At 43.2% G+C, this 144,179-nt stretch overlaps 1 protein-coding gene and 1 long non-coding RNA gene across 2 annotated transcripts; one reads left to right on the top strand and one right to left on the bottom strand.

The window, feature by feature from the left end:
* Positions 1-19,004: 19,004 nt before the first annotated feature.
* On the bottom strand, positions 19,005-27,063 carry LOC125430055. The gene is made up of 3 exons (XR_007244089.1): positions 27,004-27,063; positions 24,003-24,054; positions 19,005-19,144 (listed from the first exon to the last, which is right to left on the bottom strand). It is a non-coding gene; the product is annotated as an uncharacterized LOC125430055 (long non-coding RNA).
* A 34,104-nt stretch (positions 27,064-61,167) lies between these two features.
* On the top strand, positions 61,168-91,941 carry STC2 (stanniocalcin 2). Its single transcript, XM_048492156.1, has 4 exons — positions 61,168-61,494; positions 63,545-63,687; positions 76,445-76,656; positions 88,810-91,941. The coding sequence occupies exons 1-4, from the start codon at positions 61,344-61,346 to the stop codon at positions 89,189-89,191; spliced, it is 888 nt and encodes a 295-aa protein (XP_048348113.1). The 5' UTR covers positions 61,168-61,343; the 3' UTR covers positions 89,192-91,941.
* Positions 91,942-144,179: the final 52,238 nt, after the last annotated feature.

Here is a 144,179-nt window from a genome sequence, read left to right on the forward strand (position 1 = left end):
CCCTATGAGCAGATGCATAGCGGCAATGGGGACATCTGGGGCGGCTTGTCCCAGGTGCTGTCATTGCCATCTCATGTTGGGGGCAGGGGCAGAAGCAGGAGCAGGGGTAGGAGAGGGCACGTGGGCAGCTCATGCCCAGGTGCAGTTGCCCCTCCCTTCATCACTGCCTATGAGTTTTAGGGTTCAGGATGCTGGAAATTTGGCAACACTAGGACTCAAAAGAGGAGATAGATTGCCATCTCATTCTACATAAAAATTGCAGGCTCGTGCTGCCTTAGGCCATTTCTGCACCGTCAAAATATTCTGGGGTGAGCGAAAAAAATATCCCAGTTCAGGCGTGAATTCCACATGGCTCCCAGTGCTAACACGGGCCTGCCCTGGTGCTGCCCGGCAATATTTCCCTTACCCCACAATATGAAAAAATCGCCAGTTTGGCTGTTCTTTTAAAAGATCCTGGGGTAACCCCACTGCCATACAAATACCACTGGAACAGACCCAGTATATTTTTCCGACCTCGTCACTTTCCCACGGGGGGAGCCATTTGCTCTGCCTTTAGAGCCAGTGGGGTTGGATTGTGTAGTAAGGGGAAAGCTGTGGGGGGGAGAGCCGTCCCCTCTGTCTTTGGAGTCAGTGAGGCATGGATCATGTAGGAAGGGAAAAGCTGGTGGGGAGCCATTCTCTCTGTCTTTGGAGCCGGCAAGGCATGGATCATGTAGGAAGGGGGAAGGGGGGGGAGAGCTGTGTCCTCTGTCTTTGGAGACAGCGAGGCGTGGGTTGTGTAGGAAAGGGAAAGCTGAGGGGTGGGGAGAGCCGTGCCTTCTGTCTTTTGTCAACGGGGTAAATACAAAAGACCCGGGTCATGCAGAACAAACGGGAGTATTACCTCCTGGTCCTGCCTTGGCTCCTGGGAAGAAGTGGGGAGCCGTGTGGAGGCAGAAACCAGGATAAAATAGCCCCAGTATGTACGATTCCCAGGCTTCCCCAATGTAATTGTGCTGTGCAGAAACAGCCTTAGTTTGCCTCAGGATTGCACAGGTAAGAAAGAAGAGTTTTAATTCTTTAACTTCCACTTGTTTTTACTATTCAAAATTTGATTCCCTGCTCTGTTGTCAGCATTTTAAAGGGGTAATAATACTCCACATTCTTGTGCCTCTTAGAAGCCTGCTTAAAAGTTGCTACCCATCTCTTATGATGCCATTTGATTGGCACCGAGCTGTCCCAGAACTGCTGAGTTGGCCCCTATTCACAGCTGCCACCATCCAGCAGCATGGAGTCCAACACTGTTTGCTGAGTCTCCAAATTGATGATGACAGCATCAGGCTACACCACTTGTGTTAGTGAGTACCTGGAACACCTGGGCCATTTGAAGGACACTCCTGATTTAACCACAAGGTTCAGCTGTGCCACTGTTTGTTGTCTCCCTCCCTTACAAAAAAATAGATAATGTAAGCTCTAGAGTGTGAGAGTACCTGTGTGCATTGTCTCAATGCAAAGTGTATGAAAACTCCTTATCTTTTTCTCCTGAGTCAGCAGTAAAATAGCTATATATCAAACTAAAGTGAAGGACTGTTATCCAGTTACATTCACACTTTTCCTTGAAACTTGTCTGTTTCTACCCACACATGTTTCTCTTCACAGGGTTAAGGCTAATAGTGGGGCCAAACCATAATGCAGGTACAAAGCAAGGAGAGCTGTGGAATACAGATTTTCTCAGCAACAATATACTTGCAGTTTGTAAGGAAAATGCAAGAGCCGATTAATAGAAGCGCTTCTTTGAAGGAAGAAGGCTGGATTTCATGCAATAAAAGTGATTAGCTGCACCATAAATTGAATGTCTGAAAAAGCCCCAGGTTGAATATCCACATACTAGAGGAATTTATAAAATCTCAGTTATTTATATGTTTACATTATATTTCTTCCTCCAAACTGCACTTATTTTGAGTCTTTAGACTGCACAAACTGCCTCCTTCATTCCATGTTTGCACAAAAAAGATTGCCTATACACATACTCTTGTTAGACACACACACATGCAGGCACAAACTTTACATATGAGTATTGTGAAAGGTGAACTATGTATGCTTGACCACCTACAAGTTTGACTCAAGTTCAGTTCATCAGTTGCAAGCAGAGAACCAGTTTTTGAGCAGTTCAGCTGTTTGTGAGAAGTGAAGTATGTTCCACAGGACACTTTCCACATATTCAAGCAGTGCAATACAGTGAAACTAACAGCATTCTTAGCATTCTCAGGTTGCTTTCATGCACATTGCATAAGGCGCTTTCAATACACTTTAGCAATAATTTGCAATTTAGCAATAATTTGTAGATTTTCCTAGTGCACACAGGAAAATCCAGTTACAAATTATCACTAAAGTGCATGTGAAAGCAGCTTCACACAGCTCAGTAGGTTCCCTAGTTCTCGCACATACACATCTGTCTTTGCAGTACTCATTCCACAGTCAATTGTTTAAAGAGTGAGCAAACCAGTCAGTAATTTGTAAACATTTTAAAAATCTTACTGTTTAGTGTTTTAACTGAGTCCATATTATTGATGCCATTTTGCACATGTACATTTTCATACAGCCTTTCGGGAGTTGTAGTCCCCCATCATCTCCCCATTCCATGCATCATTTAAATTACCTCACCAAACCATTAATCACCCTGGGGGAGAATCAATTTCACCAAATGTGCAGGTGCAAACAAGGAGTTAAGGCAGAATTCAAAATCCACCCCTATAGCTACTGAGCATTAACCAGTGAACTGGTGGCCAGGGCTTGGCTAATGTTTGTTCACAGCTGTTGAAACTGGTATGTTCACCTGCCAAACGTGTTCACAATGAAGTTCTCAGCAACAGGAGTGCTTTCATTTATTCTGTTGAAACCTTACATTTGACGGTCTTTTGTATTGTCATAATCCGTCTACCAACCAATCCAAAATATTGCTGGTATGTTCTGTTTTTCACTCCCATTGTTTTGATCATATCAATCTTTTCTGTAAGTCCCTATGCAGACTTTCCGCCTCCTCAAATTCCTAGCCTTTGTTTTTTGAGCTCTCCATCACATGCACCCCCTGAATATCTGCTCCTTTAAATAGCCCCTTTATGTTCTTTCTCAAGGTTGGAATGCACAATATGGTTGTCATGGTGACCACTAAAAATTGCCTCAGCATAGGCAGGCAATCACTGCCCAGCCCATGCTATCTAGAAATCATGGTCAAATCAAATGAACAAAATGTCTAGATAAATGTGCATGGGCACAATCAATGGTGCAAAGTCACGATGGGGAAAGAGGAAGGAAGAGGCTTCAGTAATAAAAGAAATGTGGGACAGCGCCCAGGAACAGGGATTTCCTAAGACTTTGGTCCAGATCATCCATTAGGTGAAGGCAGAGTACCAGATAAGATTAGCACCAAGTAATGAGCATAATCTGGTGGGTACAATTTGCTGAAGGGAGAGGCAGAAGATTGGAATTGTTTCAAATTGCCCTTTGCTCTGTTATGACGCACTCCCACCTTGAGCTTACCTAACAAACCTTTTCCAGCATCAGCAGAGCATAGTGCTACCTAAACCCAGAAGTTTAATATATCATGCCCAAAGCAAACAGAGTGTTTTCAAGCAATGCCCCTGTTACCACCAAGCCTGTTCATTTTCAATCCTCCATGTTTCATACGTGGATGCTCTCCTTAGCATGCAACATTTATAAGATGGCCAGGGACAGAATGTTCGCTACGGGATGGATGCTGATTTAGTTTTCTATGGTGCTTGTTCTAAAGAGTCTGAAAGTGTTGTAAATGATGCTCAACAAGAGCCTATAAACTTTTACAAGGCAATGGTGAACCCATTAGCATTGGAAAGTTGCACACCACCTGACAAGAGGCAATATTTCAGCTGTGCTTCATCCTGCATTAAATAGCTTCACTTTACCATTCCTAGCCTAACCCTTTTGTGGCTGCAAAGGCTGGTCTGGGTCATTGCATGAGTTCATGAGGTTGATGCTTTTGAGTTATTTTGTGTGTGGTAGACCACTGATGTGGCTAGTGGACTGCCTTCATCTGCTCTTACATGCAGGATTCAGCTTTTAGCTGAAAACCATACTTGTTAGCACATGTTAAAAGACAAAACAGGTGCAGCTTGATATACACAGCTATCAAACTCTGTTCAACCTCCTGCAGACTTTTCCATAAATATTCATGTTTATCATACTCTTCCTCCTTGGGGCTCTCAGAACACTGTTGTGACAGGATGGGGCACTTTGCAAGCAACCCATACCACCGGGGCCTGTAGTAAGTTGGGTAAAGGTCTAACCTCCATTAGACTTGCTTCTCCCAAGGACATGCCAGATTCCCAAGTCAGTTCTGAATCAGTAGTTTATTCTGGTCTTCATACACGTAGGACAAGGAAGTAGTTGACAGCATTTTTCCTGCCTCATCACCCTTATTTTACCATCAATAGATTCCCCCTCCCCCCACACAAGCATCTGGCTGTTGCTTTTAAGGCTCATCTTACCATGCACCTAGGCTTGACCTACTTGCTGTCCCACCAGCTTGCAGCTGCTGCCAGTCATTGCTGCCTCTGGGGCCCAAGGTTGTTAACTTATACCATCTTAGGGTTACCAGTCTCCATGTGGTCGCTGGCGTTCTCCCACTATTACAACTTATCTCCAGGTGACAATGGTCAGTTCACCTAAAGGAAATGGTTGCTTTGGAGGTTGGACTCTATGGCATTATAACACGTTGAGGTCTCTCTTCTCTCCAAACTCTGCCCTCCTCAGGCTCCATCCCCCAAATTTCCAGGTATTTCCCAACGTGGAGCTGGCCACCCTACACCATCTCCCCCTGGGCATGCCTTATTTTCCCAGAGCAGACTTCTCAGAGCTGCTTGTCCACCCTTTCACTTCTAGCAACAATTCTGGGGTCTCCTTAGGTAATGTATTTTCTTAAGTTGATTTCCATATTGCTCTGCCCCTGTTCTAGCGGAACATGTTTTGTCCTCACAACAACTCTGTGAGGTGGGTAAGATTACCCAATAAGCTTCATAACTGAGTGGGGCATTGAATCTGGCTGTCCCATTCCCAGTCTGACTTTTTGACCACTACAACATAGGGTTGCCAACTCTGCGTTGGGAAATAACTGGAGAATTAGGTAGTGGATCAGGGGAGGATGGGGTTTGAAAAAAGGAGGGACTTCATTGGAGTATAATGCTATAGAGTCCGCCTTCCAAAGCAGCTGTTTTCTCCAGGGACATTGGTCATCTGGAGATCAGTAGTAATTCTGGAGGATCTCCAGGCTCCACCTGGAGGCTGTCAGCACTAACAACTATCCCATATCCCTATCCCAGTGATGGCAAACCTTTTTGAGACCGAGTGCCCGAATCGCAACCCAAAACCCACTTATATATTGCAAAGTGCCAACACGGCAATTTAACCTGAATACTGAGATTTTAGTTTAGAAAAAACGGTTGGCTCCGAGGCGTGCGTTACTCAGGAGTAAGCTTGGTGGTAGTCGGTGGCTTTGCTTTGAAGCAACCATGCAACTCTTCCAAAGGGTGAATCACAAACCTAGGAGGGTTTACTCCGAAGCAAGCCCCATTGCCAGCAACCAAGATTACTCCCAGGTAAAGCATCACGCTTTAGTTCTTTGCATGAAAATCAGCGCTTAACAGGGTTACCTACACTGTTTCCCCAAAGCTAGGTCTTAGGTTTAATGCTAATAACCAAGCCCAGCAGCCCAGGGCAGCCTAGATGTGTGTGGGGGAGGGAGGGTGACTCTCACTGGTGTAATGCCCATTGGGCAAGGTGGGCAGCTGCCCAGGGCATCACCTTGTGGGGGGCATCAAAATGCTGGGTTCGTTTTTGGGTATTTTAGTGGTTTTCCATTTTTGGCCTGCAGGGGGCGCAGTTTTAGGCTCGCGGCACCAAATTTTCAGCGTATCATCAGGAGACTGTCCTTATGCGACCCCCCAAGTTTGGTGTGGTTTAGTTCGGGGAGTCCAAAGTTATGGACTCCCAAAGGGGGTGCCCCTATCCCCCATTGTTTCCAAAGGGAGCTAATAGGAGATGGGGCTACAGTTTTGAGGGTCCATAACTTTGGCCCCCCTGAACCAAACTGCACCAAACTTGGGGGGAATCATTAGGGCAGTCTCCTGATGAGACCCTGAAAGTTTTGAGACTGTGCCTCCAAAAATGTGCCCCTCCAGCCTGCAACCCCCATTGACAGCAATGCAGAAAACTCAATGCAGAACAAAGATTCTTGGGCAAATTTCAGGATGTTCTTTCAGGGAGGGCATTCTTGGACTTATCAGCACCAAAATTTCAGGGTATCATCTGGAGACTGTCATGGTTTGGTGCAGTTTGGTGTAGGGGGTCCAAAGTTATGGACCCTCAAAAGGGTAGCCCCCCATCTCCTTAGCAAAAGAATGTCAGAGGGGTACCCCCCCCCTTGGAGGGTCCATAACTGTCTCTTCAGACCCCCTAAACCAAACTGCACCAAACTTGGGGGTAGCATAAGGACAGTTTCCAGATGATACCCTGAAATTTTGGTGCCAATACATCCAAAAATGCGCCCCCTGCAGGAACATTCCAGAAATTTGCCCAAGAATCTTTGTTCTGCATTGAGTTTTCTGTATTGCTGTCCATGGCGGTTGCAGGCTGGGGGGGGGGGCCATTTCTGAAGGCACAGTCTCAAAACTTTCAGGGTCTCATCAGGAGACTGCCCTGATGATACCCCCCAGGTTTGGTGCAGTTTGGTTCAGGGGGGCCAAAGTTATGGACCCTCAAAACTGTAGCCCCCATCTCCTATTAGCTCCTATTGGAAACAATGGGGGATAGGGCACCCCCTTTGGGAGTCCATAACTTTGGACTCCTTGAACCAAACCTCACCAAACTTGGGGAGTAGCATAAGGACAGTCTCCTGATGATATGCTGAAAATGTGGTGCTGATATGTCTAACAATGCACCCCCTGCAGGCACCAATGTTCTGGTGCAAAAAAATTGGTCATGGTGGAGTGGCCGCCCATGGCGGGGGGGGGGGGGCATCCAACTCAGGTTTTGCCCAGGGCTACAGTTTGCCCAGGGCTGCCTCGTTATGCCCCTGGTAACTCTGTTTGCGCATGCCCACAGAGAGGGCTCTGAGTGCCACCTATGGCACCGGTGCCATAGGTTCGCCACCACTGCCCTATCCCATACATGGCCATCATGCAGCCAGGCATTTACCTGACTAGCTGAATATTTTTTCCAAGTTAGTGGAATGTTCAAGCGCTCTGACAGCAAAAAAAGTACAGGTCTCAATAAGACATTAAAATTTAATCTTTAACACTTGACATTTAACATTTGATAAGCCTTAAACTGTACTGATGCAAACAGTGTTGCAACATTAGCAAGTTGTCTTGGTCAAGGATGGCTCATAGACAGTCTGTGGACTCCTCCCAAGTCCTGCATTGATTTTTCCCAACCCTCATCACTCTTTCCTCACCCCCAAAACAAAGGTGCAAAGTGCAGTGTGGCACCACTGTCCCTTTGGATTTCCCAGAAGAGGTGCTTACCCATTTGAAACCAATGTGGTCTTTCCTACTTCTTATTTAGTGTGGACAAAAGTGGGGGGCAAGGAAAACAACCTTCTCCATTAAGGCTAGTAAGTCAGGCAATGTCAGATTCCCCGTTCAGACAATAAATCACTTGATTGGCTCAAGGCTTTTATTGAAGACATGTCAGGAACATAGAAAGAGATTTCTGGTGAAAAACCATGTCAAACTCTTGATAATATGAGTGTGAGGTCCCCACCCCCACATTAGAAGCAGATAGTTCGCATTGTCTGGCCTGGAGTCTCTTCCCAGCCACAGAACTCCAAGGGCACAGCTAGAAGTGATAACACAGCACCTGCTAAAGTGAAAGTGCCCCCCCCCCCCCCCGGCACCATCATGACAGGCATGCTCTTGGTTCTGAGTACAAAGTGAAGTCAGCTTCTATTGTTCCCTAAGGTTAACTCACACCCTTGCTTGTCCTCAACTAACTGCAACTTCACCAATCTTCCCTTGTCCCCTGACCCTTATTTCCCTCTCTGTTCAGTGACAGAATCAGGGGCTGATACTCTTTAATCAGTGCAGATTAATGTATTGTCGAAGGCTTTCACGGCCGGAATCACTTGGGTGCTGTGTGGTTTCCGGGCTGTATGGCCGTGTTCTAGCAGCATTCTCTCCTGACGTTTCGCCTGCATCTGTGGCTCTGAAGATGCCAGCCACAGATGCAGGCGAAACGTCAGGAGAGAATGCTGCTAGAACACGGCCATACAGCCCGGAAACCACACAGCACCCAAGTGCAGATTAATGCTTTTCTATCAGTCTACAACACTATCAGTATTCCTCTTGTTCATCCTGGGGCACTTTCAGTTGTGGGTGAGAACAACAACTCTCTTTTTAATACCTATTATCACTCACAAATCCTGAGATTGGGCTTTGATTGAGTCAGAATCCCCTTTACTTCATCCCAGTGACTGAAATGTAGACTAGCAGCAACCTATATGAACTGAAATGTATTGCAAAATCTAACCACTAATAAACTGCTCTGCTGCCTGACCAAATTAGAGTTGCAAAGTGCTTTCATTTCCCTCTCTGTCACCACCAGCCTTTGCTCACCAGGATATCATATAAAAGCCAGTGGTGTAACACAGAAGCTTCCTGTACAAGTTGAATTGTCAGCAGCAAGTCTCACCCAACAGCTTAGCTTCTAAAATATTTTTAGAAAGATTTGCAAGTCATCAAACAAAATTTCCTTATTATTAAAAAAGCTTTTTCAAAAAAAATCAAATATAAAAAGTGCCTGATGGACTGGAAATAAAAAAAAATTAAGGTGTTGATCTGTACAACAGCTGGAAATAGCACTTCTTGTAAAAGTAAAATGAAATAACTTTAACATTTAAAAGACTCCATCCAACTGGAAAAAGAAACTTTTGGTTACCAAAAGGGATCTACAGCTGCTGAAGGATTGACTTTTCTTAAAACCTATTTCCTGTTTAAAGCCACTTAGAGGCCGGAAAGTCAACTTCTTAAATATTTAACATTTATAGACACTCATTCCCTAGAAATGCAACAGCCTATAAAAGAACTGTGATAGATGTTGCCTTTCAAGATCTCCAGCAGGATTTTAGTACCCTTCTCATCATATTCTGTTATTAAACAGCCACTTACACAACCGAATCATGACTAATCTACTACCCTGCAGCCAAATGAGGCTAGTGGTCATGGCTGAGGACAGGGCTCTTAAAATATTCTGAGGAATAACACATACATTATCTGCAAAAATCAGCTACAATAACCATAATAAATAGCATCTTATTAGCAACTCACGCATCAGACAAGTGATATGCTTACGAGTGTGTGTGTGTCTGTAGACACAAACAAAAAACAACAAAGAACCTTTAATGGCATTACAACATTATATACATAGATCCACTTAACCCAATAGAGGGAAGCTAAAATAAATGGACAGGTAGAGAAGGCTGATGTTCAGGATCTGCTCCTAAAGCGTTGTTTTATATACAGGTCCAAAAATTTGGTGACTGCATCGTTTACATCACTACTGGAGCTGTCCAACAGAAAGGTGATCTTTTGCAAGTCAGATGCATACTCTTTTTTTTTGAGTAGTGCAAGAGGTGATGCAGGTGTTTGACTCTAGGTCCCTGTGTAAAGTGGACAATAAAGTAGGAATATGATCTATAGAGTCTACAAGACAGTTCCCATTGCATATGCATAGCCTTAGGGTGAGTGGCGCGGGTTTTAATGTATCTCCCTGTCGATACGGCTGATGGAAGGGCATTGCTTGGAGCCCAGCATCGTTGCTCTCCACGGAACCTGGACACGGTTATCTGGTGCAGGTATTGAGCCCCTTATTATTGTGCAGTGTAGGTGATGCCTAGAGCTAAAGGAGAGCAAGTCCTGAAGCCTTTTAGAATAGGGATCTGGCGTTCCTGGTCAAACAACCTTCTCCTCCAGAAGCTGGAAAGTCTCTTTAGTGAAGGTAGCATGGCCAGATAATCCAAAGAGTAGCCCTAATTTGTTGATTTTGTTTCTATAATGCTTACCATTCCGAAAGTGACAAGAAGTCTTGAGGGCTTTATATGACAAGGAGGCTGCATGTGATTGAAAAACAGATGCTGAGGCCAATATTGGCGTGGCAAGCCGTATACTCTTGTCTCTAAAGAGATGTTGCCCGGTTTGTAGGAGCAATGGGGTGGCGTAAAGACGCGCAGTGAGGCATGCCCAAAAAAGTTTAAATAAGAAGCTTGAGATTGTACTTCGGCTCAGCTGTGTGTTGGACCAGGAGCCTATCAAAGGTGGGACTCCATATAATAGTTGCTCTGGGCCACCTTGGTGTTAAAGACTTTTAATGCTGCAGGCACAAATTGATAGCCCTTGTTATGGAAAAAACGTAGGATTGCTGATACACTGACCATGGAGTTTGTAACAGCATGGTCTCTGCAATGGCTGGCCCAACCCCCCTCTGTAATGGAGGTGCACTCCTAAATCATTTAAAACATTTGACCTGTTCCAATTAGGTATCTTCCTAGCACCCAGCGACGATGGCTTCCCAGGATTTTGAAAACACTACAACCTTCGATTTTTTTGAGAGTTGAGTGTCAGGCCATTGGTTGTACGAGTATTCAGTTGCGAAAAGGTTGCTAGGAGTAAACGCATCATGCCGATTTTGGTGTGCACGACAGCTAAAACTGCGTCGTCGGCATATAGCAATAGGGGGATTGGATGTCCATCTAAGTTTGGACAGTGTGAGTTTACAGATTTAAGTTTGCTTGCCAGGTCATTTAAATAAAGATTAAAAAGAACTGGTGCAAGGACACAGCCTTGTTTTACTCCCTTGGAGACAGATATTTTGGGTGTAAGCGATCCCTCCTGATTGCATTTGATTTGGCATACTGTGTTATGGTGTAACACCTTGATTAGGGAGATCAATCTATTCTCTACACCCATTTTTCCAAGTTTAGCCCATAGCTTATCTCTTGGGACAGAGTCAAAGGCCCCCTTGATGTCCAGGAATGCTGCATACAATGGCCTTTTGATTTTATTACAGGTTTTGGTTATTAGTTGGTTAGACACAAACATGAAAATGAAGATTCACAAGTCTTGTGGAGGAGTCCCAATATTTTTCTCTCTAATTTCCTTTTTCACATGGCCCTTTCCTTTCCTTTTTTGATCCCCCCCCCCCCGAGGCTTCTCGCACCACTCCTGCCCCACCAGCCTTTTCTCTCTATTTTAAATCCCCACTGTCTTTTCTTGCGTCCCCGCCCTTTTTCAGACAGAGATTCAGGACTTCACAGTGTTCTCTTAGGCACTTAACCGAAAGGATTCAGGAAGCTCCATAGAATGTAAGATTAATCTTGAAACTCAGAATTTCTAAAAATTCACCTCTAATCACAAGACAATATGTTGGACGTGGAGTCTCTACAGTAACATTACTGCTCGGTAGCATAGCCTTTAGGAAGGGCAGAAAGAGATTCACATCTTGGAAGAATATATCCCATCTTTCCTTTTTTTGGTTTGCATCTTCTTGCCACAGTATAGGTTTGTGCTTCTCTTTGTACATTTTGTGGTGTCCAGGTGCAAACAGCAGCACAGGATTTACCCAGTTGTTTTTCAGCTTGCCACATCAAATGAGGATAATGGGCTCTTACTCAAAGTCAATCCACTAATTACGGTTGTGTTCTAGCTGGACACTTGATAGTGATGGTCACAATGGTACAGAGGACAGAAGAAACAGAGATGTATTTTTAGAGACTGGTTGAAATTGGCATCACTTGAATGCAGTAAGGAAAGTCCACCCACTGAAGCTTATGAAATAGTTTATTGGGACAACATGACACTGCAGAAAGAACTAAGGATTCTTGGTGCCCCAGCCCCAACACAGTTGCCTTGACCCAGATAACACAGTCAGCATCCAGAAATAGGTCTGTGCAAGGGCTTCTGCTGTTTTCAGATCTCAGCAAAGACAAACTGAATAAGACAATCATGTAGGTTGTGTGTGGATAGTTACATTTGGCGGCTGGAGAAGCAATGTAGTTACCCTTCTCTAAACATTTTGAACTGTAGACATGTTGCACATTTCATTGTTACTAGCAACATATGTTGCTGAGGACAACTGTTAGATAAGCATTTGGCTTATCTATCTCAATTCGGCTTATCTATCTCAAGTCTCAACTGATAGATAAGCATTTGAAGCTGTGCTGAGTGAATCCATGAAGTTTATCCACTATGTTTGATTTTATTATTCACAACTTGGTGATATCTTTGCGCATAATTTGTGTGCTGTGTTTAGACAATGATTTAACTATTTGTGATGTAGCTGACCAAGAACAATGCAGCTGGAAGGAGGATCACATCCAGCAATCTGATAACGGGCATGTGAATGAGCCCTTCTGGCACCTCATAGGGAATTCCACATATCCCAAAAATTTCACACGAGGCTCAGCTCATCTGTAGGTACTGCTCTGCTGGATGTCTTATGCTACCTTGTGCTGGTTCCTGTGGCTCTTTGGATCCAAGCTGGTCTTTTATTTTTCCCACTGCACTCCCTGCTTATTGCTGCCACATAAAGGATCCCCACATACAGTAGGTTCAAAAGTCCATGTTTGCATCAAGGATGTAAATGTAGACTCAATAATTCAACAAGACACAGCATTTAAAAGAAAACAAATAGGCACTTAGGTCTCTTCCAAAGCTGTCAGAAGGTGTTATCAATGTCTATCATGCTATAAAACAGACAATGACCGTTAAAAAGAAGAGAGAAAACGTAGAGATAAAGGATAGCAAACCTACCATCTTAAAATTGCTGGACAGCTATTTGCAACAGCAGGCAACATAGATAGTTAAAGGATTTCACTTTTGCATGATTACAGAGCAAGAAAATGTCTAACTCGGTGGCAGGCAGACTTTAACTCTGGAACTGACTTTTCAAAAAGAAAACCCAAGCATAGCTCTTTCATTTTTCCTCAGGTATACTTTCCCGCTTTTTCTTCCTCTCTCCTTTTAGTATGCAGAACCTCCAAGGACTTATCTAGTTAATGAGTTCAAAGCATTGCCCTTCCAAATTGTGCATGATCCAATGTAAAGGCAATGGTGTGATATTCAGTTTTACAAAATGATTGGATAGGCCTTTTAACCTTGTACTGAGCCAGACCATGGGTCCATCAATTTCAGTATTATCTGCTCTCATGACTTTTAATATACAGGAGTCTCCAGTGGAAAAAGGCCTGGTACCAAATCTGGGATTTCCTACCTGTGAAGCACGTGCTCTGCCTCTGAGACAGGGTTCGTCCCACAATATTATAGCCACCCTCTCAATTCTAGACAAAGGTTGCATTAAACCAAATTGCAGAGAAAGGAAGGAGTTTCCCAAGCACCATCCTACCTCCTAGTTCTGAAGACGTTTTCTTTTTCCTTGCAGGGTGGATAGATTTATTGAAAGAAGGGGCAGGGCTCTCCTCCTTGCTGACTGATATGTCTGTGCATGGAATAGTGGGTCCCCAGTCTACAAAGAGAAACTTCAAACACAAAGTCTAGAGAAACTCCTAGTCAGTTGGGCAGGGAATCCAGCTCAAGTTTCAGGGTAAACTTTGAAGATTTGCGGCCAGGGTTGAAATTAACAAGTGTTTTACCCACACTTTGAATTGAATAGTCAGTTGCATCAGCAGCGGTAGATGAATCTTTGAAGGGTGAATCCTGGTATTTAGGCCACAGCATAGGGTAGATATGTAGGGCAGAACTAAAGAGAAGCTAAATGAAACCATACATTGCTCATTGCCCTATGATGCAACTTATAAAATGAACAGGCAATGGCTGCAAGCCAACACAGAATTAGGCATGTTTAAGGGTGCGTACCAACATAACGTTAAAACCAAAGTCTCAGCAGATTTTTCTTTTCTGGGGTGAGCCCAGTTTCCTTGTACTTTTCCAATGCAAATTAACCACAGACTCAAATGCAAATTCAATCATCAGTCTTTTCCCCGAGCTTCAGGCAGGCTGTCTGCCCTTTTTTATTGTTAAAAGCACTACATGTGTATTTATGTATGTAAACATTATATAAAGCGGCTCCAGGGATGAGAGGAAGGTGGGTTTGTGATGGCATTGGTGCCAGCCAGTCAGCACTGCTTCAGACTTGCTCATGCAGCTTTTCCTGAACTTGACCCTAGAGAGAAAACAGTTTGAACAAAATGTGATGTATGTACTTTCAGAGCAACTCCACTGTTACATCTCTATGTATAAGAAGTCAATTGATTTAGCGGTCTTAAGCATGATAGAGTGGGACTAGCAGGTTTAAAATAAGAAAGTATTTTTGTGTATGCATCACCATTCATCCATGTAGCACATAATTATGGATGTTTGTAAGGGTTACTATTAATTACTACTACTATTTTTATACTACGTTGTGTAGTATAGAAAAGACCAGAGAACATTAGAAAAGTAGAAAAGACCAGAGAACATTAAAAACCACTGAAGGAATGAGACACAATAGTGGGTGATAGTCAACAAAATTTCATGGGAGAGACTTATGATCAGGGTATCTCAAAAGCTTGCCCCGTGGATCCCCACCCAGTCAAGAGACCATGGACGACACCACAAGTAGAGGTGCAAGGGAATTATGTACAAAGGACCAGCACTAACAGAAATGATGAAGCCTTATTTTATAGAAAAAGCTTTCATACTTTAAATACTATGTCTTCTTCTGATTACACATGAAATCACCACTGAATTTATCTATCTGCTCATCTAGTGTACCTAGATATAGGGGTTACTTTGAAAACGTTTGGAACAGTTCTAAAAGAAAACATAAGACTACCCTTGACCATTAAGACAGCCTCCCTGATTTTACAATAGCAGGTGTAGACAGCTAGGTACCATTCTAATTAAGAAGACACAATCTTGTCCTCAAAGTTGTCCTCAACCACTAAACAATCTCGTTTAATCTACAACACCCGGTGCAAAAGCTATTACTCTCTCACATTGGAATTTCCCTTTATTATTTTGAAAGCAGGCAAATTCCTATGAAACTTCTTCAACTGGAGACTTTATGATATTAGCAGTATACCATATGCATATCAGGTTTTGACTACTTTGGGGACCAGATGTAAGTGTGCATGTCCAGAAAGCATAGGGGTCATACTTGCCCCCTTTGCAAGCATGCTGAAAGGAGCACCAGGACAATAAGACAGTGTTGCTCAGTGGTGGATATAGAGTTGCCAACCTCCAAGTGGAGCCTAGAGATCTCCTGGAATTTCAACACTCCTGGCTTTGACACTGGGAAGATCATAATTCTGCCTCATCTTCCTGTTGCATATTCTGCTGATGTCACATGACTGTGATGTCACGTTTTCAGGCCAGTGGGTCCTGAGTCTGGAAAGTTTGAAGACCACTACCATAACATGTATGGCGGAACTAAAACATTTTAACTATCCATTTAAGTTGTTTATGCTGTCACATTTAGTCCATGGTTCTTGTAATTGTCAGAAAGATGTATTTTTTGTCACATATTAGAATACAAAAGGTACAGTTATTCTGTGGAACTACTGTCCTCGATGTTGAAAAGGGTTGCTATTTACTATTGTTCCCACATACATATATACTACATTTATGCATTTTCTAAGCAGAAAAAGCACCATAAGAGTATTATTAATACATAGTATACTTGTAGTGTAAAGGTTAATTCCAGAAAGAATAGACATCTATATGCTTTTTATTCAGACTTCTGCTCAAGGCAGCTCATAAAATAAAATATACAAGAATCATAAACATAAAATTATTGAAATTAACCATTGAAAATTAGCCATAAGACCCAGCATAAAAGTAGATAAAACCCAAAAAAAGCATAATGGCGCATAAAAACCTAGGAGTGCATAAGTATATAAAATCAAAGAACATAAGACATTTGGCAACAATGGTCCTCACAGAAGTCTTCAGTGTGGATAAGCACAATTTTTTTTGGTAAATTTTGGGTTCGAGTTCAAAAAAACCCAGATTTATTTTTTGCTAAAGCCAAATAAAGCCAAAACTCATCAGCTTTGTTCGGCTTTTTACCCCAAAAAATTGGGGTTTTAAAACCTAAACCTGAAATTTACCTAATAATAAAAATTCCTCCTGCCCTGACACTGTTTCATAAGTCCACGTGGACCTGGGAAATGACTGCAAGGAGAGTTTCACTGAATGTTGACCTCCAGTCAGCATTCAGTGGAAACGTTCAGTGGAGGAGGAGGAGGAGGAGGAGGAGGAGGAGGAGGAGGAGGAGGAGGAGGAGGATGGGCAAGAAAGTGACCATCATCGACATAGCAGTCCCCGGTGACAGCAGGGTCATTGAAAAAGAACACGAGAAGATCACTAGATACCGCGATTTGAAAATCGAGCTTCAGAGTCTATGGCACAAACCAGCTGAGGTCATCCCAGTGGTAATCGGCACACTGGGCGCCATCCCAAAAACACTAGGGCAGCACTTGAAACATCTTCAAATTGACAAAATTAACATCTGTCAAATTCAGAAGGCAGCCCTGCTGGGATCCGCACAAATACTACACCGATACATTACAACTTCCTAGGCTTCTGGGTGAGGCTCGAATTGTAATGAAGGCCAACAACCAGCTAAAGATCTGGCAGCTGTGAAATCTACAATAATAATAATAAGCATTTATTGTCATTCTGCACGCACAACGAAAATTACAAGCATTCCCTGATGCACACTATTTCAGACCTCACATCCCATCCTCACATTCCCTCCCTCCAACCATCACACAGCCCCAACCAAATCAGCACAAAACCATGGAGTTCAGCATAGCCACAGCTCTAGAATAGAAGCTCTTGCCACACACACACCTCCCATTGATCTGGAAAAATGGCAACAGAGGGGGTGGGGGTGGGCAGCTTTAGCTCAAGTCCCAAAGCCAAAAAAACTAAATCATGTTTGGCTTTTTCAGCACCAGGGCTATTTGGCTCTGCTGAATAGCCTGATATTATTCAGTTAAAACCAACAATTGATTCACATGATCAGAACAACCACAAATCAATTTCCAAAGCCTTTTAAATAATTTAGTCCAGGGGTCTGCAACCTGCAGCTCTCCAGATGTTCATGGACTACAATTCCCATCAACCCCTGCCACCATGGCCAATTGGCCATGCTGGCAGGGGCTGATGGAATTTGTAGTCCATGAACATCTGGAGAGCCACAGGTTGCAGACCCCTGATTTAGTCCAGTTCGCCTGAGTGCCAACAATGATACTTGAACTTCCTGCTCTTCCAAAGGAATGCCAGCAAAAATGCCCAAGTAGGAGCCGAAACTGCCCTACTTTCCCTGAGCTTTGGAACTGCAGGCAAACCCTGTTAGCATGAGCACAGCACTTTTGAAGGCTCATAACAGTACAGACATGCCTTCTGCCTGAAAGTGTCTCTTTTTTAAAAAAAAAAGATATATATCATCCATCTGGTTCTCCAGCAAATATAATTTTTAACAGCCATAGTCTGAAATGCTATGGCCGCTTGAGGAATTAAATTTCAGGCCAGCAATCCTAGCTGTATCTTACTGAATCATTTATCCAGTGATATACTGCTTTTATATGTCATACATAAGCAATAGGCCATGCCAAGAAGTATGCTATGGTATGTCCAAGATGAAAAGATAAGGTCAAAGTTTAACAGGGGATGCTAAAGGTTGAGTGGCATTTAGTTCCCACAGAGGAGGATGTTTTCCTGGAAATATGCTTCCTAGAAGGCCTCACTGCTATTATTAAATCAAATGGATACATTAGGTATAAGGCTGGAAAGCCTCATAAACTTATAGAGGATAATAAACAAGGCCAAGCTAAAATGCTTCAGCCATGTCTAGAGTTTCAAAACTTTTCAAAATCAGTGTTGGATAGAAGAGGAAGAGGAGGAGGAGGAGTTGGTTTTTATACCACTTTTCTCTCCTTAACGGGACTCAAAGGAGCTTATAAACTCCTTTCCCTTTTCTTCCGCACAATGAACACCTTGTGAGGTAGGTGAGGTAGGTGCAGGGAAACAAACCCAGTTCACCAGATTAGAGTCTGCAGTTTATGTGGAGGATGGGGAGCCAAACCTGGTTCTCCACATTAGACTCCATTGCTTTTAACTGTTTTTAACAAATGCAGTACTCTTCAACCCATAGATAAGGAACCTCATGGTCACAGACCCCCTGCCCCCCCCCCACCTGTCCAGATGGAAATCCCTTCAGAGGTACCATTTGCTTGGTGAGGTGAAGTTATTCAATGGTTCAGATAATTCCTTTATGTGTAAACATGTTCAGGAACTCTGGCCCCTCCTCTTCCTGTCATAAGATGTGTTTACTGTGACATCAAATGACTTTATGTCTTGTGCTTATAGTTCTGTGAGTACCATGCTGCCACCTTTGGGTTAAATGTGTCTTAGGTCTGGAAAGGTTGTTGACTACTAGTGGATTTATTTTTTTTTCCTTGGCCCATCGAGAATAAAGATGTTCTCATAGGAGACACAGGTGATCTACATATCTCAAAAGCATTTGTGAGCCAGTTGCTAAACCAAGGGAGACATGGGTTAGCTATGATAGGGATCTAGGAGTCTTAGTAGACCACAAACTGAACATGAGTCAGCAATGTGATGCGGCAGCCAAGAAAGCCAATGCAATTCTGGGCTGTATCAACAGAAGTATAGTGTCTAGATCAAGGGACATAATAGTACCTCTCTATTCTGCATTGGTCAGACCTCACCTGGAATACTGTGTCCAGTTCTGGGCACCACAATTCAAGAAGGATATTGACAAGCTGGAACGGGTCCAAAGAAGGGCAACCAAAATGGTAAAAGGTCTGGACTCACATCCTATGAGGAGTGGCTTAGGGAGCTAGGTATGTTTAGTCTGGAGAAGAAAAGGTTAAGGGCTGACATGATAGCCATCTGAACATGATGGTAAGGGCTGTTCAACAGCAGAATATACTGCCTTGGAGTGTGGTAGAGTCAGCTTCTTTGGAGGTTTTTAAACAGCGGCTGGATGGCTACTTATCAGGAGTGCTCTGATTGTGTGTTCCTGCACGGCAGGGGGTTGGACTTGATGGCCCTTGTGGTCTCTTCCAGTTCTATGATCCTATGAGATTTGTTTTTCATTCCACAAGTCATATCTGTGAAAAAAGAACAAAGATGAGAAAACCAATTTCTCCCCCCAACTGAGTTAGCATCCAGCAAACATCTGGGATTAGGACAAAGAGTTCCCAGGTTAGACAGAATGGCTAGGGAAGTTTGAAAGACGACGGTTGAAACTAGGAAACCAAATGTGAAGCCCCATTTGATAGCGCAAAAAGGAACTTTGTAAGTTGGTTCAATAGAAACAGCACCCTTCATGCTGAACAAGCAGCTGCCATAGCCACAGACCTTCCGCATTTTTCTCCTGCTTAGCTTTCCACCTCAGCCTTCAAGTAGAAGAGGCCATTTACTGCTATTGCTATCCTTGGAAAACCAACACTTACAGAACGCCTCTGGATGTTTTTTCTGTTGCCCACTTTGAATTACCTTTTTGCTGAAGCTGATCAAGCAAGTAAAACATAAGCCCCCAGGAACTCAGAACTACCCTGATGCTCTGGGGAAGCATCTCTCAAGCCATCTGTTTTCAGGCATTTTGAAATGAGTTCTGAAAAGTCAATTGTTTTCTTTGAGGAAAAATAAACAGGCAAGCTGCTACTCTCTTGATTTCCAGCAATTTTCTGCTGTGAGTAGCTGCAGTAGAGGATTTTAGAATGGGAGTCTTGTACTTGTCCAAAAAGTTTGGTAATATAATCACCTCATTTTTACTAACTGCTGCTGGGGGGGAGGGGGAGGGTGCAATTGTGCTGATAATGGTCTCTTTGTTTAAAAAAAGATAACTGAAAGCAATTAATCTCACAATATCATTAAGCTTCTTATTTAGATTGATTGGAATCTCTACACTAACTGCCTGCCATTTCAGGCTTATCTGAGACTTTAATATGATTATACTTATATAATATGCAGTATATATTTAATATAATACAATTTTCAAATATAATTGTTCCCTTTTCGTGTGTGACTGATTGAAGGAACTCTAAAGCATACATAACTTAACAGGCTTTTTTTTTCAAATTTAGAAAGCTGTAGGTGATATACCGAAATGTAGAAGGGGGACAATGAGTACATAAAATGGACGCCCACACAAATACAGCCCAATCTTACAAGGTACAATGTTGAGGCAGCAGTTTGCAGGGTCTGACATAAGGGCTCTAGCAACTAAAGGACAGCACAACTCATCCCTTTGAGCTGATGCTAAGGCTTAGATTTAGCTTAGAAGCTATCTCTGCAGTTTCTGTACTGATACTTCCCTTCCAGCTGCTGAATGGTACAACTGTGACCCCAAAGAACCACTTAACAGGGGATTTCATCCATGTCATCTTAAACATGCAATTGCTTTGATAACTATGAAACTCATCAACAGTTTAAAGGAGTTCCATTTCAACAAAAGAGACTTCCTTCCAAGTACATTGACTTAGCATCTTGATATTACTCCTGAACATATTGAACCCATTATTACAGTGAATAAGAATGCATTATCACTTTTTAACTTCAGGGAAAAATCTGTCCACTACTCATCTACCCAATCATCATATTTATGTCCCCCCCCCCCCCCCCGTGGATAAGCCCGGATTCATCGGCCTGGATGTTCTTTTTTAAGTTGCTCTGATACCAAGGGAATGTAAAGGCAGTCTGATTTGGGTTTCTCCTCCCTTTTCCTTGCTTTTTTTGGGGGGTGGGGGTGGGGGTGGGTGGGTTTGAAGATCAGCTGTTTGTTTTTGAGTCCAAATGGGCTTGGACCAGTGAGCAAAGCATTCCCATGGCTTGCCATAGCCTGTCAGGAGCAGTTTCTTATACTGGCACCATCTTCACATATGACACTCTGGAATCAATCAGAAGAGCCCTGTAAGCAAACATCCATCTTGTTCTCATATTCTGTCTCAAGCATTGCCCAGTGAAAGATGTTTCAAAGCAAGGTATTCATTTCAAACCTGATATGTGCAAGGAGGAGACTTAAGCAATCTTCATGATCCTGCACCTGGCTTTTGTGCAACCACAATAATGTAAAACTGTACAAACGTACTCTTAAAAAATTTATAGCTAGATCTCTTTTATCACATGAGCTACTGATGGGCTTTTGCCCCCAAAGTGTCAAGGCTGGATAGCACAACCCCAAATGACATTCCTTCTTAAGGATCACCTGCTGCTTCTGGCAACTACCCCAGCCCTGTTAGGCGATAATTAGGCCTCATGTGCCTGAACTGCCTCTTGCCAAACTAGTTGAAGTGCAGCCAGCAGTAGACGTTGCATTGACTTGTCCAAAACAACACCCATTCCCTAATGGGGCGGTAAAAACTGCTACTGCTAGTCAAGTCAAGTTTATCCCAAAGGTCATCACTCCAAATGCTGTTACATGAATGCACTACACAATTTCAGAAGCTGGACACTGAAATGTTAGCCACTATTCTGTCATTGATAAAGCAAAAGCTAGACTCTGTGATGTCTGAAGTTGCAAATACTTGCCTTCTATATACTGGAAAATACCCCAATTATCCCTAATCTCCAACTTGGTCTCTCTAGTCAATAAAATGTATGGTCACAAAGCTCCTATTTATTTTTCACTGTTTTCTGGATCCCATAAATCACTGGGCAGGACCTCACAAATTTTCTTTTCTGTACAGTATGTCTTACCCAGACTCAGGAGTCTCTTCCATCAGGGGAGACTATTTGTGCTGTGAAAAAGCATCACCATTAGCAGAACAGATCCATTTGATCCAATGTCCTTATTGTGTATGCATGTGTACTTTGCTATTTGGGGAATCTTTGATACAATTCTGTGTTTGAAAAAAAATACCATTCTTCAGCTCTTTCCCTCCAACCTAATGGTTGGATCCCACAGAACCCTTCTGCTGGTGCAAGGGTTCTAGTGCATGTGGCAGATACATGAGGAAGTCATTGCAAGTTGAGCTAAGTCATCTTAACAGTCATGTCATGTGTTTCCGCTTGAGCAACAGCAAGGTATATTTTAACAAAACTTCCCCCAATAACAGTTTTCCTCAATAAAATCATTGTCGGGGACCTAAGCAGCCCCCAGGCTCCCTGTCTCTGGGTGTAGCCAAGGACCTACTCTCACTGTCCATGTGCCAAAGCAGCAACACACGTGGTACATCTGAGGCCAAGTCCGCTGCTCCACTGCTTGACAGCAACTGGTCCTTTTTAACAGCCCCACTGTTTGATGAGCAGTTGGGATGCAGTCTTGAGCCAGGGGTGGGGAAACAGGAAGATGAGTCACAGCTGGGATGTGGGGCAGCAACAGCTTCCCACAGGAGTTGCTCAGACTCCATGGGAATTCCAGAGGGCTGCAGGACAAGCCAGGCCCTTAACCAAGCAGAGGGAAATAGGTCAGAGAAGGCACACTGGCTCTGGCTCCTGAGGCTGACGGAAGCAGGGATGGGGAGAGGTGAACTTCCAAATTAGTCTGTAATGACTGCCTCAAATAACTGCTTGCCTTTTGATTTTTGTACACAGAATCACTGATTGGAAATGAGAAGATCAAAGCTCAATTTTACAATAACTGTTGCACAAACAGGTAAGTAACTTCCCATGTTGCAAAGTGGGATTCAACCCAGGGTCTGTATACATTAAATATCTGAGTGGGGAATAGGTCTATCTTGTCTGTAGCATATAGCCTATAAACACATGCATGTGAGAACTGAGGGCTCAGCAACATGAGATGCAGGGAAGATTCCAGGAACAAAAGATTCCAGTATCCTTTAGTAGTTTGCCACAGCTATCAATTACTTCCATTCATTTGTGTTTTACATTGCCAATATATGTCTGCATATCGACAAAATTCTGCAAAAAAACAGACAAAACCCAACCCCAAAATTTTAATGTAATTAAGATTTTAATGTTTGTGTTGCTTTTATTGCTGAACACATGGGCTCCTGTGCATTGGTAAAACCCGACACACGAACAAGCTTGACATAATTTGCTATTAACACCAAAATGGAATTTTTCATAGTGTTTTATAATGCTACATATGAACATCCGCAATCATGGGCTGGGCAAGGCAGGAGACACTGACATGACATGAGGGAACTTAAAGCTGCAGCAAACTACACATGACTTGATCAAAATCTGAAATAAAAAATGGAACAAATATGAGGAGGAACTTGGATAAGGAGAATTCTTTACACTGAATGATAGTTCCAATGATGACATGGAAAGAGGAAAGAACTAGGAATTCTTCTTCTAGTTCACAAAATATAGTACACAGAGGGTGTCTACACGGTATCCACAATTTTGTAGAATTTGACAATGCATGTCTATATGAAACCATATTAAGATTCATGTAGCACAAGCACAGATTCACCAACTCCACTTGAAGAAGCAGATTTGAGCCATATTATCAATATTCCTTATTTTCATTAACCAGCAACACTTCTGCCTAGTTATTATTCCTTGGCTGGCTATTATTTCTAACTCCACATGTTATTATTTCTTGGTTGGTTATTATTTCTAGTTCTCATCTTTCCAACCCTCAACTGTGCATTCCTTCATACCAGCAATACCCAGCCACCTTCTATCCTTTTGACCTTCAGAGAAATCCTTCCTGATCTTTACTTCTTCTCTCGACAGTTACAGAGTCAATATTGACTATAAGAATATCCATTAACATTCTGTGACATCATAGCAATTCAGTCAAAGATGGGGGGGGGGGGAGACAAATTACAGGCGGCCAATTCAAGTGCATTTGTATATTTTATATTGTCTGCCGTACCATAAAGGGGCACACAGGTATATCATACCTAACTTACCAGTAATGGTCTCCAAAACAATATTCTGAAAGCATTTCTGTGGGCACAGCCTGGAAAAGAATCCAGCCCCATTAGAAAGAAAATGCTAATGGTGAAAAATAATTGGCATGCCAAGAAAGATGTATGAAAACATACATACCAGTACATGCTCAATGCTTGTTCTGTGTTTGATCAATGCAGTTGTAGAATCACTAAATACAAATAGCACTGGTTATTTTGTCTTAAATATGCACACGTTTTAAAAGGCACTTTTTAAGTGTACATTTCTATAGTGATATGAGAAAATGTGGTCCTCTTTTCTCTGCATTCATTGGACTATTTTCAACATGAAAACAGACCACTGTACTTTAACTGCATTGATTGATTCACTGCTGTCACTGCAGATGAACTTATTATAAACTTATAATAAACTTATTATATGTTTATTAAAAGACTTTCCACCACTCTCCAGAACACAGTAACCACAAGATAGCTTATAAAATATAAATGTCATAAAACAAAAAAGTAACACTAGAATATACAGTAAATACACAGAGGATTAAATCCAGTGAACCATAAATAAAAATGGATCCTTCCTGCCACCTCCCATCTTCTTCATTCCACACCCCCACCCCCGCCACTCCAACAGCTGTATGTAATCTTGAGGGACATATGGCCACGATGACCGGGGACATATGGCCACGATGGGGGCTGAAACTTGCATTTGAAATCCTCGAAAATTGTGGGTCCCTCCTCACAGGGGGAGAAGTATGTTCTGTTTGTACCTGGGAAACCATGTCTTGCCTGAGGATTTTGAGCACTCTAGGCAGGAGGCAAGAAGGCAGCACCTGCTAGGGTTTCCAAGAAGTGGGAAGTGAAGGTAGAGTAACCAGATCCAGGTTGGGAGACTCCTGGATATTTAGGGATGGAGCCTGAAGAGGACAGGGACTTCAGTGGAGCACAATAGAGTACACCCTCCAAAGTATTTATTTTTCTCCAGGGGACCTGATCTCTGGAGCAGCAGTGGTGTAGTGGTTAAGAGCAGGTGTACTCTAATCTGGAGGAACCGGGTTTGATTCCCCGCTCTGCCGCTTGAGCTGCGGAGGCTTATCTGGGGAATTCAGATTAGCCTGTGCACTCCCACACACGCCAGCTGGGTGACCTTGAGCTAGTCACAGCTTTTCGGAGCTCTCTCAGCCCCACCCACCTCACAGGGTGTTTGTTGTGAGGGAGGAAGGGCAAGGAGATTGTAAGCCCCTTTGAGTTTCCCACAGGAGAGAAAGGGGGGATATAAATCCAAACTACTACTACTACTACTACTACTAATACTACTACTCCTCCTCTTCTTCTTCTTCTTCTTCTTCTTCTTCTTCTTCTTCTTCTTCTTCTTCTTCTTCTTCTTCTTCTTCTTCTTCTTCTTCTGTAGTCTGGAGATGAGCTGTAATTCTGGAGATTTCCAGGACCCAGCTCCTACTTTCCTTGTTCTGCCCCCTTTGCCAGCTGGAGGCGGGAAAACACCACCCATCTTCCTTATCCCTGGCACCAGGGTGAGCCCCACCAAAGAGCCATGCTGGCACAAACTCTCCTTGCCACCCCTGGCAACCAAGTCGTGCCTTCTTTATTCCCAGCAGTACAGGCAGGATCTGCCCTGCCCCTGAAAGAGGAGAGGGGTCAAGTTCTCTGTAGCTGGTTATCCATAGAGGCCAAGGGTGCCTCCCTGATACCACACCCAGGGGCAGCCACCTGGGGATGGCCAGTCTGTTTGGCATAGCTCCATTACTGGTGCCGTAGGCAATCACATAGGACAGGGTTCCCCAAGTTGCCTGTGGGTCCCATGGTACCTACCAGTACTTCCCTTGGCACCCATTGAGCTTTTCAGAAAGTGGGCAGGAACATTGTAAGGCAGGGCTTTATATTGGTTGCCCTCTTTCAGATGAAATAATGATCAGGACTGGTAAGTACCTAGGACTTTCTCAGTGTGTGTGGTTTCATTTGCTTTTAGACTTTCTTTCTTCCCAGGTGGTGTAAGTAAAGATATTCAATTTTTCTTCGTCTCCTACAAAGCTATTTCTGCTTTCTGGCTGTCTCCCATAGAATCCATTTTAGGTGTTCACGATCACCCCTCAAAATTCCAAATGTGCCCACAGACTCAAAAAGATTGAGGACCCCTCTGCCTTAGTAGACATGCTGCCCCTTGGGTATGGTTGCCAACCTCCAGATGGGCCTTGAAGATCTCAAGGAACTGCAACTGATCTTCAGAGAACAGAAGTCCATTCCCCTGGAAAACATTGCTGCTGTGGAGGATGGCATAATACACTACTGAGATCTTTCTCTTCTCCAAACCCCACCCTCTCCAGGAACTTCCTCAGGATTTTCCAGGGATTTCCCAATCCATAAACAGCAATCGTACCCTGAGGCTCCCACCCAAAATTAAAATTCATAAGCAGGATTGTAACAATCATCAAAGAAGCAACAAAGACTGTTATGTGGCTGTGGAAACTGTCCCAATATCTCAGACAAGCCTACCTCACGAAGTTATAACTGTGAGGATAATGTAAAGCTGGGGAGAACAATGTGATAAGCTACTTTGGGTGCCCATGAGGGAGATAAGAACAATGATAAAAGAGTATCCAGCCTCCAGACAAAGATTTAGAGTCAAGAAAGTTTCAAGTCAGCATAAGCCAAACCAAAATCTTGGCAAAAGAGATCAGTATCCTTCTAAAAGTCACTAACAGACTCAGTCAAGCCTCATGGGGAAGGGTGTTGCATAATCTTGGTGAAGTCACTGAAAAAGCCCATTAGGCATTGCCATCTGTCAAACCTCCAACAGTGATGGCATATATAAAGGCCTCTCAGCAGACAACCTTGGTGCCAAGGTATGTTGTTACTGAAGGAGCTTTTTACAAGTCAAATGTTAATTCATGCTGTTTTCACATGCATTGGATAATGCACTTTAGCAATTGTTTGCAAGTGGGTTTTCCTATTTCACAGAGTAAAAAAAACAGATGCAAGTAAGGCATTGAAGGTGCATTATCCATTCTCTTTGAAAGTAGCCTGACAGATACCTTGTGGCTCATGTCTTGTGAACACCACCAGTCACTTCCAATTGTACAGAACTAGGAGGAGGACATCATGTTAAATAACAAATAGCAATCATTTACCGTCATACAAGAAGGCACAATAAACTCTGGCTTAATTTCTTATCCTCTCTGTGCCCTTCTGCCGGAAACAACGCCTGTGTGCCTAGGAGGTGATAAAATCCCGAATGCCATACAGCACATGGAAAATTTGGAGGATTGCAAAACAGGATGTTTCATGAAGGAAGCACAGCCTCAAGAAGGAAGAGGCTCAAGGAGTACAGTTCGTCTCACAGTGATGTCAGGGTTTGATTATGCATTTCATTGCAAGCTTGGCTTAGGGTGTTCAGTTTGAGTAGAACTAATGGGCAACACCTGCTATGACAAATACAATTTCCGCCCCACAAGTCCAACAGAAGTGTTTATCTTTTGAATTAGAAAATGTTCCACTAAATGTCTGAACAAGACCTTAGGGACATGAACATATGCCCAGAACTGACGTTTCTACGCATTAGATAACTTATAAAAATGGGAAGTGCAAAAAGAAACCTGGAACAGATCCTCCAGTAAAAAGGCATTAAACACAGATTACAGCCAGGTTCCACTAAAGTGTTCATTTCCAGTTCCTTATTGCCTGTGGCTCATCATTTTTGATTACTGCATTACTGTGAAGAAAATGATGGTAAGCATTATTGGGTTAAGATTCCTACAGATGAGGCCTACAGCTTCCAGGGCCCTGTTATCCTCACCTCACTCAGACAAAAGGCCTACTGGTGCCAGCAGGAACTTTGCCTGAGAAAGAAGCAGCACAGGAAAGTTGGAACTTTTCAATTTACTCACTAATTTGTTTTGTCAAAGGTTTCAGATGAGTTGCTGAATAAAACAAGCTGTTTCCATATGTAAGCAGCAAAAGGGAAAGTCTCTGAAGAACAAAATAACAGATTATAAGAAATTCAGTGAAATAGGAATTAGACACACACAACTGCTGCACCTTGCAGGCCAGTCCTGAGGTCTGACTTCATATGGTGGAGCCAGACCTGAAATATTGCCAGAATTTCCATAATCTTTTTCTGGTATGCTAAAGTGAAAAATAAACATGGAAGAAATGTTCTCCCAGAATTCCATTTGGCCAGAATTGCATGCCTATCAATTCCTACTGATTTCCACTACCAGCTTAAACGTGGTTTATTTATGCGTCTTTGCTGGACACCCTGCTGTTCTCCCAAATACGACCCAAAGCAGGTTGTAATAATGTTGCTCCTACCCCATTTCATCTGTTCACAAGTTATGCTGAGACAGAGTGACTGGCCCAAGATAATCTAATGAGCTTTAATGACAGACTGTGACATTCGAACCTGGAGCTTCATATTTTATTCTTCATTCAATGTTGCTGGATGTGGAAGAACTCTAAGGTCAGTTGCTTTGAGACTTCAGAAGGGAAGAAACTAAGAGCTACTGGTGGGTTGTAACCACTATCACCCATTCTCCAGTGTGTGTAATGGTTAAGAGTAGTGGATTCTAATCTGAAGAACAGGGTTTGAGTCCCCACTCCTCACTCCTCCCCATGAGTGGCAGACTCTAATCAAGTGAAATGGGTTTGCTTCCCCACTTCTACACATGAAGCCTCCTTGGGCTAGTCACATTTCTCTCGGAACTCTCTTAGCCCCACCTACTTCACAAGGTGTCCGTTGTGAGGAGAGGAAGGGAAGGAGTTTGTAAGCTGCTTTGAGACTCCTTACGGTTGTGAAAAGCAGGGTATAAATCCAAACACTTGTTCTCTTCTTCCAGGGCATGGGGAAGACCAGCCTGGCCCCACCTAAATATAAATTCCAGTTTTGTTCTGACACTATCTAGTCAATCAACCTTTCCCCTCCACTCTTCTTCCCTTATGAGTCTAGCCTTTTTTAGTTTGTAAGCCCGAGGGCAGGGCCTGTCTCCTGTGATTGATGGGAATGGAGACGGCTGTCTGAAAAGTGGGAAATAATTATATTAAATAAATAAAATAAAGAAGTACTTGTTTACACTGCAGCCTACTGTAACAGAAAATTGCACAATATTTGAACACTGAGACTGCATCTTTTGCCTGAGTTTAAAACTGCTACAAAGTCATTTACAGCTCCTGTTCTTCAGCCACAAAAACATGGCCCCTGAGCTTCTTCTTTCTTTTGGTGAAATCTTTTTCCTTTCTCATTGGCATTGGTCTGATGTTAAACGATGCTTTCAATATTATCGTAAGAACATAAGTAGAGCATCCTGGATCAGACCACTGGTCCATCTAGTCTAGCAAACTGTTTCACACACTGGCCAACCAGTTGCTCAGAAAGCCAAACAGGGCACAGCAGCCAAGGCCTTTCCCTGCTGCTGCCTCCCAGCACTGGAATTCTACTTCAGTGCACAGAAGCTCCCTTCAGAATTGTACAAAATGGCCACATATTTTTTTTAGTATCGTTTTGCAATACTCCACAACACACCCAACATCTCCCGTGTGTGTGTGTGTGTGTTTGTGTGTATGTATATGTATATATCCTTTCTTTTTTGTAAGACAGACATTAAACAAACATCGTAATTGGTAGGTGCAGCAATAAAATGGCTGCCACAAAACAGCTGCCACAGGAAGTGGAGCCTGCCATAAAATGATTGTCACAGCTTAACTTCAGTAGCACAGTGCAAATCATTGTGCTGTGTGGCAGCTGCTGCCAAAGCAACATTTTTAAAAATCTGCACGGCCAACCAAATCTCCAATGGTCAATCAGAAACCTTGCTGGATTAAAGCCCTGCCTGGCCCCGCCAACTTCCTAAACACACTTGGTGGGTGCCAGAAAAGGTGTTGGCAAGCACCACAGGTTCTGTTTTGGGGGCCCTGCTCTATGCTATATGAAAAGCACATATTTTACTATTATACAGTTAAATACATATGCCTAGAAGAACAAATGTATGATTAACAAACATGAACTTTCATTGAAGTCAATATGAGTTTCCACTAAGAGGTGGCCTGGAATTCTACTATGCACTTTGAAATATTTATTTTGGGGATGGTTAAATCCACACAGTGAGATTTCATACCTTGTATGAAAATTTTTCAAGCTGCCTTATCTAAAAAAAAATATTTTAAATCTGTATACTCTTTGATCAAATGACTTTGAAAATACTCCCACAAGCTAGTTCAGACAAACACTTTCCATGTTTGCACATGGCCTTTTCACCTCAAGAGTAAATGTATGAATGGGCCCTTCGATAACATAAACCAATTCGGTCATTGTTCTTCCTTGAGAAATCTGTGCTTCTGCCCTCTCAAAATTTTGGCAGTACTCCAGGGAATACAGACACTCTCCCTTTTCTCTTTTAAAAAAACACACTTTCTAAGAATCCACAAATCACCTGTTTTCTTCTGGTACTGATAGCCAAAAAGGTCTCAGACAATAAAACCTGAAGAATTTTTTTCTTTACCCCCAAAACTTGTGCTCTGTGATATTCCTCTTTAGTGGAATTTAAACTATATTAAAGCTAGTCAAGAAATCCAGTTCCCCTCTCATGTCTAGACAGTGAAAGAATATACTGGTGATATAAAAAGAATTTTGAAAATGTTCTACACTCTAGTCTTAGGAAGCAGAAACTCTGTGACTAGTTCATTGGTGGTACAGGCAGCATACAATGCAACAAATAGCAGAGGCTGCAGAAGTTCAAAACATGACTTTACATTTATACTGTCACAAAACTGGATCGATAATCTCCAGCTGTCTGGACTGGCAACAATCTATGCCTTTTAAACAGAGGCTATATATGGGTTGTAGCATGCATCTGATTTTGTATTAATTTGAATTTACAGTTCACACTTTGCTTCACTTTGACAGTTGACACCTCTGCAAACTACGGAGGATCTTTGCGGCTAGAATGCTGGCTGGTAGGTACGTATCACCAGCTGACTAATGGATTTATTTAGACAATGGATTTATTTAGACAATTTATTTAGACAATGGACAATGGATTTATTTAGAGCAGGGGTAGGGAACCTGCGGCTCTCCAGATGTTCAGGAACTACAATTCCCATCAGCCCCTACCAGCATGGCCAATTGGCCATGCTGACAGAGGCTGATGGGAATTGTAGTTCCTGAACATCTGGAGAGCCGCAGGTTCCCTACCTCTGATTTAGAGTGATTGGGAGATAACCCATGATGCTTAAGGAATTCTCCTCTTGAGTCAGTCAGAAGTCTTATGGGACACTGACGACAGCAACCTTATGGTGAGATCATCGTTTTCTCTGAGAAATTAAAATCAGAATGAGACTTTAAAAAGGAAAAAAGGGCTTAAAATAACTTGGCAAAAAGTGAAAGGACAAAAACAGCAAGAAGCATTCCTGTTCTATATCTTTTCAAATATACGGTTCTTTCCTCCTTTTTAGTGACAAAAGTGTGTTTGAAAGTAAACTGCTAAGGGAAAGGTTTAAATTGGATATAAGTGAATTGGCATTTCTTCTTTTTTACTTTTTTTGTTAAGCTGTAAAAACTGGTTGCTAGGACAACTCCTGGAATGTAAAGGGATTAAGTAGTTCTGTGGATAATTTAAGACACCTGCTGGAGAAAGAGGCACTGTCAGATGAAAGAGTCTACCTTTTTATTCAGAGCTTATATGACTATAGCCCATACCAGGAAAAAAGATCTACAGCCATAACTTTCAAAAAATCGGTTACATCTGAGATGATGAAAAAATGTTTCAATCAATTAACAAATAAATTGTCATATTTTAAAAGATAATGAAGGAGAGATGTAATAAAATGGAGAAAAGATTCCTTAAAATGAAAGAACATATGTGAGAAGATGTTAAAAAACTGGAAAGTTCTATAAATCAACATTTGGAGAAAAAACAACAACTAATGACAAAGCTGAAACTCTTGAAGGGAAGGCATAAACTTTTAATAGCAGTCTAGAAAGAGAAAGGGACACCTTAGCTCTACTGAAATGAAGACAGAATGAATTTTATTTGAGATTCAGGGGAGCTCCTGAGATTGCAGATGAAAATATAAGACAAAGGATTATAACTGTTTTAGCTTATGTTTTGGGGGTGGCAGAGAAAGATATGGAGACTGAAGTTGACAACATCTACAGATTAAAATCCAGATATGCTGCAATGAGGAAAATCTCAAGAGATATACTAGTTCAGTTTGTAAGAAAGACTATGAGAGATCTTATCCTACAACAGCACTTTGATTCAAGACTGAAATTTGATAATGTGGATGCAATCATATTGGAAGAAAATACCTCCCAGAATCTGTACAAGAGAAAACAATACATCTTTCTCATTGAAAAGTTGAACCAGAAGAAGATTATATTTCAGAAGGGAAAACTGGAGTCCGTATCTTTTATTTTCAAGCAACACAGATTCAAACTGATTATGATTCAAAAGTCATGAGAATTTCTTGAAAGATACAAAGGGGATTTTACTGATAGTGAGGCTTCAGAAGCAGGGACGTATGTATAGATTTTTATGGGGGGGAAGGGCCACCCCACCCGCCCCTGGGGATGTGGCCATGCCTCCCCAAGCCCAGCCCCCGGCCTCAGTGCTTATAAAAGCAGCTCTCCGAGGCCGGGGATAGCAGACTCTCCTACCACACGCTCCCCTGCCCCCCCCCCCACCAACTGGACTCCCAGCTGGCAGTTGGCAGCCCCTTCTGCCCTCCCCTCTGGGCAGAGGCATAGCTAGGGAAAATGGAGCCTGGTGCAAAATTTGAGTTTCCCCCCCATGGGTGGCCGCTGTGACACTGAAATCCACCCCCAAACAGCATCACTTTCAATGGTGTTTAAACTAGGGAGCCCAGATTCTCCTTTTAAATCCACCTTAAAGGGAGAATCTGGGGTCCCCAGTAAAAACAAAATTGAAAGTGATGCTTTTTGGGGTGGATTATCTCCCACCCTGAAAACAGCATCACTTTTAATGTTTAAACTGGGGACCTCAGATTCTCCCTTTAAATCCATGCCAAAGGGGGCGGATTTAAAAGGAGAATCTGGGGAAATTTTGGGTGTGCCTGCTGTCAGGGGTGTAATTGTTAAGCTAGCAGCACCAAACATTCAGAATATCTTTAGGAGATGCTCCTAATGATACCACCCAGGTTTGGTGAAGTTTGGTTCAGGGGGTCCAAAAGTTTTGGACCCTCAAAGGTGTAGCTCCCATCTTCTATTCGCTCCCATTGGAAACAATGGAGGATGGGGCACCTGATTTGGGAGTCCATAGCTTTGGACCCCCTGGACCAAACTTCACAAAACCTAATTGGTATCAGTAAGAGACTCTTCAGATGATATTACCCAGGTTTGGTGAAGTTTGGTTCAGGGGGTCCAAAGCTATGGACTCCCAAATGTGTAGCCCCCATCTTCTATTAGCTCCCATTGGAAACAATGGGGATGGGGCACCCCCTTTGGGAGTCCATAACTTTGGACCCGCTGAACCAAACCGCACCAAACCTGGGTAGAATCATCAGGATAGTCTCCCAAAAAATCCCTGAAATTGTGGTGCTGCTAGTTTAAAAACTGCACCCCTTGCAGGCCAAAAATAAAAAAACACTAAAAAAATACAAAAACCCCCACCAACGAGGGGTGGAGCTTCGGACATGCAATGGGGGAATTGAACCCAAGAAAAAAAAACCCTTACCTACGTCCCTGTTCAGAAGACTCAGATCAAGATCAGTTAGAAGCAGAGCACTGGCATCCCCAACAGGGAAAATTAGAAGAAACAACTGGACTGGGTGACAAAGTTTGTTAGTACTCTGAAACCCAACTATGGATTACAAATTTCTAACATGGAATATAAATGGAGGTAATGCTCCACACTGAACTTACCCAATATTAAAGAAGAGCAGAAGAATATTATGAACGGTACCATAACAGCAAGAGAAGTGGTGGAGCCTATAAAATATCAAGCCAAGGAGAGGTCTCTGATCCAGATGCTTTATCAGATTTTTATAAGTGCTTTGAAGATTGGATTTTACAATCTTTGCAAAAGACAATTAACCTCATCTTGCAAGAAGGAAAGATGCCAGTCAAGAAAAGAGCCCAATATAACATTAATGCCTAAAGAGGAGAAAGACTTAACTTCTGACAAGAAATGAGTATCATTACTGAATAATGACTATAAGTTATTTACTACAGTTTTAGTTGACAGACTGAAAATAGTGCTATAAGAGGTTATTAATGAAGCTCTCCTAGACCCAATATCCACTACACCATACTGGCTCTCTATAGAGCGATTCTGTTTCAAATATTGGCCTTGATTTGTGGCACATTTACTCAATAGTTTGACCACAACAGAATTAAGGGTTCCCATATTTGTACAAGAGTACTTTCACACATGCAGAATAATGTCCTTTCAATCCACTTTCAATGCACTTTGCAGCTGGATTTTACTGTACAAAATAGTAAAATCCACTTGCATACAATTGTGAAAGTGGGTTTGAAGTGCATTATTCTGCATATGCAAAAGTGCCCTTGGGGCATTTGCCAGTTAGTTGTCAACTGATGCTAATGACTGTATTCTAGAATCTTAAGTTGTTGACAAAGATTTAAGTATTGATGGGTTATATTGGCAAAGCAATGAGCCATCCTAGGGGGGGAATAGGGATGCTTGTGTGATACACAGCACTACTCCTAACTTTTCAGCCTCTTTCCTCACTGTCTCCAACTTTTCCGCTCTCAGCCATGGAGAGAGACTGACCTGACCATTCCCACTTGACCAGCAGATCTAGGCAGCAATTCCTTCCACCTCAGTGCCAGTCTATTTTAACCTGGAATTTGCAGTGACTACACCTGATTCTTTTTCCTTTTGCTTACTATTGAATTTTATTTCTTGTCAGAGATAAGAGTTGAATTTGGTCCACTGCAAAACAGCCATGCAGCAAACAAAAGAACAAAATGAACCATCTTTAGTCTTTACTCCAACAAGATCAGAAGAATGGATTGAAACGGTATGTTATCAAACATAGTGGAATCAATAAACAGACCAATGTTCAATATATTTTTTAAAAAATTAAATTATTAAAACAGGAGTCCCCAAAGTGGTGCCTGTGAGTGTTATGACCCAGCCCAGCATGCCTGGGGACACCTCAGAGGACTCAGATAAGGAAGAGGGGACAGCTTTGGCTCTAGAGGCCTACAGGTTCTGAGCCTGAGTGAGCCTTCAGTAGTACCTGCAGGACTTGGTCCAGAGGCTCTGGCAGAACCTTCAGTAGACCCTGCAAGACCAGGTCCAGAGGCTCAGGCACAGTATGCATGCTGGGAGTCACAGATAGGCCCCAGTTCTGAGATTCTCCAGCCTCCAGACATCAAACCAGGGGAGGGCATTCCAGCTCTCTCACCCCCTTTGTCTTCAGAGCCTGGGGAACAACACCAGAGGATGCAAGGCTTCTGATTGGCCACTGGAGATTTGAATGGCCATTCAGATTTTTAAAGCATGCTTTGGTAGGAGCTGCCTCTACCTCAAATGGATCTTCAGTGTGTGACAGACAACAAGTTGTGGGAACCATCTTATGTCTTCCTCCACACACACAATCCTGGCAGCTGGCAACCACTGTATGGCAGCCATTTCGTGGCAGCGCCTACCATGCCGTACTAGAATTCCAAAGGCACTGGCAGGCTCAAAAAGGTTGAGGACCCCCAGGAAAAACCTAACTTTGCTGTTTATGTTAGCGTTTATGGGGTTAAATACTCCTGAATTAGGAATAATCACTTGTGGCCTGAAGGGAGAAGCCCCTCTCAACCCTGGCTGATCTTTGATGTTCTACAATAAATGGATTAAACCCTTATTTTCTTGTTTCAAAAAATATATGCGCATTAGACTGAGCAGAAACACGCTGGTAAACCGGCGATTCGTTCGTATGGCTCATATCCAAGGACAAGTCTGGCTCTTCTTCCAAGAGGATACTTACAGCTTGTTAATTCTACCGCGATCTTAGAAATGTGCTTGTTGGGCAATAAAGTGGTCTCAAGAACAGTCGCTCCGTTCTGTACTGGGGAAAAAGCGACCACACAGCTTGCAATCGCCCTTCTCTTTCCGCGACTCGCATAGTCGCAGCCATCCCGCGGCCCTTCACTCAGCCCCACCCGCCCTCGGGGAGCGGAGGAAACCCAGCGGGAAGGCGGGTGGGTGGGGGAAGTGGCCTTGCACAGCCGCGCGTTTGGGCAGCGGCACGTCTGTGCCTCTGGATTGGCTGGATCCGAGGGGTGTGTCAGCAGAGGGGGCGGGGTCGGCGGCGAGGCCCCCCCAGCGCACACGTGCTCGCGGCATTGTGTGCTGTGCCTTTGACAGAGACCCCGCCGGTTCCTGCCCCCTTCCGCCTTGGCAGCCGCACGTGTGCTACGTGCTCTGTCCAGCCGGTCCGCTTCAGCAGCAGCAGCCTGATGGGGGAAGGGGTGGCTGTGAATTGCAGACAGCCTCCTGCAGCGCGGGAGGGCTTTTCCACCCTCCCCTCTTGAATGGCCTGGTTAAACGGGAACGGGGGGCTGCGGCGGATGTCTGAGCGTTTTTGTGTGTATGAGAATAAGAGAGAGGAGAGGTGGGTGAAGAACGTTATGGCAAACAAACCTGCCAAGAGAGGGGGAGGGGAGCAAGATATACCGGAGTGGAGATAATCGCTGCCGCCTAGACTGAGGATGGCAAAAGCTGTAAAGCCCCTGCTCTTCCTCCTCAGGGCTAATATGACAAATAAATAACCCTGGCCTCTCCCCTTTTCTTCAACTCTTCTTCCTCCTTAGTCTTTTAGCAATTCAGCCTGTATGAAACAGATGTGTAATGAACAGGATCTGGTAATAGGTGAAACATGCCACTGGGGTGATTGATGAAGCCTCTAGAAAAGAAAAAATGCACAGTCACAAGGTGACTTTTCTCTGCACAGTAATTTATCCATAATATTTACAAGAAACTAAAAATTCACCACTAGCACTGTTGCACAATTCATAAATAATAGTACATAAAAATAATATTTTGAAAACCTTCATTAATGCAGTAAAAGTGTGCTCCTGAGTAATGTTCTGTTAAGGGTTTGGGTCTGCACCAGGTAATAATCTGGATTAATTAATCCCAAAGAAAAGTATGTGAATGTATGTGGAGTCACAATATATTAAAACCTCAAGGCTTTTCTCTTTATAAATGTGTTTGATGTAAGAGGGGGACCTTCCTCATATGGGTTCATTTTAAGTTTTCTTTCAGTGTATGATAGTATATTATAAACAATCATAATCAACAGAATAAGAAAACTCAGAGGCAAATAGAAGGGGCATCGAGAGAGAGAAAGAGAGAGAAAAAGCATGTGTTCTTACAGTTAGTACAGAAAATTGGCCAGGTTTCATGTTAGTGGGTTGACTTAAGAACATAAGAAAGAGCTTGCTGGATCAGACCAGAATCCATCTAGTCCAGCACTCTGCTACTCACAGTGGCCCACCAGATGTTTTGGGAGCTCACATGCAGGATGTGAAAGCAATGCCCTTCTGCTGCTCTGGAGCACCTAGTCTGCTAAGGCATTTGCAGTCTCAGATCAAGGAGGATCAAGATTGGAAGCCATACATCGACTTCTCCATAAATCTGTCCAAGCCCCTTTTAAAGCTATCCAGGCTAGAGGCCATCACCACCTCCTGTAGCAGCATATTCCAACACCAATCACGCATTACGTGAAGAAATGTTTCCTTTTATTAGTCCAATCCCCCCCTCCCTCCACGCAAGCATTTTCAATGTATGCCCCCAGGTTCTAGGACTTGGAGCAATGGTTGACAGGTACATACAAGTGTAACCAGAATGGTGTTGATTCTCTAGTTTGGTCTCAGTCAATTCTGCACATGTTACTTGCCCCAGGTTTGATGCTGTTGGGAAGTTTGTTAGTTTGTTTTTTTCTTGCTTCCCCAAGGTATTGTAGTGCATCCATGTACCTCCCAGCATGTTCCCAACATTTCTGCCATCTTTCCCAAACCTGCTTTCCTGTGAAGTTTAGGGAAAGATGGCAGCGAAGCCTGGATGGCTGCCATGTATGTAAGACACTTTGGATTATACCTGTCTGGACTCCACAGTAGCCATTTTCCCTGCCTCCACAACAGCCATTTCCTCCCCATAGGGCTTTCTGTTTTCTTTACATCAGTAATTGAGTATCGTTATAACCAGTGCTTTTTTTGTGGAGAACTCACCAGTATTGAGTACTGGCACCTTTTTCAGAGCCAGCAAATTAACAATAGAAGAGATTAGCGCACATTCAGAAAGGCATGTAAAAATGAAATCAGAATGTCCCCAGATCACTCATTGTTAGCCTTAAGGTAGGCAAGCCAAAGCTTTTCAGTCTCAGACCACTTTTTATACCTGGAGCCAATAATAGTGATCTGTTTGGGTGCTGTGTGGTTTCCAGGCTGTATGGCCATGTTCTAACAGCATTCTTTCCTGACGTTTCACCTGCATCTGTGGCTGGCATCTTCAGAGGATCTGATCCTCTGAAGATGCCAGCCACAGATGCAGGCGAAACGTCAGGAGAGAATGCTGCTAGAACACGGCCATACAGCCCGGAAACCACACAACACCCAAGTGATTCCGGCCGTGAAAGCCTTCGACAATACATTAAATAGTGATCTGCTTTACAAGGCTGTTGTAAGGATTACCAGATAATGGCCTGTATCCATCCTTACTGTTAAGATAAATTAAAACCCGTTTTCTTAAGAGGGAATATTGGGAATATTGGCAATCCGTCTCTTAAGTCTCTAGCTCCTTTCACGTGAAGATATAAGGGGAGAGGAGTATCTTCACACAACGAAAGGGTCTAGAGCAGTGGTTCTCAACCTGGGAGCTGGGACCCCTTTGGGGGTCGAACGACCTTTTCACAGGGGTCGCTAGACCATCAGAAAATGGTCTTTTTATATTTTATATATACCAATTTTATGGTTGGGGGTCACCACAACATGAGGAACTGTATTAAAAGGTCGTGGCATTAGGAAGGTTGAGAACCACTGGTCTAGCGACTTACCATTTTTTTAAACAAATGAAAACTGAATTCAAAGAACCTGATTGATAGATAGCTTGTTTAAGGTGGATGGCCATGTTAATCTGTAGTAGTTGAATAACATTTAAGCCCAGTAGCATTTTAAAGGCCAACAAAATAAGCTTTCACGAGTCAAAGTTCCCTTCATCAGATAGCATTTCAAATCTGACAAAACGAACATGACTCAATGTATTATTGAAGGCTTTCACAGCCGGATTCAACTGGTTGTAGTGGGTCCACGGCCACACAGCTTGGAAAACCCACTACAACCAGAACATGACTCAATTTGATTCACTACCCAGAAAGTTTTATTTTGGTCTTTAAGGTGCTACCAGATTCAAATTTTGATATATTTTTGACAGCAACAGGGAAACAGTGTCCCATGTGGAAAATATCCTTTGCACAGGCCTATTCTCTTTTATTTCTGCTCCTATACATCTATCTCACCACCACCACCTTTGATGAGCTCTCTGCCAGGTTTTTTCCCATATTGGTAGTTTGCAAAACATTTTAAGCAAAACGTTCAGCAAAAGGTGGAAGAAGCATGGCAATTGTATCAGATGTGGGTGTTGTGTAAACCTGCATTTTTCCCTCCACAAATACAGTTTGGGTATGATCTCTCAGGAATGAGCTATCAAAGCTCATTTGGGGGAACTTGCAGCAGGGCTAGGGAAAACCTAACAGGGGGAAGACTGAATGACTATCATGCAGTACCTCCAACCCCCACCAGAAAATGACGACCATTGGGGAGAGAAGGAATACCCTGAGTTCTATGCAGAAGTGTCCAAGAAGCCAGCAGAAGCAGATGCATTGCAAAGCTGTACTAGTTTCTATCTACAGTTCTTGGCAGTCCCTTCAGGAGCACCTCACAAGGGTACTTTCAAAAATCTTTTAATAACCTACACCCAGGAATAACATATTCAGGGCAACATTAATTTACAAGTATAATTTCAAGAAAAAGTTTGAACACTGCTAACTGAAATGCACTCATATCCACTCCAAGGGTGTTTCAAAATTTAAATTGTGTCCCATTGCAACCAGTGGTGGGATTCAGCCTATTCGCACCAGTTTGGTAGAACTGGTAGCTAATTTTTTTTCTAGTTCAGAGAACTGGTTGTAATCCCACCATTGAGTCCTTTCGGAACTGGTTGTTAAAAGTATTTGAATCCTATCACTAGTTGCAACCATTTCAAACAAAAATGTATAATCTGTAAAGATTGGGATCTTACCAGCCATGCTTCCAGAGCACATTTATTGCGAGCAGAATTATGGCAATTATGTGATGACAGTAAGGGGGTACTGTTACTCCAGTTAAGCATTAGTAAAGATGCAGGTGAGCCAGTATAAACCTGAGCAGCCACACCTCGCTATAAATGAAGAATAAGATATTTTGATTGGATGATAGGGTTGTAGTCTATTGTACTGTTTATTGTATGATCCTCTTGCTCTTATTGCATTTTCTTTCTTTTTGTAATCAATTTTCTGGATTTCTTGTGGTATGTTTTATTAATTTTTTCCCTGTCTGAATTGTTTGTAAATTTTGTAACCCTTTTGCATTCATCACTGTATGTCTTATGCTATCTGAGTGAGAAAGTCTCAGTGAAAAAGGTGGGCTGGAAATAAATGAGGACAAGCAAAGCTGAAGAAAGATAAGGGGCAACAAGACTATTCAAGGTTCAGTTTATCTGATAACCCCCTGTCCATTTAGGGGCAGACTGGAGAGTCACATTTTGTACTACTATTTTTTTCCCCAGAATCCCAGTATGTAATAGCTATTTAAAGCAACACAGCTGGACTGATTTGATCTTTTCTGAGGCAACTGACATTTCACTTATTTATTTAAAACATTATTAGTGTGACATCTCCTCAAACTCAAGGTAGCATCTAGGCAGAAACTCCTCTACTGCAGTAGTATGGAAGAGGCATGCCTCACCAAACTGCATTAAGCATTATCAGTCCATTTCAGTAGCGGTATAAGAAATTTAAACTCAGAGACTCAGCAGAAGCAGAAACAAGACCTGGGAGAAATCCCCTCTGCAAGCACCCGGTCATTATTGGCCCATGGAGTGATGTCACATCTCAATTTTAACGGGGTGGCTTCCCATTGCCTTCCTCAGTCATCTACACTTTACCCCCAGCAAGCTGGGTATTCATTTTAGCAACCTTGGAAGGAGTCAAGGAAAAAAATAAGTGAGATATTGGACCTTCTGCTGCTGCTTCATTCCTTAAATTACATCCCTAACTCACCTCTGTTCTGAATCACCTGTCAGCAGTTTAGTTTACTCCTTAGAAAATATGATGCCAAGACAGGACAAATTGAAAGAATACCTAATTTCCCTCAAATAAACTGTTTTGACTGAGGTTTTTAAATCTGTTTTCACAGGAATACTCAATGTGCATGACATATTAAATACACAAATGTAAAGGAATGGCTGTATTCTACATTCTAGAAACAAATAAAAGCAATCCATCTTTGAACTTTTAAAACTGCCTTTCTGCTCAGTTGAACAATGTGGATCCAAACTTGAATCTATGTGTAAGCCCAAATTCTAGTAACTGGTATTACATTATCTGCATATAGTGAAGGATGAAGATGATTCTTGGTGTTGTTCACTCCTTAACTCTTCTGGTTTTTATTCTGGATGAATAAGGATACAAACCAAGTCTTTTAAAACTATTGTTCAATATTGCTTTCCCTATTAAGAACTACTACTGCCATGAGAGTGATTAATGAATTCACCTGCATTTGGTCACATTGAACTTTATTCTTCAAATAATTAAACAACGGAATCAATAACGATGGAGACATCACACTTCCAAAATAAACCTCACTGCTTTTAACAGCAGAATATTTAGAATGTGCACATTCTAGGTAGCCCAATCCAGATGTGGGGGGAACATACATCGATAACAGCGCAGGGCCATGCTGGAGTATTTCCTCCCAGCCCATCACTTAAGGGGCATTCCTGATGGCGCACAGAACAAATGCACTGGCAGCCAGCCGCCCCTCAGCTCCACGGCAGGTAGACCCAGAAGTCCTACCATCCCAATCCTTTCTTCCAAATAGTTCTTCCTTCCAAATACTATGTATGGTTTTCTAACCAAGATTGTATCAGATGGTAATATCCACCTCATTTCAGAAATTTATGAGCGCTACAGCAATCTATCCCTCTCATGTTCCCCACCAAAAAGATGTTGGCCAAAGTCTGACCTTCATTGACTGGTTCCTCCTCTGCTTGCTGTCAAAAGGTTCAAAGGGTCGGGGGTAGGGGACCCACTGTAAGTCCAGCAGTGTACAATTTACTTATCTACAAACTGATGAATGCCCCTTACACCAACCCCTAGTGTATATGATGGAATGATCCAACTTAGGAAACAGACTTCTTTACTGAAGGTCCATTGTTCTCCATAAATCCCTTTATTCATATTCCCAGGCATTATGTCCTCATTTCTTAGCCTAGTCTCATCAGATTAATTAAGCAGACAATGCTAAATTTGTACACAGAATAAACATTTATTTCTGCTTATCCTATTATAAATGTCATCATGAGACAGCATTCCAGATGATTCATAGCCAATTTTTCTTTAAACTTCACAAGGTTAAAGTATAGGTTAAAGTCTGGATCATAAAATATAGCTGAGCTGAAGCTGCTTTCAAACAATAACATCATTTTGTTCTCTTTCTTTGTACCACTAAACATTGTCTTTAAGTACATACACATACGCAGTTAACATTTTAAAATCCTATTTTAATAGCATAAGAGCAATGAATGGACAGGTTTGTTTTCTTATTTGAAGCACAGATATAACTATTTTTGTTACAATGAAAAGCTTGAACAAATAAATTTGAGATGTGTTTAGTTGTTGTTGGGGCCTGTGGTAACTTTAATGTCTAGTTTCAGCTGTCAAAGTTTAGCTGAACTCTTGGGGTTTATTGTTTCTGTGGTACCCCTCAACAGAACTGCAGTCTATTAGTCAATCCTGAACCATGTATAATTTTGCATGCCAAACCAGTTGCAATGGTCCTTGAGTTCCGCCAGAGCATTCAACAAACCATCTAAAGACTACCTATCTCTTCAAAGAATGTGTTTAATTGGCAAAAAACAAACAAACCCCTACTTAAAGCCAGTGGGCATACTTCTTTGTACAACATGCTATAGCCATGCCAGTGGCAACATTTTTTAAATAAATATCTGGTACCATACAAAGCAGCTTTGCAAGAACAAGACACAACTATAGCAAATAAATTAAATCACTCAGGGAGATCAACAGATACTTGCTGAATAACCTATATAACCTATATAACAAAGCCAATGAATGGTATCAGATGCCTGTACTGCAATGAAGCTTTCTGGATGACCTTGATTTGGTCACACTGTCGTAGTTTAATCTACCTTGAAGGGTTGTTGTGAGAATAAAATGGAAAAGACAGAATCATAACTAGCTAGGTGGAGAAGGATGTCTAAATACAGAGCAACTGTATCCCCAACTGCACTGTATTTCCATCAGTCTTGCGGCATGAATGTGAATCCCTACTGCTGTCTTGTGAGTTAACACAACGGGATAACAATGTGCTCTGAGCAGTGAAGACCAATCTGATAATCAGAGAACTACCAAAAAGCATTAGTGCAATTTGCAAGGAAAATCTAGAGAAAACTAGTACAACATAAAATTATATACTGATGTAAAAAGTGGTCAGCTTTCAACATGAAATTGTACTATAAAGTCAATGGGGTGGGAAGGTTGAAGGGTATCTGATCATCAGAAAAAGACATCAGTCACATAACCAAAATTGATTATTACAATGCTTTAGCTATCATTTTGATACCAGATAAGAGTTTTTTAAGGAGGATAATTGATCTAGCCTATCCAATTTGGGAGTATTCTGAAATGCTTGAAGGTATGTTTGTCCTAGCTATAGTTTTAAAGAACACAATAGAACCATTGGGCAATGGACAAACAAGTCTTGAATGAGATACCAATGGAAATACATAGGCCTCTACAATTTGAGTAGATACAGATCCTTTTCCCAATCTCTGCAAACTCTGTTCATGTTCTGGGGCTGCACAGAATTAATATGGCAAAACAATGACCAAAAGGATTCAGGTCAAATGGCAAAGCAGTCTAACAAAGGAAATAAAGTGGTTTATGGCTAGACTGGAGAAATCCCATGGGGATGTTGTATAGGAAGCATTATGCAACTAGCAAAGAGGAAGACCAGATGGACACTGTGGGTAACAGAGAAATAGTTTACGGTTAGCATTGCACAAAGCAATTCACATTTTGTATAGGCCAGTTGCATGAGCAATTTAAGGCAGTAATCTAGAGCTGGGACAAGGCTTTGAACAGAAGCAAAAATTACTGCTTGTAATGTTTGAGGGCTGCATAATTTTCAACATCATAAGGTCTGCCATGGAACCTTTTTTAAACTTCTGAATCAAAGGGATTTACATCATGGTGTAAAATGTGTCTGTTTTCCATAAATACATGAATGTATGGCATGTGCCCTTTATTAAATAGGACCCCATTTAAATCAGCAAACTCATAGTTATGTTTCTTGAAGGACCACGGCATAAAGGCCAGAATTGTTGAGCAATTAGGAATATCAACTGGTGCTACAGTGCAACCCTGGTTGACTGAATAGCCTGAGACAAGGAGATAAAGTGCCTTTCAGACTGATGTAATCTGGCAAATCAGCAATGCTGATTGTTGACTTGGGAAGCAACTACTGTAATGACATTGCTCAGAGCAAATTCTCCAGCTCTGTCATGTGCTCAGCTTTCCCCCTGAAATGATAGACATGTCTGATAGCAAACTGAAAGCTACCATTACAGCCAGTCTTCCCCTTGTCATTTCCTGTTTCTTAATTGTTTTTTACAAGTGCCATGCATTTACCTATTCATTCATTGTCTTAGTAATAGGACTAAACTAAATTGATTAACTGGTTGGATTAACTGAAATTCTTTAGATCCATGGAAAATGGGTCCCTTTCTGATTAATTGGACAGCACATTGTGGGAGGGAGGAGGGCAGCCTATCAAGCAGCTTCTTCCTCCACAATCTTACCATGCAGCAGGAAGATGTGGACTGAACGCAGCCAGGGCTGTCTGGAAATGTTACATATCTTCCCCCTTGGCTTCCCATGTGACAAAAGCTAAACCTGCCATGTGGCCAGTTTTTTTCTTGGCTACTATATGATTAGCAATCAGCAGTTTCCACCCCCTGTCCTTTCAAGGTAGATACGTTTTGTTTCTCAGCATACCAAGCTGGATAGCTGCAAATCTACTAAAACTAGACCTTATATAACAGAATCCCAGAGAGTATGTTGTTCAAGGACCTGGAAGTGTTGCAAGTCTTAACAGTTATATTTTCTGTGTCCCTTTGTAGGGCTGAGCCCACGAACCCAGCAGAACCGTAGAAAGAGCGCTTGGAATGCCGGTGCCGGCTACGGCCTTCTGGGCGCATACGCTCCCCCAACCCCCGCTCCCCCGTGAGTCACGGGTCATGAACTGCCTGACTCGCGGTCACCAGGTGTCCCATACAAAGGGACAAAAGGGCTCTTGCCCTCAGGTGAGGATTAGACCCAGACGCGGATGCTTCCTCCAGCACGTAGCAGCCCGATGAGATCATGCATCACATGATGATCTCCCGTTCTCCCGCTCTCCTGACCTCCCGCTCTCCCGCCTGCCCGACCCCTTTACACGCCCCCACTACCTGTATGGAATTCAAGCCCGTATTGAGACTTAGGACTGGGATACAGTCTTCTTAAGCAGCAATGACTGATAGTTGGAAGTGTCTTTATCCAAGCATCCAAATCCTGAAGACTCTTTTTATGAGGGCTACAGTTTTCCTGTAGCTAAAGCAGCAGTTAGTGAAATCATGCCTGTTTGTCATTATCTGTCCTGTATTAGCAGTAATCGCATCACATTTTTGTTTATATCTACAAGTAATGCAAACCATGCATATCCTAAGTTTGACTCGAAGATTAAAGTAGACACATAATTCTGGCAAATTGCTTGGAATTATGGTTTAACAGCATCTGGTTCAAATATTTTGCAGTAAACTGCTGGAACCAATGCCATTCCTATTTTTCCTCTTCTACATGAACAAAAAAAATGTTTTGAGAAACACACGTCATCCATCCAGCTTCCATGTAATCACTTTATGTAACCCCCAAGCTTACAAGGGGTTTCACAGAAGTAGGTTGAACCAACATATCTTGGTGGACCAGTTTAATGTCTTCCAGCTATACAAGGTCCTTCATGAAATGAAGATTTTTAGAGCAAAGAACAGAACAGATTATCAGAAATAGGTAGACTTGGAGAAACAGGCATTACTGACTGAAAAAGATTCTGAATCATTACATCCTTCTAAATTAATTGAAGTAAATGGGCTTATAATGGTGTAACAGAATTTTGGACTATATTGCAAAAGACTACCCACCTGCTAGCCCAACCCCTACGCCCATTAAAATATATGGTCAAAGTTACAATATGCAAAAAGCAGAGGTCAACTGTGCCAGAAGACTGTGACAGGAATGTATATCTGTAAGCAAAGACAAACTGTGGAACACAAAATGGCAAGAATCCCACAGGACCAGTAGATAGTTTGTTTCGGGGAAAAAGATAAATTCTTATGGCCAAATGTGCTGGCTAATCAACCAGTGGAGATCTTTCATTTTAGGTCGATTCCCCACGGGGAAATTCTATCTAGATCAAACCTTGTAAAGAAACCACACCTTTTCATCAGGGTTTCAACCTCCCCACTGCAGCATGTATCCAGCGAAGACATGTAGGCCTATCTTGGATTCCAGAAATGTAGCAATCCCCACTACCACGCAATCTCCTTTGCGGGTCTCTCCTAATTGACTGGCATGCCGTGTTGGGGCGGGAAACTTTTCCCTGCTCTTTGCAACCTGAGGTTCGCTCGTTTGCAAGGATGAATGTTTAAGTGTTTAGGCGCTTAAGCAGATTTTCACTCGTTTGGAAGGGTGGATGGTTAATGGTTTAAGCGGTTTTTTGTTCTCCTATGCTAACGTCTCTCGCTGAGACCAACAGCAAAATTGAAACCCAGAAGAGGCTGTGTGCACATTGCTCAGCACCCGCCGAGAGCTGATTGGTTGCTAGACTTGCATCATGCTCCACGGCAGAAATTTTAAACACAGATTGGACCCCCATTCCTCCCCTCGAAACTGGATCGAAAGTGTGCTAAGAGGAAAAGTTGGGTTGATTCCCCACTGACAATTAATCGTGTGTTACGTGAAAAAACAAGGTTTCAGGCATGCCTCCCCACTCCTTGAGCGAAAAAGGGGGTTTCTTCCCATTTCTGGCGCTCATTCCCCCCCCCCCTTATTCCTCGTTTTCGCTGTACCTGCTTGAAAGTACAACTTTTTCTTTTACCACAGTTCTTCCCAGTCTCGAGGGGTGGAATGGGGGACTAATCTTCACTTAATTTCCCACCATGGAGCATGACGTAAATGCCGATGACCAATCAGCAGTCACTGTGTGCTTAGCGATGCACGTGCAAGATTTCCTGGTTTCGTTTTCACCTTTGGGGTCAGAGAGTACAAGCACAAGGAGATGAGAAACGTGAGCCGGTTTCCATAGCAGATCAAGCAGCTGTTTAAATGATTAGCCATTCGCTCATTTATTCACCTAAATGCTTAAATGTTTAGCCTTGCAAATGTGTTGCCATTCTAACATCATGATGATCACGTTTTTTGCGGGAAGGGGGAAGGGACCCGCCCAAACACAGCACGCCAGCCAATCAGGAGAGACAAAAAACGGAGATCAATTTGTTGTGGGGAGTGCTGCATTTCCAGAACCCAATGTAGCCCTAAATGTCTTTGCAGAATAAATCTGCAATGGGGAGGTTGAAACCCCGATGAAAAGGTGCAGTTTATTTTTAAACTTTGTTTAAACTATATTTAATTTCCAGTGGGGAATTGACCTTGTACTTGCAAGCAGGTTCTGCTGGGACACGGGATAAGGGGAAGAACAAGCACCAGAAACGGGATGAATCTCTGTACATCGCTCAAGCAGTGGGGAGTTCTTGTTGAAACCTTGATATTTCACGTGAGTATCACGCAATTAATTGACTGTGGGGAATCGACCTTAAAAAGCCTGAAATGCTGATAAAGTGTGCCCTTTATCATATCCTGTCACTAGTAAAATCCCTTGATCAGCACTCCAGTTTTTTGTGTAAAGATAAGCGAAGTCCATCCATCAATTCTTCCCCAAAGATACATCGGAGAGAAGGAGAGCACATTAGGAAGGTCTGTAGCTCAGTGCTGGCACCTCTACTATTCATGCAGAAAGTCTTAGGATCAATCCTTGGGATCTTCAGTTGAAAGGATTAGGTGGTAAGTGATGTAAAATACCTCTGCCTTAGACAATTGCTGCCAGTCTGAGTAAACAATACTAACCTTAATACACCAATGGTCTGACTCGGTATAAGACAATTTCAAGTGCTTATTATTACTCAAACTCCTGCCCTTAGCTCTGGAAGTCCTTCATTTCCTTCAAGAAGACAGCTAAAACTTTGTGTTTTTAGGTCACAAATTACTAATGCAGGAATACAGGGTTATGTGCAAACAATACAAAATCACCCATGTGAAGAGACCTGAATATACACATTTGTAAACCAGGAGGTTTACTTTCAAACCTGAAACTGTCACTGTGTCTTTGCAGGATGGCGCCCATATAAGTTACAGGCAGGACTACATTCAGCCAGGGGACTTAGTCCCAAATAGCAAGCTAATAAAAACCAGGCAGGGAAAGCGTGTGATAAGACAGGAAAGAGCCAAAGGCAAGGAGGAAACCAAATGAGTCAAGCAGACTCTGACTAAACTGAAGAAAGCTCTTAGGGTATGCAAAATCACAGTGGCTTCAAATAATATACAAAAGGGAGGTGTTAGTAGCTTTTCCTGCTTTAGTGTTCCCTGTGCATCAGTCAAAGCCAGAAATTACATATAATTTCCACAGCAACACGCATGAACTGTACCTGCATCCAGAAAGCATGAATCTCCTCACAGGGGAGATGCACAAGTTCCCACTTCAGATGACGCGCCGGAAGAGGAAGCACTTAAGAACATAAGAACATAAGAACTAGCCTGCTGGATCAGACCAGAGTCCATCTAGTCCAGCACTCTGCTACTCGCAGTGGCCCACCAGGTGCCCTTGGGAGCTCACATGCAGGATGTGAAAGCAATGGCCTTCTGCTGCTGCTGCTCCCGAGCACCTGGTCTGCTAAGGCATTAGCAATCTGAGATCAAGGAGGATCAAGATTGGTAGCCATAGATTGACTTCTCCTCCATAAATCTGTCCAAGCCCTTTTTAAAGCTATCCAGGTTAGTGGCCATCACCACCTCCTGTGGCAGCATATTCCAAACACCAATCACACGTTGCGTGAAGAAGTGTTTCCTTTTTTTTTTTATTGATCTAATTCTTCCCCCCAGCATTTTCAATGAATGCCCCCTGGTTCTAGTATTGTGAGAAAGAGAGAAAAATTTCTCTCTGTCAACATTTTCTACCCCATGCATAATTTTATAGACTTCAATCATATCCCCCCTCAGACGTCTCCTCTCCAAACTAAAGAGTCCCAAACGCTGCAGCCTCTCCTCATAAGGAAGGTGCTCCAATCAGCCTCAATCATCCTCGTTGCCCTTCTCTGCACTTTTTCTATCTCTTCCGATATCCTTTTTGAGATGTGGCGACAAGAACTGAACACAGTACTCCAAGTGCGGTCGCACCACGGCTTTATATAAGGGCATGACAATCTTTGCAGTTTTATTATCAATTCCTTTCCTAATTATCCCCAGCATAGAGTTTGCCTTTTTCACCGCTGCCATGCATTGAGTTGACATTCCCATGGAACTATATCAACTAAGACGCCCAAATCCCTTTCCTGGTCTGTGACTGATAGCACTGACCCCTGTAGCGTGTATGTGAAGTTTTAGTTTTGCCCCCTCACGTGCATCACTTTACATTTCGCTACATTGAACTGCATTTGCCATTTCTGAGCCCACTCACCTAATTTATCAAGGTCCGCTTGGAGCTCTTCGCAATCCTTTGTGGTTCTTACCACCCTACATAATTTGGTATCATCTGCAAACTTCCATGCCTTTTCATCCACTTTTGGCTAGCATCTGGATTCCGTCAGAGGTTCCCAACTGATCAACCTGGCAAGTAGTCTCCTTCCCTTTCCAGGGGTTTCGAAGAGGTTGGCATGAATCGTAGCAGGAAACAGCTGGGGATAATTTTCTTGTGAGAAACCCAATTCAAGCGCCGTAGGGAAGGTAGAGCTGAAGAGAAAAAACCTCACAATTATGTATTTCTGTATGTTCAGATCTTCTCACAAGGTTTGTTTTGACTTTTTTGTAGGCAAAGAGTGATATCTGTAGAACTGAACTATATGAAAAGTCCAGGCCCACACATTAAAAACAGAATGGCTATCAAGCTGATGTGGAGACACAGGATGAGAAAATTAGTCATCCAAAGTCATAAATATAAAGCAAAGTTACAGCGAGTTGCCATTCTATAAAACTGTCAAACCTAATTTATTTATTTTATTTATTTATTTATTTATACTTTAGGCTTCTATATCGCCCCGTCCCCGAAGGGCTCTGAAAAGCAACAACTTTCAGGAGCAATATTTTTAACAGTATTGCTTGGATCAATGGTTTTCAACCATGTACTGCCTTGCAAAACATTAAACAAAACTACCAATAATGACACCATTAATGGCACCATTAAACAAACTATCAAATTAATATGAAGCTGATTCTCTACTAATGACATTTTCTCCACCAAATAATCAAAGGCTCACCTAATTATATAAGCAAAATCTGACGTTCCTTTTTGCTCCTTGCCTTCACTCATATTTAAATGTCTTCCAGTTCTCTCTGTGTACCATGAATGTAATGAATTAGGGGATTTCTTAGGTTTTTCTACAGTTGGCCCAGACGAACCCAATTTCAGAAGCTAAGAAGGATCAAACCTGGTTACTACATGGACAGGGGACCATCAAGGAGATCCAGGCAAAGCAGGCAATGGCAAACCACCAATGTTTCTTGCCTTGAAAACCCTAAGGGGCCACCATACGTGGGATCCAACTTCACAGTACTTTCTGTTGGAATTTCCAGCCTTGATTGCATGCAGCAGCAGCGAAGCAGCAGGGAATTCTGGGAAGCTGCATGAACATTCTAAAGGTGACAGTTAATTCAACCAAACTGTAACAAACCATGAGCCGTGCATGTAACTATATATTTGTGATATTGTGTATATAATGTATATACTGTATATAATATATAATATAATGTATATATATGTATGTGTGTGTGTGTGTGTGTGTGTGTGTGTGTGTGTGTGTGTGTGTGTTTGTTTTCTCTCTCAGTTTAAAGTTCTCCTTATGTTTTTATGAACTTCTGAGGTAAAACGGCTGGTCTTTTGAGAGATAAATTATTCTAATTTGACGTGCCGCACAATCCACATTTCTGCTCGCTACTTTGCTTGACAGGATTATATATACCAAATATACCTGTTGCCCTTCACTTTCCACCTATGGAAATGTAATAAATTGATATCATAAATATTTTATGCACATCTAATGTAGCAGTAGTGTTGGTCTGTAGTTCGATGTTCTTACCAGCAAAGGGAGAGCAGCATCAACTATCTCACCAAAAGGGGACCAATACAAAATTATTAGGCCATAATTGGCTGAGGCATAAAGAAAGGTTGGCATGTGAACGCAGGTAATGGCTGCTTTGTTTCTGGCCTTGAAGAACAGCTTTTCTTGAAATAGCTCCTTGGGTACAATATGTACATTCCACTTGGCTCTTGCCTCTTTCTTTTATGTCCAGAGAAGTAGTTACACTTGGCATTCATATTCCACATAAAAAGCAGTTGATTATGTTGCTAAATACCTGTTTTAAAAATATCACAGTGCAGCTTTCTGCTGTTCCAAATACAAAAAATTTAGGCACAATATCTAACCCCTATAAATCTTTCAAACAGTTCATATTTTATCAATCAAACAGGCTTCTCTATAAGCTCACAAAATAACTCCTCACCTGAACAATTTTTCAAATACTTGACCTTTACATAAAACAACCAGAGGGTGAAAAAGACATTTGAGCCATTTCAGATATATTTCCTTCTGCTTTTTTCCCCACTGGGTTCATTTTATTTTCATCACTTTGTAGTCAACAAAAAACAAAGTACTGCTCCCATGAATTTTAACATTTTGAACTTTATAGCTTAATCATTGTTAACATTTATATTAGGGTGTTGTGGGTTTTCTGGGTTCTATGGTTGTGTTCCAGTAGTATTTTTTCCTGACGTTTAGCCTGCATCCACAGACCCTAACCCACGGTCAATTAATCATGTGATACACAAAATATCTAGGTTTCAGCAAGAACTCCACACTGCTTAAGCGACAAACAAGGATTCATCCCGTTTCTGGCGCTTGTTCTCCCCCTTATCCCGTGTCCTGGCAGAACCTGCTTGAAAGTACAACTTTTCTTCCTAGCATGTTTTCGATCCAGTTTCGAGGGGAGGAACGGGGGTCCAATCTTTGTTTAAAATTCCCTCCATGGAGCGTGAAGCAAATGTCTAGCAACCAATCAGTGCTCGGCGGGTGCTGAGCAATGCACACGCAGCCTCTTCTGGGTTTCGATTTCATTTTTGGTCTCAGCAAGCATGTGCATGAGGAGACATTAGCATAGGAGAACGAAAAACTGCTTAAACAATTAACTATTCACCCTTCCAAATGAGTGAAAACCTCAGGTTGCAAGTAGCAGGGAAACATTTCTCGCCCCAAAAAGGTCCCGCCACAACACAGCATGCCAGCCAATCAGGAGAGATCCGCAAAGGAGATTGCATGGTAGTGGGGATTGCTACATTTCTGGAATCTGAGATAAGCCTACATGTCTTCATTGAACACATGCTGTGGTGGGGAAGTTTTAAACCTCGATGAAAAGGTGCGGGTTCTTTATAAACTTGGTTTGATCTAGATAGATTTTCCCTGTGGGAAATCAACCTCTGTTAAGATGACTGAATATTATGTAGTTTCATATCTCTTGATTTCCCCTCTTTCAGATAACACATACCAAAAATAAAAGTTTACTTCAGTAATTGTTTTATTTATTTCAGTGACTAAACAGTTATTTTCTTTGCTGATTAATTTATTGGTTCTTTTTAATGAAATTTTTTGCAAGAACATCTCAAAGATAGAAATGCTCATAGGTCCTCACATTTCATGGCAATTAGAGAGCCAACCAGCTTCTTAAATAATACAGCATACACAAGCCTTTAATTGCCTTTCTTCCATCTCTGTGAAATCTGCTGTAATGATTCTCTGAGAGAAGGTTACAATCCCTGAAAACCGTATCCCATTCAGGGATAAATTGTACCTTCTCCCCCAAATACCTTCTCCCCTCACATAATCCAATGACTTTCCTTTTCAAAAACAAGATCATACAGAAATTTTAAAAACCCTATCATCTAAGAGAAGAAGTCTGGTAGCACATAAAATTCACTAATAGTATTTAAAGTATGCATATTGTAAGTTAAGGCCACCACATTAACTTCCATAACATGTAAACAGTCTGATATTTTGATTATACCTTAGGTGCCGTGCAGGTAAAATTTTGCTTTTTAGTTCCAGCTATTTAGTGGTCAGGTGCAGCTATTCGGAACAATTAAGAAGAAGAAGAGTTTGGATTTATATCCCCCCTTTCTCTCCTGCAGGAGAATCAAAGGGGCTTACAATCTCCTTGACCTTCCCCCCTCACAACAAACACCCTGTGAGGTAGGTGGGGCTGAGAGAGCTCAGAGAAGCTATGTCTAACCCAAGGTCACCCAGCTGGCATGTGTGGGAGTGTACAGGCTAATCTGAATTCCCCAGATAAGCCTCCACAGCTCAGGCGGCAGAGCTGGGAATCAAACCTGGTTCCTCCAGATTAGATACACAAGCTCTTAACCTCCTACGCCACTGCTGCTCCTATACTACGGCACTGCTGCTATATTATGGCAAATTCCACTAACAATCCTAACAAGTCCACTCCCAAGTCCAATTCAAGGTGCTGGTTTTGACCTTTAAAGCCCTATATGATTTAAGACCGGGATACCCGGAGGACTATCTTCTCCTACATGTTACTGCCCAAGAATTAAAATCACAGGAAGAGGTCCTCTTGACGGTTTCAACAATCAAAGAAGTTTGTTTGGTGAGTACCCAAGAGAGGGCCTTTTCAGTGGCAGCCCTATGATTATGTAACAGGGTGGTACACCCGCCTCTCTCACTTTCAGTCTTTAAAAGGCAGTTGATGATGGTTTTATTTAGGACTGCATTTGATTAAGTTTAGTAGCAGTGCTGAATTGTGATTTTAAAATTTGGGATTTATGTTTTTAATGTATTTTATGTATGGCCGTTTCCGCATGGCCGTCGAGGCGCCTCCACGCCGGCAAGAATTCTGCCGGCGTGGAGGCAGAGGCCGTTCGCATGCAAGCATGCGGACGGCCTCTGGAGAGGCCGGCAGATGGCAGGCGGCTCCGGTGATGGAGCGCAGCCTCTTCGCTCCCCGTCCGACTCACCTTGTCCGATGGAAGTCGGCCTGCTGGCGGTCTACTTACGCCCCGCCCACGCTGCACCTCCGGCCTCCAGCGTGGCGCGTAGCTTCGACGGCCAACAAAACGGCCGGACGACGGGGACAAGGTGAGTGGGACGGGGAGGGGAAACAGCGTGTTCCCAGCGGTGCTGTTCACACCGCGCCGCCAGGAACACGCTGTCTGGGGGAAAAGGTTGTTTTTCAGGGTTGTTTTTCAGGGCGGCCTGACGCCGCCCTGGGGGAGGGGGAGTGACGCCAGGTCGGCGCTGCTGCTTAGCAGCAGCGCTGCCTGTGCGAATGGCTCCCTGGGGACGGCGTTTATCCCGTCCCCAGGGCGCCATTTAAGGGCCATGCGGAAACGGCCTATGTGTTTTATCTTTGTCATGATCCCCCTGAGCTCTGTAAGGAAGAAAGGCAGCTAATAAAATGTTTTAAATGTTTCAAGGGAAAGGTTTTTTTCCAGAGTTCACACTGATGTGTTTTCTAATTGTATAATACTGCTCATGCCTGTTGGTGGAAATATTGTCACAAGGCGATTCTCTCTCTTTTTTTTTTTCTTGGAGAGGCAGATTCTAAAGCCAAAGGTAGTTTACTTACCCTTATTGATCCTAGATGTTTTCAGAACTAGCAGGTCTAAGATAAGCCCTAGCTCATTCACCTGTTGAAATCGAGGGTCTCCAGAACTTCTGGAGAGGCTGGAGTCAAACCCAGTCTGCTCTAATGCCAGCAAGCCCCCCCCCCCCACCTTCAGTAATGCGCAGCAGAGAATGTCTGCAAGCTCAAACCAGTCAAATTGCCATGTTCCTCAGACGTCTCACAAGGTGATTCCCTGGTAGATTGTAGAATCATGCTTTAGAATCACTATTTGCCTCCACCAAAAACAGAAAGTGATAGAAAGCTTCCAAAAACAAAATGGTGCATATGGCAGTGTCCTGCATGAGAATTGCCATTGTACACTATTATGATGTTATTCCAACAAATTCAATAAACCATCCCTTTGAAAGGAAAGGTGTCTGTACAAAAGAACCCACAAAAGTCTCTGACTTTATGGTGATACTTAGATTTACCACTATTGCAACATACAGATGGTAAAAAAAAGTCTAGGGAGGAAGGGGAGTTAAGAATAAGCTGCTGGGGACATCTGATACATAAATCATCCTAATGCAAAACCTTCAATAAAAAGGTTATTGTTACTGTAGAAAGAGAACACTGTGTTCTCATGTAAACATAGAACGATTATTTTAAAAAATGAGCAAGGACCAGAAGGTTGGGTTAACCACTTCCCCCACAAATTTACAACAACGGGAAAAATAAGATCTGGAGTGGTAAAGTGGTGCTGCTTACTATAAGCATTAAGATTTTTGAAGGGGGACAGGGGAGAGGAGGGAAGAGAGGGCATAGTTTGTCAGCACAGCAGTGGGCGGAATACAACTGAAGCATTAGGCACAAAGAATAAAGGAAACTCCAAATTGGTTTTGGGAAAACATCAAAGTAAAAGTGCCCCCCAAATGCAAAAACCAACAGAAAAATCAATGCAAGTGCTGCAGGCACCTGAGTATGTGTGGAAGTCAACAAAAAATCCAAAAGAGCATGGCATCATAACCAACAAAAATCATAAGTGTGGAAATACATCAGGTCTGTTTATGGAGCAGGGCTTTTGATTTAGAGGTATACATTAATTCTTTGGGACTCTCCTATGGCTATTTCTATCCTCGTTTTTCTTCTCCCCTACAGTAAATCAACTTATTCTTCTATACGGTATATCAGTGATGTAGGCATAGATTTTTTATGGGGGGGGGGTTCGATGGCGAGGCCATGCCCCCACCCGCCCCTGGGGGTGTGGCCACACCTCCTCAAGCCCGGCCCTGGCTTCAGTGCTTATAAAAGCAGCTCTCCAAGGCCAGGGACGGCAGACTCCCCTGCCCTGCCCCCCCACCACCGGCTGGGCTCCCAGCCAGCAGCCAGCAGTCCCTTCTGCCCTCCCCTCTAGGCAGAGGCATAGCTAGGGAAAATGGAGCCCAGTGCAAAATCTGAGTTTTGCACACACACAGCCCTCATGGGCAGCCACTGTGATGCTGGAATCCACCCCCCAAACAGCATCACTTTCAATGGTGTTTAAACTAGGGAGCCCAGATTCTCCTTTTAAATCCACCTTAAAGGGAGAATCTGGGGTCCCCAGGTTAAAACAACATTGAAAGTGATGCTGTTTTGGGGTGGATTATCCCCCACCCTGAAACAGCATCACTTTCAATGTTTAAAATGGGGACCTCAGATTCTCCCTTTAAATCCATGCCAAAGGGGGCGGATTTAAAAGGAGAATCTGGGGAAATTTTGGGTGTGCCTGCTGTCAGGGGTGTAATTAGCTTAAGCTAGCAGCACCAAACGTTCAGAGTAACTTTAGGAGACTCTCCTAATGATACCACCCAGGTTTGGTGAAGTTTGGGTCAGGGGGTCCAAAGTTATGGACCCTCAAAGGTGTAGCCCCCATCTTCTATTAGCTCGCAATTGGAAACAATGGGGGATGGGGGCACCCCCTTTGGGATTCCATAATCTTGGACCCCTGAATCATACCTCACCAAACCTGGGTGGTATCATCAGGAGAGTCTCCCAACAAATCCCTGAAATTTTGGTGCTGCTAGCAGCTAGCCTAAAATCTGCACCCCCTGCAGGCCAAAAACCAAAAAAACTTTAAAAAATCCCCAAAACCCCACAAACAGGGGTGGAGCGTCAGACATGTAATGGGGGGTTGAACCCGAGAACCCCCCTACCTGAATTCTTGCGGTATACTCTGAGAGCACACTACTACAGCTATTTTTGCCAGCCTCAGTGGGATGTAGCTAAGTGTGAATGGACTGTGCCTCATAGCCCGCTGCAATATGGCAAAGATTCCATGAAGGTGGCATGGTTCTGATCACACTGATCCCACTGGAACCTGGCCATGTTAGAAGCAATACTTGAAATGAAACTTTCCAGCTACTTGTGGCCCACTGGGTTTCCCATGACATGTCCAGCATACCTGGAGACAAGGACGTAGGTAAGGGGGGGGGGTTTCCTCGGGTTCAACCCCCCCCCCCATTCATGTCCGAAACTCCACCCCGTTTGTGGGTTTTAAAAACATTTGTGTTTTTTGGTTTTTGGCCTGCAGGGGGCGCGTTATTTAGGCTAGCAGCACCAAACTTTCAGGGAATGTTTGGGGGACTCTTCTGATGATACTACCCAGGTTTGGTGAGGTTTGGTTCAGGGATTCCCAAGGGGGGTGCCCCATCCCCCATCCCCCATTGTTTCCAATGGGAGCTAATAGGAGATGGGGGCTACACCTTTGAGGTTCCATAACTTTGGATCACCTGAACCAAACTTCACCAAATCTGGGTGGTATCATAAGGAGAGTCTCCTAAAGGTACCCTGAAATTTTGGTGCTTCTAGCTTAACAATTGCAGCCTGACAGCAGGCACCCCCCAAATTTTCCCAGAGTCTCCTTTTAAATCCACCCCATTAGGCATGGATTTAAAGGGAGAATCTGAGGTCCTCAGTTTAGGAGAAGAAGAAGAAGAGTTTGGATTTATATCCCCCCTTTCTCTCCTGTAGGAAACTCAAAGGATCTTACAATCTCCTTGCCCTTCCTCCCTCACAACAAACACCCTGTGAGGTGGGTGGTGCTGAGAGAGCTCCGAAAAGTTGTGACTAGCCCAAGGTCACCCAGCTGGCATGTGTGGGAGTGCACAGGCTTATCTGAATTCTCCAGATAAGCCTCCACAGCTCAAGCGGCAGAGCAGGGACTCAAACCCTGTTCCTCCAGATTAGAATGCACCTGCTCTTAACCACTACGCCACATTGAAAGTGATGCTGTTTCAGGGTGGGGGATAATCCACCCCCAAACAGCATCACTTTCAATGTTGTTTAACTGGGGACCCCAGATTCTCCCTTTAAGGTGGATTTAAAAGGAGAATTTGGGCTCTCTAGTTTAAACACCACTGAAAGTGATGCTCTTTGGGGGTGGATTCCAGCATCACAGCGGCTGCCGGGGGGGGGGGGGTGCAAAACTCAGATTTTGCACCGGGCTCCATTTTCCCTCTATGCCTCTGCCTGGAGGGGAGGGCAGAAGGAACTGCCAGCTGCTGGCTGGGAGCCCAGCTGGTTAGGGGCAGGGAAGGGGAGTCTGAGGTCCCCGGCCTCGGAGAGCTGCTTTTATAAGTGCTAGGCTGGGGGCGGGGCTTGAGGAGGTGTGGCCACGCCCTAGGGGCTGGTGGGGTGTGGCCCTGCCCCACCCCCCCCTAAAAAATCTATACCTACATCCCTGCCTGGAGAGCTGGTTCTCCATGAAAGACTTAGCATTGAAAAGCATCATGGGTCACGTGAGGCAATTTAGGCTAAAGGAGGTTCAAGTGGATGGGGTTACCTCAATATTGGCCTCTTGTCACAAAAGTCTTCCCTATAAGGTAGGATAGCAGGAGACTCCCTAGCTACCTGGAAATAAGCAAGGAAGGTATAACATACCTCACTCTATTAGCTATGATAGCTGAATTCACTTAGGTTTCCACTGCATATGGTCTTAAAGTCTGAACTTTTAAAAGGGGGGGGATCAAAAAATTCCTTCCACTAGCTTTTGCAGAAAGAATTAAATTTGTAATTAGGAATGAGACCTTTAACATATTTTATCAATTTTTAACAGTTTGTGCTTACATAATGGCTATTGTACATGCGCAAATACTTACCCTTAGATATAAAAATTATTTCTTTTTTTCTAAAGTCATAACTTAACATCTCTTGTGTATAGGGTGGCGTGTTTGGCTTTTTTATTTTTTAAATCAAGACATAAGACACATTCGAAATTATGTACAGGCATACTAAACGGCATGCTAAGCTCCTCACATAATCTTGCTGATCTGCTCTAGCCTTATTCCTTCCCCAAAATTTGGTCTTAACAAAGAAAATTAGTCGACAATCAAATGCTCGTCCACTGACCGAACTGAAAGGAAAAGAATGTTTCTATGCGCGAAGCTGAAAGGCGTCGAGAAATGCGGGGGGGGGGGGGGGGGGGGGGTCCTCCATGGCTGCGTGGTGGAGTGTCACGTCTTCCTCCCAGGGGCACCCTTCACTTCAGAAGGTGTGACTGGATTTTCTCAAGTGCATTTTGACAGCTGGGCGCAAGAGGAGCGCAGCAGCGGCAGCAACAGCTGGAGACATTCCTCACTTGTCCCCCACTCCTCCTCCTCCGACAAGTCGATGGTGCTTAACCAAGAGCGGCTGGGTCCGCCCTCCTTTTTCTCCTCCTCGGCTCGCGACGCTACAGCCGGCGCAGGACAGCGCGAGACGCGCTTCCCTGCAAGGCGTCGGAGGAGGCTGGCGTCGCGTCTGATGAAACCGAGCTGCTCGATTACTGCAGCGGGGGAGTCAGGAGCACCCCACACAACCCCATCACCTGCTGGGTCTTCCAGCGCCTCCTCTACTCTAAGAGCTGGGGGAGGAGCTTTTGGCAGCAGCTGCCGCCGGATTGCTCAACCGGAAGGGTTGAGGTGGGAATCCCGGACGCCCCATTGCGCTGGGAGGAGGAGGGTTCCCGCCCCGAAGCCATACCTTAATGCGGATGGCTGTGCGTCGATGGAAGACCCGTGCACATAAGCCAGAGCTGATGCAACTGCTGCAGTGGGGTTGCACGCGGAAAGCCTGGAGGGAATGCTTCAAGAGAAACGGGGAGGGGAGACAGGATGGAGAAGGGTCACTCAAAGAGAAATTCGAATCAAATCTTTCTCGCTCACACACACTATGAACTTGACGTGGCAAACAGTTTTCTCCGGCTATCATTTTTAGGGAGGAGTGGGAGAGAAGGCAACGAGGACCCGACATTTGTGAGCGTGTTTCTTCCATGTGGGTGTGCAAAGAAAATGAACCAAGATTAATCGAGTATGTAGTCTGAAATGCAAAGATTATTCTTTATTCTTTATTATTCTATTCTATTCTATTCCCGTCATGTGGGGCGCAGGTGGACGGCACAGGCCCAGGGTAAAGATATCCCTTTGGGAGGATTCTAGAGCCTGAATTCAGCCCCGTGTCCTTTCCTCTCCAAGCAACACGCGCAGACTGCAAATCCGTACATGCGCTGCCTAGCCCCCCTGGGTCGCCTGCTGGAAATCCTGCCTTCGCAACGCTCGTATATACCGGCTCGGTCGTACTTTACAAGGATGGCCGCGCAGTGAGGGGGGGCGGGGCGGGGACCGGGCGAGTAAGTAATTCTCATAGATGGCAAAATGAATATAGAGCTCTAAGTTTTCGGGTGTAAATGATCTGTCCATTTTGCAATCTGCTGAACAACCTCAGCATTATAGATTCGCGCCAGCAATAACTTACTTGGCCCTCTCCCCCACCCCCGTTTTAACGATGGGGGGGGTTTTGTTTGTTTTTTGGCAACGCTTTTGTTTTGCTTTGCTTTCTTGGCCGCCCTCGATCCTTGCATACTTTTGCAACCTGCTGCTCTTTGCAGTGAGTTCTGGTCCCAAAATATAGTTTGCTCGCCAGATTGTGTAGTAGTTGAGCGTAGGCCCCGCCCCCTGAGCGTGGTGTCAGAGCGAAAGAGAAGCTCCGGTTGGTCGGGTTGGCGGACAACATCTGCTCGACTCCTTCATTCAAGTGACACCAGAGCTTCCAGGGATATTTGAGGCACCATCCTTTCCCTTTTCCAGCCACTTCTAGCACTTGTACCCGCGCAGACTGCACGCCCTGAGTGCTGCTGGAAAGACCCGGGGAGCTCTCGTCCGCATAGCCTGATTTGCAAAGAGGCGAGAAGTGAGAGGGGGCGAGACCTTCGAGCGGGGTGGGTTGCAAAAGCAGGACCATGTGTGCAGAGTTGGTAGGGAAATTAGTTACTGTGGCGCTGGTCTTTGCAAGTTTGGAGCGGGCCGTGGGCACAGAAGCCACCAATCCACCGGACGGTGCCCAAGACAGAGCCCCTCACCAAAAAGGGCGGCTGTCTTTGCAAGATACAGGTATGTGCATGGGATTTTCCCCCCGAATCATCGGTGTGTAAATCGTACCTCTGAAAGGCGTGCTGGTTACCAATCCGTTGTAGCGTGTTCGTACTCTGTTTCTGTGCGATGGGGGTTAGGAGACGCATCGCTCCGGGTTGAGCATCGTTCTTTTACGCAGAGAGGTGACAAGCCCAAATCACAGACTAGAGAATTGCTTCCCGGCTGCTTTGGAAGCTCTCGCTCTCCTAGCACGTGTTCCCCCATTTGAGCTCCGGAGGCAAGCGTCTCGCAGCTCTTGCAACCAGCCGGGCGGCTTAAATAGGCAAAGGAAAGCCGGCACAGGTAGAAATATGGCATCCGTGTGAAAGTTGGAACAAGTGATAATTATAGCCGAAGAACACCTGCTTTTTATGATCCTTATACAGAAACAAAGGCTTCAGGAGCAGGGGAGCGCCTTGCGTGCCTTTGCACGTTACAAAACTGGTCAGCTCCAAGCTCTTGCTGGTTTCGAAGGTCCTACTGGTCTCAGATCTCTTCCTTTAATATTATACGTGATTCCAGAGGCAAAAGTGGGGGAAGGGGAAGCATTTGCTAGATTAAAAGATGATGCTGGAGCACAGGTTTAGTATTCAACTGGAGTGGGGAAAGGACTCTTTAAAGGTTCAGAGGGTAAGTACAAGGGAGCTGAATTGTGGAGTTCCCTTTTCTTCTGAGAGGCATCATACCATGATGCAACCGACTAAGGAGGTTTCTGCTCTTCACTTCTCGGTTCTGTTATTTATTTATTTTTGAATGTACCTTGTGTGCAGAAGACCCAATGCAATGTCCCTCCCTTGGAAGAACCGGTAAAGATCCTGGAAAGTGAGCCAAGTTTGTTACTTTCTCCCCAGGCATAGACAAAATGAAGCAGAGGGATGTCGCTTCTGCACCCCCCAATACACACATACTTTTAAACTGTGTTCTTGCTGGCTGTTGTGATCCTTTAGTTAAATGCACCCATCAGCCAGAATGCTCAAATGCCCATAAGAGACTGCCACATGTGAATCACAGCTCTGTGCAATTCTCAGGGTGCTGGGGCCAGGATGTGTGATCGGAACTCTCCGTATCCCACTCAGTGCCAACAGAAGCACTATGGCTGGGCTCCTAAATGTGCATGGACACACACACACACCCAAGTCCAGGCGGCACATTTATACAACATTTGACAAAGAGCCCTTTTTTCCACTTTATGTGTGCAGCTTCTCTTGTGCGTGTAAAACCCAACGCAGTGATGATCCTCCACTGAAGGAAAGGAGGTAGAGCTGCCAATCCAAGGGGACTTTTGGTCACCCTTGTCCAAGGATGATCTTTTCAAAAAGGAAAAAACCTTGTATTGGGTCTTTATTTTGCCTTTTTCAATTTAAGCTTTCTTTGTAGGATAGTACACCCAAATCTGTCTTGTACTCAGCCTTTGTCAGTTCTCAGTTTTTTCTTTCTTTCATGAATTTAAATAAAAGCTAAGGGGGCCTTCTGTGATTTGAAGGCAGCAAGTGCAAGGAAGAAGGCTGGCAGGGTGAGCTCACTGGCTCTTAGGCACTCAACATTCTCCCCCGTGGCTCAATTTGAAGTTTCTCTGCAGCTTCTCTTTTGGCTTCCTAACACTTAAGAAAAAGTTAATTCAAGAAATGGCTTATTAGGTACGTACTTTGATCTGAACATGTTCATGCACTATCTGGTGGATCTGCACTCTTTAGAAATACTGTATGATACAAAAAGGCCAAACCAGTGGGCCTTCAGATCGTAAGCCTGAATGTAAAAGTTGGCTGTTACAGCTGCATAATTACAAGGCAGCAAACCCCTTTGATCATACTGCTGCTTCCATCTATGCATATACGCTTGTATGGCTCCTGTAAAAATGCAAGGAGTATAGAGAAAAGTGCATCAAAATGTGTTAGCAAAGAGGTTTTGTCATCAGGGTCACTGAGTGCAGGAGCGGATGAGCAGCTTGTACATCGCTACAGTAGTTTGGAGGAGATGTGCTTATAAAGCACAGTTTTAGAAATTAACTGTGATGATTATTCATTATCAGCTGAAATCCAGCACTGCCTGGTCAACGCTGGTGACGTGGGATGCAGTGTGTTCGAGTGCTTTGAAAACAATTCCTGTGAGATCCGAGGCTTACATGAGATTTGTATGACTTTCCTTCACAATGCTGGAAAATTTGATGCCCAGGTAAGCACAGCAAAACTGAAAGATATAATCATGAGACAACTGGTCTTAGAAATTTCTAAAGCTGAATTAAAAGGGTTTTTTTTTCTTGCTTTAATCCAACTCCTTATCTCCATTTATGTGGATGAGTTTCTCTATTGTGTTAAAACATTTCTTAACCTTCTATCTCAGCTTCATCATTCACTCTTCCCTTTTTTAGTGCCCAAACACATGTGTCATAGATCCATATCAAGGCTCACCAATTGAAAAAAAGACCTTAGCATTTCCTCAATGAGACCAGACATGACTACTTAGTTTGGGGGTGGGGGTTAAATTAATTTGTTACAAGGACCAAATATGCCATAAATGTGACGTGGTTGGATCCGGGGTGTGGGGTAGCAGCAGCTTACCAGATCAGATGTGGGGGTGGGGGTGGCTGTTTGGACCAATGAACCTGCAGTGGCCTTGCCAGGCCAGATTGGAGGTGGAGGGGAGGCTGGCTCTTGGACCAGATAAGCCCTCCCAAGAAGCCAGATCTAGCCCCCAGGATGCATATTTGAGAGCCCCGATTTAGATATCATTAAGTCTAAGGATCTGCTGTAGCAGATCTCTCCACAAACACTTGATCGCACATTGCTTGTAATCATTTTTAAGAACACGGACAAAAATGAATTTGATACGTATGCTGAAAGATAACTTTTTTTGTACCCCTGTACAATTCTAATCAATGAGGTTCACAATCTAAATGTGATTTAAATGTACAAAGCAAAACTAGATACATACAGGAGTAGAAGTTTCCTTTGCTGTAGAGACAAGCCGTTTAGCTTTATTTATTTTAAAAAAAATGCTGTTCAGTTGTGGCAAGTGCTGTAAAACCTGTATCAAACCCTATAATTTAATTGGATCTCATTCTGGATTCACAGATCTAAGTACTGCATGAATAAAGTGGTCCAAAACAATGTGAGCCTTGAGAAAAATTACACCTCGTTTAGTGAGTAATTTGATAATACTGGGCCCTGACCTAGATGGGCCTGCCTAACCTGGTCTTGTCAGGTCTTGGCAACTAAGCCGGGTCAGCCTTGACTAATGCGTGGATGGGAGACTTAGCAAGCAAATCAAGGGTTGCTATGCAAAAGCAGGAAAAACCTCTGTCTCTCTCTCTCTATGTGTGAGTTCACATCCAACATATGACCACCCCAGGCAGGAGACATTCAGAGGTGGTTGGCCATTGCTTGCCTCTGTGTGGGCTGAGAGAGTTCTGAGAGAACTATGACTGGCCCACGGTCACCCAGCAGGTTTCAAGTGGAGGAATGGTGATTCAAATCCACTTCTCCAGATTAGAGTCCACCACTCCTAATGACAACACCACGCTGGCTGTCAGGAAAAACCTGTGACAGACGTTTCCACTACCGCCATGTTGCCCTTTAATACCATCTAAAATCTGCTACTTCTAATAAGAACCGCATAGAAATTCTGGATGCCAGTTCATCTTAAGGGCTTGGTCTTGAAGGCAGATTTCTGCTGACATCGCTGAGGACTGCTAAGTGACTCTCGAGCATAGATCTGTGTTCTACTAAAGTGGAGCGCCTCAGTCCAAACACAGTGAGTTAATCAGAAATATTGTTTTGCATCAGTCAAGACTTTAATCTGGCGCACTTTCTATGGTTGGTCAATTTGCAGAAGGCGAATGTTAGACTGTAAAAGTATATGAAACAGCCCCTCTCTACTGCTGCTTTTTTCAAGCTATCCATTAGCTCTCCACCAGTGTCAAACGACATTCCTTAGGCTGTTGAGTGGTAATAAGTTTGACTTCTTTGTTTTCTTTCCAAACCATTTGTGCATCACTGAAGCATCCTGTTATGTCTTATACAGCTACACTCCCCTTTCAGTCAGGAGGAAAGAACATTACGATGGGCTAGTGGCATTTGGCCTTACTAGTTCATTTGCGGAATATGTGTATATGTGTTTACAGAAGATGTCAGCCCTGTGTTAGCAGTGACTTATGGCCCAATCCAGAGGGGAAAGGGTGAATCCTCTTGCGGAGGTGGTGTGGGATTGTGCCGGCACATTTGCCCCCTCTGCTGATGCAAGGGACGCCACAAGGGCCACCGGTGGAGGGGGCAAAGGAGCTGGCAGCCAGTCACAATGGATCTGCGCTGGCATCCCAATTGGACACCAGCGAGGGGCTGACAAGAGCATTCCCAGGGATGAAACTGACATTAGTCGGCTTCCACCCTGGGTTTGCAGCTGGTTGCTCTGCAGCCCATGACCGGTGGTGTTAGTTCATTAAGCCCTATGAAGGTCTTTGCTGCCTGGAGCTCTGGATTGGGCTGCCCGTGAACCAGGTGAGAGAGCTGACTTGCAGATAGAGGTGGCCTGTTCATTTGGGTCGCAAGAAAATCCTTTGATTTGAAAACAGTTCTTCATGGAGATATTAGGCTATCCTTCCCAGATATGTAAGGATGTCTGTTTCCTTTCACAATTATCAGTAATAACTAGCCACTCCCTGCTTTTGAGATGGAGTTATCTTGGTTCCTTTCTTGGTCTGTTTGTGTTTTTTTTTGTCAAGAGAACAGGAAAAGTTAATTTTCTATTAGAGGATTTGAGGTGCTTTCTGCATATTCATAGGTCACTAAGATGCAGCTAGTCTAAAGCAAGAGAAAGGATTTCATCATCCTCACTATTGTTGAAGTTGTTCTGATTTTTAAAACGGACATCAAAAGTGTAACTCTGCACAGGATATCAATATAATATAAAGGTAATATTGATGTCTTAGTCAGCAAAGAGCATCTCCCCCTACCCTCCGCCAATGGTCTTAATCCTGTTTTGCTTTTGCAAAGAAAAGGCTAGATAAAGGAGGCCTGACTTCTCATGCTCATTATAATGGCAATTGAATTATGCTATATTTGTGTGAAACATGACTAGAAATAAGAATGAGTGTTTAACCCGTATGGTGCACTGAACATTAAGTTCTGGTCAGCTAGGATGACCAGAAGCTAATAAGGAATGGGAGGAATGCAGGAGCATTGCCAGTTGCTTGTCATTCAGCAGAGAGAAGAAGAGCTGACCAATTACCCAAAGAATCGGAGCATATCAGTGAAGCATGACTGACTTTCCTACTTTATAGAAGAAAGGAGCTGACATAGGGAATATTTTTCCTTGAGCATGTGATCCGGGATGCATTTAGGCATCACTAAAGATGCAGCTTTCAAGCATTTGGGCTTTTCTGACCAGCCACACTTTTTCACTAGCCTTTTTTGGAAACTTAAACTGCAGATATGTGCCGTCTAATAAACACACATGTCAAGGGGCCATGGTAAGATTGCATAAAGGGTTGGATTTTCACATCAACATGAAATCTGGATTGGTGGGAAGAGAAGGATGAGGTGGTTGTTCAAGGATTAATTTTAAGAAGGTGACTCCATATGCATCACTGATTCATTTAGTCGTAAGTAAGGCCAAAAATTACATAGGATACCAAATCCCCACCTTCTGACATCTAGAAAAACGACCGTCCCTCACCCTCCCGTTTCTGAAATTTCCCTGACTGAAATTTTAGGATATTCTACACTGTTTTAAGAAGTAGAAGACTCACTCTCTGCATACCAGTCCCAACATCTCGTTTTGCACAGTGTGTTTATTATAAGTGTGTGTGAAGTACTGTCAAGTCACAACTGACTTGTGTCAACCAAGTCGGGTTTTCAAGGTAAGAGACTAATAGAGATAGTTTGCCATTGCCTTCTCTAGTATTCTTTGGTGGTCTCCCATCTGAGTTCCAGCCAAGACCAACCCCGCTTAGCTCCTGAGATCTGACAACATCAGGCGGTGCATGTGTGTATTAAAAATCTCTTACACCTGAACTTCTTCCCCCATGAGGATCCAGAGCCGGTTACATCATTCTCCTTTTCTCCATTTTATCTTCTCTGAAAGGGTACTGTAGATGTAAGGAATTCCATAGAAGCAGAAATAAAAGGCTTTTTTGGAGTAAAAGACCGTTTTATTCAGACATCCTAGAAAGCTCACGTACACGACGTGGCAGGAATAAAGTCTCCCGCCAGAAACACAGGTTATAACTCTGTCCATCCCATCCCCCCTCCCGGTTTCTCATGGGAACGGTGTTCTCATCTCCCTCGAAGAGATAAGGCCTCCACCAGAGTCTCCTTGCGCCAAGAGATGCTGGCCCATCAGCCTCGACTTTGGAACTCAGTCAAAGACCAGGCTGTATGCTGTTGTCTTGAACCTCAACACCATTGAAACTCTTACACTCTGCCTCCCTTTAAGAAAAAACTTCCTCCCCCCCAGGTTTGTGCTTGAGCGGAAAGGTGCGGTGGAGTGGTAGAAATGAGGGAAGGCTGGCGTCAATATTTTCTGAATAGACCCATTGATTATAAATTCCAGAGGAATATCCCACCCAAGAGACTAAATATTGCAAGCGCTTATGACATTAAGCCGCAGAGTCCAGGATGGCTGCCAATTTCACAGTAATGCTTGTGGCCTTCATCAATTATGAGTCGGCGGGTCTCCTCCGATGGTCGTGCTACAGGCATCGGAAACAGGGAGCCTCCTTTGAGTAAACTGGAATGAAAGACAGGATGGATATTACTTAGAGAATTAGGCAAGTCTAATCGGGACAGTGACATCATTAATCACTCTCTTTAGGTAATCTTAAAAGGTCCCACCTAATCTTTTGCCCAGTTTTGAAAATTTATGTACGCCTCTGAGATTCTTGGTAGACAAATATACCCAGAAGCTTCATTAACCGCAAAGGGAAATCCGAGCCGTGCTTATCTGCTTGAAGTTTTGGGAATCTTTACAGCTTGTTGTGGAAGGCTGGTCTGGACTGTTTTCCACCCCTCGGCCAGAGATGTCCAAATCCACTGTTGGAACTCTGGAGGATCCAACGCCTTCTGCAGAGCAAAGATTCGCGACAACGGAGGGAAGGACCGACCAGACACCAATTTCGAAGGGTTTTTTTTGTACTGCTAAGGTACCGCATTATTGTAGGGCGATTCTGCAAAAGCGGAGATTAAATCGCACCAGTTGTCTTCGTGATAGTTGGTGTAACAACGCGTAAATACTGTTCCAGGGTTCTGTTCGCTCTTCCAACTCACCGGCCACTTTGAACGCATGGTAGGGGCGTGCAATTGCCGGGCGGCTCCCCAACAAGCCCAGAAAGGCTTTCCAGAACTTTGAAAATGAATTAGGGCCTCATGGGTCGACAACACCTACCTTGACGGGGAGGAGTGTCAGACTATAAATATGCTGAATGAACAGGCAGCGCTTAACTTAGGAGCCGAGGGATGGAAAGTACATGGGATAAAAAATGGGCTTAGTTTGGAAAAAAATAAGTCCACCACCACCCACAAGACTGTGTGTAGCCTTTGACTTTCCGCAAATCTGTAATACAAAATCCATGGAGATAACTTCCCAGGGCTGGAGGCCACTGGGGAGAGGCTTTAACAGACTGCATTAAGGGTTTTCCCGAACGGATTTGGCTTCCGCATCAAAACAGAGCAACCTTTGATATATGTCTCAATGTCTTTGAGCGCGCCATCGCCACGCCACTCAGAATTATTGACGGGCGGCCAAATGCACGGAGTCTTTAAGGAAGCCAAAATGTCCAGCCGAAAGGGCATCATGGCAGGAATCTCGGTGAACCTGCTTTTACGGAGGGGAGGTACATACTAACAATCCCCTTCCGCCACACACCATTCTCCAAGCCGCATTGGGAGTCACATTCCTCGTAGTGACGCTGGCGTGTTCGCAGCCCTCGGGCTCCCTCGAAGTTCCCGTGAGGGAAAGGAGAGACCAGGCTGGGAATGGGCGGAGAAGGAGGAGTGGATGTCTGAGAACGCAAGTGACAGCCAGCCCCACTTGGGAGTGGGGAGAGAACGATGCTTGGCTGGATATTCCGGTATGTTGTGCTCCACTCCCCTCCTCGGGCAGTAGCTGGTGAGCACATCAGCCAGCTTTGGCTGGTTTTTTTTTTTCCAGGGAAAAATGGACCGGGTAAAGAGAGAAGCGAGAAAAGAAATCGCCCAACGGAGTTGTTTTATGAGACATCTTGAGGGGGGGTGGAAAGGGCGGCCAAGTTCTTGTGATCCGGCTCACACTTGAAAGGGGTGCTTAGCCCCTCCAGCCAGTGGCGCCAAGTGGAGAGCGCTACTTTGATGGGCCGCAGTCTCTTTATCCTCCTACAGTCTGTGCTGAGTTCAGCACCGGAGAATTTTTTTTTTTGATAAATAAGACACGGAACAAGCTCTATCATCTTTATTTTCCTCTGCAACAGGGCTGCACCAAAGGCGCTTTGTCCGAGGCATCCACGTCGTGAACCACAAAAGGAAGATCTGGGTCAGGGTGTTTTTAGGATAGGATTCGGTAGTAAAAAAGCTGATTTAACTGTTGAAAGGCTGTCTGACATTCTTTAAGACCAGATAAAGGCATACCGGGCTTGGCAGCCTGTGGAGTCTTTACCTTTTAGTGCGTAGCGAGGTCTGTGAGTGGGAGCGCCAGTTCAGCTTAATTGGGGTATAAAGTCACGATAGAAATTAGCAAACCCTAGGAAAGACTGGGAGTTCTTTTCCGGACAGGTGGGGGCAGGCCATTGGAGGACTGTTTCAATCTTAGCGCAGGATCCATTTTAACCCTCCTGGAAGGAAGAGATCCCGTAGTCTAAGTAGTCGATGGAGGATTGAGTGAAACACAACATTTAGAAAGTTTTGCAAAGAGGGAATTGTCGAGCAAAGCGTCGCTTTAATACGCTTCCCTAACTAAGGCTTCATAGCTCCTCCATGGTTTGTGAATAAATTAAAAAACATCATCTAAGTACACCACTACTCCCTTTGTATAATAAGTCATGTAGAACCGTTCGCTGATGAGGGCCATATAAAGCTCTCGGGGCCCTTAATTTAACCCGAATGGCATTATTAAATATTCATACTGTCCAAATTTTCTTGCTTATTAAATGCAGTCAACAATGTTCATAGCCTTCCGCAATCCTGACTCCTTGTAGTATGCTTCTCTTAAATCCAACTTAGTAAAATGCGCCCCTTTGCCCAATGCATCTAAAAGGTCCTTGATCAAAGGCAAAGGATATTTATTGGACAGGGAGACCGCGATTGGAGTCCTCGATAATCCGGTGACAGAGCCTTAAAGACCCGGCCCTTCTTTTACAAATAATACAGGAGCAGACATGTGTATTGTGTTTGGTAGCTGGTCATTGTATGAACCTCATGAGCAAGGTTCTTGTCTAAGAAGGCACGAAGTTCCTTCTCCTCATTGGGACTCATCGCGTAGGAATTCTACCTTTTAGGCAGTGGAGCCCCTGGCTGTAATAATGCATTTTGCAGTCAGTGTCTCTGTGAGGTAAGGTACTTGATCGCGATTCTTGCTCCTGAAATACTTCTGGCTAAATCTTGGTAAGTCGCGATTGGAATGCCGACCGGGATTCGAAGCAATGGAGGCGGTCACCGCTGACGGCCAGGGGTGTATGTCATTAGAGTGTGAGTTATTCCCCAATTCATGTGTTCTCCACAGGGAGGGTCAGGTGAATTCTAAGATCCGGTCTTTTCCAAATGAATTTTGGATTTCATGCAACAAACAACCATGGCATGCCCAGGACTATGGGAGAGTGTTTGGCCACTGGGGCCAGAATAAAACTAATTTTTTCTCCCAATGGTCAGCGAGCGAGGAGGACCGTTGCGCTTTTGAACTGGCCAGTCCTTCGCCCCGAGGGGCTGCCATCCATTTGTTATTGGAACGGGTATGGGCTTAGGCTAGGGGAACTCGGCTCCAGTCCAAGGTTCCTCAGCCACTTTGGGGCCAAAGCATTAAGCAAATGGGAGCACCCTAGAATCTAAGCAAAGGGCTGGAGGCTATAATAATGAAAAGTGTGCTTAGCGGGGTTGGCCAGGAATTGCTTGGATTGTAATGGGAGCTGCTTTGCCTTCACTTTCACCGTGATCCGAGCTCGAACCCATATCCATGGGCTGCTGAAGAGAGGCGCAAACCGCCACTTCCTCTTCTTTCTGGTCGCTTAAACGGGTAACCGGCCTTTAGCGATCATTCCCGCCGGAGGCGTCTCGATTTACGTGGTGGCTTGGCAGATGGGATGCGCGCGAGTCGAGCGGAATTATTGGCTCTGTTTCTTGGGCAGTTAATGCTAGATGACCCGGTCCTCCGCGAGTAAAGACACAATCCCAAACGGCGACGTACGCCGGAGGTGGTTTCCAGAGAACTGCTGGGCTTGGCTTACGAAGTCGAGCCCGGTTAAAATGCGTCGCCAGCGGGGCGGTTTAGCGTATTAAAGAGCCCCCCGCGCGAGCGGTAGTCCAAAACGAGATCGTTTCACTTGCCAGAGATCCTAATTCGATCCAGTCAGCAATAGTCGCGTGGGATCCGAGATGGCATTTTACCAAGTTTCGCAGAAGTTTGCCGTCGACCGACATCCGGTAGAGAATATTCACATTTCATATGCGTTCAGGCTTACTCATGAGGGGAGTCGGACAGTACGCCGCATCTAAATTCACGGGAACAGAATTCGCAAAAGAGCGTTTGCCTTGCTGGAATCGACTTTAATAGTGCTGGATGGCTTCATTTTCGCATCCGGATCTTTGGAAGTTGTTCAGCCCTAGGAAGCGCTTGAGGAACGCTGGCACCGTGCGGCGCAGTATCCTCCCCTTGTAGTGGTCAAAAAAGAGTCACAAACCAGTGCGGCTGCTGCTCCATCCAAGACAGAGCCGATGTCCCGTATTTTTTTTATGTTCCGACCGCAGTACAATAAATCGCCATAGTCCTCCGCGGGCGCTGAAGTTGCAGGATGAAGTAGGGAGTTTGAAGCGGTCCCATCAAACGGCAGGTATCGAGGTCTGTAATATCCTCTCTCTCCACGCTCCTCGGAGCTCGCTGGGGCGAGGTTTCGCGCAGGTTGAGGGCGGCGGCGCAGGGAGAGCCGGAATCGTGGAGGTGGGGCACCGCCGCTGGTGCTCTGGTGGGTTAGGTCTTGAAGGTGGCAGGACCCAGAAGCCGCCGCCTCTGGCGCTATTGTACCGTAACTGGGCGTAGGACTCCAGCTTGGGGCATCTTGTCCGCCAGTTTCTTCAGCCTTTTCAAAAGGCTGCCAAGTCTCTTTCCTTGCGCAGTCAAAGCCAGCCGGTGCACATGCAAAGCTGCCTTCTCGCTCCACTTCACAGTTCGCTCCTCGGTGAATGGCATGCCGCTAGTTCACTCTGTGCACGATGGCCTTAACGCTGCTGACGCCTAAGTCCAGTTTGGAGTGTTCCAGGACCTTATCATGGACCGATAGATTCTGCATATATTGCCGCAACACGCCTTTGGCACGGTCCAGTTCGAAAGTTGGATTTCTATGCGCTGCTGTTCCCGGTCCTTGCAGGTTTTCACGTTCTAGCTGCAGCTGCTCCCGCCTTCTTCCCACAGCTGGCGCTCACGGGCCCAGGCTTCCTGGGCATCTCGCAGTCGCACTCTACTTTCCTCATCCCAGCTCTTTTTGACGCGGGAGGGGAAATAGGTCCGGATGAGAAGCTGGCTTCTTGGATTCCTCCTCATCGAATGCAGCACTGCAGGTCCCCCCCCGGGCGGCTCCATCGCCTCTCCCGCAGCTGCTAATCCGGGGTCTGGGGAGTCCGGATCGGTTGGTGCGATACCCCTCCAACTCTCATATAGTCCCGGTTTCTACGGTGGTCTTAGGGCCGGGCCCCAGTGCTATGCCACGGTGGGATTCTTGGGAGCATCGTCGAAATACGAGTCCAGGAATCGCTCAATAGACCTCTGCTGCCGCGATGAAAAGTGGTCAGGCCCATCTCCTCCGTGACAGGTTGCATCTGAGGTTTGTAATCCACACTAAAACGGTAGGTATCCGATCCACAGGCTCCCGGTCCATGGACAGCCCAAAGCGACTCATGTAAGTCCACATGATCGCTCCCTCGCCCCTCGTCCCAACGGCAAGGGCAGACTTCGTGTTGATACGAGGACGGAAAGAGTTACCAGCGACCCGCTTCTCCGCCGTTCCTCCAAATCCAGAAGGGAAAGTTCGGAGCCCTCTTTGGGGGCTACCGCACCTTCCACAGTTTCAGGAATATTCAACCTCTCCATGCCAAGACACCAGAGGTCCACTACACTGGGAAGATAGATGAACTAGGATTCCTGCCACAATGTAAGGAATTCCATAGAAGCAGAAATAAAAGGCTTTTTTGGAGTAAAAGACCGTTTTATTCAGACATCCTAGAAAGCTCACGTACACAACGTGGCAGGAATAAAGTCTCCCGCCAGAAACACAGGTTATAACTCTGTCCATCCCATCCCCCCTCCCGGTTTCTCATGGGAACGGTGTTCTCATCTCCCTCGAAGAGATAAGGCCTCCACCAGAGTCTCCGCCGCAGATGCTGGCCCATCGCCCGGACTTTGGAACTCAGTCAAGGCCAGGCGGCTGTTCTGAACCTCAACACCATTGAAACTCTTACAGTAGACCTATGTTGTCACAGCAGTCCCCGTCTCTGATGACAAGGGAATCAAGACAAAGATTTAGTTGAAGATCTTAGGGCAGGTATTCCCAACATCATGCCTATGCATGCATGGGAACCCACCAACCCCTTTCTTGGTGTCTACTGGCTGGGGTCAAGTAGGCAGGGTTGCCAGTCTCCAGGTGGTGAATGATCTCCTGGGATCTCCTCCAAGCTACAGAACTCAGTTCACTTGGAGAAAATGGCTGCTTTAGAGGGTGGACTCTATGGCATTATACCCCATCAAAGTCCCTCCTCTCCCCACACCCAGCTCTCCTCAGGCTTCGCCCCCCAGATCTCCAGATATTTCCCAATCTGGATCTGGCAACTCTACAAGTAAGCCTTTTGCCCAGCAAGACCTCTGACAGGCCATTGGAGGTTTGATTGGCATTTGCACTGAGTGACTGAAGGTGAGTCTTAGCAGCCATTTTGTGGCTTGCTCCATCTTCTTCAGCAGCCATTTTGAGGCTGGGCCTTCAAACTATGACAGAATTCCAGAGGTGCCCACAGACTCAAAAAGATTGGCTATCCCTCTCTTAGAGAATGGGTGGGTTCATGCAAAAGAATGGTCTTTCAGAATCCTAGTCTACTCAGGGCTTTAAAAAACTGGCACTTTGAATTGTCCTTGGAAGCAAACCAGAAACCAGTGTAAATTTTGTATAATGCATCTAGTCACATTTTTTGCAGCATGTTCTTGTTAATAATCTTTGCACTAGGTAAAGTTTCCAAAATGTCTTCAAAGATGCATTCAAGTAAACTAATCCTGATGTGACCAGAATTTCCCTCCCACCCCCCCACCCCCCCAAAAAAAAGGACGAGAAAGAAAGATGGATCAGGTGCTCAAATAAAATTGTGAAAGGACTTTCATGTTATGAATGACACTTGGTCATCTGTGATAAGCCTGGATTAAAGGGCACATCTAAATTGTGGATCTGAGCCTTCTTGGGAGTACAGGCCAAACATCATGTCCATGATCAAGCAAACCCTCCCTCAGCAGCATCACTTTCTGTCTGAACTGAACTTTAATTTATTAGTGCTCTTCCAGACCATTACTGATTACAGAGACAGTTATCAGCACACCTACCACCGCCACATGCAGAGGAGATAATAGATGAGAGTGTCATCTCAATGTGCATCTTACGGTCAACTCAGCCAGTTAATCATGGATATGTTAAATAGCCTTGTAACAAAATGGAGCCCTGTAGGAATTTGGTAGCAAAGAACAAAGTGGAAGTATCTCATAATTTGTTTTCTGGATAGGACGAGAACCAATCAGTGGCTGTGGCATTCCTAGATGGATACCAAAGCATACATATACCATTCTGCATTGAAAGAAAGATGGATCACAATAGGTCCTGATAGCAGGGATTCTCCAGAAGAAATTGGAGCCGGGCTCTCCTATACCCGCATACATCTTGCCGAGGAAGGGAAGATTCATAAGTCACCAGTAGTTGGAGCCACCATGGACGCTCAGGGAGAAATGTTTGTTATCTGTAGCAAATGCTTGATGTCATTAGCTTGATGTTTGTGGTTTATGTGGTTAATCATCTTGCCAGAGAGACTTATCTTTCAACACCAAATTAATATTCTCAGGTATAATTTAATTTTGCTTTGCAAGCCATCTATGATAGTATCCAGGGTGCAGTTGTCAATATTTTTGAAACAACTAAATGGTAGCGCCAAGAAATAGCAGTCAAAAGAATATTGCAGCTGTTTTCCACAGGTCACAATAATCCCCCACACATACATTCGTTACTGCCCTCTTCCAGTATCTGCTGACCACTTAGGTGATTACATAGCTCTATATATATCTGCAGCACTATTAGGTCCATTGCCATTCCACAACAGTGACTGTGAAAAATGTCACAGAGAAATATTCAGTGAGTAGAACCCTAGAGAAGCCACATCTTCAACAGAATGGAAGGGACCAATTCAAACAGTGCACACAACACAGCTGCTACTAAAAGGGCTTCCATGTGAGGTGGCTTACTCACTGTGTAGTTCAGTTAGTTATAGTCTCCACACCTGCAACATACATTGCTGGTGACCACTGGGATTGGCAGGGGGACTATATATTGCAACTGGGAAACCTTGTGATGAATGGTTTTCAGATCTTTCAAAAAAAAAACCCCTCCTTTTCCACACCTAAATAGAGAAAGGTCTTCCAGTCATTCATGCACCATAAGTTCAAAAGTGAAATGTATATCATCCTTCATGCTCAGTAGAGATTACTACAAGTGTGCTTTTTTCCAACCTTTCTTCAGGGGAAATCTTTCATTAAAGATGCTCTGAGATGCAAGGCTCATGCCTTACGGCACAGATTCAGCTGTATCAGTCGCAAGTGCCCCGCCATCAAGGACATGGTCTTCCAGTTGCAGCGAGAATGCTACCAGAAACATGATCTTTGCTCTGCAGCTAAAGAGAATGTCCATGTCATTGTGGAGATGATTCACTTCAAAGACTTGCTGCAGCATGAGTAAGTAGGCATCTCATAGACCCTCGGGCAGCAGCAGGATGTTGGAGGGTACTTCACTTAGAAAACCTGCCTTCTCTATCTCCAGTGGCTCCAGTGAATATTGGTGGCATTTCTGTGGGGGTGATATTGCTGAAGTTCCAAGTGAAACTGCATGTCCCCTGATTTTTTTTTTATCTTTTGCAAAAAGGATGCCAGCAGCCTTCCCTCTTCACCCCATGCATGAGTGCAGTCCCTGGTTAACTGTAACAAAGGAGTCAATATGAATACTTGTGAGACACGTGTTCCTGATGTAACCTAGCTAGAAATATTGCTTAATGCATATCTTTATCACTTTAGTAAACATCTCAAAAACTTCACCTCTTAACTAACCAAATTAGTACGCGATATACAACAAAGTTGGTGGGAGATGAATCAGTGCTATCATAGGAATAATTTTCATGTACTACATGGACAGGAACTTGGATGCCTGTTGAAGAACAGGGGAAGAGCATGTCAGATGAAATATTTTAAATGGTATAGATGTTATTAACAGTATTTTTGGTGTATCAAATAAAAGTCAAGCCACAGTTTCCATCTTCAACTATATGTTGTTTCCAAAATTCTGGACTCCCAGGCCACATCCCTAGGGTCGTCCCCCCCAACACACACACACGTAAGAACATAGAAAAGATAAAAAGAGGGAGATGCTGCTAGCATGAAAAATGAATACTGTTTTTGAGATGTTTATTAAAGTTTTTGAGACGTTTACTAAAATGATAAAGATGTCAATTAACCAATATTTCCAGCTAGGTTACATCAGGAACACCTGTCAGTATTCATATTGACTTCTTTGTTACAGTTAACCAGGGATTTCACTCGCAATGCTTGTAATCGAAATGCTTCTTTTTGGTATAGGGCATCATCACAACCATCATAATAATATTGGGGCGGGGGGTGATAGCCCTCTTTGCAAACACCTCAATCCTCTATACCTAATTTTCACACACATGCAGAATCATATTAAGGGGTTAACTTTTTGTGACTAGCTGACACAGTTCTTATTGTTGATATCCAATCTGCCAAAATATGGGTATGAATATTCCAATTCGCTCTTGGAATTTTCATCAACATCTTTTTCCCCACATCAACTCTATGGAGAGTTACAAACTCCTCCTGAAAATGGGTCATTGCTACTCTTTGGAGCCAGTAAATTCTGAGGGAGGTCAGCTTCTTACCTGTTAGGCCAGGATACACTTAAAAGGAATACAATTTTGACAGCTTCTACACCCTAAACTGTTAAACCATTTGTTACTGCTTACCAAAATTAACTGCGAAAGGACAGTTCTCCCCCACAGATTGTCCTTTAATCATCCTGAGAGTAAATATTTGCTTGAGTCCTTTGCATTGCTTAGGGATGAGGCTGGCATGGAAGCATTAATTTGCTCGAATATTGAAAAAGAGATGCTCATCAGATTGTATAGTAATTAGTTATTGTATAGTAATTGTATAGTATTGTATGATATTTAGTTAACTGTGTAGTAATTAGTTTGTATAGTATTGTATAGTAATTATAGTGTAGTATTGTATAGTTTGTATAGTTTGTATAGTAATTAGATTGTATAGTAATTAGTTAACTGTAATTCAGTCGCTGGATCAACATGGGAGAGACTCATGATTCCAAATTACATGTGATACTTGCTGTTTGGAGGGCACAGTTGGAAAGTTCTGTTACAGGCTCAGTTGTATGCAAGTAGAGAATGCTCCTTTTCCGTCTGTATTGGAGACAGGGCCGAAGCAAGGGGGAACTGCGCCCAGGGCATGTGTGTTCCCTGTACCCCTGCCATGCCCCAGAATGCCCCTGCACCGTCACGCACCCCCCTGTCCCCTTGGCTCTACGCAACTGATTGGGGAATGTTCCATGTATAAGTTCCTTTTGCATGTAAACTGCATTCTATGCTTCCAAGAATGGGATGGCCTCTATTTTCAGGCAGCTCCCGCATTGAGCTATTTGCCTATAAAGTTGTTCCTTTCATACAGAAGTAGAAGCCAGAACTTTGATTTGTGAGTGTGCACTTTAGTATTCAGATTTAACAGTGCAAGTGAACTGTTAATATTTCACATCTGCATATACACAACCTCACTATAGCATCTGGCATTTGTAATACAATTTTTTACATTGTGCTGCAGGAGACATTGGTACACTTCTACTCAAAATTTACTCACTCACAGGTCAGAGAAAAATCATCCCATATTGCTAAAATATCTCCAAAACCATAACAGCTAGTAGCTTATTTTTCTAAAATGAGAGCTTAACTTTTCAGGAACCCTTAGCAAAGGTATAATCCACATGTCATCAGAAAATGAAGAGTATTGCTGCCATCTGCCCTGTAATATTTAGAACAGCAGAGCCTATAGTGCCTGCTCTTTTGATAACATGCAAACAGACACATCCATACATATATTGGTAAATGTTTTATGCCTGAGCAACATAACAGCCAATTTTGGACTATGTTGCATCATGCCACTTTCATATAGGATATGACCTCAATTAATTTAAGAACAGGCAAGCCTTTTTTCTGGTGAATGGCACAATGCCAGGTACAATAAAGGTTTTGTCTATGGACCAGACTGGCACAAAACATCTTGACTCATTCTGCCATGGAGTCACAAGTCTGTTGCATGCTGAGTGAGATAAGGATTATGCTTTGTATCCAGAGTATCATAGGAGGCCTGCTGACAAGAGAAATTTCTCTCCTCCCCTTTCCCGCTGCAGCCTACCAACTTGCTGGAAATGCTGCTTGTGGGAGATGGAGGGCATCCAAGACTGCCTATCAGCAGATCTCCAACTAGCTCTATGACAATGGAGGGGATGCCGCACCCTCCCAGTCATGAAATGCAGGAGTTTTCCCGCCCAAAGTCATATGTGCCAGTTGGGGCATCCCCTCTTCCCTCAATTCCTTTCTTGCCACCTTAACGTGAAGTCATCTCTAGTCCTTCTATTTGTCATAGTTTGTCTTCTGTTTTCAGCTACTTTTTCCTCCCATCAGGATCTTTTCTGTGTTTGAGAATGGCTTCTTGGACAGGTTTCAAAAAGTGTACCGCTTGTGGTACGAAAATGACTCGATGGATGATCATGAAACCTGTCTCCTGTGCCTAATGCATAATGTGTAGGCCTGTATGATTAGTATGAGCTTCACTCATAAAGCAAGGACTGACAGAGCTTTTCACCTCAAAGCAGCCATGTGGTAGCATACCATGGTGGCCACTTCTCCCCACCTTGGCACTTACCCCTAGAGCCACATTGGTGACATTGGCACCAGTTACAGCAACTTTGCAGACGGTTAAATCTCCAGCGAGCCAGTCAGTTCAGAGCTCACCTCACTTTCTGAGGCCATATTATCAGATCAACATATTTTTCTCTGTTCTGAGCTCCACTCCCAGCTCCAATCTGAGAGGTCTTTCCATTCCAGGGAGCCCCATCGTTCCAATGACTGCTCCCTTGGTTCCGTGAAATCAGTTCAAATGACAGCCTCCATTCCAGCAACGGCCTTCATTCTGAAGACAACCTCCATTCCTTAGACCCACTCCATTCTGATGTTTTCCACTGCCCAGAAGCATATCGCAAGGAAGCACAAGTTGGGTGAGAAAGACAGGGCCCCTATATCTAAGAGGCACAAGGATGAGGAGCATCACCACAAGACCAAACCTGCTAAATCCAGCCCTGCTTCTGAATCTGAGCAGTTCGTGGCTCCCCCTAAGACCCTCTCATTACACTCTGGGTCACCAGGCTTGTCCTTTTCAGGGGTCCCTGCTGACATCCCAGCCAACTAAGCAGTCCTCATAGCTCCCACAACTCAACATTGGATCAAACCTCACTTGCCTCAGTATGGCAGCCAGAAGTATCAGGACTCTTTGGGCCAGCAACACTGGGAAGCAACCCACTGGGATATACCTCAGCAATCTCTGCAAGTCATGGAGGAGCCTGGGAGCCTCATCTTCAATCCAGAGGAGTTCATTGCAGAGGAGGGCAGGGTTGTGGCCTTGGTCTGTAGCTCTGAAGTCCAGTACGAGACTGCACCTGATGGCTGGGTGGGTGATCCCAATCCGGTGTCTCCCAACGAAAATCTGTGGCTCTGATCCAAACAGATGTTGCGTATTGCCACAGCCATAGACTTGCAGGTGTCTGCCTCAGACAACCACCCTAAAGACAGGATCCTAGGTTGTCTTCATCCTGACATGCTGGATATTGTGGTCCTTCCCATCCTAGAGGGCCTCACTGAACTGACTGGACTACTGTGGGAGAAGCCATCCTCAGTTCCCTTTCCTCTAGAAAGGTAGAGAACTTCTATCACATCCAGCCGGAGACGTGTTGCTTCTTGGTCACCCATCCTCCCCTTTTGTCAGTCATTACTGGGGAGCTCCAGCAGAAACGTCAGAGAGGTTGCCACGTAACGCCTGCAGATAAGGAAAGTTGGTGCATGGACGCATTGGGTAGGAAGGACTACTTCCAAGTGGTAAACTACCAGGCAATTCTAGATGGTTATCAGTTCTATGTGGGAGAAGCTCTCTCTGCATCTGAAGGACATTCCAGATGAAGTGGGAGCCACTATTTAAGCCCTGCAGACCAAGATGTTCAGAGTTTTGAGGCAACCAGGAAACATGCAGCTTATACCTCAGCCAGGATTTTGGCCAATGCCATTATCATTCAGAGACACAACTGGTTGAGAACTATAACCTTACCTATTGAAGCAAAGGCCAAGTTTGAAGACCTACTATTCAAGGGGACGACCTTTTTTGCCTCCTTCACAGAGCCTCCTTAGATGAGACACTGGCCAGTCTGGAGAACAACCACCAGATGTCAGAATTGTTTGGGGTTCTACCACCTACCCCATAGAAGCAGCACTACCAGCCGAGACAGCAGTTTACCCCTCATTTTTATAAGAGGCAATGACCACAGCCAGCCTACCAACAGTATCCTAAGCCCTAACAACAGCAACCCTTCTGCAGATAGAGAGGTCCCCCCAGATCCAAACAGCGTGGTGTCCTGTTCTTCTTCCCCCTGGCACAATAGAAATATCAACACGAGGGACAAAAATTCTGAGTAACACCCCTGAGAGGAGATGAGAGGAGTCCAAGGAGATGTTACTGGAACAGGCTGAGTTGGTCACCTCGCTATGCACTTTTTTAGGTCTGATCATCAATTGGACCAAGTCAAAATTAGAACCCACCCAAAAGGTACAGTTCGTTGAGGTCCTGTTGGATTCTCCCAGGCCAAAGCCATGCTTCCTGAGGATTCAGGAATAGGGATTAAATCTATTGTTAGGTCCTTGTCTAAGTCCCAATGGCACAAGGCTATTGTCATTCAGAGGCTGTTGGGCCTGATGGCCTCTACCATGGCTGTCAGCAATCCACCGCCCCGCCCCAGGCTAGGCTTAACATGCAAGATATGCAGGGCTGGTTTTTCCAGAGTGAACCCTTTGCTATCTGAGAGTTCAAGAAGGCAGACCTGTTTTGTTCCATAGTGGGGAATGACCCAACTTCATTAGGAGATGCCTTCCAATCAGTTGGACAAGGGATTTGTACTGAGTTTTCCCACCTTTACCTCTCCTATCTAGGGTTCTGAGAAAAATCAAAGCAGATCATACCACCTCCATCTCGTTGCACCATACTGGCTACAGCTCTGTCTGGGGGGTACAGACAGTTTTACTTTTCCCCTGGAGAGGGACCTCATGCTATGGTGGGATGTCCTGCACCACGATGTTGCCTGACTACATCTGATGACCGGGTTCATTCAGGGATAGAGACAGCAGTGTCTGAAAGAGTCATGGAAGTTGTCCTTCAGGCCCAGGAACCCTCTACTAGGTACTCTTACGAGAAGAAGTCATATAGAAGTCACATGGGTCAGTTCTAAAGGATATTCCCCTTTCACTGTCCTGTTCCCTATAATTCTCATCTATCTCTTAGAGCTAGCTAAAGGGGGCCTCTCAGTGTCATCATATGAGTGAACCTGGCAGCCATATTGGCCCAACATGAAGGGATTGAGAAAGGGTCTCTTTTTAGTCACCTCCTATGCAAGGTACTTTTGAAAGGGCTGAACAAAATGTTTTCTCCAGCTCCCAAATTGTTCCCACAGTGGTCGCTTTCCATAGTGCTATCCAAATTGATTGGTCCAGCATTTGAACTTCTGGCAACCTTCCCCCTGGGTCTGATGACTATGAAGGTTGCATTTCTTGTAGCTATCACTTCTACTAGAAGGGCTTGTGCACTGGGGGCATTGAGGGTAAGGTCTTTCCAGACCAAGCAGTTCTTCATCCCTGCCTCAAATTTCTGCCCAAGGTGGACTCTGAATTTCACCTGGCACAGGAGGTGGTCCTTCTGAATTATTTTTCCCACCCTTCTTCAGGAGCAGAGAGGGTGTTGCACTTACTGGATGTCTGGAGGGCTCTTCTCTACTATTCAAACAGAACCAAGCATTTTAGGAAAACCAAGACCCTTTTTGTTTGTTTTTGGGGCCCTAAGATGGGTAGAGCAGCTTCCCTCCAGTCAGTTGCAAGGTGGGTGGTGTTTGCCATCAAAGCCAGCTGTAAGGCCACTGGACAAACACACACCCTGCAAGGATGATGGAAGCATCGGCTGCTTCCCAAAGATAGGTCCCGTTGATGGACAGCTGTAGGGCACAGACGTGATCCCTAGAAGACACTCCATGTGGCACTATGTTGTTGTTGTTGTTGTTGTTATTTACATTTGGTATACCACCCACCCCTGAAGGGCTCTGGGCAGTGTACAAATAAAAGCCAACAATCAATGTAGATAAAACCAATGCACAATATAACACAAAATTCAAATTAAATACATTAAAATTTCAGAATCTACATCATAAAAACCCCAACTTTAGGTGGTGCCCGAAAACTCTTACTTCCCCCGACCCCCCCCCCCCGAGGGAGACCGGCATAAGCAGCCAGTTAGATGGTACATTGGGGGGGGGTTAGCAGGGGAGTGGCCAATCAGCAGCCAGACCCACCACCACCACCACCACCCCCCAAAAAAAGCCTGGTGGAACTGCTCAGTTTTACAGGTCCTGCGGAACTCACTGTATCCTGGACAGACAATAGGGAAGGATGCTAACGTTGGGAGAGCCGTGTTGCACACCTTGTTCCAATAAGAGCTCCATCCCACCAAGTAAGTCAGCTTGCTAAAATCCCACATGTGGGACTGCACCAGAAGACCAAAGATGAAGACAGAGTTGCACTTATCTGTAACTGCTATTCATTGAGGTCTTCAGTGCAGATACCCATAGCCTCCCTCCTGCCCCGCTGTGAGCTTCTTTTTATTGGCAGGCATGAGGCCTGAGCTTATGAAGGCAACCAGGAACTGAGGGTAAAGGAAACGCCCCATCTACTACATGTGACTTTGGGTTCAAAAACTCCCATGTTTCCTGATCAGAAGGGAAGGATGTCACCTCCATAGTCACAGAGCTAGTTAGAGATTTGCCGATAGGCAGGCCTGCACAAAGGTGCAGTCCCACATGTGTGTCTGCACCAAAGACCTCAATGAACAGCAGTTACAGGTAAGTGCAGCTCTGTTTTAGCTTTTGAAACCTGATGAGTTTGGAGTAGCCTGGGCCATCCAGATCAGGTCAGGAACCAAAAGGTTGAGGGGGGGAAAGGGAAATTTAAAAAATGTAGTTCATGTTTTATTTCACAGTGTCAAGTAACTAAAATTAAAAACAGGTTACATTAATACCGAAATTAAGTGTATATTCCAATATAAGCATTTCCAATATTAATCACTTCAACAGTCTGGAGTTGTTACACGTATCCAATACCAAAAAAAAGACCTGCCATGTTTCAACCCAAAGATGGTCATCTTCTGTCATCAGTATACATGTACACACAGAGGAGGTTTTTTACATTAATTCATAAACTAGAATTTCTTATTCAGCTCAGGAGATTCATACATTTATCCTGTAATTGACAAAAATAATAATACACAGTCTTAAAATATATAAGCCATTAACATCCAGATCTGGGCTCATGAAAGTAGAAAGTTTGAAAAAAATGTTCAAGTTCTCTATGTAGAATCAGATAATTTGGTCATTGATCTTGCACTTCTTCTGTAAATACAAATATACTTGATATTTTTAAAATGCATTCAAAAGAAGTCATGGTCTGTATATGGATTTTCTCCCATCTCCCCAGAAAAGTGCTTTTAGCAAGGATCTACATCCCGGGCATTTTCTCAGTAGTGGTGAAAAGTAAGTTCTATGTTCAAAGAAAAACAAAAATTAGCTTCTCAGAATTCTCCTAGTATTCTTCTAGACAGTATTCTTCCTCCTTTGTTTAGGCCTTTGGATTAAATAACAGCTCATATAGACAGTTGTGCAATCCTTTGCTTTTGTGTGGGGGATTTTCTGGCTGGTCCAAGCCAGCCTGTGATGAGTTTATAGCCTGAGGAATGAGATCAAATCATTACCAGAGCATAAGTTAACCATAAGTACATATTACATGTTCTCACAAGAATCTATATGCAGCAGTGCTTTAAACTTCGTAGGAAACTGCCTTCTTTCACATGGGAAGAGGATTGCTTAACATTTAGCATCCCTTGTCTCCATTAATGATTCAGAAGAAAAGATTAGTGATGAGAGAAGATGATTGGCAGCAGAAAGCACTGTTTTCCCCCCACAAATCATGCACTACAACGATTACCCAGATCATCAATGCTGACAACTCCAGATTTTTCAGCAGTCATTTCCCCAAGCTATAATTCCATGGTCAAGACATGCCAATGCAGTAGAATTCTACCCTTCAACCTATGGTGCTGTGCTGTGTATTTAAGATTCCATAGCATGTGAAGATTGTAAGATTACCCAGATTGTAAATTTGGAAATAGTGGTTTCTGAGGGCCAATTAAATGGAGGCTGGCTACAGAAAGACCTCACCTGGATAGGCCACAATAGCCCGGTCTCCTCAGATATCAGAAGCTAAGCAGGTTCAACCCTGGTCAGTGTTTAGAAAGGAGATCACCAAGGAATATCAGGGTCATGACTTGAAGCAGGAAATGGGAAAACACTTCTGAATGTCTCTTGCCTTTAAAAACCCCACAGCATTGCCATAAGTCAGCTGTGACTTGACAGGGGAAAAAACCTAAAGAAATGGCCTGGCTGATAACTCTGTTAGCTAGATTTCTTGGATAGTCACAGAATAATTAATTCAGTTTTGTAGGCACAAGTATTATTGGGGGCTGAATTGTGCATCATAAGAAGACATTACCTGTAATTCACTGCAGCTAGCTCTGTGGGTTTGAGAGTGTGTGTGTAAGTGTGTAAAGTCCAGAGTCACAAGGAATTTATGTCTTCATCCTCATCTCAGAGCAAGACACTGAACTCTGGTGAAAAGCCCACATTTAATACTGCAGAAGAGAGCCAGCGTGATGTAGTAGTTATGAGTGGTGGACTCTAATCTGGAGAATTGGATTTTTTTCCCTGCTCCTACACATGAAGTCTGTTGGGTGACCTTGACCTACTCATAGTTCTTTGGAATTCTGTCAACCCCACCTACCTCACAAAGTTGTTGTGGGGAGAGGAAGGGGAGAAACTTGTAAGCCACCTCAAGTCTCCTTACAGAAAAGAAAGGCAGGGTATAAATCCAAATTCTTCATCATAGTGGATGCATATACCATTCTAGAACCTAGAAGCAAACAAAATATTTCCATAATCAGAATTGTGTGTGTTGCACATTGGCTATGCAAACACAAACTGTAAAATGTTGTATTTAGATTCTTAAAAGCCAGGGGGAGGCAGGGTTAAATAACTGGTGTAATTTTCCCCCTCAAGGGGATTTACAAAGAATTGGGTTGTCTAAAGAGGTCCACACATGATGGAGTTCCTTATTACCACTTTTTCAGGAAACAACAATCTACGATTTTAGGACTCAAAAAAAGTTATGAGATTCTGTGCCAGTGCAGATGTACAGTCGTGTATAGATGCCTATAATGGAAGCATTCTTAGGAGGAGCCCTATTGAGCAAAGTGTGACTTACTTCTGAGGGAACTTGTATAGGATCAAACTCATTAGTTTAAATTAAATTTGAGGTGTACATGTATGTCTTTGGTTGCCATCTAAATGGTTTACCATGGAAACTTTTGAAAAAATACTTAGAATGTGTATTTCAAAGAAAGCAGAGAATCTGAAGGTCAAACAAGACACGATTGTGAAATATCTGTGTAAGGATCTCTGTCATACCCTTTTATTGTTAAATTGCAGCCACAAATATTAATGCAGACGTGTAACTCTTCACCATCACATCATTTTCCTGATTTCAAACAGCCCCCAGAACCGCTTTTTACCATATTGTTTGAAATTTCCAAGACCTTCTCCTGAGGACATGATTACTTTTTTCACAATACTTATAAAATTACGAATGTGTATTCCACAAGAAGGGTCACTAGATTTCTTCAATTCAGTGCCATATGAATTTTTGGTAGTGGTTATAATGCTGTTCGAGAGAGGAAAGAGTCTGTAGAACCAGTGACATACAGATTCTCGTAGCACAAATAGATTTAAGAGTTTGTGCCTATTAACTAGGCATATTACCAGTCATCATAGTTAAAAATACCTGTGCTATGAGGCAACAAACCACTATTTTTTTTCCTTACCACTGATGGTATTTTGTCAAGTCTATAAATCTGTGGTCAAAATGGTATACTTCTTACCTCTCAAATATGATCTGATCATATTTCCAGAAAACCCATATTGTGGTTCCTATCAAATCTACAATTTAGTGCAGCACTTAGCCAAACCACTGTGTTCCATATTAAAATGAAACTAGACATCAAGTTCTTTTCTTCCTTACTATTTAGTGCAAATTTTCAGTATTTGAATGTTCTTGTGCTGGGCATTTATCTGCTTCTGCCATCATCAACCAGTTATGTGGAGTAGAAGAAAGAAAATATGCTATGCAACATCAGTGCAGTGAAATAAAAAGGAATTGGAAACTTATCACAGTTTGCCATGTTTTATGGCACCTCGTATTCCTTGTAACTACTTTTTAAGCCATAGGAAATGGTCATAGGTCAGTAATAGAACATATATTTTGACAGCAGTAGATTTCTACAATTTAAAGGAGAAGCAGGTGATGGCTTGTTCTCTGCCTAAAAAGCATCTGCCAATTGTACTAGAATGAACCACTCATTCTGAGTTGGTATAAGACAGCTTCATTTATTACTTCAGTTCTGCTTTCGTCAAATTAAAAACAGGAGGGGTTGGAGCTAGACTAAACTGGTGATTTCTGCTAATACCCCTTTCCCACTGCTGATCCTGCTATGAGATCTCTATCCCTCAGAAACAACATTTTGTAGAAATCGGTGAGCTGCAGCAAAAGGTGGGAGGCAGAAAATTCTATTCTGCAAGTGGAAAATTTGGTCTGGAGCCACCCCTTAGTATACTTCAGATCTTTGGCTATCAGTAAGTGTAGGGGACGAAGCGACATGAGAAAGTTACATTAACCCTCACACAGGGGAACTTGCCATTTAGAACTAAACAAAGACAAAATTCCTTCAATACTGTCGGTAAAATCCCTGCTTTAAAGCAAGAAATCAGCAAGATGGAAAAAAGTATCCAAATCTTAAGTAAAAGTAACGTTTACATCTTTATATAATGCATATACCAGCAAAATCTCAATATTGTTGACCACTAGACAACAAACTTGATAATGTATTGTCGAAGGCTTTCACTGCCGAATTCAACTGGTTGTGGTGGGCTTTTCAGGCTGTGTGGCTGTGGTTCTGGTGGATCTTGTTCCTAATGTTTTGCCTGCATCTGTGGCTGGCATCTTCAGTATCACACTTCCCTCTGTGATACACCTCTGAAGATGCCAGCCACAGATGCAGGCAAAACATTAGGAACAAGATCCACCAGAACCACAGCCACACAGCCCGGAAAACCCACCACAGCCAAACTTGATAATCTCACAAGACATGTACAAGCATCCATAGGGGTCTTGCGATACCTCATTATTTTTCTGCTTACCTGAGACTGCAAAGGTGGGAGGTGTGTTGAATTCATTTTGGTGGGTCACAAGGTGGCAGGCCTGAGGTAAAATGACCATCTCCTTATGTGTTGGTGTATAACTTGCTGTTCTTCCATAACCATCTAGCATTCTTTTATTTTTCCCTTAGACCATATGTCGACTTAGTGAACATCCTGCTCACTTGCGGAGAGGAGGTCAGAGAAGCCATCACACAGAGTGTCCAGGCACAGTGTGAACAGAGTTGGGGGAGCCTGTGTTCTGTCTTGAGTTTCTGCACCTCAGTCCCACATGGAGATTCTGCCCTGGAACCTGAGAAGAAACCAAATGAAATCTTCAGATCCCTTGCCAGCCAAGGGGACATTCTAGTCCATCCTGAACCTGACTCCAGAAGCACCAGAGGGGAAAGAGGTGGCAGGCTCTCAATGAATCCTCACATTCGGTCTAAACCTGGGAGTCACAATCCCAAAATGGCCTATGGAATAATTGAACAGGCCGAAGAACTGTCTGAGTTCTCTGATATCCGAAGGTGAAAGGAGGATACAGTTTTTTCTTCCTCCTCCACTAGAAACGTCCTCCATTAAGTTCATCTTCTTATCTAGGGGCATTCCAAAAATATTTACAGTATAGAGGGGTGGTGTCAGGCGCAGGACATTGTGGGAAATACAGTCATGTCATTCTGTAGGTATTTTAAGCAACAGAGGAAAATCAATGGCTATTATTGACTGTATCTAGCAAATTCAGTCTGTAAATGCAACAGAACTTTTTCATTTAAACTATTTTATCCCTTCAAGAGAGGACATAAGGAGATTGGATGCAGGGAGTGGTGGTGGTTTGTTTCTTAGTTTATCAGGGATAGAAATTGGACTTGTCTGAATTTTCATTTGTCCACTATAGGCTCAATATGTATAGTAGTTTCAGCATTCAGTCTCTAGGCAGAAAATAATCAGTTTTCTACTCTGTCAGAGGCTAGAGTAGAAGGTGGCTGCTAAAATGGAGCTTTCCGTTTCAAGCTAAGCAGTTCTGAGCCATTTGTTTCTGCCTGGGTGATACCACCTGCCTTAAGGGTTCCTTTAATTGATTTGTGTGGATCACCAGTAACCTTTTCTCCCTATCATTATAGTCTCCTCAGGAAATCTTGTGAATACATAACCAAATTATGAACATGGTGATTGGATCTTTTCAACTGCCCTAGTTGGGAGTCAACCTGTATTTCAGCAGACCTTCAAAATGCCAGCTGGCTTCTGACTGAATCAGGTTTCGTAAATTCGGCGAATGCATGCTCCCCCACACTTGCTTATATACACATAGTATTTTTTGGAGGCTTGATGAAAACCTCTCTTTTTCTGGCTACTTGATAGTGGGGGTGGGGATGGGGGGGGGGGTGGAACAGTGTTTCAAGCCTGACTGAAGTGCCAAAGAAATAGTAACACTGGTAACTCAAGCACTATAAAATTATTTAATTAGGTTAGTGAACTGAAATAAGCTTAATCTTCATAACGTTCAATTCTAAAAACAATTTTTTAAAAAATAAGACACATTTATTTCTTTTTAAATTTACTTCCAGTAAGGGTGCGTTGAATTATGTCCTATGTGATCTAGAATTAATACGGCACACTCCACCTTCAGTGTTAAATGTATTTATCATTTCCTATGAACGTTCAGGGTATTGCAGATATCAACTGAAAGAATTTGCTTTTGAAAGAATAAACAACAATAGATCTTAAACCCTAAGAAGCTGATAATGGGAGTAATCAAGTATAACTTTTCTGCATCTGATCAATAATTTCCCATTAACAGAATTCTAGTTTTATAGACTGAAGCCCCAATCCACCTTGATTTCCTGTGTGCAAGTGAGTCCCTACCAGTTTGATGTTAGTACAATTCTGGACATGCATACTTAGCCCTGGTGAACATTTGAAAAGTAGGCCAGATGGTGGCAAGTGGTTCTTTCTTGGTAAGACTTATTGGAAGAAGCTTCCAAGAACAAAAAAAAATTGCACATGCAGCCAGGAAATTTTACACTATTTCTAAGGACAGCATCCAATTCAAGTGATAATCCTGCTACTCTTGTTGAAGCAACCAAACAGATGAGGAATGATATAGGCTCTATGGTTGCACATCCAGATAGAGCCGATTTTTTTAATTTTTATTTTCAGCTGTAAAAAATGGTGACAAATTATGGAAGTTGAAAAGCAAATCCTTAAAAATGCTGAATACTTTTGGGGCCACTTATGCCCCACCACAATTAAAAACGAAAAAGATGGGGGAGCCCCCTTTTCTCTCACCTGTAGCAGCAGTGCAGTGCTGAACTCTAAGCTGCAGGAGCTTGTGGAGCTGGGAGGTAGGAAGTAGCAGGCACAGACCTGAATGCTGGGCTCAATGTGGAGCTGGGAGGTAACAACGTTGCATTCAGCGGTGTGTTTGCTGCTTCACAACTTCACATGAAACTTGGATGGAGCATGGAAAAATGTTTGAAAAACTGAAGAAAAGCCAGTGAGGAGATTTAATGGTTATGTTTTTGGAAAAATTTCTGGAACTATTAAACCCAAACCTGAAAAATACAGGGGGAGGGGGGGGTGCACACCCCTAGTGTGGTTCCCTTATTAATCTAATCCCACCTTTAAAATAATCTCATTGGAGGGTCATTCATGACCACATTACCGTGCATTTGGATATAGGTTAAAAAAAGGCTTACTAGCAGGCTCATCTCATTTGACTCCAATTTGATCTTTAATTAGGGCATATAGGAGCCAACACACATGCACACATCCCCAATTGAATATTTCTGTCAGCAGATTTCCTCAGTATGCATATAATTTATCTTCCTTCATTCTAGAGAGGTAAATATACGTTTCCCCTTTAGTTTAAGGTAATGAGGATTGTATAAAGCCTATTTTTTCCTCTGAGGTTAAAAATTGGATGTATGTGTTCACCTACTGATTCCACATGTTCTTTAATTGTAAATATTTAACGTTTCTATTTATTATAGTGTCTCCATTTAGAAAGAATTCTGAGCACTGCTGCCTAAGGTAATTTAAATATATGTCAGGACCTGTGTTGTATATATTCATGCCACTAGTATGTTTTTGTTATTGTTTAAAAGCAAGGAAAATATAATTTTATACGTTCCATAATGTTATTGACAGCATAGATCATTTATTTATTGTTAACTTTCATTTCCAACAGATACGAGTGCATTTAACCTGATAGTTCTGTCAAGACATCTGTATAGCCTTACCTCTTTGAAAATTTAAAATAAAAATACTGTCTGTTTAAGGCATCCTATTATACCTTAACATAATTTTGCATTTGCTGGTTACAAAAAGAGTTCTGGAGAGGTAACCAGAGGTGGTATCTTTCCACTTGTCTCTTCTTTATGTTCTATACACCTACAGCAAAATTTGTCATATTTGTCAAATTTCATTCTGTACTGTTTAATTTGGTCCCAAGTCTCTTGGTCAGTTTCCTTGTTTGGTTTTTCTTATTTAACAAGACTCCTTAACAGCCTAAACCATAACATACCTTGCAAACCAAACTGTTATTTTAATCCACCTTGAGTTCTCTTTCAAAAAGATAGCAGTAATTTTAGAATTCACATTTTAAATCATGTTTTCAGTGCTGTGCTTGAATTTTCCAGGGTGTGAATTTGAGGAAAGAATGATACCTTTGACCTCCAAAATATTGCCCTGTTGGTACTGATCCATGTGTTTGCATGAGGTTTCAGCTGCTTTTGCTTGCATAACAAATACTCTCCCTCATTCAATATTACAGGAACATTTTGTTCCACAGGAGCCCAGAACTCGAAAGGCAAAGTGGAAACATTGGAAAGACACAGCAGAAATTTATAAGAAATTATACTTTGCTCTAATAAGAATAGCTTTTTAAAAAATTCAACTTTTGTCTAAAATGCTTTTTTTGCAAATTGAACTGTAGTCAAGTTGTCATGAGAAGAATGCGTATTTTCCTGCCCTTCTTCAAAAAGGGAAAGTGAGTCATGCCATGTTTCAACTTGAAATGGAAAGTATTGTCATCATGACTGAGCATACCAAGTTTTCTGCATTTTAATCTGTCCAAACTAACAAGTCCAGATGTCTGATTGCATGACTTGAACTTAGCCATATCTCATGAAAAGTTTTATGACTATATAGTCTTCTGGTGGGATTTTGAAGGGGGGGGGTGTCTCTGTGAACTGTACCTGAATTTTACTTTCCACAACCTGAACTAAGACTAAGGATTCTGGTAGCATCTGGTGTTCTTTATTTTTAATGATAAAGATAAAGCTTGTTATCTATAGGCTTCTCAGATAATCTGAAATGCCTACAAAGAACAGTCTTTACATCTTTACTTTCCTTGTCAGCAAAAGGTATATGAGTTGAGCTTTTTTTCAAATATGAATGTTGTTAAATATGAATGTTGTTAAAATGTCCTCTCCAGGTTTCCTGACTCTCTTACTTTGCAAGGGCATGGTTGTATCATGGACAGAAAGGCCAAATACAGCCAAAGTTCAACCAAAGCATTCCCTAAACATGCCCAGAAACCTGCCCAGAATACAGCAAATGCTGCTAGAAACCTGGACTATACCATGTCTCAAACTTAAAAGCTCCTGTGTCCAATCAAGATTATTTTTAGGATCAACAGAATGCCTTAAAAGAAAGAACAAGAATTAATGTGGCTTGATTTTGCCACAAGTCTTGGGTGGTTGAAATGCATGCCATCTTGAACTTCCAGAGCAATTCATTCCATCAACAATCTCTCAAGGGGCAATGCATTCTAATTATTTTTAATCTAGCTGAAATCGGAGAGAACAGCAAATCCTCCCCAAACCAAAATCTGAATTCTCTCTAAAGTCAACCATCAGCAAAACCTTTGTAAGAGGCTAGGTCTGGCATATGATATTCTGTCTCATCGCTCAGGGTTATTTAAAGAGAAAGGGATACGGAGAAGAATTATGAAAAGAGCAGTCTATGCCCTGCAGCAGGAATTGCTTATGACTGCTTGCTGCTTGAAAAGCACATTTTAATGCCCCTTCTGTGAGGTTTAAAAATAGCTAATCCAATTTAAACCCTCAGATGAGATGGGACTTTGCAAGCTTACATTTGATTGGCAGGAATCTATGGCCTGTGATATAGTTGCTTAAGGTACATTGCCATCCACAGCTTGTGCATAATCCTGCTATGAATTAGTTTTAACCATTGGGTGAAGAGGAAAGGGAATGCTTCCTGCCAGAAGTGTGGTGGGCAGATCTTAGTAGGAAATTGTCCTGAGCCAAACTGAGATTTTTGGAACAGGATGCAAATTTGACCTGCTTGCAGTGCATAGTTATGAAAGCACTTTTTGCAAGAACTGGCCCTGGTTTAGGAGCTAAGGCTGACATTATGAGAGAAACAGCTGGCACACCGGGTGTCTCTTTTTTCCTTTCGTGAAAAGTCAAATAACATATGATATCATTGGCTGATGTGATGGGGAGATGCTCAGCACAATGTTGTCGTGTCATACGCTATTTGTGTCAGACATTACAAGAAAGGGGTGAAAGGTCTACTTTAACCCTTGTCCAAAAGCCTGCCAGTTCAGTCTAAGAATACTGTTGAGGTACAGTCTGATCCTGGACCTATGGATAGCTTTCAGTTGATGAAGACTGATGAAGTGGACAAGCTCCTTAAAAGTGCCACTCACCATCTTGAGGCAAGGCCTCTGCCCTTTGTGACTGATAATCTAGCTGGGTTGGACTGGTTGAGTAGGTCTAGGAGGTAATAAACACTTCATTGCAGGAGGGTATAGTTCTGACTACTTAGTTGTGAGACCCTCCTCACTTCTAAAGAAAGGGTCTCTGGACCCAAATTCTTCATAGTGGCCAACATTCTATTAATAGGCAAAGTGCACAAGCATTTAGAAGTTACACGACATCAGACAGAGGAAATTGAATATCTAATCCCATTTCAGTTCAGATTTGGACCTGCGTTTGGTTGCTCTGACTAATTATCTATGCCTGAAAAACAACAGGAGGAATGTATCCCTGTTGATTCTCCTGAACCTCTCATCTGCTATTTATACCATTATTCCTAAAGAGATATTGACTGACTTGGAAGTGGGGGGGGGGGGGCACCGTGCTTCAGTGGTTCTGCTGTCATAGGGGTGCTGGAAGACTGTTGCATTGCCCATAGCATTTAAGTTGTGGGGTCTTAAAGAGCTCCATGTTGTCCCCCATGCTATTTCATTTTAAACCACTGGGAATGAAGTACCACCAATATGTAGAGGACACCCAGCTCTATTTCTCCATAAGAGCTGAGTTGGGTGGATCCTATACAAACGCCTGGAGAATTTAATGGAATGGATGAGGGGCAATGAACTGAAAGTCAGTCCTAACAAGCCCGGGATCATAACAGTCAATGATAATGCTGCTTGAATATTAAGTAGTCATTCTGTTCTGGAGAGAATTGCAGCTGGATTCTGTCTCACAACTGGAGGCTCAACTGTCCTCCATAGCTGATATATCAGCTGCAGTTACAGCCCTTAGGCAATCCGTGCTCTGATCACATTCAGGTTAGATCATTATAATTTGCATTTTGAAGGAGACACTATCTAGAAACTTTGGTCCTAATTAACACAGCAGAAAGGCTATGGTCAGAGACCATAGGGATTGTATCAGTCTTGTGCTGAAAGGTTTGCACTGGCTTTCCAGGCACAATGCAAAGTGCTGTTTCTGACCTGAAAGTCCCAAAGCATCTAGGGATCAGGGTTCCAAAAAGACCATACCCTTCTACACTAGCTAGCTAGCTAGGTAAAGATCTTTTAAGCCTGCTCTCTGTGCCGCATCTGCAAAGGTGAAGTAGATGCATAGAAACAGGGCTTGCTCAGTGGTTATGCCTTACTTGTGGAGCACCCTCTCCCTGGAGGCTTATTTTACAGTCCATCAAGCACCAGGCTAAAAGATTTCTTTTAACCCAAGCTTTAACTGAAGGGTTCTAACTTTATAACTGTTGTGTTTGTGACCTGTTTCTAGCTTAATGCTCTCTTATGCTACTTAATAGCATTTCTGCTGGCCTGCTTGATTGGAGCAGCAGTGGTGTAGTGGTTAAGAGCAGGTGCACTCTAATCTGGAGAACCGGGTTTGATTCCTTGCTCTGCCACTTGAGCTGTGGAGGTTTATCTGGGGAACTAGATTAGCCTGTGTGTGCACTCCACACCAGCTGGGTAACCTTGGGCGAGTCACAGCTCTTCGGAGCATTCTCAGCCCCACCCACCTCACAGGGTGTTTGTTGTGGGGGGAGGAAGGGAAAGGAGATTGTAAGCTCCTTTGAGTCTCCTTACAGGAGAGAAAGTGGGGTATAAATCCACTCTCTTCTTCTTTCTTCTTCTTTTATTGCTAGTTTTAATATTGATGATTTCGCTTATAGTTTCATGATTGTATCGCTGGGTTGTTTTTATCTTTTGAGCTGCTTTGCACAAGTCTCTGGAGAGGCAGCCTATATCCAGTTCTAAATAAATAAAATAAAAATTAAATTATTCTAACTCAAACTGTATTTGCGAATACAAGCAACAAAAATGGTTTGCATTAGCATTAAGTGATAGGACTGGCTGGCTGCATTTCCTGGCTAAAGGGGATTTTCCTTTCCTTCAAAGAAGCCCAGTCCATAAGTGAAAATACAAAAATGTCTGTCAAACTTTGAATACTTGCACATGCAGCCCTATGATGGGGTAAATAACACCTCCCAGGCCGTTTCAGCTCAAGAAAAGGGTATGGGGGTAGGCAGTGCTGATCTGAACTGGCCTGAGTTGCTTTTAGGCTGATTTGCCACCAGGGATTCACAGCTTCAATATGGCTGCCAGTGCCTGCTGGAAATTCTTGTAAAACCTAATGAGCACTTTGGCCCCCAATTCTGTTTGTACAAAATGTTCCAGGCACAACTCAAAGTAATGATTTTGACCTTCAAAGTCCTAAATGGCCTGACTGGGGCTGGAATATGTGGCTCCATGCCCTTTAAGGTTAGCCAAGAAGGCTCTGAGGTTGGGGGGAGGCATGGAACAGGGCCTGCCCTGAAGGGGCATCTTCTGTGTAGAACTCCTTGCTGAAGGGTTTTTTTCAAGCCATCTCACTTGTAATCTTTTGTAAATGGGTGAAGATTCTTGAGAGCAATCTTCTAGTAAGGATGGATGATTAAAATGACATGGTAGTATGCATTTCGATAGCATTTTAAGGAATGCTAAGTGACTTCTGCAAATTATTTATTTTATTATTTAGTACCTTTTTATCTTGCTGTTCTTCTGAGGAGTTGAGGGCTGTGTACATCATTCTCTCCTCCATTTTAACTGCACAGTAACCCTGCGAGGTTGGTTAGGCTGAGGGAGAGAGACTGGCCCAAGGTTACCCACCCAGCAAGCTTCCATGGCAAAGAAGGCATTTGAACCTGGGTCTCCCAATGTCCAGTCCAATCCCCTAACCATTACATCATGCTGGCTTCCTTGCAGAAATCAATAAGCCAGTGTAATCTTCACATTACAGATGGGGTAGGAGATGGTGCTAAGTCTGAATAGTTTGCCTAAGGCTACGTGGTGCATTTGTGGCAGATGAGAGGTTCTGTCCTGGGATTTTTCTGAATCATAGCTCAGTCTCTCCCTCAGCTAACAGTTTATTTATTTACTTGCTTGTTTGTTTGCTGTACCAGCTCTTTTAGAAAATGTTCTAATATTTTAAGCTTCCTTGAAAACCTATTTCTGAGTTACAAAAAGGGGTATACATTTTTAAATTAATAGACAGGCAGCTCCAGGAGAAATCAACGTAGTCACTGTTGCAAAGGCAGGGGGTTCGGTTCAATACATGCTTTGCATGCAGAAGACCAAGTTCAATCCTTGGTCTCTCCAATAAAAAAAAAAAAAAATCTCAGGGAATTTGCTTGGAGAGCTAGCTGCCAGCCACAGTAGACAATACTTATATAGGTGGATCAGTGGCTATCAAAGTAACTCCATATGTTCAATGCTTTAATATTATATTTTAACTAAAATGCCTTAGTTGGTATAATTGTTCTATTTTTTCCAGTGCTATCAATAATAATGAACGTAAGACAAGCTTGGTATGCAGACAGATGCACAAACAGCTCTTCTAGTGGGCAGAATGGGAATATAGCAAAAAAAAAAAAACAAGGACTCAAAGTAAGGGTGTCTGTGCTAGCTGTTTGACACAGTGCCACAGTAAGGCATCTACAGTATACATCTATCTGCTTCATTTGCACTGTTAGTAGCCCAGCATATGGGAAAGTGTGTAGTAACGTATTCCCAAGCTATAAATATTTGTTGAAGAATGACAGATTTCATTGCTTCAATTTATGGCCCTGGAAACTAAAATGTAAAAAGATTGAAATTGTTCAAATCTGTCATCACACCTAGCACCTTATCCACTCCAGGCTTCTTCCAAAGATAAGATCTGCTGATACTTACACTTTGTTAACTATGCAAATGCTGTGGCATGGAAATAGATCAAACAAAGAACTAGATGTATTTCCCTACTTATGCAGGAAGATGATGGGAATCATGAATGGACAGGTTAGCTCCCCAAAATAAAACAGATTAGCTCCCCCAAAATAAAAAAAACATTCAGTAGCTATTCCTGAATATCTATTAAGAGTAATTTTTCATAATCCCTTTCCTCTAAGGAGCTCAGAGCTGTCTACATAGTGTCCCCTTATCTATTTTAACCTCACAACAACCTTGTGAGGTAAAAAATTCTGAAAGAGTGATTGGTCCAAAGTCGCCCAACAAGACTTGTGCAGAATGAGGATGAACCTGGGCCTCTTAGATGAATCTCTATACCACACTGGTTTCAGGATGACTGCTTGACTATTTATAACCTAGAACAAGTTTGCTGCCCCAGAATAGCTTAATTACCTGCGTGCTTAGGATATTGATATAGTTCAAGTATACTGGAAGGAGCAAAGATCACCTCAAAGCATAGTCGCTCTTCCATTTATCCACCCCAAATTTTCACCCAACAGGAACTGAGCCTCAAGAGAAAAAATGGCCACCCCATAGTAATGCTCTAGGAATTTTCCTTAGTTTTTACCATAGAGACTAAAGGAGAAAGCCTAGACTATCACATGGAAGTTACACCAAATTCTCCTCAAGCCCTGCCCTCCCCAGGAACCTCCTTCAAAATCTCCTAGCATTTGCTGAGGCAATATTAAAAATTCCAGCATGAAGATATTTTCTAGGTCTATTACGAAATTCAGCAAATGAGGTGGAACTTGTACATGCATCTTGCTCTTTCTTTTTGCTAGGGGTTGTGACTCAGTAGTAGGAAATCCACTCTGCATGGAGAATATCTCAGGCTTCCCTGGAATCTCCTGGTAAAACAATTAGGTAGTAGGTGATGAAAAAGCTCTCTACCTAAGATCCTGGCAGTGCTAGTCAGCATAGAATATTGTGACCTGGATAAACTAATGAGCTGAGTCAATATAAAGCAATGTCATGTGTTTAAATGGAATAGGAGAGGTGTCCAAATACATCAACACAAAGGCATCAACAGGGAGTGGTGATAATCCATCCTGTGGACAGACAGGTCTCTGAGCCGTGGAACTGCTGAAGTTATGAATCTCTCCTTCATCATTCCATATCTAGGCTGATTTTTCACAGTCAAAATTCCCCATAGTAGATCCGGGAGCTTACCTGACGCAGTGTTTTTTGCCCTGCTTCTGACTCCCCACAGCTCCCAGGTTCTTCCCAGGATTTGAGGCTGGGTCAGTGCATTATGCCCCAGCTGTTTCTTCATGAGCCTGGTGCTTTTCCATTTGCACCACAAGCTCTTCCGCAATGTCTTCCACGCATGCGTGGACAACCTCCGTTTCCCACGTTCTGATTGGCTGAATCTCCCCCCATTCCCCCCACTCATTTTCACTATTTTAGTTTTCAATTACTATTAACACAAAACAGGCGCTGAGAATCGGCACCCCTGTCCTTCCCCCCGCCCCCGCCCCCCCCCCCCGGTCTAAAACCCTTGCGTGTGCAAGAGAATCACCATCCTCCACCCCCTCTCCCTCCATGATTTTTTATCACTGCAATGACAGCCACATCTCTTATCAACAGGGATTCTCTCACACATGCAAAGATTTTATGCGCGGGGGGGGGCAGAGCCTGTTGATTGGGGGGGTGGGCAGAGCAGCAAGTTGGAAAAAAAGGCCCCGGTTCTGCTGCAGTGGAGTTTTTCATGGCAGTTGAAACTACCGGAATAACAAAGGGGTATTTCAAAATAACATCAAATTTGGCGGTTTTTGAAAGCTGCAGAGCAAAGTCAATACTGCGGGGCAGCGCTGGGGCAACAACATGGCAGACACATTGCAGGACCAGGAGCTGTGAAGAATTTCCAGCTGCAGAGATGTATTCCCCATGCTACCAACGGTACAATTTTGCCGTGAAAAATCAGTCCTAGTCAGCTATTTTGTTGCTCCTAATGGTGATTTAAAAAATGGACACCAGTTGGTTAACAACTACAAAATATCATCCTTAGACTTTTTTTCAGTGCCATGAAAGTTAATACTAGGGGGGGAAATGGACTGCCTAAAAACTAAGAATAGGTAAAATCATGTTCTTTTGTTATAAAAAAAATAGTGTTGAAATATCTGTGTCAGCATAGGATATGACACACAAGTCCAAACCTCGCAATCAAGAACCCAGGAATTGGAGATGAGGCATTACAGAGAAGCCACAAGGGACTGGAATTCCTACCTCCGTCAAAGCGATGGCCCTGAATCATAACATTTTCTACAAAAACCAAGTTCTCTTACGAAAGAAACTGTGGTTTGGAACTGAATTGGAAGTTCAATTAAAAACAGAAGCTACCTCCCTTGCAGAAATCTGTTGTGAGGTTTTTCAGTACAAAAAGGGAAAGTGGTCCAGTGCAGCACAATTTAGGGAACCGAAGTGTTCTTGTATTGTGGAGAAAAGTGGTATTTTAATCCATCTCAATGTGGAATGTAAAGCTAATGAAGAGGAAGGTACCCATTTGTTGGAGTCAGTCAATCTTACCAGAGATGTCTATTCTTTCCATGTCAGTTATTTATATTCCTCTTAACCTGGTGACAGTCACATTCATGGTTCTACAAGGCTGTTTTGGGATGCAATATCCCCAGCTGTGGTCTTCATAAAAATTCAACCCACGATGCTGAATGCCACCAGGTACACTCTATGTGTGGCAGGTGACAAGATCAGCAGAGGCATGACTTTTCTCTTTCCTACTCCTGGTCATCACAAATGGCTCTATCTTGTTCTGGGGGGTTCCACTGTAACTCACTGTCATTGGATTGTGGTAGACATGCACAGAAAGTGTCTTGGGAAACTAGCAAGACATACAGCCTTAGCATTCTTCTGCTGCTTCACAGCATGTCATTCAGATTGCCTCTTCCACAGTGTCCCTCCAAGGATGCTTCACACTATTTCTCAAGATCTTCTGGAAGTCCCTGACCTGAGAGTAGTCCAATTGTCCTTGACTAGGACCAGGACAAGGACATTTTTGGCTGTGGCCCCTGCCTGGTGGGACTCTTAAGCAGGACCTGCAAGATGCTTGCAAGATGTACCTGTTCTGCTAGATACACGGTTGAGGACTTTCAGTTGCTCTATTATATCTACTGATGACCAGGCAGAGCGCCCCCTTCCCATATATTCCCATCAGTCCCCCTCCTCAATTACTTCTCAGACGGTCTGTCATTATCTAGTCGGTTCTGCTGGAAGCTTAGGGTGTTATGGGGGTTTTTTGTGGGTTTTATATTTCAGCTGTTTCTGTTTTTAATTGTATTTGACTTGTGGTTACCCACCCTGAGCCCAGTTACAGTGAGGGAGAGGTGCGATATAAATCTAAAAGATAAACTAGTAAATATAAAATAACCACAGACAACATAGCTATCAACCTGAGCCCTCCGGGGGAGGGAGGTATATAAATATAACCAATAAATAAATAAACTTTTATATCAGACCGTTTGCTAGCTGGCTATTGATCTCTGATAATATTTTTACCTTCAGGTGCCATGAGCAGGACAGCCCAGCCCTATGAATAGTCCCTAAATTCTTGGTATCACTTCACATCTTCAAGGAGCTAACTGAAAAATCAGCCTATATTCAACTTCAGTAAGCAACAAATTCAGACTATTCTTCAGCAAGATGGAATTGGACTCTCTCACTACGATATATATTTTATGAGGTCACAGAGGACAGTGTCCCAATGAGGTTTCTACTTCTCTACCATCCACATGATGATATATGATGCTGACCAAAACTATTCCCACATCATTATGCTTACTTTTTCAGACAATTTCTCCCACTTTTCATATTAAAGCCATGCACAAGACACCACAATGCAAATTCTCCTTTAGAGAAAACAGTAATTGTTCTTAGCTTATAAGAAGCAAGTCATTTTGTCAGAGGACCTAGGTGTCACATAGAAGATTGTCACATACTTAGTTCCAAATCCTTGAATGTTCTTACCAACATCTTTAGAAGCCATACATTGTATGAGGAATGTACCCCTAATATGACTCAACATTTATTCAATGCACAGTCTTTGGAAATATAACTTGCTATTGAGTTTAAAAGAAATTTAAGCAGATTGGGGATTTTTTGCAAGAATAGCTATGTTTAACAGTTGTGAGAAGAGAAAAACAATCCTAACATAATTGAAGAGAGCTCTGTTGATAGGATTAAGCATTCATGGGATAGGAAGATCCCACATTCAAGCAATATGCATCCCTGAGTTCTAAAGGAAATGAGGATATTTTTAGCTGTTCTTTGCTGACAGATCCAGTTCCTGAGGACAGGAAAGAGGTTGAACATAACACCGCAGCTGAGGCTGTAGAGACCTGAGAGATATAGACCAGTGACTGCAGCTGAGCAATTGGCACAAAGAAATATTATAAAGGAGTAAGTGGAGGAAGAAGACCTTGAAATGCATAATTTGAAATAAGCCACTTAACTACAGACATGACCCTCGTTTCAGCCCAGTTCCAGAAAACAGACTCCTCTTAAGTAAAAATGTTAAATCAGATCTACTTTCTGCTCAGTAAAAAGATCAGTTAAAAATAGCCCTCCCCACCCCCTCCAAGTGTGCAGACTGGACCCTTTGTTGTACAGTCTGTGTGACCAATTCTTTTCATTTAAATGAGCAAAAGTTATTTTCTGTATTACCTCTCCCAACTTTTAGGAAGCCAGTTCAGCCCTAAGAAAGGGCAAGGAATTATCCTTTGTCTCATCTTAATAAAATTCCAATTGCATGTCTCATAGGTGGGTACTGTCTTCTAGCTGAAAAGCTGCAACAGCAAATAGCTTCAAAACAAAAAATATGCGCAGTGCACACATTTCCCTTCCCAGCTCATACTGAGGACAGGTTTACAGATTTACATTACAGAGAAAGAATATTACTGGCCAGTTGTGTACCTCTGGTGGTTCCCCAGAGAATCTGTTAATATGTGAGAGGCAAAGGAAGTTCATGACTTGCAGGATTTCATTATAGTCTTGTCTTTTATAGACAAAAAGTTGCCTTTGCCAGGTAAACTGCCCAGCAACTGTGCATCTGTCCTTTCCTTCTGCTCTCTGGAAACCTTCCACAGCTCTGCATCTGACAGCCATACAGATCAAAATTAAATTAATAAAGAACAGAAGATTGGGAGGAGGGAGGAATTCAAACTTCTTGAAAAGTGGAATAGAATGTCAAAATGCAGTATTTATAACTATAACTGCACAGCCAGGCTCTGGTAGTAATCTGGTTATCTTGGATTTTAATTGTTAGAGGCTGTTATTCAATTGTTAAAGGCTCAAAAAATTCTCTGCTATCTAGTCAAAAATAAGATTTAATCTTAGCATTATACCCATGGTAGTTTTGACTTGGTGTGTAATAGCCAATCAATGTGCAATGATATTCAGAGGTATACCAATAATCTGAGGTGATCATAAACCATTCATCACATTGATTTATTCTCCTTTTCACTGGTTTACTCTCCAGTCTGAAAATCATTGTTTGCCAAATGTGTGAATGCATCTTTCAGAATCAAAACAACCATGACACTGGGAATCTTTCCTGTGTTTTTGGAGGTCCAGTAGCAGCTATTAAGGGCTCTGATTCAGAACAGGGGGAGAGAAAGCTTAGCCTTTCTTCTATTTCACCGATAAGGCGGGGGGGAGGGGACCCCTTTTGGAATCTGTACATTTTCCCTTCTAAGGCGACTAGCAACTTAGGGCAGGGTTCCTCAGTGTGGTGTCCATGGGTGCCATGGCATTTGCCAACACCTTTTCTGGTGCCCTCCCACTGTTTTTATAAAGTGGGTGGGGTCAGGTGGGACTTTTGCCCAGCAGGTCTTCTGATTGGCTGTTGGGAATGTGATTGGCTGTGCAGGTTTTTTTAAGTTGTTTTGGCGGCGGCAGCCACCACAGCCAAAGCTCTTCCCTTCAGTCATGCAGTGAACCTTTTTAAACAACATGTTCATTTTAAAAGGCATCTTGTTAAATGGAGCTTCTGCCTGAAATGCTGAATAGGTACTATTAAGGTTACTTATGAGCTCACTCCCTGACATATTGTGATGTCTTCTCTTCTTTGCTCTGCTTCTTGTGGCAGGTATTTTCTCTGCTTCTTGTGGCAGGTATTTTCTCACCTCCTGCAGCATCCATTTTGTGGCTGAATCTTCCACTCTGTGTCAGAATTCCAAAGGTGCCCACAAGCTCAATGTGACTAGGGGGTCCAATCAGCAAAACTGTACAGCTTACATTCCCCACACACATGCACACTGCATCATTAGATAAAATGTGGGGGAAATCTTTTGACTAGTGTAGCATAGTTGCTTCTTGTGACACATGTTCTGCTGTCCTCTCTACCTTGGCTCATTTACATGCCTGGATTCCTCTCCCTCATTCTCCTGCTGGTTCAATTTTCCATTTTTACCGGGCATGGTAAGGGCCATGTGAAGAGGCAGGTCTGAAGGAAGAACCCACTCTAGCCTCCTTCATCACCAGTCTGAGGCGGCATTTGCCATGTTTTGCCATAGAATACTGAGTTTCTATAACAAACCAAAATACTGCCTCAGTGTCTGCCTGTCCATTTGTCTTATATAAGGCATCTCTATTACTGCTTTGGTGATTTTTACTCTACACCCGCACAAACTGTTGTTTTGGTATTTTACTATTAGGAATTTACAGAAACCTATATCTTGACATCTTGAATATCTTGAATTTACAAAAATCTATATCTTCCATCGCAGATATTTTTATTCACACGAACCATCCATTTTTTTACGTATATATGCTCTTTTAGTAACTGTTCCAATCAGCTCTTTGAATCATCTGTTTCCTTATTCTCCATCCAGATTGAATCATGTTTCCTTATTCTCCATCGCCATCTTGTGGCATTATTGAGAATAGCAGGTTTTGCACTGGGACAGCAAAGTGAAAGCAACCTGTGGCATATATTTAATCTGAAATATAAGGGAAATAGTAGTCATTTTAATAGGCCGATCCTATTCAGCATGTCTGCCAGAATGTAATTTCTACTAAACCATAAGATTCTTAGCAGGAGCAGCAGTTTAAAAATGAGGATTTTTCCAAAATCTCAACCCTTGCCTTGAGAAAGATCAAAATGTCTGTGCATTTGTTCTCAACCATAGCAAACATATTTGCAGCCCACTGTAACTATGCACATGATCTAATGAACAAAATGGATAATGGGACTACAGGTCAGGAAAGACCATTAAAGTCCTAAAGCAACCGGGAAATGGAATGAGGCTGCAGAGAAGATCTGGCCTGTCCGCTGCATGGAGGAAATCAGGTATAGACCACTTTTACAGGAATTCCAGGAGATGCACCATAAAGACTCAGTTCTCATTACACTGCAGTGACATCCTTCATGTATTTGTCACAGTTGTTTCTTTCCCTGCCTCCTAGGGGACAGTCCATAATCCCCTGACAGAATACTTGCTTTGTCTGCAACATGTTCAATTTCAAAGCATCTTGAATGGCTTAGCTGGGGGTGCTCCTCTGCCTGACATGTTGGGATGCTGCTGACAATTCAAGTAGGCAATACTGACCTAGTTAGACCAGCTGCACCTTAAAAGCCAAAATTTGACTTCAAAACAATCCGCTAAAATAAATTTAGCTTAAAGGCCATGATTGCCCAAGTGCATCTACTATGCTTCAGCGTGGATTTGAATATCACTTCCATACAGTAAATTCAGCATCCTAGCTGCAGAATATTTGGTCTAATTTTACTCCTGATCTTATGGGACAAAATGGTTACTAGGAGACATTAAGAGGTTTTTTTCTGCTGTAGATCTCCCAATGTTTGTATTAAATCCATTCTTACTGTCTGTTTATTAATGATTGGGAACCCCAATGTATTTTTCATGTGAAGATCAGCTAAGGCTTCAGACCTGGGGTAGGAAAGGGAACTGGGTTTGCTAAGGCACCAAGAAGTTATTGATGGTTTTAGAGGAGCTAAAGTGGGCTACTCTAGAGAAATAAGGCTGCCAGGACCAAGGGCAGATGACTTGTACACTACAGAGATTAAAATTGGAAATTTGTTTGGCTTTTTGAGTGGCTGGGCACAGTGAAGATTGCGAAGGTGGTATTTGCGCAAGAATCCTTTCTGGTAGTAGACTGAGGCTTGGGCTAGCATGTGAAGGCAGAGCTTTGGACCCTATCAGATTCTTGGTTGACCAACTATCACTGTATCTTTTCTAATCTCAGAGGTGTGAAAACATTGTGGTTAGAAACTGAGAACTGCATAAAAGAGGCTAACAGTTTAAACCTCAGCAGAGTTTCACCCTTCTGAATTCATTGAAGCAAGTGGACTTTGAAGAGTGTAACTCTGTTCAGGATTGCACAGTTGATGTAGGAAGGAGAGAGTAAGAGCCAGGAGTGGAAGAGGGAGGTAGAACATGAGTTGCCTTGAAGCAAGTTGCATAAATGCTCTATATAATATTAAGCAAGAGAGGAATTAAGTTGTTAAAAAAGTGGGGCTGTGGTTGAAAAAAAATACATATTAAAGAAACCTGAGAGGACTGTTGGACTCATACTAAAATATGAAAAGAAAAATTTTGTTCCTTATTCCATCATTGCTGTCTTGCAGATCCCCCTGATTTCCACATGAAGGCACCAACGAACCACAAAATCGGCTAGCAGAAGTAAATAGGGCTCGCACAGCAAAGTTCTCCTGAATCATTCCAACTCAGACATTGTCATGGTTCAGCAAATCTACCTGCAACAAAGCCAAGACAGGCTGAGACTAGGGACTGTTTGTAATGGAAGGTTTAGAACTCTGAGAAAGGCATTCAAATGCTTTCGTATATGCTCATCCTCATACAAATATTGCAGTGAAGGCAGCAAAATTTCCTGGGTTCATCCACAAATAAGCATCTAGATTTTGGCTGTTCTGTTCATTAGATGAAGCTCTGGAAAAGCTGGATGAAAGACTAATGCCCATGGAATATTTCACACTGGAATGGTCACATGGTTGCTTTTGAAAGTCTTTCCACAAGAGACAGATGTGAAGGGGGGGGGGTTGATGTAAACACAAGAAGTGTCTGGTCCTGTGCAGAGGCTGCATTCAGATATCACATCAGCCTAGTAAAATGTTAATCTCCTGATCTCCACTTGCAGAGTTTGTCAAGACTGAAGATGGAACTGTTCAGCTAATTTCAGTCCTTCACGACATCCCAATGCAGATGCCCTGATAAACTGAGGATAGTTTTCTTTTATTAACTGGGATTCTTAACCCATCGCAGACAAACTGAAAATTGTTTGTGACATCTGAATTAATCCAAAGTCTCTTATAGAGAGACTATCCCTCAGTTAAAGGTTGGACATTCATCGAACCAGCTTCTGTGCTGCCATTGTTCACTGTTTGGCTACCTTTGGGATACGAGATATCTGATTGGCCACTTTGGGAAATGCATCAGTGTAGACCACCCCTGGACTGTTGCTGAACTGTAGAACGCCATAGCGGACCAGTTTTCTGCCCGAGTAACAAAAGCAAGCCCCTTATCTGCTGGCAACACTGTTGGGGCTTGGCATATTGCTAAATACAATCCTCATTTATCCTTCTTCCCTTATTTGCTGACATACCGCTTCCACATTTAGTGTTCCAGCAAAAAGGCAAGCGTATACATATTTTAAATAAAGAAATATTGTCACAGGTAGATGTTTTTGTTGTTGTATTCAAATATTGACAAAATATTGACAAATTCTATTCTAGACAAAGCATTTGCCTGATCCAGCAGGCTTCTTATATTCTTAGTTTTGCAAGTCTCTGCTGGTATATCACTGCCTCAAAAACCCAGTAAAACAATTTGTGTAAATATCTGTGTAAAACAATTTGGGTAAAGCATTTTGTGTAAATATTAGATATTATGTGTATGTAAATAATGTAGATATTCTTACAGTGCAATCTTAACCAGACTCCCATAAGAGTTCTGCTGGATCAGACCAAAACATTTGCCTTGGAAGGCCAACAAACAGGACACAAAATCAAGAGGCATAGAAGGATGTAATTCTATGTAGGAGAGTCCTAGAAATTAGCATATCTGGTTGGGTTTGTTTCCAGAGGGCACTTTAGCTCAGTGGTGGGATTCAAATAATTTAACAGCTGGTTCTGGTGGTGGGATTCAAATAATTTAACAACTGGTTGTTTACAAGCACCATTTCAACAACCAGTTCTGCCAAAGTGGTGCGAACCTGCTTTAGCTCCTTAGCCTACAGGAGACTTCCTTTGTCTTCAGTAGATGTATAAGCAGACTTTGGGAGTCAAAGAGTTTCCATCCCTTTGTGTGCTGCACACCACATTCTACTAGCCACAGGATTCCAGCATGAATATTTCTAAAAACAAAAGCCCCACTTCAGAAATTCCTTTTTTTTTCAGACTGAAAAGTTACCCAAAAGACAGAAAAATGAGAATCATCACTAGCTTGAAAATAACTACTTGCTAAAAACACTAACCAACTACCAGCAATCAAAAATATTTTACTACATCCAACCCCATCGAATAAAACTTGCAGTCTTTGTCGTTTGTTTGTTTAAAGCATGGGTTCTTCCTGAGGCAAAAATATCCTTCTGCAATGTGATGAGGAAACAACCATATTCTAAGCTCCAGCAATTAAAAAAAAAACGTCAGGCAATAAGCTCTTCATGCCGCAAAGATAACACCTTAGCAGAGGCTACGGTTTGGCAGGAGGCCTGTTCTATCTCACATTTAATACAATGGCTGATTCTTCTCTGAGCGCATGTGCATCAAGGGATCGCAACCAATCACCTGTCCTCTTGCTCGCCTGGCAGTTGCGATCAAAGGAAACAAAGACTCATATCAAATACGAGCAAAAAACAGGATTGAGCAAATTGACCCTGACAAACCAAATCTGTGAACTGAATTCTGAAGCTGTCATTTTGAACTGAGTCAATATGCCACTTGAAGCCACATGACAGCAACAGGTGTTTCTTGAAACGATGTTGAAAACTGACCCAAAGCTAGTGCCCCTTTTGCCAAAATACCCCTGAGGCACTTTTAGGGAATATTTTTAATAGCCAGTATTTTAATCCCTCTTCCTATAGCATAAAGGAAATGTACAGAGGCAGTCTGCCTGTTGTGTACAGATGCCAAAACTGTCAGTTGGGCACGCTTGTACAAGAGCCACGGATTCTAGACTCTGGGGCTGCAGGGGATTAAAAACAGAACGTGCATCATATCTCTGAGGAATGCTATACAACCATCCTGAGCCAAAGCAAAGTTTGGGCTACTATTTCATAGAAGCCTTTCAAGGAAATGCCACTATTATGTATCAAATCCCAAATTTTGAAAGCTGGGCTTTTTGAAAGTGACATGGTTCTTGTTTATTTGCTTGTGTATAGAAGCCCCTGCAACAGAGATGTACAGGGATACATTTAGACAGACCCCTGAAAAATGATTTACAAACATACAGTGAGTTTTCCATCCCAGCACATGGTCACATAGCCAGTTTGATTTGCCAGTTTCTTTGCAGCTTACTAATTTCAGTCCAGTGACACGGTAACTGGTCACTACTTTGTCCCTCTGGTGATCTCCTTGTACGGCTGGAGGCTGAAAGTACAGACAATATTAATGAAAAGCAGTTTTGAAGGTGGCTTTCTTTCCAAAGACATCTAGTGCAATCTGCATGCTAGATAAAAGAGAGCAGTAAGAGAAAGGGGGAAAGTAGAGGGAAATGGTTGAAATCAAAACAATTAAATGTACCCTAATATGGCTAGTCCAGTCTTCCCAGATCATGGAAGCTCATGGTTGGCCTTAGTAATACTTGGATGGGAGACCACCAAGTTAGTCTAGGGCTGCTTCAAAGGGGCAGAAAATGGCAAAACACCTCTGAACATCTGTTGCCCTGAAAACCCTGAAGTGCTGCCATAAGTTGGCAGGAAGTTGATGGCTAGATATATAGTGATTACATAATATATGTGCCCAGGATATAACCAGTGTTGTTTTTTTAATTCCTCAGTGATCATTCCCTCACCCCATTTAAAAAAATGCTTATTCTGTGTATGTAAGTGACACGAAGCAGCAGGCTGGTAGTCTAAGGCTTGGCTCACTTTCTTATATGATCAACATGTAGGTTATTTCCTGCTTTCTGATTTATTTAACAATGCAATTATAATATGGATTGGTTTGTGATCTGTGGTTGTCTGATATATGTAGATAGTATTGCTAATAACAGGCATTGCTGATAAGAATGGGAATTTGATGAACATACAGCTTTTACACTCATCTTGGATATTATCACCACCAACCTCTACACTAGGCAATTCCTGCCTCTGGATTCATCTTGAGGCTCCATCAAAGTAATAGGATGTCTTAATTTTATATTTTGGTGGCCCTGTTTGATAAATGGGTTTTATGTGGTTTGTACTGTTTCAGTTATTTATTTAAGTTTCACCCTTTTCTCTCTCTTCCTTTTTCTTTTTGGCCTTTGCTTATCTACCATATAGCCCAGTTTTTAACGGGGATCAGTTGCATTATGATTTCTTGAATAATTAACTATCACCTATCTTAAGCTCAGGTGGGAAAGCAGCATGATGTAGCCCAGGGGTCTGCAACCTGCAGCTCTCCAGATGTTCATGGACTACAATTCCCATCAGGCAGGGGCTGATGGGAATTGTAGTCCATGGACATCTGGAGAGCCGCAGGTTGCAGACCCCTGATGTAGCCCAATCTTGTCAGATCACAGAAACTAAGCAGGATTGGTCCTCGGAAGGGAGACTGCCAAGGACGACTCTGCAGAGGAGGGCAATGGCAAATCACCTTTGCTTCTCATTTTCCTTGAAAGCACCTTGCTGAGGTCACCAAAAGTTGGCTGGACTTTGTGGCACTTCACACACATGTGTGTGTCTTAAGCTCATGGGACAGAGTGTATATATGCATGAATAACTGCATATTGGCAATGGTAACGCTGATAAATGTGTACCATTATCAAAATAAATGTAAAACTTACCTGGCTGACCCAAGCTCTCTGAACACGATCCATCATATCATTCTGGATTGTTAGTTGCATGTAATGCCATACAATTACTTTGTTCTAAAGATCTCACAAACAATTAACACTTTTGTTAAATGAACATACTCCAGAGATTATGGTTTCTAGGTTCTTTTGCAAAAGTTATTAATGCTAGAAAGTAGACTATTACTGTGAGTTTTTATTTTGAGCTTGTTGACTGTGTATTACTTAAATGCCGATAAAGGATGATGAAGATAAAGATGAACTTACCTGGCTGTCTGAAATTAATCCAGCATCTTCTGAAATGAAAACATTGATATTTTAAATAAAAAGTAATAGGTGTAGGTCAAAAGGGGGAGGTTTTAGTTCTAATATATATTCAGAGCTCTTCAGAGGGCTATGAATAGTTAACTATCAGAATTCAAGATATGTGATTTCACTGTGTGCAACTGAACGTTATTACTTGCATTTAGATTTTTTTTAATTTGTCCATTTAAAATGTTTCTGTCTCATCTTATCTCCGCAGGCTCAATTTAATTTTAGCTGTAGGACTTTGGGATAAGTTGGTGAAGGACTGAAAACTAGGAGGAGTGGAAGGGCAAAAAATATTTTAACAATGTCCATCAGACACTGGCCTTTGAAAGCCACAGTGAAGACTTTAGAGCACGATGCCCTGTAAATTAGCAAAAGGCTAATTCATGCGGCAGAGTGTGTGTGTGTGTGGGGGGGGGGGGGCATTGTAAAGAGTCATCCTTTTTCCTAAATTCCCCTATCTTGGTTGTCCTCAAGTGTCATAAACACAATAAGGAAAAAACTGCTTCTCACACATTCTGGCCTGCCACTGTGTAGATGTATATTATATGCCTGCTAATCTCATACCAGATGAAGCATACTGGATGAAGCTAATTTCTACCTTGTCTTTCCTAAGTAATGCTAAGGGACCATGGCCAAATCTAGCAAAATGGGCCCTGTACCACAAGACAACTGACCCCCCTCATATCAGCTCTGTGATATAAACCTACCCCAGTTGCTGTTGAATAGCATAAGTCCCTGATTGCTGCACAGGCATTTTTCTTGGCCGCATTGTGGCTCATAATTGCCAGTCAAGGAAATGTTATAGGATGAGGAGGACCAGCACCCGGTAGGGAGGAAGTAAGGGCCTTTCCCCACTCTCGTCGTTCCCCTCTATGCCGCGCCTGGGATGCTGCATCAAAAGGCGCCGTTAAGAAGAGCACCTGGGATGCTCTTGGCTGAGAACACGACAGCAGCAGCTTCCAGGGGTGGCTGCTGTCGCCGCCCCTCTCAGTGGGGAGTGCCGAGGGACCCCGCACTACTCTCCTCGAGTAGCGCGGGGCTTAAGGTAAGTGGGGAAAGGCCCTAAGACTGGTCATTGGCCAAAAACAGCCTACGCAGTCCATCAGATACAAAGTGCTGTTCTTGCAGCCTGGGATCTTCTGTGATGACTCAACTTGTAGTTTGGGGAATTTCACTGAATTTAACTGTTTATTGAAAATATGCTGCACTCTCCTAAAGTCTGAGATGGTTTCAAGAACAACCAACCTGCAGCATAGCAACCATTCTAGCTGAGTCAAAACCTAACTCATGATGCCTTCTAAACCAGCTCTGTTCCAAGCAGGGGCTGCAGTTTTAACTGTCTTGGGACTAACTTCACTTTGACTGCCAGTCTTATAAAGAAATCTCTTGCACAAATGGGAATTAATCCTGAAGCCCAACAGAAGTGAAACAACTGCAAACTACCATTTCTATCTCTCTCTCTCCTTTTAGCCTTTCCATGCATACGGTTCTGAGCTTCTCAGTCTCATTGGAGCATCTAACACGTGGCTGTTTAGTACCTGTGCCTTCCTCTCATGGGCCACTGCCCAAGTAAAAGTGATGACGGAAGGCTAACAATGTCTGTGGAAGCATAAAAATTGCAAATAAGTGCCACACACGCAGAAGTGTTTTCCCTTTCTCATGAAGGCAATGAAGCTTAGCACATCCCTAGTAGGATTTACTATCCTGGCAGTGGCACAAAAACAATGGAACTGCAGATGAGCTAGCATGCTCCAATGACTACAGTAGAACACCTGGTACATTATGAGAAGAGACCCCTAACATGTACCCTGCAAGCACAGCAGGAGCTACTAACTTAAGAACATAAGAAAGAGCCTGCTGGATTAGACCAGAGTCCATCTAGTCCAGCACTCTGCTACTCACAGTGGCCCACCAGATGTCTTTGGGACCTCACATGCAGGATGTGAAAGCAATGGCCTTCTGCTGATGCTGATGCTCCCTAGCAACTGGCCTGCTGCAATCTCAGATTAAGGAGGATCAAGGTTGGTAGCCATACATCAACTTCTCCTCCATAAATCTGTCCAAGCCCCTTTTAAAGCTATCCAGGTTAGTGGCCATCACCACCTCCTGTGGCAGCATATTCCAAACACCAATCATGCGTTGCATGAAAAAATGTTTCCTTTTATTAATCCTAATTCTTCCCCCCAGCATTTTCAATGTATGCCCCCTGGTTCTAGTATTGTGAGAAAGAGAGAAAAATGTATCTCTGTTAACATTTTCTACTCTATGTATAATTTTATAGACTTCAATCTATTCCCCTCAGACATCTCCTCTCCAAACAAAAGCTTTGAAAGTGTACCCAATATGTTTGCACTGGTTATTTTTAGCTATGCATCTTATCCCACCCTTCCTCCAAGATACTGTAGGAGGTGTACTTTGTTTTCCCTCCCCATTTTGTCTTTCTGTGGTAGGTGTGGTGGAAAGAGAACGACTGGCCCAAGGTCACACAGTGAGAATCCTGACTGAGTGAATGTTGTCAGCACAGATCTCCTAATCCAGTGATGGTGAACCTTTTCAAAACCGAGTGCCCAAATTGCAATCCAAAACCCACTTATTTATCGCAAAGTGCCAAAATGGCAATTTAACCTGAATACTGAGGTTTTAGTTTAGAAAAATGGTTGGCTCTTGAGGCACGCCAAGCTACTCAGGAGTGCTTGGTGCCTGACCATACCACCCTGAACACCGATCTCGTCTGATCTCGAAGCTAAGCAGGGTCGGAGCCTGGTTAGTACTTGGATGGGAGGAGTAAGCTTGGTGAAGCAACCGTGCAATGCTTCAAATGGGTGAATCACGATCCTAGGAGGGTTTACTCAGAAGCAAGTCCCATTGCCAGAACCGAGCTTACTCCCAGGTAAAGGATCATGCCTTGAGCCAGCCTAGGTGTGTGTGGAGGGGTGATTTTTCCACCCTCCCACATGATGAACTCTGAGCGCAAGTGCCCACAGAGAGGGCTCTGAGTGCCACCTCTGGCACCCGTGCCATAGGTTCGCCACCACTGTCCTAATCTGATAGTCTAAACACCACACTTGCTGCATTCAAAGTTGCTGCTGGCTGTGGAGTTGTTTCCAACAATTCTGTTGTTGTTGTGTTTAACTTTCAAGTGTGTGAGAGAGTGTGTGTATAACACAATGCCTCTGTTTACAGCAAAAGAAAAATTGGCCAAGGCATGTCTAAATAAAATAAATGAGAGTTCTCCCTTTGCTCAAGTTGCCTGGACTTTAGTGTGGGGGAAGCTGCTTTCAAGCGTTTGTGTCTGGCTGGGTTCTTCTTTAATTGTATGCCAGCCCTGCACTCTTACATAATTTCTCCATGCTACACACACAAAAAGTCAAGGATGCAGGGCAAAAGAAAAATCTTTGGTCAAGTGGCCGCACAGCAGCAATCACAACTCAAGATGTGGGAGTTGATTTGTCCTACTGCTTTTTTGTGTGATTAAGGAAGGTTTGAGGATGTTGGCTGTGGTTACTCTTGGTAGAGGGAAAAGGCATCTCCATGCATTCTGTTAAAAGTCCATTTTGGACGCTGTAATTGCATATACCGGGAGTCCTTCAGATGCTACCTTGTGTGAAGAAGGTCTATGTATGTATGTATGTATGTATGTATGTATGTATGTATGTATGTATGTATGTATGTATGTATGTATTATGAGCATAAAGCTCTGTAACATGTGAACTTACCCCTGATTTTCTCAGGTTTTGTATTCATGTATTCTGAGACTGTGCGCGCGTGGTAAATACATATTGTCCCTTTTCACACATGGTGACCATGCACACTGGGACTATCTACACCCAGTTGGTAAATGTCATTATAATGCCCAACAGGTGGGGACATTATTACCTAGATCAATAGGAGAAGAGTAGTGAGGAGAGTAAGATAATCTGCACATTTGCAGAGCCACTTTGCTTTATGCCACCACCACCCCCACACACACATTTTAATTTTGTCAAGAGTTCTCCATAAAGCAGATCTACCTGCTGTTCCTTCTAAAGCCTACGTGACTGTTTCTCTAACTTAGAATGCTCAGGAGATGTCTGGTTGTGATTATAAAGAGCTAAGAAACTGGGAATTTGCACAAATTCAAGATGTAGCAGAGAAATGAATAGTGATTCAACCAAGATTGGATCAAAAGAAGGATCTTTAAATGTTCTGTAAAAAAATTAAACAATTGTTCTGAGCCACAAAACACATCTGTATTACAAAAAGGACATCTTAAACCATTATCAAAAGGCAAATGTATTTGTAGGTTTGGGTGCTGTGTGGTTTCCGGGCTGTATGGCCGTGTTCTAGCAGCATTCTCTCCTGACGTTTCACCTGCATCTGTGGCTGGCATCTTCAGAGGATCATGATCCTCTGAAGATGCCAGCCACAGATGCAGGAGTAGCTGCTAGAACACGGCCATACTGACTCCCTAAACCACACAGCACCCAAGTGATTCCGGCCGTGAAAGCCTTCGACAATATATTTGTAGGTTGCAAGCATGTATGTGTGTTCCATGTAATAATAAGCCTTCATGAGGGTGATATTTTCGGCTAGCGCTCACAAGGGTTATAAACAAATCCCAATAGAAACAAATACTGTACTCCCATAACTCTAGGAACTGGAGCTTTCATGAGAAATGCAAAATATCTTGAGACTTGGGATAAAATTGCAATACCTACCCTTGTATTTTCCCTCCCCACTCCTCATGTATTAACTTCTCCTCCACAAATTGCTATTAGCTTTCTAACTGGGTCTCAAATGTTTGGCGCTGCAGATGATCTGTACAGTTGCGAATAGCTATATAAAAGCCACTCCTGCCCCTGAAATCAATAGCAGCATGCTTTGCTTCCATCTCTGCCAGCTGGGCTGTAATCTAATCGTGTGGCTTTGGCAGCCATCACTTTTCTGCCCACCCTTCACATATGCCATCACATTGCATCACAGATTCCAAAAGCATGCCTGCTAGGTGTAATGTACTGGGACGTTTCTTTGCAACACATCCACAGATTTACAGATCGTGTTTGTTCTGCATTTGGTGAGACAAAAATAACAAAGGTGGATATGCATAATAAGGCCTCTAGACTGAATAGTTGAAGGAAATAGATTGATGCAGCTATTCTTCTGCTTACTGCTTGCGAAAAAGACAGCCTGTATATCAACTAGAACACTTTCTCTAGAGTTATATGTTATCATAATATGTTTTCAGAGGCTATGGATTCTTCTGATAACCCAGTTTCTGGTTGCCCCTGAATAGGCACAAGCAAGCTTCCACTTGGCGTCATCTGAATATAAAACAAGCTCCTCTCACCTTAACTTGTTCTCTGTGGAGTCACAATAACTTGTTAAATATGACTGCAGTTCCGAATTATTGTTTAGGTGTCACTGAATACTTTAAAAAGTAATTAGTAAATCGCTCAGTCAAACATGCTGCCCTTTAAGCAGAATCTTTTGAAAAACATTAGAAAAATTAGGGAAAGAATTGCTAACTACCTCAAGAGAAATCAATTTTCCACATGATAACTATCCAACCTGCTTTGTTTCCAGTTCTCTTAAATTAAAGGAACGTATCAAGGGAAGAACAGTAGAAATTCTCCCCAGTTGCAGAGTAAAACCGAATATAGACAACATTTTTATACTCTTCGCTTTAAAATCTAGTGGTTTACTAAGAGCAGATTTTTGTGATAAGGAATCTACTGAATAGGTTACTGATACTAAATTTCTTTACAGTTCCTATTTGGCCTTAAATTTTATGATCCATCCAAATATGATGGTGTGTATTTGAATTATTTTCACCTCTATGGCTCTACCTTCTACCAAACTTGGTCTTCAGGGTAGAAATTCATAGTATGGCACAGAGGCGTATATAGGGAAAATGCAACTTGGTGCAAAATCTGAGTTTTCCGCCCTTCTCCCCCATATGGGCGGCTGCCTTCCCCAACCACAACCAATGTTTTGTTTGCACCAGGTTATCTCAAAGTCAGAGAACCCTGGGGGAAGGAGGAGGGGTGTGGGGGACGATTTGACCCCATATGGCAACTGGTATGGCAACATGGTATACAGAATATAGTCAGTCAGTGTGGAACTGTTATTCCCAGGGAAATTAAGGAATATGAAGACTGCAAGCAGTGGGTTTAAGTGTGATTTGTAGGTCTGGTTTGATGTGACCATGTTGTAGATTTTAATGACATGCTTCAGAGAGTAGCTGGTTTGGTTTACAGTGGAACAGTTAGATTTGAGTCCAAGAAGAGTTTCAAGGTGGAACAAAATAAGAAGATAGTGGACAGATTAAAAATTTGGAAGAACAACATAAAAATCATTTAGAGAAATTTTGAAAAAGATCAAACATCCAAGAAATCAATTAGACATTTTGGAGGTTGAAGAAATATAAAAGAAGTTGAGTTTCTTAAGAAAGAATCATTGGCCTGTTATACATGAAACACTTACCTTGGGACTCTTAGCTGTGCAATGGTGAACCATTCTCTCAAAATGCCAGTCAATTGGCAGACAGTCTGACTTAATGTGGTTCCAATTATAACAGAATATGATCTGTCACATCAATTATAGACAATGTACTTAACATTTGCAAGTTATAGTTACTCTGTTCATCACCTCCCTCTTAAAGGCACAGATCTCATCACACTTGATAGTTGCAAGATAAAGGGCTTTGTTAAAGCCATTTAGATTGCTGTTATATTGATATACCCATGATAGCAGATATATCAATAAACCCCCTCTCCACAAAGAAAGAGGCAAAGCAATTCTCTGGACCACAGGCTACTAAAGAAGGGCACTGTCCTAGAACTGATATTCTCTCCCCCTCCCCTCCCCCCACCCACAAACACCTTTTGCTGCTGCCACTGGAGGACACAGAGGCTTGTTATTTCCAAGCACTCTGTTGTTATTATATTGATATCTTGATTAACAATATGAGAATTAGAGGTTGGTGGGTTTTGGCTAAGCCACTGTGAGTGAGCTTCTTTTCTTTGACTTGAAGGAACTAGTATCATGGAATGGGGGAGAGGGAAGGCATGGACAGCTGCAAGAGGTATTGGGAAAGCTGGCTTGTGGGCGGAGGGAAGATGTCTGGGGCAAAGTTTGCTCACTAGCAAAATGTGTCCTGCTGTGGCAGCAAAGCAAATAAAAATTGTGCTAGAAGTGATCTCACAATTTTGAACCTGCAAACCAACCAGAAAGATACTTAGCATACTCTTTAAGGCAGGAATCTGAAAGAATGACAATCATGGGGCAAAAAAAGGAGATAGAATTACAGAGAAAGAAATACAAGAAGAATTTGTATCTTATTTTTCAGACTTCTATAAAAAAGGTCACCCAGCAGAACTTGAAAGAGAAAAATATATAAAATAACTCAATTTCAGCAGTCTCAAAATTCAACAATCTCACTCTGCAATTTCCCTTTGAAATATCTTTGTTTGATGAGGACTGCCATACTTAGGTCAGCAATGGAATGATCTGAGAGGTTAAAATATTCTCAAGGGTTTTTGAGTGTTGCAGTTCTTAATGTCAGATTGATGTCCATTTACTCGGAGATTGACCTGCTTGCCCAACATAGCGAGCAGAAGAGCATTGCTGACATTTGATGGTATATATAATGTTGGAAGATGAACAAGTGAATGAACCTGAGATGGAATGGCAGGCGTTCTTAAGTCCAGTTGTTCTGTTGACTATTGTGGGGACAGAGCTGGCATTTGTTGTTGCAGGCCTTGATCCCAGAATCCATGCGTAGTGGTAGCTATGATATCACTACACTTTTCTTGCTGAGTTTGCAACCTAACCAAGAGTTCAAGCACTTCCCAACTGTCAATTAACTTTATTTGATTAGAGTTACTTTCATCTTGTTAATTGAAACAGTTACAGAGAAGTTAGATTAATCACTGGTTCATAACTACATACGAGATAATCAGTTATCTAGGTAATCATTACATTACTAGCAGACCCAGCCACACTTAGCTGTGGCTTACTGTGTGGAGCCACGCAGGAAGGGAGGAGGAAGGGAAGAGGCGTACCGGCTTGTTCCCATGGCGTGGAATGCTCCTCCTGCCTGTCCTGTGCGTTGTGGGCGCTTCCAGTAGCAGTCGGGTTCATGTGGCATGAGCGCGCACACTGTGGCGATCACGGGCAAGCCAGGCCCCCTCCCCCAGTACGGCAGCCACTCATTAGTCTGCCGTGGGTTTGGAGAAACGTGTGTTTTACTGGGCTCTGGTGTGACCTGCGAGCCCGGTGAAGGCAGCAAAACCTGCCCGCAATGGGCAGCCACGACGTGTCAAAATTTGGGAGCAATCAGTCCAGCCATTTCGGCGTTAGAGCGTGAAGAACAAACACACGGTTACATTTATATATAGATAGATAGATTATGATAGAACAGATTTTGAGAAATATAAGATTGATATTTTTCTACAGGTGTGTAATCCTTTAAGAAACAAAGATTCATCTAGATGAAAGTCTCAGAAAAAGTCGAGGTGAGATTTCTTGGAGAGGATAGCTTGGGCTTTTGACAGACCTAAAAGCGGTGAGACAACAAGATGAAACCTAATTTGCTTTAAAAACTATTACATGCTATAATATGACAAAGCAATACTAAGAACTTTGATAATTTTAGCATTTATTATTTTTACACTAATTGTAGGCTTAACTTTTTCAAGCCTGTATTTTTTCTTTTTGCTCAATAAAAAGATAAAAGTTCTAGAGATGTTCTGTCTAGTTTGCTGGTTAATAGTTCAGTGAACCACACTCATCTCCTTATTCTTTTGTATTATCAAAATTAAAGGTTGTTAATCACCTTTCAATAAGTAAATCCTGGAGAACTCTGCCACTAGTTTTGCAACAGCAAAGTCTCTAAAAGTATTTAGTTCATGTACCCTAATCAGATGTCCTTTAATCAGATGCAGGAATCTCGTTATACGGATCCATGTTTGGAAAGTATTGCTGTGGGTGAGAAGTTGTTTAAGGTAAGGAAGCGGTCTATGGGCAAAATAAAGGTTTGCCTCCCTATGTGTTCTAAAGTGGAATATCATTGCCCACCATAGGTTGTAGGTCATTAATGACATGTTGAACCAGTTTGAGGTGACAGCTGTATGTGACCACCAGTGGTTGTTGTTTCTTCTGGGCCTATCTTGTAGCTGGCAATCCCTTGGTATCATTTTGGCTTTGTTGATCTGTTTCCTTACTTCAATATGCCATAAGCCAATTTGAGCTCATGTGGAAAAGGTGATGTTTAAATATTTTAACAAATAAAATAACAAAAGCATACAGAGTTCTAGATGGTTCAAGGAAATGCAGTTTTGTTTTTCCATCTCAATTGGACTGCTGTATCAGACTGGGATTCAGGCATACAGCAGACTGTTTGGCCCCCCCAAATTGCCCCTGTGACACTATCTTACTCTTCCTATGTTGAAATGTCTTGGATGTTATGAGATCAACATGTGTACCAGTTTCCGTAATAGTCTTCACAGAACTCAAGGGAGTCATTGGCTCCACCAACTTTATTTTGCTGCCTTTTATTTTCTTCAAGTTATTATGTTTATTTGGTACAGAGTAAAACAAATTGGTCTCCCTGGCTCGGTCGTCATCTCCTGCATTCTTTCACAGTGAGGACAGCATAGAAACTGGGTGCTTCTATCTGCAGGCAACAGCTTGTCACTGAGGGAATTTCAAGTTGAATCATTTGCCCAGTGAGAAATGCAAGTGAAACTATAGCCGCCATCCTTAAAAAAAAACACCCACAAATATCATTATCATCATCAACAACAACAAGAACCTTCATCTTCCAAAGCAGCCTGAGAGATGACAGATTCCCATCACTCGCAGGCAGCAATGAATTATAAATACAACCCTAGCCCTCTGCCACCTGACAGGGTAGTCCTTGAGTCCTGCGACCTGTGAAGGAAGGAGCTGTCAGCTCTAAATTTGCACACAGGCACATGTTATATAAAACGCATTAATCTTTGACCCCTTTGATAGATCACTACAATTGCAGCAGGAAAAGACCAGCTCAGAGGAACTTCATCAGTGCTGTGCTGTTCAGCATCTTGACATGCAGACTAACCCCATTTAAATCAATGGCAACTCTGCCACCAGTTTCAGTTAAAAGTTTATTACAAATTAACCATAGTTACATATCTCAGAAATCAGTCACAGAGAGACAGGCAATGGGGACATCAGCATGGAAGAAGGGAACAGGTAGTGTGGTGGGGAGCAAGGACAGTGTGTTTGTCCTTTACCTGTGCAATCGTAAGCAGAGTTAAGCCCCACAGAAATCAGTGGGTTTAGAAGAATGTAACTGTTTAGGATGACACTGTAACTTTTTTAAAAAGCATATCTGTCAAAACATTATTTCAAACATCCTTGTTCGTGTGGCTTCTCAATATCGTGTGGCTTCTCAATATTTAATGTATTACATTTTATGCCCTCCCTTCTGAAGGTGTTTGGAGCAAGTGTTTACATTATCCCCTCACCCAGTTTTATCCTCATAACTGCCTAGTGAGGTACAATAGACAGACTAGGCCAAGGTGATGCAGAGAACTTCATGGCTAAGAAAAGGGTTTGAACCAAGGTCTCACAATTCTAGACCAGCATTTCTCCCACTACACCACACTGGTGCTACATCAAAGGTACAACCAAGAAAAATCTCAGATCACTGCATTAAATTCAAATTAAACAGGGGGAGGGGCAAAGAGAATTGAGCAGCATAGAGTCAAGCAGCGGGGAACCAGTGGCAGAGGTTTCCCGCAGCAGCAGACTCAAGCAAGGGTTTTTCAGACTAGCTTGCACTGCCTATGGCTGTAGAACACCTTCAAAACTCTGACAGACTGGGCGGCGAAAGATTAAACCATGGGGGCTGGTGGCAGAAGCCCCGGCCAGCTGGTCTGGGGTGGGGCGGGGCGGGGCGGGGCGGGGGAGGCAGTGGTCTTTCAACCTGAGCTGTTTACACATTGCTCCCCTTTTGCAGTTACCTCACTATAGTAAATTATTAGGAGCGTAAAGTACGGTAGTTAGTTTCCTTCGTATATTATTAGGGAATTGTAGGCTGGATAAGTGTAGTTAGTTTCTTCTTGGAGTAAATTAGGTAGTACTGTTAAGTGTTTTTGTAGCAGTTATAGTCTTCTTACAGTAGTTATAGTCTTAGTGTAGAGAAATCTAGCTTTATTGTTAATGAATTGATTTAGTACTGTGATTATTGCTATGGGTTTATTGGTTTTAGTGCTGCTGTTATTGCTATTGGTTGCTGCTGTTATTGCTATCGATACTGCTAAGTCTGTTGTGTTAAATTGCGATCGTTAAATTTAAATTTGATTTGTATTTTACTATTATATCTACTTTATTGATATCTAATTTGTTTATTGTTTATTTGCTTATTGTATATCGCTGTGATGTATTATTATGTTGTTGATACTGTTATACCATGACTTATGATTGTTGCTGTTTATGCTGTTTTATATTGTTCTTGTTCATTGATGTTGTTTGCCACCCTGAGCCCTTTGGGGGAGGGCGGGATATAAATTAAATGTGAAATGAAATGAAAAATAAGACTGTGGGCATTAGTTACTGTACAAGATGTTGTGAGTAAAATATTTTCTGTCCTTGCTACCAGTTGACTGCAGGATGTTTTTCTTGCTTTAAACTTTTATTTTGTAAACTGCTGTAAGAATTTCAGAGGACAGATGGTATATAAATATTGGAAATGTATAAATAAATACATAGAAGAGAGAAGGGAAATGGGCAGGATGTGAGCAGATATGGAAAACATGCCAGTTTTGAAAAGAGTGCACAGTCTGATTTATTATGCCAGGGGTCCATCGGCTCAACTCCACTCTCATTCCCCCTCCCCCTCTGAGATTTCCTTTTTCCATAATGAGGTTTAGGAGTTTCTTTCTTGCCATTGCATCTGAAGAAGTGAACTCTTTTTCACTAAAGCACATCCTGGAACAAACATGTCAGTCCTTAATGAACCAACAGTTTTCAGTTTTGTTTCACCTACATATAGCCATTACTCAAACACAGATGCACCCAGAGACATTGTGACCAAAAGATGGTGTGGTCTATTGATTAATGCATCAGATCAGGATCTGGGAAACCAAGACTCAGGTCCCGACTCAACCTTCAATTTTTCTGGATAGCCTTGGGCCAGTCATGCTCTCGCGCTTAACCTTTTGCACTGGGTCCTTACAACAATAAAGTGGAGAAAGAAGGCCTGTGTTTTCTGCTCATAGCTCCTTGGAGGAAAGGAAAAATAAAATACACTAGGTAGCTTAGGCAGTCCAGTGAGTAGATTTTATCTAGACTGATTCCCAGTGTTTCTCCAGATGTTCAGGAACTACACCCTATCAGTTTTCCTGTCAGCATGGCCAATTGGCCATGCTGACAGAGGCTGATGGGAATTGTAGTTCCTGAACATCTGGAGAGCCGCAGGTTCCCTACCCCTGATCTAGACCCTCACAATGTGTTCTGAACTTCTGGTATAAGGGTACAACACCCACCTAATCTTGATAGATCTTTGCCGTCAGGGGGCACAGGCCTCAGACTGAGAGAAAAGGGGGCTTCCTTCACTTTTATTCTCCATCTCTCTCCTGGCCCTGCTCCTTTGAAACTGGGTACTAAGAGGCCAGTCAGCATGTCCTCCCTCTTCGGCCAATAGCCTTTGTTCGTATGAAGGATCTGTCTTATCCTCAGGCTGTCTCATTTGGTTGTTCTACCCATCTAGAACTCCCATGAGATCAGAGCTCAAAAGGGGACGGGTGGCCAATTAAGTCTAATAAACTGGGAAAAATGAATTCGTGGGGGAAGCTGTTGTTACCATCCCCACATCTCATCTGTGATGCAGCCTCTTGTTCTCCCATGCTGGCTCCAGGCTGCCTCACAGAATTTCAGGCTGTGGGCTATTAAAGGGCCAGTCCCTGTCAACCAATGGAGCAGTAGGCTTGGACTTAAAGGTGTCACATGTGTTGCCGTTTACACGATTAGACACTGAGGGTGGCTACCCAGGTCCCCTCAGAGTTTGGGAGCCTAGGTTTGTTCAGTTTTCCAACAATAAGTATAGGGAAGGGAACACATAAAGTTTGGGTACTGTGCTGCCCTTTTAAGGGAAAGAAAATTGGTATTAAGTGAACACTTGACTCTGCATTATACTCTGCCCTTCAGGGATCGGGTGGTATATAAATTTAAGAAATAAATAAAAATAAATAAAAATAAAATAAATACTGAGTCAGACCACTGGGTCTGTCAAGGCCAGTGATATTGCCTCTTTTTGGTAGCAGCTCTCTGTGGTCTCAAGGCACCTGATCCTTTTAACTAGTGATGCTGAGGATTGATCCTGGAACCTTCTGCATGTAAAGCAGATGCCAGAGTAGTTTCCCACAATGGTAAAATGCATCTAAATGTTTGTTTCTATGCATCTGTAAAACCAAAGATTGCCAAATTCTTATTGAATCTGGCACATCCAGATCCTCTGGACTGTAGAATACTAAAATGTGCTGCTGCCATGGTAACAGCTGGAATCCTGTTTTGAGATTACAAAGCATTTTGCCTTATTGATGAATTCCATTCAAAGTGTTCTGATACAGCAAAGCTGATTGTCACGATGACTAATGCCCCCGGGGGAGGGGGGGAATCATGTCATTTTCTCAGCTACCAAATGCAGAAAAATTAGGCAGCGGGAATAATCCATCCCTGACCAAATCCCTCTCTTCTCACTGATATCGCTTTGGCGTGACTGGAACTGGCCAGAACAGCATAAAGAAATAGCTTTCTTATTCAGGGCTCAGGAAAAGCACAATGTCCACAAATAAACAAGTGCATGGTTCTGGAATCTTTCAAAACTGTCACTCACAGAATCTTCTGTTTCTCACCTGCTGCCATTCTGATCTTCTTCACTGACTGGAAGACTGGAGTTTGTTCCTAATTCTCAGTTCCTTGTTCAACATAAAGGTACAGAAGAACCTGAATAAGGAACTGGAGATCACACCCCTTTGCTCTCCAAAATCAACCTTGGATTACCCCAAATCATACAGCTCTCCCACCAACCCATACATGATGCTTTAGCACTGTGGCCATCCTAGAATTTTTTTGGCATCACACTCCTTTATCCTGCATAAATAAAGAACTGAATTTTTCATTGTAATCGTGGTGCATTCCAAATCATGCTGTCTAGAATTTTTCCCCCTCATTCCACGTGATCCAGAATTGTATCTGGTCCAAATGTTCATTTTTGTGCAAAGTGCTTTAAGCATGATGCCCCACAGTTAATGTACTGCTAGTAGGCAAGAAACCCTTACTAATCTCCCTTTGGTATTGTTCTCCAGGTGAGCTACTCACCAAGGCAGAAGTTAATGTCTTTGCTTCTGTCTGGATTGCCTGGCTTTAGGCACAGGAAGTACTGTGTTGGCCAGTCACACTGCTAAGACCAAAACTTTTTTGCTGCCCTTAAAGACCATATTTTCTCAGATAGACCTATCTAGACCCTGCAGTTAGAATCAGAGATCCTTCTCTGTTGACTGCATTAAGATGTCGTGCCTGAAGGTACAAAAACCCACCTTGTGACCAGCTTTGCATGAACATCTTACTCTTTGGGGAGGAGCCGTGGATAGTGAAAGAGCATCCGCTTGCAGAAGATCCCAAGTTCAATCCCTGTCATCTCCAGTGAAAAGGATGATGTAATAAAACCTTCTGCCTGAGGCCATGAAGAGCTTCTGTCAGCCAGAATAGACTACATATAAAACAACAGTTAGACTCAGTATGAGGCAACTTCACACGTTCAGTGTGTTCTCTCCTGCCTTCTCACATGAAACACAAGGAAGGAATCATGATTTAGTAGTGGTGTTGCAAACTGGGTTAGAATCCTGATTTGTGCATGCATCCGACACAGGGAGTTCCAACTCACATAATATTATGTCACCAAAAAAAATCCATTAGTTTTCAAGGTGCACTCATACATAGTGAGTAACCAAAAATAGTTCCAAACCAGGATTCCTTAACCATGCTCCACATGAGAGGGGAACAATGAACTCATGAGCCCAATAACAAGTTGGGTTCATGCACTGTCATGCTTGGTGTCAGCCAGATTATATGTCTGAGCAATGGAGGTTTGCCACTATCATTCATGATACAGTAGGTAGCTACAAGAATAGGGTTTCTCATGGTACCACAACTTGCACTGTATTGCCCTGCCAAGGGTATTACATCATTATCCTTGTCGTCATCATCACCAACATTATTTACAAAAGTATATAATGTCGCGACTCCTTAGTTGGTGATCTGGCAACAGCTCTGACTGACTTTTAAGGAATACTTTCTAGTCTGCTACTGTATCTGACTTGGTGATTGGTTTTTAGGATGCTGGATCTGCTTTATAGTTTTGTCACTGACAGTTTGGCATTGTTATAATCTTTGTCATAATCTGTCTTTCTAGTGCATTTTTAATCTGTCCTTTTTCCCAAGGAATTCAGGAAAGCAAACATAGCTCTCCTGTGTGCCCAAGGTCACAACACAAGGCATTTCACCATCTTAAGCAGGACAGTAGTGATGCAGGTCTGGAATTCAATGACAGACACATTGCTTCTTCCCACCCTATCAGATAGCAGGGGAAGCTGTTTTCTACTAGTCCTGTTCACAGGTTATAATGAATGTGTTGAAAGTCAGCTATAAGACTACTGAGTCAGACCACTGCTCTCTCCAGGTCAGTACTATTTACCCTGACTGGCAAGTAGAGGTCTTACCCAATGTACTGTCTCATCCTTTTAACTGGAGATGTCAGGAATTGAACTTGGAACCTTTCACATTCAAAGTAGTAACCACTAAGTTTCAGCCCACCCCATGAAAGCAAGATATGTCCCACTAATGTTTGCCTTGCATGGGGATCGTAGCCAGGCAGGTCTGGAATGCAACAATAGCCCTGTTCATATGTTACAGTGAACACATGTACATCCTGCACATACTTGCGTACATCTGTTTGTAAGAAGGAGCCAACGTGTGTTCACTTTACCAATGAAACTAGGGGCCAATGCTTGGATAAGTGTGCAATTTCAGTCACATTTTCATCTGTATGAGCATTGAATTTAACACAAAAACACATTCATAAGGAAAAATCTGTACACTGCATATAGACTGTATGTGGGTTAACTTATGATCAGGAATAATGTTCATCACCTTCATCTGTGTTGCGGCCTCCATGAATTGTATCATCCCAAAAAGGCACTCAGATCACTTGTGTGATGAAGTGGTCCTATTTCCGTGTATACGTGGGTCAGTCTATCTCTCAATCAGTAGATCAACAGAAACAGAAACAGCAACCAACTTTGCTTTTTGTCATTTCCCCATCTGGATTAGATAGTATAAATTAGGCCATTAACTTAGATGGGGAAATGACCAAAAGCTGTGTGGATTTTAACATCTGTTTTCTGATTGACATAGGAGCTGTGCTGGTGGCCTCAGTCCAGGTTCTAGTGGGCAGCTGTCCCCATCACAATAAAGCATCACCCCAATTGACACCTCTAAGTAGTCCTTGAGTGGCATTCCAGCAAACTACTTATGAAGCTAATGCTGAAACCAGCAGCTACATCAGGCAGATTTTTTTCTTCCAACATAACAGGCACCACTACCTGCCTGTGAAATATTTCCAACTGCAATAAATGGTTGCCTGGGTAAATTTCAAGTCACAATATGTAAATTGGTTACCACATGGGTAAATCAGAGCTGTTTGGATGTCAAATGTCTTTAACCTGTCAGAAAGCTACACCTGATACAACAGTTTTAAAGGAAGCGCCCCCACTTCCCCCCTCCCCCTCTTACCTTAGTTCCTTTCCTTTTTGTAGAACTTTTTCAGGTTGCAAAAGGCCTGTTCATAGTAAAAACAGCCTGATGAGAACTATACTTCCCAGGAGACCTTGTGAGCCCCAAGGTCTCCTGGGAACTGTAGTTCCTCAGGCCGTTTGCCTAGAAAGATTTGGTTTGCCTAGAAAGATTTTAAGTCAATGGGCATCCTGCATCTTCAAAGTCAGTTAAAGGGCTGAGGGAAGGTGCTTTTATTATGCCAAATGCTACCATTTCTGAAGCACCTTAGTTCCTAAGGGGAAAAGGCAAGAAAAATCTGACAAGTCTGGTCAGTGGTTTCCCTGACGGAAGGTGCATGTGGGGGGAGGAGGATCCCATTGCAGCTCCCGTACAGCTGTTTAGTTCAGTCATTTGTTCTTGAGTAACCTCCAGTTGTGGTGTGCTATTTCTGCGATGGACAAAGAAAACTGAGAAATTGCTGCTGGGACAAAATACTCCTGTTCTGCATCAACTGCATTGGCTGCCAATTTACCTTGGAGCCTAATTTAAACTGCTAGTCATGATTTTAAAAGTTATAAAGAATATAAGAAGAGCCCTGCTGAATAGACCACTGGTCCATCTAGTTCACTATCCTTTCTCACACTGTGGCCAAACAGTTCCTCTGCTGGACTAACCACAAAGCATAGAGGCTGAGGCCTTCCCCTGATATTGCCTTCTGTCAGTGCTATTCAGAGGTTGACTGCCTTTGAACATGGAAGTTCCTTTTAGTCACCATGACTAGTTGCCACTGATAGACCTATCCTCCAATAATCTGTCTACTCCCTTTTTATATTTGTGGCCATCACTAAATCCTCTGGCAGCAAATTCCACATTTTAATCATTCACTGTGTAAAGATGTATTGCTTTGTGTCCATCCTAAATGTACTGGAATAACCATATCTTAAAGAGTATATGTGCTTCATATTGCCCTTAGTCCTTTCAGAGAGGCTGTGTTCTGTGTCCCCTTTATACACAAGTGAGATATGTAAGCACAGACAGCCATGGGTTTTTTGCCATAGCAGTCACTTTACGGGATTTGCTGCTTTATTCCCACAGATGATCTTTTAGAGATATACCTAATTGTTCCAGAAAGTACTTCTGACAGCTTGAAAGGAATGTATTTAAAATTTGTTTCAAAATTAATTATGCAACTGCTTATTATTCATGGATCTTCATATTCAAATATTTATATCCTGCTTCTGTCAGAAAAACATGACAGATACAGCTGATGTTTAGCTAGATTAAAACAATGAAAAACACATCTAAAATATAGGGGGAAAACAGCAGCATCAAATGGAATGGTTAAAAGCTGAATAGACAAAATTAGAATTGTCCCTGTCACATAATGCTCACAAGTGCTACAATTGTGCTAGACAAAAAGATATCTGGTCAAAGAACCATTAACTGCAGCTTGCAATGGTGCAAAAGTCATGGGAGAACAAGAAAGTGACAACCACACAGCAGCCTCCACTCTTCTTGCACAATCTGCATGTGTCCAACATGAGGTCAGAGAGATTTAGCCCATGCCTCATGCACTATCATTTGAAACAGGGTTGCTCTGGCTGAGATTTACATAATGGGATGGATGAGGGCTTGCCCATCCACCCACAACCCCGGGAATACATTTTCCCAGGTTTGGAAATGGCTGTTCTGGGGTGGAGGGGAGGCCTACAGACATCAATACTTTCTGCTGACAAATCATGGGGTCAAATTCCATTGTTTTGGAGAGGTACGAGTGGTTGCAGACTTAGAAAGTATCCTAACTGTGCCATTGTTGTATAGGTGTAGAGGGAGGCAGGTGGGAGAATTCAGTTTTCTATTTGAGTTCAGTGAGACATTTTATACTTACGCCATTATTTTTGCCAAAGAAGCCTTATGCTGGTACCATGAATGGGATGGAAGATGAACAGGGTTTGGATACCCATTCACTTCTCACAGTATAACACCTAAATGTATGGCTCTTATGCCAGTGCAGCTGCACCAGCTCACCAGCAGCACAGTGCTACACTGGCATGTCTCCAAGTTACTGGCATGAGATTTACCTTACATGGCTAATACTTTACATGGTTTACAAACTGGTTTTAGGATGGGCCAGACAATGAGGGAGATTCAACTGTCCTCCAAGTAGCCTTCCTTTATCTTGTGACTCTTTCTTCAATGGAAAAAACACTTAATTTGAATGAAGCCTCCTTAGATTGAAGACTCCAAACTTGTGTCGAAAGGGAAGGTGGGGTATAAATATTTTAACAAACAAACAAATTATACTCAGATGTGTGGTAGGATAGGGGTAGCATCCACCCCAATGAAGGCCATTGCAACCAGTGGCATTTAAATATGCCCACAGCTGTCTGGATTGTATCCCATTCAGCATAGGTCATTTGTCTCATTAAATTCCAGGTCATCTGGATTTTTCCCACAAAAACAAAGAAGAGAATAGTTTAGAAATGTGGTTAAACACATACTTCTCTAAAGGCATGTCGTTTATTTGCCATTTGCTTTGTTTATATCATCTTGAGGAAAATCTCATTTTTAAAACTTGGCTTGCTCCCCATCTCCAAGCCCCAACACTCATGATTCTCTTTTTCAAATATTGAGAAGATGAAGATATTATGAGATAAATGCATCTGGATCTGCTCCAGCAATAGCAGCAGCCAAACAGATATAACAAAAAGCTGATCTTTCCTTTGGTATAAATCACATTAAAAAAGAATATTATCCCACAAATGTAATACAGTGTGGTTAACATTTGAAGCTCTGCTCAGTTTTAGATGACCTTTACCGTTTCAGATTTCACCTCTGCAAATCTGTTAGAAACACGATTCAGCAAAATGGACAGATTCTGACCTGCCAGTGCGGGGCACATGCACACACACAAAAGCAAGCCAGTACTTATGAGGCCATTTCATAAGAATTTATCATAACACAAGAGAACATTTAATTGAGGATAACAAGCCACCTTCAATGGCATATCTAGAGGGGCAAGAGGGGGCATATGACCCAGGTGCCACTCACTTGGATTACATGGGGGTGCATTTTAGCCAGAAGCGTAGGAAGGGGAACCAGAGCCCAAGGCAAAATAATGCCCAGGCCTGTCTGCAGTGCCCCCCCATGAGGCCATGCCCCCCCTGCCAGGCCAAGCATGAGTGCAAGTGCTTCAGAAGCCCAGGCTACACAGAGCCACAAGATTAATTTGAATATTTAGCAAAGGCTCATGGGTATGCTGTTAAAAAAAATTAATTCATTTTTATTTTAAGTTTTAAACCTTGCCCATTCCAGAAGGGCTCAGGGCAACAACAGCACGTTAAACCTACATTACAGTTAAAAATCATAATTTAAAAAATGATCACCATAACTTAAAAAATAGCCCAAAGGCAAGACCAAGCCTGCTGACAAACAACCTTTTTTAACATACAGAGCCAGTGTGGCTCTGTGTAGCCTGGGGTTCTAAAGCACTTGTGCTTGGCCCAGCAGAGGGGCATGGTCTCATGGGGGCCATTTTGCATCCCCCATGTGATTTACAATGGTGGGGCTCGGGGCAAATGTCCCTGGATGTCCCCATTGTATCTATGCCACTGATTTTATCCCCCTACCTCCCCCCATGATCAGCCTCCAGCTCAACTTGCTCACCACTTGTCTCTCTCTCTCCACATTTAGCCACCAGCTGAATTTGCCCACCGCTTGCTTGTCCCATCCCACCTCGGTTGCTCAGCCCACACAACTTGTATGGCCCATGTCACTTGTCTCCCTCTTCCCCCCCCCCACACACCCAGCTAAACTCACCTGCCACCAGTTGCCCAGGACACCTAACTTGCTACCCAGCTCACACATTCCATGCAGCTTGCCCCCACTCACCTGGCTTCCTCTCCACACCTGTGTCTAGCCCCCAGCTGAACTCATCTGCTGGGGCTTCCCCAGCCCATCCCACTTGCTCACCCTATGCAGATGCTCGCACAGCCCACCATGCTGCTTGCGTGGCCTGGCCTACCTCCCACCCTCTCCAAGGCTCCATGGCCAAAGGCCTGGGCCACTGGCGTAATGCCCATTGGGCAAGGTGGGAAGCTGCCCAGGGCATCACCTTGTGGGGGGCATCAAAATGCTGGGTTCGTTTTTGGGTATTTTAGTGGTTTTCCATTTTTGGCCTGCCGGGGGCGCAGTTTTTAGGCTAGCGGCACCACAATTTCAGCGTATCATCAGGAGACTGTCCTTATGCTACCCCCCAAGTTTGGTGAGGTTTGGTTCAGGGGGTCCAAAGTTATGGACTCCCAAAGGGGGTGCCCCTATCCTCCATTGTTTCCAATGGGAGCTAATAGGAGATGGGGGCTACAGTTTTGAGGGTCCATAACTTTGGCCCCCCTGAACCAAACTGCACCAAACTTGGGGGGTATCATTAGGGCAGTCTCCTGATGAGACCCTGAAAGTTTTGAGACTGTGCCTTCAGAAATGTGCCCCCCCCCCCCCACAGCCTGCAACCCCCATTGACAGCAATGCAGAAAACTCAATGCAGAACAAAGATTCTTGGGCAAATTTCTAGGATGTTCGTGCAGGGGGTGCATTTTTGGATGTATCGGCACCAAAATTTCAGGGTATCATCTGGAGATGATGGCACCCTTTGGAAGTCCATAACTTTGGACTCCTTGAACCAAACCTCACCAAACTTATGTTTGCATAAGGACAGTCTCCTGATGATATGCTGAAATATTGGTGCTGATATGTCTAAAAATGCACCCCCTGCAGGCACCAATGTCCTGGTGCAAAAAAAATTTGGCCCATGGGGGGGGGGGGCATCCAACTCAGGTTTTGCCCAGGGCTACAGTTTGCCCAGGGCTGCCTCGTTACGCCCCTGGCCTGGGCTCCATCTCATGAAGAGGAGAGATGTGGCAGAGCCTCTGAGAGGCCCCCACCTTCTCTGGCTCTGGCTGCCTCCAGGACTCCTGGCTGCTTCTCTCATGCCCACTCTGCTCAGGGCCAACTGGAGCCCTCCCTCCCCGAGCAGCCACAGCCATTTTGTGCAGTGAAGCAATCAGACAGTGAAGCTTCAGAGCAGTGATCACCACCCCAGAAGGTAACAGAGGGCAGAATTGGGATCTTTAGTGTAAAACAGGGATGGAGCACAGTTTCACTGCTTGCCCTGGCCATTACTTTGTGTAGGTACGCCACCGTCCATCTTGTGTCTAACAAATATTCATCCTTGTCCTGTACCCTTTGGTACCATCCCACACCAAAAGGAGAATGTATATGAATACTGACAACCACATGAGGTATACCAGTTGCCAGGGGCCCTAATCTGAATTACTTTGACTACCCTGACCTTGTCTGATCTCAGAAACTCAGCAAGGTCAACCCTGGTTAATATTTGGATGTGAAACCTCCAAGGAATACTAAGAGAGGAGACGTCTGTGGGGGGATATAAAATTATGCATGAGGTAGAAAACGTTGACAGAGAGAAATTTTTCTCTCCTTCTCACAATACTAAAACCAGGGGGCATACATTGAAAATGCTTGGGGGAAGAATTAGGACTAATAAAAGGAAACATTTCTTCACACAATGCATGTTTGGAATATGCTGCCACAGGAGGTGGTGATGGCCACTAACCTGGATAGCTTTAAAAAGGGCTCGGACAGATTTATGGAGGAGAAGTCGATCTATGGCTACCAATCTTGATCCTCCTTGATCTGAGGTTGCAAATGCCTTAGCAGACCAGGTGCTCGGGAGCAGCATCAGCAGAAGGCCATTGCTTTCACCTCCTGCATGTGAGCTCTCAAAGGCACCTGGTGGGCCACTGAGAGTAGCAGAGTGCTGGACTAGATGGACTCTGGCCTGATCCAGCAGGCTCTTTCTTATGTTCTTACTTTCCTTGGAGCTTCAGATAGTCTTGTAGCAGTTTGCAACAATTATCTTCCAAACTTGTCATCCCAAAATCTTCTAGATTTCCTCCAAATTGTAGGTTGTTACTTCAACAGTTCATTTCCAGGGTTTCTCATGGTATCCTTCTGGAATGCCTTTCAGGAATGGAACTGAGGGAGACCATTATGCGGTGGTTTTGATTCTACTTTAAAGGTAGCTTTCAGAGTGTGCTACTTGTCCATCTGTTGACCCCTGGCCATAATGTCCCACAAAAATCCGCCTTGTCCCCTATGCCTTTTATTATCTACAGGCAGCTGTTGGGAGAGGTCATCTGAAGGCTGTGGCTGAGTTGTCTCCTGTCAAAAAAACCCTAGTCCAAGGGATTTGGGGGATGGGTCAGTAAAACAGTTTAAAAAATTGCAAAATTCTGAGATATGAGTCCTCCTGCCTCAATCTTGGTAGCTTCCACCAGCCCCCTTTCACTACCTGAACACCCAGAAACCAAGGGACAAGTTTCCAACCTTCCTGGAGAGAAAGTCACCAAAAAGTCCCTGCAAAGTGGACCACCTGCAGCATGAATTTCACAAAATGATTCACCTGATAGGCACAGCCATGTGAGCTAAGGTACTGAAATTAGACTGAAGCCACTTGAAAACCAAAGTACCACAAACTCTAATTAATTTATTAAAATTGTGCAAAAATATGTCAATACAAAGGACAGGTGGTGAAGATTTAAAATAACAAAAGCTAAACTTTTGTTTGCTTGTAATTATGATGGAATTTTATGTTGTACACTGCCCAGGGCCCCCTGGGGATAGGGCGGTATAGAAAACTAAATAATAAATAAAATAAATAATAAATAAACCACAAAGGACTAACTACACAGTTAATACCATTAGTTCAGAATACAGATTTTACCATTCCAGATTAAATCTTCAAGCATTCAAAAGGCCACTCTTTCTGAGTGTCAATATATCACACTGCATTTCTGAGCAGCAAGGTATGACAGCGCCTCAAGAAAGCACCAAGAAACCACAAAACTATGCTGAAAAGGCTGAGCTTCATGACCAGAGGTTTGAGTTGGCCAGGGCCACTGACAAATCAGAGCCATAGATGGTGACAGTTAACCTGTTACAAGCAAGAGGGTTAAAGTGAGATAAAATGACAGGATTTATCTGCAGATTAATCCCTCCCCCATTTCTCACAGATAACAAAATTCATACAATCATCCACTAATTAATAGGAATGTGGCTCTGCTGTTCTCAACAATGAAGACATCAGGGGAATCAGGATTGTTCCTGCCTCTGCCCAGCACTGGATGCTTATGTCCATTGCAAAAGGTCATGGATTTGCTGAATTTCAAGCAACAGCCCAGCTATTTTCCACTATTAAACTTTTCTATTATATACCTGAAGCCTGAATCAACAATTGAAAGAACATTTCAAACAAAAAAACTGCATTAAGGGACTCCGTTTCTTGACACCTCCAACTTGTGGATTATACTCAGCTTTATCTCACATTTGGGGCAAATACCAGGGGGGTTGCAGAAACCATGAACAGGTACCCGGAGGCAGTTTGGCTGTGCATGAGAGCTAACAAACTGGTACTTAATCCCACCGAGACAGAGGTGCTACAGGTGAGTGAATGGTCTGACACAGAAATTGGGGTATCTTCTGTTCTAGATGGGGTTGTACTCCACTCCAGCCATCTTCAGAGGCCCTGCTTCAGGCACTCACACCATGTGAGGGGAGATGGTGGAGGGGAGGCAACCCGAGGACCTTCTCAGTCATGTCACCAGAACTCTGGAGCTCCCTCCCCAGGGAATCCATTTGTCTCCCTCAGTTGTTGTGTTTGGTTTGTGCTTCCCACAAACTCTTACTGACCCTCCTCCCTGTTTGTGTGTGTTTTTGTGTTTATATTATGCTTTACTTGTTTTAAAAGTTTTAAATGTCTATTTGAATTTTAAATGCTTTTAATGTCTTAAATGTGTCGCTCTTGTAACGTTCATCAGCTTGGGAAACCTGAACTGGGTGGAAAGACAGCAAAGAAATGTTTCGAATACATCAATAATATATATATATTTAACCATATCAAAGCCAGAAGGGGCATCGGCTCTACTTCCTAGCTTTGGGCCAGGAAGAGTTTTCATGGCCACCTACTTTGTTTCATTTTGGTTAGTTTTTCCAGCCCCTTCATTTAACAACAGACTGATGCACTGCAGTGTAGCTTTCCCCCCACCACTAACCCACAGACCCCAAACAAACTTTATTTGCCAAAATGTTGCATCGGGGTGATATTAAAGTCATCAGAATAAAAGTCAGGGGAAAATGGTAACCTAAGAAGATTCAGGAAACAGCAAAAGCACCAAGTACAGAAGGGCCCAAAAAGAGAACCAGAGAAGAACCAGGAATGAAGAATAGGAGGCAGTCCTCCTGATCTCCAGCTTCAATAGTAATCATTACAAAACAGAGTGGAGCAAAGGCCAGTTTTGATCAGTAGAAATCTGGAGATCCTGATGGTCCTTAGCTTTTTTTCCCCCAGGGACTCTGCAAATGCCTGTGATAGTAGCAAATATGTACTCAGAAATCAATGTACTCTTTTGTTCCCAATGGCTACTTTCTCTCAAACTTGTACTCACAATTGCCATTTAAAATAAGTTACACAAACAGTATTTGAATTGTTTTGTTGGCACAGAGTTAGCAGCATTCAGCATAGCAACTGACCAAGTAGTCACAGCTGGTATATGCACCCAATTTGCTGGATAGCTGGAATTACACATCATAGGCAGGGCACACATCACTTAAAATTAGCTATGTTTTGAATCTATGTGCTACTTTGACACCAACATATTTGGCAGCATTCGTCATGTCACTGTATGCTGATAATTTACTGGTCTGAACTACAGTTCCTACGTAGCAGCATGAAAATGCACAAAATATTTGCTCTTCAGCTTAGCACTCTCACAGAATTCAGCTTTAGGAGACCGGCATGCAAAATGGAGATGGATGAAATACTAGAGGGGAAAGTTATGTATCTGTTCCCCACCCACTCACTCCATCGGATCAAGACATATACATGCTACATATACATTCCAAAAAGACTTTTGCAACAGATATTCTTAAACTCCAGGGCCCCTTCCACACAGCAAATATATAATGGGTTGCAGTAGGGATAAAACATTTTCCTGTTTTTGTGTTCACATGCAGACAGCAATTGGAGGCCATGGAAAAAATCTGGGTTGCCTTCTTGCCTTCGAACAGAGACACGTCTATTTTTTTTATTACTTCCCACCCATGTGTAGCTACGCATGCACAAATGAACCCCCACAGCCATGCTGATGTCTCATGATATGACCATCTGCACTACACAATTTTTAAAAAGGAAAGGCAGGCAAATAAAATGCCTCTTGCCCTGCCATTCTTTTGCGAGTGGCTGCAACCTAGGATTTTTTTAAAGACTTGCTAGTTTAGGGATTTTTTAAAAAACAGTTTGGGGGAAATAACACAGGGCAGACTCGTTTTGGGAGTGGGATCTGTGCGAAGTTCCCCCTCAAAACTTTTTTTAGCATCCTACACCCATGTTTATTGGCCCATGCAGAAGGGGTCCAGGTTCTTCTAAAGAGACTCTAGCTGTTTCACAAAGTCAAGGGGGGCAGGAAGAAATGAAGATATGGAGCAGGCTCATAGACTCACAGAATTGGAAGGGGGCCATACAGGCCATCTAGTTCAACCTCCTGCTCAGCGCAGGATCAGCCTAGACCATCCCTGACAACTGTTTGTCTAGCCACACCTTGAAGTCTAATAGAGAGGAGCTCACATTCTCCTTAGGCAGCTAGTTCCACGGCTCAACTGCTCCTACTGTAAAAAAAAATCTTCGTAATGTCCAGATGGTACCTTTCTGACCATAATTTAAACCTCTGCTGCCAACAGAAAAGCTTCCTGTCACAGTGGTTTCCTCTGCTGAAACTGAGATAATGCAGCCAACAGTGTCTCCAGTCCCATTTCTTTGCCAGCCTTTCTAACCTTCCAGCCGTTATGGCAAGGACTTCTCAGCAAATGTCTACTCTCATTTGCCCAGTGAAAAATTATGGTGAGGAACACTTGGAAAAGCTTGTGACTGAACTTAGATCCCATGTATATTCCAATGTTATGAGCTGATATCTCTATGCTCGGGCTACACGTCTGGTTGTCAAAATGGTAGAAATCATGTGGGCAACTACACAAATGGGCCCCGAAGAAGGCACCACCTGCGGGCACAATCGCATATAAATTCAAAAGAATACATAAGCTCTCTCTCTCTCTCTCTCTCTCTCTCTCTCTCTCTCTCTCTCTCTGTGGGAAGAGCCTTTAGGTCATCCAGGGATTACTTTGGACTGCACCCTTAGCAATTAGAGGACAAATCTGCAGTGCTTGGAGTTCTTGTAGATACAACTGTGAAGTAGGCATTCAGAGAAAGAGATGGAAATTCAGGCTTACTTGTACTGTGGCTTATTTGGGCAGGTTTGATATCAATCCAAATTGGTGTTATTTCTGGCCATGCTGGGGAGAAATGTAAAGGAATGAGTAGAGGGTAATAAAACATTATTCACAGTAATAAAACATTTTGAAAGCATTTTAAGTCGTGTGACGCTTAAAATAGTTTTATGTGTTATAACAGTTGTTAAACATTTTGAAAGCATTTTGAAAATGTTGTTTTAAAAAATTATCTCTGATGTGTGCCATGGCCCATTGCTCCGTTCAGATTTATGAGTTGGGACATGTTCTATAATGTGATGGTGGCTTTGAGATGACCTAGTGTAAAAAATCGTTCTTTGGTTGTAGTGGGGGAGGGTGGCCTTTGGTCATGGTGCAGGAGTGTGGCTGCCCATAGGGGGGAGGGGCACAAAACTCAGATTTTGTCCAGGGCTCCATTTTTCCTAGCTACGCCTCTGGTCTTCATGCAATCCACTGAAGATCACAACTTTTTCTGGAGCCATTGCATAACCCTGCAAGTATTTGAATTTCAGTTATGTTGTGAGTAAATCCAGAAGAACAAATACTTCGTGTAAATAAGGAATGGCACTGCAAGAGTAACAGTGTCAAAAGCTTAAAAACTAGGGTCAAAAGCACATTCTAGTGAAGGATGTTTGAAAGGAACTGGGTGTGTGCACCAAAATCTCAACCAAATTGCTAGAATGAGTAGCACATACTATACCAGCACAGCTAGGAGGACAGGAATAATTTCTATATTCCCATGTCTCATAAGAGTTTGCTGTCTTCTATCAGTACATCAAGTTTGATGATTTCAATCAGCCCCTGCCAAAGCTGAGACCTATTCTCCTCTTGGCTATTACAGAAGATGCAGCAGCATTTTTTTAAAAAGATATAAATAATCTCTCCCAGCATTTAAGACAACGCTTTTGTCTAATTGTGGCTGTTTAATAAGCATCTTTGATGCATCAAGAGGCTATCACCAGCCCTAAAATGGAGAAATAAATGCCTTTTTTCAGTGTTTGGGATGGAGCATACAGGGGAGGAGTAACAATGATAGATGTGAGAGTGGGAGGAATGGTGGGGGAGTCTAGGCATGACATCTAAAGATTGCTGCAGATGTTTTCATCATTAGGGGGGGCGGGGAATGTTGGTGCCTCTTTGCCCAGAGAAGCAGTGGGAGAGGAAATATCCTCTTTAGTTCTAATTACAGCTGGACATTGACCGTGAAAGACAAAAACTCTAAGGGCATATATACATATCAGAGCCAGAAAGTCATTGCTGTTATTGTTGTTCAAATTAATTCTTTGTTTGACATCTGCTCACTAATATTAGAGAGTAGTTTCAGCAATATCTGCTTTACCTCTCCTTACACAACATTATCTCTAGGAATCTTATCTAGATCAGATCATACACATTAGTTATCCCTTATTGTCCCTTGACATCCCATTTGAAACCAAAAACTATTAAAAATTTTGCAAAGTTCATGGCAAGTGTGACTGATATCAAATATAAGCCAATGACCTGGTCCGTTCAGTTCATAGGGTTGCCAGCAGCACCTCACAGGCAGAACTGTGGATGCATGAAAATGATGCTGGTTGAAACAGAACAGTAAATATCAATATTACTAGATAGGGAATATTTAAACAGCAGAATTTCTTCAACACATAGCATTTTTTAATGACTGGTTTACATGGTTCATGAGTGATTTAACTAACTGTTAATCAATTGCCTTCCAAGCAGCAGTAGCTTAGCAAAGCTGGGTGGATGTGTACAAGTCCCTCTAGCAGTGTGAGAATATATATGCACAAATTGTCAGTTACACTACACTGTTGTGTTAGGAAGTAGATTGATGAACCAAATTATGATCCACTGAAAAACTGGCTGCCTGGTCTTGACTGGCAAATAATTGGTTAGCTGAACTGGTTCAAACATCCCTAAAACGAAAGGTTGACATTCTCCATTTGCTTTATGGATGGACTAAAGAAGCACACAGAGATGGTAGAAATCTGCATAGCAGCATATCAGGCAGCAAAGGGGGTAGAGAATCAAATGTTTGAATCCCTACAGGCAGTGAAACAGGACATTAGAGAGGAAGGTTTGACTTAACGCTCTTCTCAGTGTGCTAGTGTGAGAACACTAAGGCTGCAGGCCTAAGAACATTTTCCAAGAAGTAAGTCTCATTGAATAAAATATGACTTACTTCTAAGCAGATCTGTTTGAGATGGCTCTCTATGTTTCTATGCAGGTAAACATTAAATATATGACACTCATCCACACCTGAAACAGGCCAGCCAGAATTTGCACCCCTCCCCAACTACCAACTAAAGTTACATTGTGTGGCGCTTAGCTCTTAGTGGTTTGTTTTAAAGTAGCCATTCCAGTTCAACCAATGTGGAGTAAAATAATATAATCTTGTGACAGTGACATTTGGCCATGAAGCTGCCCTTTCTCTGTTCCTTCCAGTCTCCTTCCAGATCCAGTTCCTCCTGGGAAACAGAAGCTGCCAAAAGAAAAGAAAAAAACTGCAATAAAGGACATATTTCTGCTCATTCCCCCTGTACACAAATGACGAACTGTTGAGTTTGTAAGCCTACAAATGCCCTGCATTCTGATGCAAAGTTGAACCCAGAAATTTCCTTTTCCTTTTCTCTCCCCACCCCTGCCTTGTGCCCCAGCAAAAGGCACCAACCTGCAGCCTCCACAGAGGAAAATCAGCTCTGATTGTTCCTGTTCCAAGAGAGCTGCTGCTGCTAGCCGGGGCCATTGGATCCCCTTATCAGCCACCTCTAACCTCTAATTACCACAGGCCTGATAAGGCAGGCAGGCTGCAGATAGACCTGACAATCCCCAGGACTAAGCATTAGGGAGACTAGAAACAAAGTCAGACCAAGCAGAGAAACCCACAGCAGTTCAATCCAATGACTGGAGGATCTCAAACTTATTTTCAAGGGAACTTCAAGATGTGGCCGAGGAGCCGGGGTCATGTTCTGGAACCCACATCCAGCTTACTGAAGAATGTGCTCAAGACACTTCCCTGTGCTCTCAGGCTTTTAGACTGGGGCCATCCCAATCTTAACACTCTTTTCTCTTTTAGGGGCCCATGTTTTCCACTAGGTCTCATGTGACTTTTCTCCACCCACAGGCAATATTTTTTTTAATGGAAGGGTTTCCAGTCATTGCAACTGCATGCTGACCTATGCCTTACCAGTTAAATCTTTGCCTGACACACCTGTTAAAAGCACACCGTTGAGGACAAAGTGGTTTCTGAAAACTAAATTGTATCTCCTGCCACACCCCTGATAAGTCTATCCAGCTCACCAATTAAGATTATCTTCTCATGCCCTGTTCTCTGTGCCTCCAACTACAAAGATAAAGTGGGTGGCAACCAGAGAAAGGGCTGTTTCACTTGTGGCAGCCTGTCTTCAGAGTAGTCTCCTCTTTCAGGTTTATCTATCACCTACCTTATTCTTTTCAGACACCAAACCAAAATGTTTATTTTAACCCAGGATTTTGTCTTGGGGGTGGGGTGGGGGTTGTTTCTTTGTTTTTAGCAGGTTGGTTTGCCATCGCCTGCCTCCACCTCACAGGCCCAGGCATTCCTTGAAGGTTTCCCATACAAACAACTAGCCAGAGTTGACTGTGCTTAACTTCAGAGATCTGATGGGACCAGGCTAGCCTGGGCCACCCAGGTCAGGGCTTGTCAGCCTGTAGCAGCAAAATAAAACAGGAATTCCATGGTACCTCACAGAACTTATTCCAACATAAGCTTTTGGGGGTCAAAGTTCTCTTCAGGTGCCTGATGAAACTGCTTTTGCTCACAAAAGTTCATTCTGGAATCAACTACATTGGTCTCATTATGCCAGAATGAGAATGTGAATCGGGTATCACCTTCTCACCACTACACCTCATCTGGCTCGCTCTCTCTTTCAGAATGAAACATAACCTGGCCAGGGGGAACCTATGTCATCCCCGGGGGCTGCTCTTCCACCTACTCAGCCCCACCCCACTCCTTGACTGCTCAAGCCTGCAAAAGAGCTGCTACCAGGTGCTGTCCTCCAGACTGTGCCACTGAGGCCTGAGCTCTTCCCTGGCTGATGCTTCTGTTTTATCACTGTATTGTGGTTTTAGATTGTGGTTCATGTTTTGGTTTTGATAAGTCACTCCTTCAGGGCAACATGGGATTAAAACATTTAAATGAATCCATTAAATTAATAAACTGGGAGTCCGTGCTTGCTCAGAAGGCATTCCTACTGACCTTTCCCTGTGTAATCTCATATCTTTAAATGAGAATAGACTCGATCGAATGTACAAAGCAGTTTGCTTTACATTGTCCAACTCTGGCCCTCCAGATGTTCATGGACTACGAGTCCCATCAGCTCCTGCCTGCATGGTCAATTGTCATCTGGTCATGGCCCACCCACCCTGGGGGGAAGGGGAGGGAGGGGAGGGTTAGGGAAAGGGAGCTCATCATATGGTTGTGGCCCACCTACCCGGTGGAGGAGGGAGAGGCAGGACTGTTGGGAATCATAGTACATGAACATCTGGAGGACCAGAGTTAGACCTCTGCTTTAGACAAACTAGGATGTGCTCTCTTGTTTATGTTTATTCCAATTGAATGACTAGAAAAATACAATTATGAACTTTTTTTGACAGGGCTTCTTCAGTATCTTTAACAGACTCATAAGCAAACCTTCATCTGACAAAGATTTCCTCATTGTCCTGCTTCCTTTAAGGACAGAAGAAGGTGCCATCAAGTCTCCAATGACTCATGATGACCCCATCCATAGGGCTTTCCAGGCAAGAGATAAGCAATAGTGATTTGCCATTGCCTTCTTCTGTGTAGTTTCAGAAGTCTGCAGTAGAACAGCAGATAGCTCCTTCATCCGACAAGGGAGTTGTGGCCTGAAAGCTGATCTCCCAAAAATCTTACTTGTCTCTTGCTGGTGCCACAGGACTCAAGTCTAGCTGTTCCTCTGCAGAGCAGAGAGGGTGATCTCCCATTCAAGTATTGACAGTGGCCAACCATGCTGTGAGGAGCTTGGGCTTAGTCTATTTGAGCTGTTCTTGGACTGTTTGGGAAAGCCTGCTAAATTTACCATACAGCATAGCCAGTGTGGTATAGTGGTTATGAACAGGTGGACTCTAATCTGGAGAATCAGGTTTGATTCCCCACTCCTCCACATGAGCACTGGACTCTTATCTGGTGAATTGGATTTGTTTCCCCGCTTCTACACAGAAACTGTGCTGAGTGACCTTGCCATTGCCTTCTTCTGTGTAGTTTCAGAGATCTGCAGTAGAACAGCAGATAGCTCCTTTATCCGACAAGGGAGTTGTGGTCTGAACTCTCTGAGCCCCACATACCTCACAAGGTGTCCTGTTGTGGGGAAAGGAAGGGAAGGAGTTTGTAAGTTGCTTTGAAATGCCTTATGGTTGAGAAAGGCAGGGTATAAATCGAAATTCTTCTTCAAAATGTGGAGTAGGGGTGAAAATTTCCCACTGAGAAGGTATCCCCTGGTCACATTTCCACTCAGATTATCCATGAAGCTTCCTAAGAGGCTCTGTAGGCTGGTCAAAAGTTTCT

The sequence above is a fragment of the Sphaerodactylus townsendi genome, linkage group LG03 (assembly GCF_021028975.2).
Source record: "Sphaerodactylus townsendi isolate TG3544 linkage group LG03, MPM_Stown_v2.3, whole genome shotgun sequence".
NCBI classification, from domain to species: Eukaryota; Metazoa; Chordata; class Lepidosauria; order Squamata; family Sphaerodactylidae; genus Sphaerodactylus; species Sphaerodactylus townsendi.

Bases quoted from the DNA above. Each gene is read 5' to 3' on its own strand.
- STC2 (XM_048492156.1), top strand. From the start codon at position 61,344: ATGTGTGCAGAGTTGGTAGGGAAATTAGTTACTGTGGCGCTGGTCTTT. The intron at 61,495-63,544 runs GTATGTGCATGG...ATTCATTATCAG, and splicing joins GCTGTCTTTGCAAGATACAG to CTGAAATCCAGCACTGCCTG. The intron at 63,688-76,444 runs GTAAGCACAGCA...ACCTTTCTTCAG, and splicing joins CTGGAAAATTTGATGCCCAG to GGGAAATCTTTCATTAAAGA.